The sequence below is a fragment of the Protopterus annectens genome, chromosome 13.part0 (genome assembly GCF_019279795.1).
Source record: "Protopterus annectens isolate FY-2018-M chromosome 13.part0, PAN1.0, whole genome shotgun sequence".
Taxonomy (NCBI): domain Eukaryota; kingdom Metazoa; phylum Chordata; order Ceratodontiformes; family Protopteridae; genus Protopterus; species Protopterus annectens.
In genome coordinates, this window is record NC_056747.1 from 1,035,470,802 (window position 1) to 1,035,614,980 (window position 144,179).

Consider the following 144,179-nt stretch of genomic DNA (forward strand, 5'->3'; position numbering starts at 1 on the left):
GATAATCTCATCACATAATATTGAACAATCCAAGGATTCCAAAAATACAGCAGCAGAGCACCAAAATTTAGTGATTAATGACTTTAATACATCTAAATACTATAGGCAAGCCATAAACCAGTTTTGGTGTACCCATACCTTCATCAGTATGAATCTGTTCAAGTCTATTACACAGACAATAATTACATGCTAATTTAAATTTAATAATAAAACCTAACCTAATAGAATGTCTTAAAATATTAATAATATAAATAAATAACAGACCCAAATGCAAAAAATATATAAAACATATAGGTAACTATTAGAAATGTCAAATATGGAGACTGAATGCCTGAAAGATCAGACTTACATATACTAAGTATGAGATACTATTTCTTGGACTATTTCCTTTTCTCCAAGGTCTTGTGATCTTGGAGTTGGTATATATAAGTTTGAGGGGTGTGGGTGCAGGTGAACTTACCCCCCCCCACAAAAAGAAGTTTGATATTCAAGAAGTTTTAAGGTCATTCACTCTTTTTGCTTATCCAGTCTTTCTTTCTTTTCAGTTCTTTCTTTATACAAGCCAAAATAGGAAGCCACAATTATCATATATAGCCACATATATACCATTATTTTCACCATTATTAATACCTCTTATTAGAAAATGTAATAGTAACATAAAATTTATTGTTTGTTTATTAAGTGATTCTATTAGGGAAATGATGTTAGTATGGAATTATATGTTGTATTATGTCTATCCCCCATATAGTATGTGTTGAAGTCCTGTACTATCTATCAAAAACTAGCTATATGACTAGATAATCACATATACACAATTACAATATACACTTTTACAATGTCTATACAAGAATCTTTATTATATGGCTGTAAAAAGACCCTAAATAAAAATAATAATCAGAAAAAAAAAAAATTTTACTCTTATCAAAAAAGAGAAAAAAATTATAATGACAAAAAATTCTTAAAAAAAAAATGTCCACACAAAACAAAATTCCAAAAAATATTAATATCCATCAAAAAAAAATCAATATTACAATGCTTTGAGCTACATTATTAAAAAATTAAATATGTTGATTTGAAATTCGTTGAAAAGTTTGCCCCCTTCTGTTTATATATGCTTCAACATCCTTAACAGCCATAATATGTCCCCAATATTTATGAATCAAATTAACAAACTAGCCAGTATTGGAACCATAAATAGTAACCAAAGAGATTAGAGACATGGAAATATCTTTATCTTGTCTATATCTTGTCACTCCTAGCAAGCAATCCCTAAATTCTGTCTGACTTGTTTAAATCTTCCACCTTCAATTGCCTACTTACTACCTACTCAAACTATCACTAATTACTTACTTAATGGAAATCTGACTAACCTTTAATTAAATTACTACTGATAAGCTCCTATAATAACTACTTGTCTTTTACTTAATAATAATAAAACTAATTAACAAATTAACCTTTTAAAATTTTCAAGATCTCTTGGAAAATTTTCAATCTCTTGGAACAAAGTGTCAAAACTAATTTCTTTGAAGGTTGAGTTCAGTCTGCCAATCTCTTTAGTTGCTGGCTTTTTTCCTTCTAGCTTGGTAAGGAGCTTTACCCCATCACACTAATGGGGGAGAATCTGGCATCTCTCAAGAAGCTTAGATATCATATCTCCTTAGCAGCATAATTCATCTCTTGTTACTTCAATACATGCTTCCTTTCACTCAATCATTTTACATTCAATCTCTATTTTTTTAATGACCATAACAATTTGATTCACGTATCAGTTTATTTTATTTTACACTCAGTTAGTTTGGTTACAGCATTATTTTAGGTTCTCTAAAATGGATTGTTTGGACTTATTTTCTAATTTACTCTTTTTTAGTGTGTTTCCCTTATTTTTTGTTGGTTTAAGTTTTTGTATAGCAGTCACTGAAACCAAGAAAAACATCTTGTGAACATTTTTCTCTGATTTATTTTCAGTAGCTACTTCTTTCCATATTCTTATTTTATTTGCATAAAATGGCCCCATCATCCATGGATGTCTCAATGGACACACATGTTATGCCTTTTACTGAATTTGTCATTTCTTTTTTTACATTTTGTGCCACCCCAACACTCACACACGGACACACACGCCCACACACACACACACACACACACACACACACACACACACACACACACACACACACACTATATCATATATTTATTTATTTATTCATTCATTCAGTTATTCATTCATTCATTCATTCATTCATTTATTCATTCTTCATTTATTAACTGGGTAAATGAACTGGTCAAAAGGTCCTTCTCAGTCAAAACCCAGGCCAGCAATGGCATACACAAACATGAAGTATACGGATATCAAAGGACATAAAACAAAATCTGCATACAGTAGCCAACAACAAGCATTATCTACATACATTTAAAGCAAATTGCCAACAGATTACCAACAAATTGTTGACAAGTATAACAGCTAACAAATAAAATAAGAAACTTACAGAGGTTTATATTAATTTGATAAAAAGTATAAAGCCATTATCAGTAAGTGATAAGTACCATAAATATGGTCATATACAGAGGAAAGCATGCCCCAAGATTGTTACATTAAATAAACTATAAATTTCCCCCAAGACTCAATTACAAGGGTACAGTAGAAAGGCTGGTAGATAGGGAACTTAAAAAATATGCTATATATGCTGAATATAGAGGATTATGATTGGGTCACTAATCATAATGAGCATATTTTTTGTTTGAAACATGGATGCTAAGAAATTCACCTCGACAGTGAAGCTTGAGAAGTGAATCTTTGCATCCCTGTCTTGAATACATAATTGTCAAGATTGTTGATCCAATCATAATTCTCTGTAGTGCTTGGAGATTTATCTTCTCCATGTACTACTCATTAGTTAAAAATTAGATTACAAAATGCAATGTATTGTTCTGGTTTTGAAAGCCAGTAAAGCAGTGGAGAAGTGGTTGATGGCCTTATGCAGTCCCTGTCTAAGGAAAGCAGTTATAACCAAAGTACTATGTGTTCTTTAGCAGACAGTAGGCAGAAATGGAAGTTGAAATGAAGCCATTTCATGCCCTGCTCTGCTATTTACTGATCAGCGCTGTCTGCTTTTAGTGCAGTTCCAGTTTTAACAATGAGTAGAGGGTGCTTAACAATTGCTGTAAGCATTATTAAAGTCTGGTTTTGTGCTATAGCAGAGCTGAACCAGGACAAAATTTAGCCTTTCCAAATGCAATTGGGGTGGTCCTTGAACTATAAGAAAGTAAAACTCAAGATCATGACATGATGACATGTCAGATTAGCAGAAAAACTGAAATGTGAGCACTGTTAGGGAACATACTGAGCTAAAAAGAAATACTTGTTAGAAAGAGTGATGAAGGAAAAAATGTTGGATTAGTAGAGAAACTGAAAAGCCATATATGTTAGGAAAAACACTGATGTGAGATAAAATATTTTGCTAGAAAGACTGGGAGGTCTTCATATAAAAGGGAAGACAACTTATAGAGAAAAAGTAGTGGGCTACAACTCTGGAAAATGAGCAACATGTTACATTGAAAATGAGTGGCCAATAACATTATTGTGCTTGATTAGGCACTGTAAAAACTAAATTATTTATAACAGACTAGATGGACTTCTGAAGCTTTCTTAAAGGGCATTAGTAATACTGACTTTCATATAAAACACATTCCAACTATGTGGGGCAAGTTTAATGAAAGCTCATTTTGTTATTGTAAGTTCTGAATGTGGAACAGGCTAAGAGATGGGTAGTAGTACTGCACAGGGCAGCCGGAATTTCCCTAGTATGATATAAAGTATTTAAAGGGGCAGAGCCAATTGTTTAGGATTTAAAGACTAATATGTTTAGCAGAAGAGTACAGATACAGTAACTCATTTCACCTTTTAGCAGTGCAATAATGCTTATGAGGGTTGAATAAAGTTATAAAGTGAAGAACTGAATGTTCTATCTTTTGGAAATTGCAAAACTAGCAAGGGAAGCCCATATTGCAGTGTAGACAAAAGAACATTTTATAGCAATGGATCTCCTTGCTTCTTGTGTGGGAAAATTGAAGAGCTTGTACACAACGTTTAACGGATTGAGGATCTTGTCAGCCTGAGTTTCAGTATGCAACATAAAACTGACACTGATAAACGGGTAATTGCCAAGTATCATTGTGAATTTATATTTGATAGAGGGAAGTCTATACGATCTGTAATCTGGAGGTTGTTGGTATGTTTCAGTTTATGTTGTATCCCAAAGGCATAACTGTAGTCTTGGATGCTTTGATTGTAAGCTTGTTAGTAATTAGCTAGTTCCAAGTTAAGCTAAAGTGGTTTTGAAGGGAACAGGAAATATCAGGTGAGTATGTACCCAAGTCATGTAACACTAGGCCATGCACATAGAATATACAATTTCTTTTGTGCACTTCTCATGACAGATCATTAATAAAAAGTGAAAATAACAGTGGAGTAAAGATTGATCACTGGGGTACCCTCTCCAAGTGGAATTAGTCCCTGGACTATCCTGATTACCATGCATTATAAATAATCTGTTGGATAAGTATTTTTTAAACCATAGTGTAGCTTTGTTATTGAAACCAAGAGCTGAGAGTTTGTTCAGGAGCATTTCATCAGCCCCTTGGCCATAAAGCAATATATCTCACTAATAGGCTTTAGGGTTATAAATTACAGCGTTCAGTACTCTAGATGAAACCTGTGCTTTTTGTTACAAAGTTTATCATATTTTTGAATGAATTCATGGATCTGGTGAAATAGTATTTTTCTAGTATTTTGGTAAGTGTGGGGTGGGAATAAAGGTTGGCGAATGAATGATTGCCCCCTTGGAGCAGAATGATTATTGGTCTTAGCAAGGGAAGCAATAAGAGGATGTTTAAAGCTGAGGTCAGAATAAATATGAACATAATAGGCCTACTTAAAAGGTGACTTCCTGTCTTTATATTCCGGTGAATGATGTGAAAATGTGGGTTGCACTTACAAGAAATATTGTCTAGAAGATTATGTACTGCTACGTGGTTGATATTCTTAAAGTAGAACAAAGGGTACTATGGCAGTTTGTGAAGCAAGGTGCTATTGAAGAACAGGTTATTAGGAGAGAGTGCCGCAGGTTAGTAAAATTTTTTTAATATTTATTTTTCTTGTAAAGGAGCTGTGCATGAGGTTTTTGCAAATACCTTGCTACCTGCTTCAGTTTTAAAACTTTGGCAAATTGTTTTGGTGGCTTGAATTGTGAATTTTGTGAATTTCTAAGAAATTATGCCTTGGTTAATTAGTATGGGTATGAATCACATGCCTAAGTTTCAGGCAGGCTGAATGTTTAAGGAGGTTACAAGGTTCAGACTTATATGCCATATATGCACACATTTACAATATTCACATAAGAATGTTGTTACTTTACTAGTTCAACCATCTTTAGCAATTCGTATTGCCTTTTCAAAAAATACATTTTCATCTAGCTGTAACATTTGAGGTACTGCAATGTCAGGCAGCTCAGTCACATTTCTCTCTTTAATTTATTCATCTTTAGTTTGTCCAAGCCCAGAATTTTCAGATAGTTCATGCAAGCAACTAAGAAAAACATCAATACTCTCTCTCCTTTAACGTGAACACATTGGTTAAATCAATGAGGTTTCATGAATAATATTCCTTTTAGGAACAAAATGTTCATTGTGTCTATTTATTACTGACTTGCATGTAAAATTCTGGCCCTCAGAAAATGAAGATGAGCTGTATATTGCTTCAAATTCCTTGGCCATAGCATATAGTAAAGTGCTTACCCGGATTTCTATACATTATTTATCTAATTTGGCTGCAAAATGAAAATTTGCTTAATTGCTTAGTTATCCTGAATATGCACTATATTTTGTTAAGTGTAATATCGATTATTAAGAAATCCCATGTACATAACTCAGTTTCAGAGCATTAAAAATCATACCTCTGTTTTTGTAACAGTAATAGTAGAGGGTCAGAATAAATTCCCATTGGACTAACAGTTCTTGAGGGAGTAGAATCCATAACAATGTACTTTCCCATAAACAGGTCTAACCTTATGAATAAAATCGTTACAGTAGAAGAAACAAACATTAATTTATGCCTTACATTATAGCAGTTGAAATATATCTATTGCAATTATCTTAATAATACCTTAATTTCCAGTTTTAATCATTTGTAGTTATTTGTCTCATTCTTCCAAGGGGATTTGATACATTTTGTAACATATTGTTAAACCCATATTAAATAGATAAAATACCTGATTGTCTCATAAAATGTAATTTTTGTAGACTGTGAAAATGCATACATGCAAATGTGTAAAGCAGTCTGATTGCAATTAAACTATAATATTTATAGACAGCAAATCTTCAGCCCATTTTACAATGTATCATGAAATGTCAATGTATATCAGTTACCACCTGTTACAGCAGGGAAGATTTTTTAAGGATTTTCCATCACCTTTGTACTGTTGGAGTCCTTTTACTTGTGATTAAATCTATATTGTATTTGTATGGCAACTATTTTATTGATTTTAAAATATTGTTCAAGTACTGGTTTTGTAACTACCATTCTGAGAAAGGCGGATTTATAAAGCTTTTTTTCATCATCCCCACACTCCTTGAAGTACTTTATAAAACAAATTGGCAATTTTTTTAACTTTAAGTTGTTCAATAAAAAAAATAAATAAACACGTTTATAGCATGCTGATATATTAACTTTAAAGTTATTTATGAAAGTCTGAATTTTACTGTGTCATACAAGGTTTATAATTTTGTATGTCTCAGATAGCATTGCCTGTCCAGACAGGAGTCAATCTCAGAATGTTATATTTTACTGCATTTGCTAAGTCATAAAATACTAATTTATAGATGAAATGACTGTAGCATAGCTAATCTTAATCCTTTATGTGACCATTATTGCAGACACATAAGATCCTTTCTCTTTTTTTTTTTTTGTCCTAGAAGTACAGTGTTTGCACGCTATCTATTTGTTTATGTTTCAGTGTAGCCAAAATATGACAATATCTCTTTTCTTGTAAACTTATATTAGGCTATGATGATAAAGAAGACTTATTTTGTGGGGTTTGCATAATCATTGTTATAAATGATCTTAAAACTGTACTTTGATATTTTTTATATTAGTGATATGCATTTCAATTATTTTAATAATTCCCTCATTTCCAGTTTTACTCGTTTGTAGTTATTTCTCCTCATTTCACTCACATCCCACCAACAGGATTTGATACTCCTTGTAATATATTACTAAACCCATACCAAAAGATAAACCCTGGGATTCAATAAACTCTGTGCAGGGACCACACAAAGTCTACACTAGGTTTACATGTTTGTGTGGTGGTGCTCAGTGTGTGGTAATGCACAATGCATATTAATTATGCATGGCTCTTCTAAGACCGGTTCCATGGCTGGCAATATTGTTGCCAGCTGGGAAACCATGTAAGTGAACACAGATTTGAATTCTGTGCAAAGCAGAGCATCTACGGTCCGTGAATTTGCACAGAATGCCACAATGATCACCGGGACTTCCCAGACAGTTGTCAATGTGTTAGTGCAACACATCTGCACAGAGGCCAACATAATGAGGGGGCAAAGTACCAGAAATAGTGACATATTTGACATAGATGTCACATAGAAATGTGTTAGAATGAATCAACCTCATAGACCAAGAAAGCAAGAAATCTGGACAAAGCCAAAAATAATGGGGCAAGAAAGACCCAAAAGAGATGTGTAATATTGCTCTTCCAAACATAGAAACTTGAAGGAATAATAGGTTGTACAACACCATGAACTATCTGAAGAGCATAAAGTTTGAAACCCAAATGTGTGTCACCAGTTTCTGACTTCAATCTGTAATGACATCTCAATGATTTGCCAGAAAACCAATATGTTATGAGGAAAAGATCAGAAATTTGAGATCAAAAGTGAGCATTCTGCACAAATCAGGACAGTTGATAGGTATGATCTCAAATGTATGTAACATTGACTCACATCAGTCCTGAGATCATTCCAGTGATATGGCACAAAGACACAAATTTGATAAGGAAAACATCTGGAAATCCTGGCAATATCTGGACAGTTGAGAGTTATGAATGCAAAGTATATGGTCCAAACACAGTACAGGATAGTGTACCTACAGTGCAGAGTATTGTGATATCTCATTCCTGGCATTGTGCACTGAAACTGTGTAAATGATCTGTAATGGGACATGGACTGCCTTATAAAATGAACACTCAGGGGAAGTGCGGGTATTGATTAGGGACACACACATGAATTGAAGGAATGAACACAGGGAAAGAGGACAGGAGAAACTACCTAATGTACAGTAGAGAAGGGCATGTCAGTGGAAGCTGATTGAAGCAGCAACACCAATCACATATTTATATTGAAATGAAGGAACTGCACACTGAAAATGTGTTTTATGTGACTGCCACACAACGTGACATAGCAATGGGGAAGATGTCTGTGCCAGATAAGCATCCTTATTTGAATAATGCAGAGGACATTTATCTGGGATTTGACATACAATTGGGGTAGGGTGCATATTGAGAAGCTGTGCAAACTGATATATTTGAATATGAGTGCACTCTCAGCAGAGGTATCCAGCAAGGTGGCCACAGGTAAAGGTTCATGGGAAACATTACAAGACCCAGCCACATCATGGACAATATCAGAAAAATACCACCAGTAATCCCATGTCTCTGACATAACATATGTGATTTACAGTGATAACAGATGAGTCTGCACACACATACACACACACACACACACACACACACACACACACACACACACACACACACACACTTGAACAACTGCATCCACACTCTATGGGGTAACCACACACACTGTCCTGGCACTGTACCATCTGCTGAAGGTGTTAGGAGGGACACTGGTATACCTGTATGTGGTAGTATAGGCAACACAGGCTAGTTGCCTTGTGTGCATGTGCTATATATATATATATATATATATATATATATATATATATATATATATATATATATATTTATATAAAAGAGCGAGACAGCAATCCACACTGTCATAAATGATATACATGCCATTAATGTTGTCAAATACCTATGTATGTAGTGTGTGCATAAGCAGAACAGGTACCACACATGCATGTGGTGTAACAACTTGATTGGTGTTCTGCACCATCAGGCAGTCATGTATATTCCACAGAAAGAATACCTAGGTATGGCCAATAAGCTGTGTAACAGCTCACTGTGACAAAGGTGGTATACTTCTGTTATACATCACTGGAAGATATGTCTTGAGGTACTGGAAGAAGGGTACATTGTACCACAGTTATTTGTGTGATGAAGTCTGGGAACCATGAAGTTATTATGGCCTCTGATGTGGACGTCCTTCACATACCTAGTACTTCTGTTACATTCAAGTGAGTAGTCAGTACTGTGACCACATGCTGATAGATGTACCACTTACCATCTACCCCAGCACATGGGTCACATACCTATTGGTCTGATTATAGGGTATGATGTCCACATTATACTTGGATGGTGTGTTTGTTACCTGAATTAACAAATCATCCATGTGTCTTGTCAATGCAGGTGTTGTCATACCTGTGGCAGCAGTGCTTATGTGTTGCTACTGTCTGTATTATAGTAATGTCACAGTTGGAGTCAATGATTGCCTACATTCTGTTGTCCTTCAGGCAGCTATGCAGATACAGCATGTGTATGTCATCTGTGATTTCCATCACTTAATTAATGGACAAGAAAGGGTCTAGAAGACAGCCCTGATGTACAAACTTAATCAATGGACTTAAGATGCAGGTCACATCACACATTTCAACATAGTCAGATGTCACCTATGTGATATACTGTTCTACCCATTTGGTGATATAGCTGTTTATCACCAAATATGGCAGTGTTGATTGAATACCTCAATGTGGATTTGTGTCAAATGCCTTCACCTAGTCAAGTTCCACAAGATGATACGGTTGTCTTCATGCATGTCCTCGATGACCTCTTTGAGGAAATCTATCGGATGTAACAGACATGATATAGCATTAACAACTCACACAGGTGTGTTGCACACAGCCATAATATGACAAGTGTACATGTAGAAGAGGTCCATGATCACACATTGGTCTACCCCACAGTAGAGGACAGTCAGGATGAGTCTATACATGCATGCATCAGGTGCTGTCCCCTCTACTCAGATGGGTGCATGTTGATGTACACCCTTCTGTGGGAATGTAGCCCATGTGGAGGGTGTGTTGAAGTGTGTATTCAACCATATCAGGAAGTTGTATATTCTGAGCCACACCATAGATGATCTGTGATGTTGTCACAGGTCATTGCTTCCATGTGGTAGGCCTGGATGAAAGTAAGACAGTGCATACTGCCTATTGCGATCTGCCTTAGGGTTTTGGTACAATCCCCTATGCAGGTATCATTGATAAACCCTCTCAGCTGGGGAGTAACCCTTACATCTGTAGATGGATATGCAAGTGGCTTACCAGCAGAACACATACTGTGAAAGTTGGTGAATTTACCTGTACCGGTAAAGCTGTCTCTAGTGGCAAACCCCAGGGATCTGTGCTTGGCCCTTCACTGTTTGGACTCTATTTCCCAACAGTTCAGGCTAAAGTATATGGCGTTTGCTTTACCACGTTTGCTGATTCTTGCATATTGGGTATAATCATTGAGTCCAACAATGATGGAAACATACTACATGGGGAGTTAACACAGACTAATGAATGGGGACAAAGGTACACAATCTACATCTAAATGCAGACGTGTGTCTTTTTATGTTTTCCTTTTGAAAAGTGGAATTCCATGTTAATCACAACATTGACAAACAGTCCTGCTATGCTGACACCCTGTGATACCAACACTGGTAATACATACAGATAGCAGTTTGAACTTCAACCACCAAGTGTCCACACTGGTATTGAAAACCACATCATATATCATGCCATCTTATGCAGAAATTAGGATTTTATGACAACACTGTAGTCAAACCTTATCAGAACAGTAATAGAGTATAATGCTCTCTTTGGCATGCACTTCACCAGACACATGCAGCAACTGGAGAGACCACAGGGATTTCTCAACAAGATAACACAGGGCTAACAAACCATGGCATGAATTATGCTCATAGAATTAAAGCCATGTCATTGTACTGTGTGTGTTATAGTTTGAGGTGACATCTGCCTGGCCTCTAGGCAAGTGTCTGACCCTTCCCTGGTGGGAGCACTACATATCCAAAACCTGATATAGCTGATGACATCAGCAGTGTCTTTTGAGGAGAATATGGTAATAACAGAGTCCCACATGGTGGTGTAAAAGGCCCTTTGTAATGTCAAGGAAGGGAAGAGCTCATACACACACACACACACACACACACACACACACACACACACACACACACACACACACACACACACACACACACACACACACACACACACACTGTTGATTGCAGTGAGAACAGAACACCAACCTATCTAAGGTACATAGGCTACAGAACTTAGTACTTTACACAAGGAACAAACCGCAAGTCTAACCTGGAGTGTCTCAGGCAACAATTTATAGCTGATGATATCAGCAGCGTCTGCTGAGGAGAATATAACAGTGTCCCACATGGTGGCGTAAAATGCTCTCTGCAATGTTAAGAAAGAGCTCCTACACACACCCTATTGACTGCAGTGAGAATAGAACCCCTATCTATCTAAGGTACACAGACTACAAAACTCAGTAATTTACACAAGCACCAAGACATCGGTCTGACTTGGAGTGTGTCAGACATTTTATAGCTGATGCCATCAGCAGTGTCTGTTGAGGAGAATGCAATAGTGTCCCACATGGCGGTGTAAAATGCTCTCTGTAATGTCAAGCAACAACTGTCTCACACACACACACACACACACACACACACACACACACACACACACACACACACACACACACACACACACACACACACACACACACACACATACACACACACACACATACTTGACTGGGGTGAGAATAGAACCCCTACCTAATTATACAGGCTACAGAAGCCAGTACTTTATACAAGCACAAGTGCCACAGCTGAAGTCTGACTTGGACTATCTCAGACAGCACACATACTAAAGAACTCAATGCTTTATTCAAGCACCAAGCCACAAGTCTGACCTGGAGTATGTCAGACAACATTTTATAGCTAATGACATCAGCAGTGTCTGTTGAGGAGAATATAACAGTGTCCGACATGGTGATGCAAAATGCTGTCTGTAATGTCAAGCAAAAGCTCACACAATTGACTGCAGTGAGAATAGAGTCCATACCTCTCTAAGTACACAGACTATAGAACCCAGTACTTTATGCAAACACCAGGTAACATGTCAAAGTTTTATAAGAATGCAGATGAACATACAGTAGATGATATCAGTAGGCCATGGGGGTACAAGATATTGGGTGGGCTGCATGAAATGGATGTGTAGGCATCTGCAAAAATCTAATTACTGTCACTCCTTGATATTGGAGCAGTAACTGTGGGATACACACTTTTGTTCTTCTGTCTAGAGACACACAAGCACAGTTGACTGCAGTGAAAACAGATCCCCTACCTATCAAAGTACACAGACTCCAGAACCTAGTACTTTATGAAAGTGCCACAGCACAAGCTAGAATTTTACATGGCTGCAGGCTAAATGATAGTGGATGACATCAACAGTGTATATTGGAGAGAAGAAGTTGGGAGGCCTGCATGAAATGGATTTGTAAGCATGTGCAAGCATCAAAATACTGTCAATCCATGGGATTGAAGTAGTAACTACAGGATGCACACTTCTGCTGTTCTGGCTAGACACACACACACATGCACACACAGTTGACTGTAGTGAGAACAGAACCCCTAACTATCTAAGTAAAGAGACTACAGAACATAATACTGTGTTGGGAGGCCTGCTTAAAACGGATTTGTAGGCATGTGCAAGTATCAAAATACTGTCAATTCATCAGATTGGAATGCTAATTGCAGGATACTAACTGCTGCTTTTCTGGCTAGACATACACACACACACACACACACAAACACACACAGTTGACTGCAGTGAGAACAGAACCCCTACCTATCTAAGTATACAGACTACAGAATTTTATACAACTGCCATGGCACAAGTCTGACTTTCGCAAGGCTGCAGGCCAGCTTATAGTGCATGACATTAGCAGTGCATGACATTGGCAGTGCATGTTGGAGAGATGTTGGGAGACCTGCATGAAGTGGATGTGTAGGCATGTGCAAGCAATAAAATAATGTCACTCCATGGGACTGTAACTGTAACTGCAGGATACACACTTCTGCTTAGACACACACACACACACACACACACACACACACACACACACACACACACACACACACACACACACACACACACACACATGCACACACAGTTGACTGTAGTGTGAACAGAACCCCTAACTATCTAAGTAAAAAGACTACAGAACACAATACTTTACAAGAGCACCATGGCACAAGTCTGACTTTTCTAAGAGTACAGATGAATGTATAGTAGATGACATCAGCAGGCTATGTGAGAGACAAAATGTTGGGAGGCCTGCATAGCCTCATAGCTTCATATATTCATAGGACGCTACTAGTCTAATGGCCCTATGGTGTTTAGATGCCTAGCTGTGTAAAATGACAAGTACCCTTATTGAGCATAGTTGGATGGCTGTTGTTAGCAGAGCTATTTTGTGAGCAGCACCAACTGTGTCTGTCCATGAGGGACATAGGTGCCACCACAGAAGTGAGTTTACAATCACCCAACCAGTAGACAAGGTTGCACATGAACATGGTCATTGAAGAGCAGTACTTCACATACAGTGGGAGTCTAGTACAGAGGATTGTGAGTCATTGCAGTCTATATCTGTCACCCCAGCATGTTCTGTTTATGTCACAGACTAGGATAAGAACACTGAGCCAAGTTCTTCTTGTCTCATTTGATTTGCAGATGTCTAGAATTTCCAGTAGGGCAGGGTCTGAGACTGCTCTGTAATGTAGGCATAGGTCACCTCCCAGCAGCCGGCATGATACTGAGTACAGTGACAAGTCTTTCAGTATTTCCATGTATGTCATGTTTTGAGGCCCTGGAATCTCCCAGGCACAACCCTGTGTTTCCTGCAATTGCTGCAGGTGTCTCATGAGGTACAGACAGAAGGGAGAATTGTACTCATTTAGTGGTCTGACAAGGGTCGAGTACAGCAGAGGTATGTCCAACCTGGTCTTGAATGTGATACCCATATGTATGATGTGTGCAATGCAGAAGGTGTGTGTCACCACAATGGACACATAGGAATGAAAGTGTGCACTGCTCTCAACATGTGTTCCCAAGTTTCACAACCCTATGTTTAAGCTTAGAGAGGTGTTTTGTACATCATAATTAGCAGGGGTACTTCATTGCCAAAGGGGACAATGAGGCATTGTATGCTTTAAGGTTTAGTCCATGAGTTTGGCACCAATCATTTGTGTGTGGCAGCCCATTTCATGATATGTTACCATCACTGGAAGACTCTGTATTAGTGCATCCCATTACCAGGCCTCTGCAAACTTGGTAAACCACAGGCCATCTACCATTGCCTGTGCTTCAAGGAAGTAGTTTGCAAACAGTTGAGGGCCCAGCACAGATCATTGTGGTATTCTAATGGTAAGGGACTAGTGGTGGAGGTGCCGTCCCCAAATTTGAGAGAGTGTGTTATGTCGGTGAGTCACTTGCCTATCCCTGTACTACTGTATATCTTAATTCCCACATGGGAGATCACTATGAGACATGAGTGGAGGAACGTGTCAAATGCCTTGGATAACTCAACATAGGCGGTATGTTCTGCTATTCCTAATCTAGGTCTTTGGGGTCAGTATCCAAGAAGTCCACAAGGTTCAGTAAACAAGATCTACACTTGAAAAAAAGGAAAATTGGTTGGGTCAAGTGTGTTGAAGGTCACCTATGCCCCTGTGGATATGGTAGATGCTGATTCCATCCCTAGCCTTGCAGATAAGGCTTTTTAAGAATATATGACAATAGTTGTAGTTCTGCATATTACCAGATTGATGTGCATTGCATAGCACACAACAGTTTATATTACAGTTTGTAGTGGGTTGATATATGTGAGAAAAAAGTACTGAGACACCAGGGTTGCAGTGCTTGGGGACGTGCCAACACATGGATGCATTGTAAATATTTGACATATTGTTAGATAGTGCCCTCAGTTTCTAATGTTTCCACATGTAATCTCATGTCATACAAAGGGAATGGACAGTAAGCAGTAATTCAGCATAATATGTACATTTCCATAGAGCAGCAAGCAGCAGGTTTATGCAGTGGTTACCAAAGTGCATACAGATGCATGATACACATGTTTGTGCATAGCTAAGCAGTGTGCAAATGCCAGCCACATTGATAAAGTCTGACAGTTAGTATTGACTCTATGAAATACATCTGCTGCTTAACTGACTGTGGCAGCACGTGTTAATGCACTGATACATTCCTTTTTGGGGCCAGATGGTACTGGGTCCAAATACAGGTGCATCTTCTTCTTCTTCTTTCGGCTTTTTCCCATTTAGGGGTCGCCACAGCGGATCACCTGTCCGCACATTGAATGGCAGTGGAGTTTTACGGTGTCGAGTTGCCAGCCCGGCGCCCAACCTTCCACAGAAGGCACACTCACACGCACACCTAGGGCCAATTTAGAGTGTCCAATCCACCTGCAGCATGTCTTTGGGATGTGGGAGGAAACCGGAGCACCCGGAGGAAACCCACGCGACCACAGGGAGGACATGCAGACTCCGCACAGAAGGCACCCCAGCCGAGGATCGAACCGGAGAACCTCTTGCTGTGAGGCGGCAATGCTAACCACTGCACCACCATGGCCGCCCCCAAATACAGGTGCATCTAATACTTTTAAATATTTTCCATTACCTTCCATTGCAGACTGATAATGCTGTGACATGAATTATTTATATGAGATGTGTGGCTGCATATTGACATAGTGCAGTGATGTTAAGGATTATTGCACAGGGGTAATCACATCTGTTTGCCTTTGCTTACTGTTGCTGCACATTGGTGTATGTTGTGCACCTCCAAGCAAACATGGAGCTCAAAAAGCGAAGGGATGCATTGCTTTTTCAGTAACTTATGTGTAGTGATTGTGATTCTATTTTTTTGACCAGCTTAAAGGTATGAAAATGGGATAGATAGGAAAGTGGTGAAAGAACAATGGGAAAGCAAGATAGTAATGTGTAGGAGGGAAGTAGGAAAGAACCATAGCTATCCATTTCTTTAACAGTGTAAAGTGAACATATGTGCAAAATATTAACTGAATTTGGACTGTCACCTCCAAAGATTGGGGTGACCAAAACATAATCATGTTGTATAGCCAATTGGACTGAATCAAGTGTGTCAGGAAGACATGTGCGTGAAATGGAGAGCTATGTATAGGATGATTTTGTTTTTTGTTTTTTTGTCAGACAGGTGCCATTTATTTTATTATTTTTTTTTTTGTCGGACAGGTGCCATTTTTTTTTCAGGGAGAGAGGAATGTTTGGGAAGGAACGTAGGAATCTCTGGGTCTGGTACATTGGGTAGGTTAGGAAATAATTGCAGACAGGCAAGACAAACAAGACAAAAGACAAGGATGGTGATGGACACAAAAGGTTGGGGGACACCATGATTGGGGTGAGGGGACATTCCGAACCCACTGTTGTCAAGTTGAGTGACAGTGAGAACTGAGTCCTCACCCAGTGGACTCTCATCACTGTCATTTCACTCTGCCTCTGGCTGGAGTGCTTGATGTCTCCTTCTCCTCATCCTAGTACTTCACAAAATGAGGGAGAGCATCCTCTCCAGCCGGCATAGACATGCACCAAACTCAGTGCAGGTGATAAAATCACCACCTCTGCCACTGCTCCCAAGGGATACCACTGAACCAGCCTCCAGGGCAGGACTGCTTGAGGGTGCAGGTAGTGCAGGGGCAGCAGAGGCAGTGCTGATAGGTTGGCTCCCAGACTTGCTGGGCATTGGTGCTGGAGCCAGTGCAGGGGGGACAGGCCTACCCCAATGTTCTGTGGAGCACATAAAATTAGAAAAAGAAATAAAAAATAAAATAAAATAAAATAGAATAAAAATAAAAGAAAATAATTATGTTTTACAATAAAACAAAATAATATAAAAATAAAATAAAATATTCATAAATGAAAATAAAATGAAATAAAAAAACTTGCACAAAAATATTTTATTATAAAAATATAAAATAAAAAGTAAAATAAAAAAGAGAGATAAGGGTTGGGATGAAAGAAGAAATGAAATAAGATTATTACCTTCAAATGAGACATACAATGCATTCTTATACTTGGTGGCTTTGCAGTTGCCTGCCCCTAGTGTAAATTTGATCTGGAACACTCCTCCCAGTCTATTGTCATTAGGTCATTCTACCTAATACAGAGAAAACATTTGAGAAGGCCAACCCACTTAGTTTCATAACCTTGAATTATCTTCTGTTCCTCCTTTACTAAAAAACAACTTTCCTAGAATCTCCCTGTGTTCTGACTGAGTGCGCTTCTCAGCTGATAAGTACATTTTTTGGCACTTTTTAACTGTTTAGAGTTGAATAAAACAATAATTGAATTCAGTTCAGAACACATTTTGAATACATTGCATTTATTTAAACTGTATTTGCTTTAGTATTGCTACACACTTGTGTGCTAGCTTACACTGCACTTAAATTGTTTTAGTGCTGTTTTAGCTGCTTTTCTGTATAAAAAATCTAGGCTTGTTTCCTGCCTTTCCTGTAACTAATCTAGTCTAGATACAGACTAGCTATATTCAGGACTGCCTCTAAGCTTCTGTATCTAAGACTGTTTGCAAGCTTATGAGCTCCCCAAGCCTTTCTGTGTTGCAGGGAAGCCTTCTAGCTTATCAGTGGGACTGGTAAGCATTAGGTAGCCTATCTACCACAAGAGGAGTGGTTTATGGCCTAGAAATTCTAGTTTATTGGCCGTTTGGGCAGTTTTTCCATTTCTTTCAACTTTCTGGTTTGAAAGCCCACATTTGCATTTGTTTCCCACCTTTCCTGTAACTAGTCTAGTCCAGATACATATCTGCTGTATCCAGGACTGTTTGAAAACTTCTGAGCAGTGCCATAGTCTGCTCTTCAATTTTTCCCTTAGATCTGCTAGTTCTCTCCTTTCCTGCACTTTTACTAGCTTATTAGTCTATCACTTTACCAGACTTCTTGTAGCAATTATTATAGCATACAAAAGTGCTACCAGCACTAAACATTTTACAAGAAAACAGCTCCAATACTTATTATTAGTGCCCACCCCTCCAGGCATGTCTAAAGGTCAGTTCCCTGTGCTTTCTCCTATTAACCTGGTGAACTTGGGCATCCTGAGGCAATGTAGCAGCTGCCTCATGTACACTGACAGCCCTCTCCTCTTATCTCCCAACACTCAGACTTGCGAGACATGCACTTATATATCCAAACTGGAAGCCATGCACTCTCCAGCCAAGACCGGAATAGCTGGTCAGTAGGAGAAGGTCAACATTTGCACTGCACCACATGAAACACATAGCCCTCCAGAACACACACCAGCACTGCCTTCACATAAAAACATAAAAACACAAACCACACAACCACCTTTGTAGAGGCTCTCAATAAAAATCTATCCAAACAGCAGAGACCTCCAAGGCAGAAACACACTCAACCACAACACAACACTAATCATGAGATACATAACTCTAATAAACAGTGTACCACTCAACCAAAGCCCCTAAGGCAAACTGCATCTATATTGCATGATTGAACTTTTAAAAGTTCGAACATCATATGGTCGACACTATATGACTGAACTTTTAAAAGTTTGAAAATGTAAAAAAACAAAAATAAACCAAAGAAAAAACCTACCTGAATGGTTTAAGCAGGGGGGCAAGCCCCCTGCACCCCCCATGTTTGGGGCTGCCTCCCACCCCCACTGTTTAAATATACCAGCTCCAAGATCGCACTACAGTGCAGAAAAGGGAAGTTTTCCCATTCCACACTATACAGAGATCTCCATCGACATGTTCAAACTTTTAAGTGTTCGATCATATAGTGTCAACCATATGACGTTTGAACATTTAAAACTTCGACAACATGATATAGACCTAGCAAAACAGCAAGCCCAACAAACTAGTCATAAGTGACTCGATTGTGTGACACACTGATGTCCCACTCACTAGGTTGAATAAGGAGAAAGTAGCAGTTAGCTGCATGTCAGGCACCAGGATCCATCACATAACACACGCACTCGGGTCCCTCAACAACAGGTACAAATATGACTCTATCATTGTACATGTGGGTGTGAATGACCTGAGATGGACCTCTCTGGACTAAATGAAAAGAGACATGGAGAAGCTCTCAGATTATGTAGCCCAGGTCAGTATGACCCTAGCCCTGAGCAGTATCCTACCATCACCCAGAATGATACCACAGTACAAGCATAAAATGATTGATTTCAACAATTGGCTAAGTTTCTGGTGTCATTCCAAGGGGATCCAGTATCTGTCTGCCTGGGTTGACATGATTGACAGACCTCAATGCTTTGCCAGAGATAGCCTGCATCTGTCACCCCTGGGCTTCCGGACACTGGCCAAGACTCTTGCCACCCCTATAGTGCCTTTTTTAGGTGGTGTTCCAAAGACCAAATTACCACTGTAACAGCTAGAAACAAATGCAATCTGAGGGTCATGCTACTCAATGCTAGAAGTCTAAATCTCAAAATGCACTCACTCAAAGCACTCCTTAAAATGGAGAACATCAGCATTTCTCCATAACACAGACCTGGTTCAAGGCAGCAGAAAGCACCACTGCACTACCAGGCTATTACTCATTTCACACCTTTCGGCCCCAGAACATAGACTGAAGCTCCAAAGATGGTGGTGTTTTCATATTCATAAAGGATGAGCACACCTTCAGACTGGTAGTCCAACATAACACATCTGAGATACTTCAGGTGCAGCTAACATAGGGTAAGACAGCGATTCAGGTTGTAGCCTGCTATAGGTCCCCAATGATGTCCGAAGACTCACACTCCATGTTCCTAATCACCCTGGAGAATATTAGGGTCCAATCTATCACTCTCATATTGAGCAACTTCAACTACCCCTCTATTAACTGGGAAAACTACTCATGTACCAATACACTTGCCCAACGTTTCCTGGAATTCATTAATTCCAATGCCCTGGACCAGCTCATCCTTACCACCACTACAGATAGCAACATCCTTGATCTGGTCATTACTAACATGGGTGACCGTTGCTCTATACCAGTAGTCAACTCCTCCCTGCTTAGATCTGACCACAAACTAATCACTTTGGAAATCCAGATCCCTCCCATCCTCCCGCAAAGGTAACCACCATGAAAAACTTTTCCAAAGCTAACTTCGGGCTCCTAAAAACAGAGGTGGATAACTTCACGGCACCCATGCAAATGGAGAATAGCTTGCATGACCACCGAATCATACACCAACGCACTGTATGAGCACATACACAAATGCATGGATCTTGCCATACCCAATAGAACCAAGACACTCTCTTCCAAAAAAGGAAGCCAATCTGGTGGTCCCCTGCCATAAACAAACTCTACAACAGAAGCAGGAAACTGATGTGGAATAAGGTGAAGTCCCAAGACTGGAAAAACTCTCTTATCAGCCTCAACGAAAAGTTGAGATCCCTCATCAAATCCTCTAAAGTTAGATATGAAAGTGAATTGCAGCAGATAGTAAAGACAACCACAAAGCTTTATGAAAGTGCCACAGCACAAGCTAGAATTTTACATGGCTGTAGGCTAACTGATAGTGGATGACATCAACAGTGCATGTTGGAGAGAAGAAGTTGGGAGGCTTGCATGAAATGGATTTGTAAGCATGTGCAAGCATCAAAATACTGTCAATCCATGGGATTGAAGTAGTAACTACAGGATGCACACTTCTGCTGTTCTGGTTAGACACACACACACATGCACACACAGTTGACTGTAGTGAGAACAGAACCCCTAACTATCTAAGTAAAGAGACTACAGAACACAATACTGTGTTGGGAGGCCTGCTTAAAACGGATTTGTAGGCATGTGCAAGTATCAAAATACTGTCAATTCATCAGATTGGAATACTAATTGCAGGATACTAACTGCTGGTTTTCTGGCTAGACATACACACACACACAAACACACACAGTTGACTGCAGTGAGAACAGAACCCCTACCTATCTAAGTATACAGACTACCGAATTTTATACAACTGCCATGGCACAAGTCTGACTTTTGCAAGGCTGCAGGCCAGCTTATAGTGCATGACATTAGCAGTGCATGACATTGGCAGTGCATGTTGGAGAGATGTTGGGAGACCTGCATGAAGTGGATGTGTAGGCATGTGCAAGCAATAAAATAATGTCACTCCATGGGACTGTAACTGTAACTGCAGGATACACACTTCTGCTTAGACACACACACTTGTTGTCCCACACATCCATGTTGTGATGGACACAAAAGGTTGGGGGACACCATGATTGGGGTGAGGGGACATTCCGAACCCACTGTTGTCAAGTTGAGTGACAGTGAGAACTGAGTCCTCACCCACTGGACTCTCATCACTGTCATTTCACTCTGCCTCTGGCTGGAGTGCTTGATGTCTCCTTCTCCTCATCCTAGTACTTCACAAAATGAGGGAGAGCATCCTCTGCAGCCGGCATAGACATGCACCAAACTCAGTGCAGGTGATAAAATCACCACCTCTGCCACTGCTCCCAAGGGGTACCACTGAACCAGCCTCCAGGGCAGGACTGCTTGAGGGTACAGGTAGTGCAGGGGCAGCAGAGGCAGTGCTGATAGGTTGGCTCCCAGACTTGCTGGGCATCGGTGCTGGAGCCAGTGCAGGGGGGGGGCTAGGCCTACCCCAATGTTCTGTGGAGCACATAACATTAGAAAAAGAAATAAAAAATAAAATAAAATAAAATAGAATAAAAATAAAAGAAAATAATTATGTTTTACAATAAAACAAAATAATATAAAAATAAAATAAAATATTCATAAACGAAAATAAAATAAAATAAAAAAACTTGAACAAAAATATTTTATTATAAAAATATGAAATAAAAAGTAAAATAAAAAAAGAGAGATAAGGGTTGGGATGAAAGAAGAAATGAAATAAGATTATTACCTTCAAATGAGACATACAATGCATTCTTATACTTGGTGGCTTTGCAGTTGCCTGCCCCTAGTGTAAATTTGATCTGGAACACTCCTCCCAGTCTATTGTCATTAGGTCATTCTACCTAATACAGAGAGAACATTTGAGAAGGCCAACCCACTTAGTTTCATAACCTTGAATTATCTTCTGTTCCTCCTTTACTAAAAAACAACTTTCCTAGAATCTCCCTGTGTTCTGACTGAGTGCGCTTCTCAGCTGATAAGTACATTTTTTGGCACTTTTTAACTGTTTAGAGCTGAATAAAACAATAATTGAATTCAGTTCAGAACACATTTTGAATACATTGCATTTATTTAAACTGTATTTGCTTTAATATTGCTACACACTTGTGTGCTAGCTTGCACTGCACTTGAATTGTTTTAGTGCTGTTTTAGCTGCTTTTCTGTATAAAAAAAATCTAGGCTTGTTTCCTGCCTTTCCTGTAACTAATCTAGTCTAGATACAGACTGGCTATATTCAGGACTGCCTCTAAGCTTCTGTATCTAAGACTGTTTGCAAGCTTATGAGCTCCCCAAGCCTTTCTGTGTTGCAGGGAAGCCTTCTAGCTTATCAGTGGGAGTGGTAAGCACTAGGTAGCCTATCTACCACAAGAGGAGTGGTTTATGGCCCAGAAATTCTAGTTTATTGGCCGTTTGGGCAGTTTTTCCATCTCTTTCAACTTTCTGGTTTGAAAGCCCACATTTGCATTTGTTTCCCACCTTTCCTGTAACTAGTCTAGTCCAGATACATATCTGCTGTATCCAGGACTGTTTGAAAACTTCTGAGCAGTGCCATAGTCTGCTCTTTAATTTTTCCCTTAGATCTGCTAGTTATCTCCTTTCCTGCACTTTTACTAGCTTATTAGTCTATCACTTTACCAGACTTCTTGTAGCAATTATTATAGCATACAAAAGTGCTACCAGCACTAAACATTTTACAAGAAAACAGCTCCAATACTTATTATTAGTGCCCACCCCTCCAGGCATGTCTAAAGGTCAGTTCCCTGTGCTTTCTCCTATTAACCTGGTGAACTTGGGCATCCTGAGGCAATGTAGCAGCTGCCTCATGTACACTGACAGCCCTCTCCTCTTACCTCCCAACACTCAGACTTGCGAGACATGCACTTATATATCCAAACTGGAAGCCATGCACTCTCCAGCCAAGACCGGAATAGCTGGTCAATAGGAGAAGGTCAACATTTGCACCACACCACATGAAACACATAGCCCTCCAGAACACACACCAGCACTGTCTTCACATAAAAACACAAACCACACAACCACCTTTGTAGAGGCTCTCAATAAAAATCTATCCAAACAGCAGAGACCTCCAAGGCAGAAACACACTCAACCACAACACAACACTAATCATGAGATACATAACTCTAATAAACAGTGTACCACTCAACCAAAGCCCCTAAGGCAAACTGCATCTATATTGCATGATTGAACTTTTAAAAGTTCGAACATCATATGGTCGACACTATATGACTGAACTTTTAAAAGTTTGAAAATGTAAAAAAACAAAAATAAACCAAAGAAAAAACCTACCTGAATGGTTTAAGCAGGGGGGCAAGCCCCCTGCACCCCCCATGTTTGGGGCTGCCTCCCACCCCCACTGTTTAAATATACCAGCTCCAAGATCGCACTACAGTGCAGAAAAGGGAAGTTTTCCCATTCCACACTATACAGAGATCTCCATCGACATGTTCAAACTTTTAAGTGTTCGATCATATAGTGTCAACCATATGACGTTTGAACATTTAAAACTTCGACAACATGATATAGACCTAGCAAAACAGCAAGCCCAACAAACTAGTCATAAGTGACTCGATTGTGTGACACACTGATGTCCCACTCACTAGGTTGAATAAGGAGAAAGTAGCAGTTAGCTGCATGTCAGGCACCAGGATCCATCACATAACACACGCACTCGGGTCCCTCAACAACAGGTACAAATATGACTCTATCATTGTACATGTGGGTGTGAATGACCTGAGATGGACCTCTCTGGATTAAATGAAAAGAGACATGGAGAAGCTCTCGGATTATGTAGCCCAGGTCAGTATGACCCTAGCCCTGAGCAGTATCCTACCATCACCCAGAATTATACCACAGTACAAGCATAAAATGATTGATTTCAACAATTGGCTAAGTTTCTGGTGTCATTTCAAGGGGATCCAGTATCTGTCTGCCTGGGTTGACATGATTGACAGACCTCGATGATTTGCCAGAGATAGCCTGCATCTGTCACCCCTGGGCTTCCGGACACTGGCCAAGACTCTTGCCACCCCTATAGTGCCTTTTTTAGGTGGTGTTCCAAAGACCAAATTACCACTGTAACAGCTAGAAACAAATGCAATCTGAGGGTCATGCTACTCAATGCTAGAAGTCTAAATCTCAAAATGCACTCACTCAAAGCACTCCTTAAAATGGAGAACATCAGCATTTCTCCATAACACAGACCTGGTTCAAGGCAGCAGAAAGCACCACTGCACTACCAGGCTATTACTCATTTCACACCTTTCGGCCCCAGAACATAGACTGAAGCTCCAAAGATGGTGGTGTTTTCATATTCATAAAGGATGAGCACACCTTCAGACTGGTAGTCCAACATAACACATCTGAGATACTTCAGGTGCAGCTAACATAGGGTAAGACAGCGATTCAGGTTGTAGCCTGCTATAGGTCCCCAATGATGTCCGAAGACTCACACTCCATGTTCCTAATCACCCTGGAGAATATTAGGGTCCAATCTATCACTCTCATATTGAGCAACTTCAACTACCCCTCTATTAACTGGGAAAACTACTCATGTACCAATACACTTGCCCAACGTTTCCTGGAATTCATTAATTCCAATGCCCTGGACCAGCTCATTCTTACCCCCACTACAGATAGCAACATCCTTGATCTGGTCATTACTAACATGGGTGATCATTGCTCTATACCAGTAGTCAACTCCTCCCTGATTAGATCTGACCACAAACTAATCACTTTGGAAATCCAGATCCCTCCCACCCTCCCGCAAAGGTAACCACCATGAAAAACTTTTCCAAAGCTAACTTTGGGCTCCTAAAAACAGAGGTGGATAACTTCACGGCACCCATGCAAATGGAGAATAGCTTGCATGACCACCGAATCATACACCAACGCACTGTATGAGCACATACACAAATGCATGGATCTTGCCATACCCAATAGAACCAAGACACTCTCTTCCAAAAAAGGAAGCCAATCTGGTGGTCCCCTGCCATAAACAAACTCTACAACAGAAGCAGGAAACTGATGCGGAATAAGGTGAAGTCCCAAGAGTGGAAAAACTCTCTTATCAGCCTCAACGAAAAGTTGAGATCCCTCATCAAATCCTCTAAAGTTAGATATGAAAGTGAATTGCAGCAGATAGTAAAGACAACCACAAAGCCTTCTATAGTTATGTAAGGAATCTCCACTGAGCTACTGCACAATGTTACCTCCTATACCGAGCCAAAAGATATTGCCAATATACTGGCCAACACATTCAGTGCCAACTTTACCCCCCCCCCAAGGACCAGTCACAATACCAGTAGATTGCTAGGCACCCAGTATAACTGCTGCACAGGATAAAACAGCATTGTCCAAGCCAAGAATACAGCTTTTTATGGGACCTGACAATATCCCTGGCTGTGTTCTACGTAAACTACAGAGTGAACTGGCACCTCATCTGTGTGCCCTGTTCAATCGCAGCCTCATCTCAGACTTTGTCCCTACCGAATGGTGCACTGCTACAGTCATCCCTCTCCACAAAGGAGGAGTGACTACAGACCCTGGGAACTATCATCCCATTAGCCTGACAAGTCTGATATGCAAAGCTATGTAACTCATCATCATCATGGACCTAATAAACAAGGATATAGGGAATATCCAAACTCTGGATCCCACAAAGTTTGGTTTTGTGAAGAGTAGATCATGCCTGCTCAACTTGGTCGACTTCTTTGAGTCAGTCACCAGAGCTGTGAATGAAGACAAGGTGGTTCATACAGCCTACCTTGATCTGGCCAAGGCCTTTAATACCATTCCCCACTCAGGAATCATAGAAAAATTCACTAAGCTAGGCATAAAATCCTAAATCACTAGATGGGTTGCAAAGTGACTCACAGGTAGAACCCACAGTGTGAAAGTAGCTAACTCCAAATCAGACCAGTCAAAAGTGAAGTTCCACAGGGTTCGGTTATGGGTCCTCTCCTGTTTGGTATCTACTTCTCTGAAGTCCAAGCCAACACGAAGGGACGCTGGCTGACAAGGTTTGCAGATGATTGCAAGTTGGGAGCTATTATTAACTCCTCATGTGATGTTGAAACATCCTACAGAAAGGCCTCACTGAGACCAATGACAACCATGGCCTTAAGCTCAATGGCAAAAATTGTGTCATCATCCCCTTTGGGAAAAACCCGGTTCCCATGAATTACCACAACGATGGTTGTCCACTGAACACAGAAGGTGTTATAAGAGATATGGGAACACAGGTTGACAGCAACCTCTCTTTTGACCACTACATTGCAACTGTGGTAAGAAAGCCCTTCTATGTGGCACATCTCATTACTAAGGGTTTTGCATCCAGGAAGAAAGAGGTCACTGTGTCCCTCTACTCTTCCTTCATTAGGCCAATCATTGAGTACAATGCCCCATTTGGCACGTACCTCATTAAACACCTGCAAAAACTGGAGAGACCGCAAAAGTACCTCACAAAGAGAATCCTAGGCCTAAAATATTTGTCCTATATGGACAAACTCAAAAGACTCCAACTATTCTCTGTCTCATATCGCCTACTTAGAGGCGATCACTGCTTGACTTACAAAGCCATGTCTGACCCAGCTCTGTTAGAAATGCTGCATCTAAAGAAATCACAATCCCTCTGCATCACATGCTCCAGAGACCTCAACTTCATTACCACAATCAACAGAACATGCTGGAGGGACAGGTTCATAACCCAGAGACTGCCCATTCTATGGAATAGACTTCCCATACATGTCAAGCATAGCACTTCACTGGCCCTCTTCAACAGAAATCTTGATGAGTGGATGGGAAATAGAAAATTCACCCCAGGGATCACTCCAGTGGCTTTACTCGACAGAGGCACTGGGAACTAAGGTCAGGTGACATGATGCCAGGGTAATCCTATGGGCTAGGCTTGTAAAGGCTTCAGGGCCATTAGCCTAGTAAACACTATGAACCTATGAACCAATAATACAATTATTTGAATTTATTATCTTAACTTTTGCATTTAAGACTACTACCACCTAACAGATTCACACTATACTACAGATTGCAGCAAGTAATCCTTGACATGTGCATATATTGCACATATACATGTTCCAATTACATAGATTACAGCAGGGCATTTGTGCCACTGGTATAGAGGTTTTAATTTAATTTAATTTAAATATTATTGAAGAATTAATAGTTTTGTATAGTTGGGAAGAGTGGTATTTGAACCCACAATCTCTGGCTAAACTCTAATATTGTACTCTTGGTTTGTGCTACAGACTAATGCATGTATACTTGCTTTTACAGTTGAGATATTCATGCTCAATTTGATGCAGCTCTATAAAATACCAAAAAAGCTATCTTTAACTTTCCCTCATCCTCGCCAATCTATCCCCATGGGTTCAGATACTGTATTCATGATCACTGACAGCTGTGGAAAAAAACAGAACAGAACAGAAGACCATTATGAATACCAGTCTTGCCTATATTCAGCTTTTTAAGTCTTACAAGTACTATTTGTAGATGATACTTACACAGGTGTGGGATGTCCTGTGTCCTAAATTCAGTGATCCAGTGGTTGAATATATCTCTCTTTCTCCTCTGTAGGTTATTGTAATGATGTCTACATTGATCTACAGGGATACCGGTGGCACTGGATACAGCCCAGGCTAAACTATGCCAAGCCTCTGACTTAAAATCAAGAAAAGTGTACAGATAACCCCGGAAAGCATAAAAAAATAGTAAACACTCCAGCAAACTGGTAGTCCAAATGTTGTACACCACAAAAAGTATATCCACAAAAGTATAAAGATGTAGAAAACTTTTAGTAAGATAAAATAAAACCATGGTTTAGCGCTTTCATCAAAAAATAGACATCATCAGAAACACAAATAGAGGAAATTACTCAATTAAATATACCAGCAAGGGAACTCCACCTTCCTGGTCAACCAATTACTTTAAAAAACAAGTAAGTCATTTTTAAAATCCAGTGCATTAACTCTTTAAGTGACAACCAATATCAAAATGTACACGTTAAATAAACCTTGATTTTACACACCGTATGCATAAAGTAAAACCTTAGTAAAGAAACATTCGTCATACATAATAAACATTTTCTATCATAAAATTGTGGTGAGCTACTCTTTTGACTCCACTACACCATATTGTGCCTTCTTTTAAGCTCACTAGAGATAGAAATAAATTCATTAATGCCTGGAACCTCTGACTTATATTGGGAGCCAGAATAGTCCCTCAGCAAAAGCCTGTCACTGTGGTTCTTAACTGAGTCAAATAAAAATCTTCGACCCCTGGACACCTCACCTGTGTGCCCTAAGCCTGGCACATTCCCCACAAACACCTGCCATGTTTACCATGGATCTAGAGCAATGGAGTGTGATGCTTTCCCACCAGTTCCAGTTATCACATTTAATGGGAGTGCATACACTGTTTGAAGGTTGTGCTTCACTTACCATTTCACAAACAAGGTGCTCGGCAGTGCGCACCCCCAAGCACAGTTTTTGTGTGATGGTAAGTGAAGTGCAACAGTGCCAAGCAGTGAGGCATTACTTAATTGCAATTGCAATTCCAAGGTTATTGGATGTAAAGGAAATTGTGCATGTGTGTTAGGCAAATGTGAAGGTCATGTCAGTCCAGACAGCAGAATTCTACTTATAGGAATATTGTACACAGTATACCCACAGTCATACATCTGATAATAAATGTGATAATACATAGATAAATAATGAAATAACTGACACAATACTAGTGTGTCAGCCCTCATACATATAATTAATATCAGCTCCACTATCTCAAGTGTTGTAAGTGAGAGTGACTTTAATGGGAAGTGGAACAACAGTAAAAGTGCATGGAATATTCTGTATTTGAACCCAGAATCATGTGTATGGTAGTCCTACAGTTACATCTGTTGCCACAAGAAGGTAAGGTTGAAATAACACTTGTCTATCTTTCAGTTCATTGCTATAGACTGCAATGTCACAACAGTGAAAAAAAAGGTTGCACACCCTGTATTAGAACCCAAGACCATCTGTACTCCAGGCCTAAACTTACACCTGCTGCCACAGGATTAGTTACATGACATTATCCTATTTTACTATTAATTTTTAATGGGTTTGTGCAATGCCCATTAGCATTAATTGAATGTATCCAGTTTCTATTTTTAGATGTCTGGCTCATGTCTGCTTCCGGGGAGATCCAGTTGTCCATGTTGCACACTGCCACACTTTGTGCAAACTACATAAGCACTACCAAACCCGGCATTCATTTCCTTCATTCTGGTGATTGCACTAAGTGCCACCTATTGCAATCAGTGCTCCTCCCAAAAAAAAAAAAAATAGACAAAGACCGAAAAGGTGCAAAAGAAAAAAGGGGAAAGTAGTTGAAATGAGGAAAATCAATGCATGACATACACACAAGAAAATGATGGCTCACATCAGGAATGTCTACATAGATCTGAATTCAAACTCTCCAATGCACCTTCACAACACAGGGTGGGTGCCTTAGCCCTCTTTGATACACAAACAGCTCTTCAGCAAACAACTGAACTCACTCTGCACACAACCAAATTCAGCAACATCTACAGTGATATCAAACCATACAAGTCTTATCTGTATATTTATTATGTTTGGATGTAGTGCACCTAGTGATCACACAACTAACCTGTCATGGTTACTGCCTCCATATATACAGCTCTGTCTTACATTTCTGCGTTTGTTGGCCATTCTTCATTTATCTAACCAGTAATCTGAGACATGCAATGTGTAATCCATTATATATCACTGGCCTTAATATGTTTGAGGATATTAAGTGGAGATAATATCATATGCAGTTGCCAGTAAATGAAAAGTAGGTTGGATATCAAGGAACATAACCTGTGTATTGTGTGCTGCTTACTTACATTTCTAACCTTACATATAACACTTTTAGATCTAACCTGCTGCAGCCTGCAGTGCACAAATAAGGGTACACTGTTCTTATGTGGGCCGTGCAAAGGTGAGCTACTGTTATGGCACAAACAAGGACATGTTGCTCTTGTTACTCTCTTTGTTTTGCATCCTACCTGTTGTTTGTATTTCACATCTGTAGAGTGGTGTGTGTTTCTCCACCTTTTCTGTTTTATCTGGAAACAATTATTTAATAGTTATGTGATACTTATGTGTATTATCCTTCTTTTGACTTTTAGGACACCAAGAAGTATGTCACTCAGGTGTGTCAATCTTTTGAGCCCCCCCCCCCATTCAGCGATGCTAAGAACCAGGTTATAGTGTATGTCTTTACGCAACATGATATTTTTCTGCTGGAAAGGGGATGGGGAGATATGGCACATAGGATGCAAATTTGGTAACAGATAGTGGATAATCTGAATGCTGTGGCTAGCCACTGCAGGACATACGAGCAGGTGCACCACAGGGCCACTGACATGATCACATCAGCAGAGAGGAGAGTAGCTTCCGTGGCCTGTGACCAGATGGTTACTGGGGCAGAGCCTGATAGGGACCCACCACTAACACCCAATAAAGAGCTCCTGGCCAATACCAGGAATCCAGACAGCACCCAGAAGAGTGCAGTACAGCATGTGCTGGATGTCACAGCAACAGTCTGAGAGACAGCCAGCACATCCTAAGAGAAGCTTGCAAGTAGGCTTTGGTATCTCAACACTTGAATACTGTTGTAATCAATAAGTTACTACTGTGTCACATGTCTTTTGTTTGGGGAGGATTGAAGATTGCTACATTTATTAGGTTGCAGGTGTTCACCATGTTCTTGTTGAAAGTATAATGAATGAACATATTAAGAGGTAAAATTATTACCCCCTGTGTTAGTGTTAATTGTGATGATGTTGCTCTTACCTCTTGCTTAATTTCTTCCAGGACCATCTGGATTGCAGAGAAGTATCTCATCTGCAGATGGTAAGCCATACATTTTTATGTCAGTACTGCTGAGCAATTTAAAGAAATATTTTATTGTGTGCTGTTGATATTAGACCTATTGTGTACATTGCTGTACTGTCTGTAATAGTACCAGCTTTGTTACGTTGTTAGCATATTTTGGACTACAGTAGTATAGATATTAATTTTTTCCTGTGTTTGTTACTTTTATCACAGGTGATCATGACAGTGGGAGTGTAGGCCCTTTGCCACCTGATGTCAGTGTATCAGCAGACTCTGATGATAATGGTTGCCAAACTGAGGTTTGAGCCCTTTACCACCTGATGTCAGTGTATCAGCAAACTCTGATGATGATGGTGGCCAAACTGAGGCAAGTTGGGGATGCAGAGGTTGAATCTGACACTGAGGTTGATATACAGCCATCCCCTGCAATTCCATCAGACATAGCCAGTAGGCCAATGCCTACCCATTCCAGTGACCCCTCAGATATTAGACAGGTAGAGGGCAATGCCATTGATCAGGGGGGAGTGTGGCTACTGCAACTTCAGTTCTTGTTGACTCTGTCCATAGCCAAAGTGTGACTGAGGTACCATGCAGGAGGGTTGATGGTGTGCTCAGATGGGGCCTGTTATCCCTCCTCCACCTGGTGTAGGTGTCTGTTCCTGTGCCACTCAGCATATGTTTAGGGCCATCATGGAGACAGGTATGTTTCCATAGGTGCTGCAGACAAATGCTAAGGGTTGTAGATGTGACACAGAATGACATCCATGACTGCCTCCACCGTGTTGCCGATTCTATGGACTAGATGAATAACATGTTGGAATGAGGGGTGTCTGTGATGGACTGAGGGGTGTCTGTCATGGAGTGAGCATTGTTTGTGATGGAACATCTGCTGAAAGGAATGGCATCCTCATGTGCATAGGTCAGCCACATCATCTACTGTCAGCCATCATGGGTGTGACCAATCATGCTCCCATAGTGGCAGTACTTCCAGTGATTTATCAGTAAGTGTGCTGTCCACACCCAGAATTGGCAGACCATGGGGTCATGGTCCTGGGTGTCCCCATGAAGGGAGCTCATCCAGCAGACATCAGTCACATTGAGATAGCAACACTACATCTGAATGTGGGATGGATGTGCCAGTGCAACTCCTGTAAGAGCCAGTTCTCATAGTGGGGGAAGACCATGATAAATTGCCATCACTAGCATGCATGGCTCATACCTGTGTGACATACCTGCCTGACTTACCAAGATGTAGAGCCAGCCGAGAGCTTGGCTGTGCTCGTGTAGACACTCATACAACAATTTCACCTGGAGGACCCCTACAGACACAAAGAGACACAGAGACACACACACACACACACACACACACACACACACACACACACACACACACACACACACACACCAGTTACTAATTTTATCTGACTGGCCATTTGTTGGTTTATCCAAATGCCTGCTTGCGTCTCTTTCTTACTCACACACACTCATTGACCTTTTGTGTCAGCCTAGGCTTCCTGCCCCCCCCCCTCACACACACACACACACAAAACACCCTGTGCAAGTGATGATAACTGTGCCATATCCCTGTATTCTGTCTTTTGGATTTAGGGATACATAATATTTGCGTCTGATGCTCAGGGTGCATAGCTAACTTAGTGCTTAGTATAGCGGCATTTGTAGTTTTGTAGTGTTTAACTGGTAATTGTAGCTTTATCTTATATTGGCCTTCATCGAAATTTTCCAACTTTATAGTGAATGCTCTTGTGACGGCTGTGAAATCAGAAACTGCAATGTGCATCGTTACTTTATAACTTTTCTCTTTAATGATTTTCCAGTACAAACATAAGGTGCTAAACTGGGGGCATGCGGTGATCATCATTACTTTAGAGAGGTATGACTGTGCGAATCTTTGATGCCTGCAGCCTACTACTTAGAAATGGCTACATATAAATCAAACAAGTTTCTGCTGTGACATGTTAAGGTAATTTCTGTACAAATCTCCATCCTTTTTCTTGCTTACCATGCCAACTAATGAAATACAAGGATATGCTATACATTCATATTATTAAACAATACAGTCCAGGTTCATGACTTACCTTGTAAATGCAGCAATTGCCACAGTTTTAGTTCAGGGCTGACTCTTTCTGATGTAAGCAGTACACAGTCAATACACGGGGAGCTAATGTTTGTTTGAGTTGTCTGGCATCAATGTTACTATTTGTATGTGAGTAGAAGGAAGGTTTTAGGCCCCTAGGTGGTGAGTGAGTGAGTGCGCTATGCATTGTCTCTTAGCCAATGCAAGGGCATACTGAGCATGCCTATGTCTGCCTACACCCACAGCGGCTGATGGTTCCCCCTCTGACTCATCTGCCTGTGGCTCCAGTGACCCTGGTCTTGGTGGTGCCCCTTCCCCCTGCTGAATCTGTTTCCTCAGGATTATGTTGTATAGCATGTCACATACTGTGAATATTGTTGAACATGTCCTTGGATTGTACTGCAGGACTCTCCCAGATGCATCTAAGCACCAGAACTGTGACTTCAGCAGCCTAAATACATGTTCTATGATATTTCTGGTTTGAGCATGTGCCTCTATATACCATTCTTCCGTGGATGTGTGTCATCAGCCACAGTTCCAGTGCATAGCTTGCATCCTCCAGTAAATGACCCTGTGGGATACATTTGATACAGTTGGGAGGTGTGCAAGATATGTGAGTTGTGGTAACTACCAGGGTTGTCAGCATACATATTCAAGATGATTCACTTGGCATTGCACACAACTTGGAACTTGACAGTTGATAGAGTGGTAGCCGTTTCTTTTTATGTACAGCCTATCCTTTTCCTCAGGTGATCCCTTCATTTTTAATTGTGTGCAGTCTATGATACCCAGTACTTCAGGGTAGTGTGTTACAGGGTAGAACTACTGCGTATTTCTGGTCCTCTTTCAGAACTATGGGGAAAATATATGTGGTCACTGTCATGTTGTAGCATAGCATTCAGGAACTGGTGGAGGATCCTGGATGCTGATGCCTGTGACACCCCAGAGTGTCCCCTGTTGATCTCTGAAAGGTACCTGTAGCTAAGATTATAAGGGCTACACATACCTTTGTCTCCACTGGGATGGGTTCCCCTCAGTTGGCTCTGGTCCTGCATTGAGGGTGGCAGAGATCGTAGAGTTCTTGTACTATGTACCTGTCCACCCTGTAGCACTTTTCAATTTCCATATCATGTAGGTTGTAAAAAGTTAAACAGGGCCTGAAATCTCTTCTCCTTCTCAGCCTAGGCCTATTAGCAGCAGCAGCATTGGCTTCAGCCTGTAGAACATACAAATGAATTAATGTAGCAGTAGCCTATAACATTCTGTCTGTGTAGGTGGCTTTCTGTGGCTGTGTTCCAATATGTTTTGGAATTCTCAGTCTACATGGATGCTTTATAGCAATGTTCAATAGCTCCTCCATCTTGGACTGGTTGATTAGCATGCAGTTCAGCTGCTTATGTTGTAATTAGCAAGCCACAGTGTTTACCATTATTTCACGGGGGTGCGCACCTCTACACGGCACTTACTGAATCTAAAATTCATTGCTACTGTGTAGGGCTTATTGAATCCCCAAAAAAATATCCGGCTGCCAGTTTGTCTCACGAAATATAGTTTGTAGCCCTTTATGAACTTAAACAAAAACTGTGAAAATATACATACTTAAATATGAAAAGCAGTCTGGTTGCAATTAAACTGTAATATTTATAGACAGCAATACTTCAACCCATTTTAAAATGTATCTTGAAATACCAGTATATATTGGTTACCACCCTTTACAACAGGAGAGATTATCTGTATGGATTTTACAACCTCTGTACTAAAGGAGTTGTTGTGGCTATAATTATATTTATACTGTATGCAGATGGCAATTCTTTTAGATATTTAAAATGCTTTCAAGTATTGCATTTGTAACTACCATTGTAAGATTTTTTTCAAGTTGTCATTACTCTGTCACTCCTTGAACTCCTTTATAAAATAAATTGGACTTTTTTTAATTTTAGGTTGATCTGTAAAACAAAGAAACATGTTTAATGTGTGCTGATGTATTAACTTTAAATTAATTTATGAAAGTCTAAATTTAACTGTGTGGTACAAGGTGTCTAATTTTTAAATGTCAGAGAGCATTACCTATCCAGCTGGGAGTCATTCCCAGAATGTGCTTATTAACATAGCTAAACATAAACATTTATTGGGTCATTGCTGCAAACATCTAAGATACTTTGCATTGTTAATGTCCCAGTAATACAGTGTTTGGTTTATCTGTATTTGTTTATGTTTCAGTGTAGCCAAAATACCCATAAAACATTTTACTTACAAACTTGTATTAGATTATGATGAAAAAGAAGTCTTCTTATTTTGTGGAGTTTGCTTAATCATTATTATAAATGAGCTTAACCCTGAACTTGGGTGTTTTTTACCCAAAGTAAGGGTACTGGATTAACCACTTTGTGTATCACTGTGTGACATAGAATGTGCTTATTGATAATGTCAATGTCTGATGTATCTTCCTTTGTACAATTACTAGTATTGATGACATTTTATAAACACTTTAGTCTTATAAACACTCATATTGCAGGCATTTCATCTATAAATTAATATTTTATGATTTAGCAAATGCAGCAAAAAGATAATATACAGCCATTGTGAGTTAGTCTACTTAATATTCATTGTACTTACAATAATATATATTTTGCTCATACAAGGACCCTCTGTGTATACAGAAGACAGTGTTTGCTACAGTCCCTTAAAAGGCAAAAGCAGAAATGTTTTTAGTTATTGACAACAATTACTACTGTTATAGTATTGGCATAGGTTCATAGGTACTTAGTAGGGTTTTGATCTGTGAGGTTCTTCAGAAGCCTAACTATACATTCCCGTGACATTTTTAGCCCTTTTAATTTAAATACAAATAACCCAAATATGTGCATATGGTACTAGATTTATTTACATGATCAAGTATTTTCCTTTTATAATTGAGTAAATACTCATTTTTTTCTGAAAATCTATTATTGTTTTTAATGGCCTAGGAGTATCTATGAATTATTAAATGTGATCTCTACAGGATCAGAGAAGCGCATTTTGCAATATAGCTAAACTCCTCTTACTATGAGTTTACAACCAAAACATATTACAGCCTCCTTGAGTTATTTATGCAATTACACAACTGAAATAGTTAAGTTATTTACTATGATTAGCTTTCTCTTATGTTACCATTGCTGTTCAATGTCCGCATTAATTGAAATTCAATCAATGTTTTATCACTTGATAAGGCTTCACATGTCTACTTTAAAGGTGGATTACAATTCATTACCTCTCACAGTACAGGATACAATGCATGTTTGTATTTTTTTATATCTGTGATTTTTTTGCAGTTTTGTTACATTGTGGGGTGGGTGGAGGCTGTTCATAGGCTCATAGGGTCATAGGAGGTTACTAGGCTAAAGGCCCCAAGTCCCTTGCAAGCATAGACAAGTTCAACCCATGTTCCCAAGGCTGTCTGGTTCAAGCAGACACTAAAATCAGCACCTATTGCTCCTGTCCAAGAGGGACACAGGTGGAACCCCCAGGGTGAATTTTCAGTTACCCATCCAATCATCCCAATTATGTTTAAATAGGGCCAATGAGGGGCTTTGTTTAACATGAATACGAAGCTTGTTCCAAAAGTGGGGCAACCTCTGTGAGACAAATCTGATAATCCAACAAATTCTGTTGATATCACATGCCAGGTTAAGGTCCTTTGAGCGAGTACCCGTATGCCATTTGACTTGTGAATGTACAGAATTCCATTACAGCTGGGTCAGAGATTGCTCTGTATGTAAGGCAAACATCACATCTGAGCAGTCTGTATGACACAGAGTAAAGTGACAATGATTTCAATCTTTCCACATAAGACAGATCTTGAAGACCCTGAATTTTCTTTGTAAGGGACATTTGTGGTCTCTCCAGTTGCTGCAGGTGTTTCAAAAGGAAGATACCAAAGTAAGTGTCATACTCTATTATTGGCCTGGTGAGGGAAGAGTACAGGAGAGTCATAACCTCTTTTTTTTTGGAGGCAATGTCCTTACTTATGAGATGAGCAATATAAAATGCCCTTCTTACCACTGTTGAATAGACTTTTGCCATCGCAGTCATTCATTTTCTCTTTTGTCCTGTCTAAATTTGTTTTTAGAAATGAATTTACTGTATTGCATTCTGTTTTATAATACTGCAGCATGACTGGTATATTTTAAGTGCAATAAAACCATCCACATAATCATAGGTTCTTAGGTACTTAGTAGGCTATTGATCTGTGAAGATCTACAGAAGCCTAGCCATACATTCCCACCCTTATATTCAGCTTTTTCTCTCTGCTTCTTAACAGACACTGAGATTTACTACTTCCTGTTCTTACTCCTCAACTATTTCTTTCTCTTATATTTCCTTCACTTTTTCTAGATTTGTTAACTTCGATTACTTGTCTCTTCCTGTCTCTATTCAGTGTCACTGAATGCCATCAAGGAAGTCGCCCTTGGTTTCCCTTCTTTAATTATTTTTCTCCTCTCTTCAGATTTTCCAAGGTATTTGTTAAGCCACTTTTAGCTCTGAGCCAGTATTTGTGCATGAGTTACCATTGACTAAATGCACTCATTCTCTCTTTAAGTTACAAAAAACAAAATTATGTTTTTAATTTTCTGTAAAAGTTCCTGAAAGTAAAATAAACCAATAATTTATGTAGCAGTGAAGTTTGCAGTTGGAACATATGTCTGAGTGCTATATTTTATATACATTATTTATATACATTTTGACTGTCAAAACAAATAACTTTGTTCACTATTATTGCTCCATTGTCTTGGACCACAACAGCTTCATTGGTGCTCTCTCCTTCCAAATAAGATCCATCAATTGTTTTAGCAGTTCACTGTTTCCCTTCCCTTTATTTCTCCTTTGCCCCAGATGCCTGTTTAAGTGCTTTCAGTTCTAAGTCAGTATTTTATTTTTCCTGGACTATAGTCCTACATTTTGGGTTTAGTTTTTCACATTGTTCTGGTGCTCTTGGGGTTATAGCCTAGTCTATGGAGTTAGCAGTTCAAAGTCCATAGAAACCTCTTACCATTAGTCAATTGATTAAACAGATAAGTGCAATTTTTAATGTTGCATATCAACTTTAGTCAGGATAACTTGATATTGGATTAATAGTATGTAATTAATTTAAATTACAAACTAAAGATGCAAATACAAATAGTGTATATATTTGGTATTAGCAAAATGGAAGCATCTACCTTTGTTTCAAGGTAATTTCACTGATTGTTTTTGTGACCTTACATTCATGCATGGTGTGACCAGCTCCATTTACCCTCATTAATTCAGGCTCTCTCCACTCACCTACCCTACCTCCAATTCCCACCCACCAAACATGGCCTAAACGTATTCATCCAAAGCCACACCCATTTAGATAACTATCCAATTAAATCATCTAATTAGCATATACCTACATTTATTCTTCAACTATCATTCAAACTTTTATTACCACCACACATACCCCCACTCACATTCAACCATGGCCTTTCCAACCCTACCAATCCTGATAGTTCTTTGTTTCTTTCTTTCCTTCCTTGCTCATCTGACCTCCCTTCCCAGCCACATTCATATAAACCATATTCTGTCACCACAAAGAAATTATTTTTCAACTAGTCTATCACCACAAACTAGGTTTTAGCACAACCCTCCATAATGCCATCACTGTTCTCTTCTTCATTCATTACTTCAAAATTAAGATTGAACTCTACAAACTTTAGAACACAATATGCTTCCATAAAAACTCTATAAACCATGCCCCCCTCAATATACACCCTATATCATATCAAATTAACATTAGATGGTGACATACATCCCAATCCAGGACCATCCACTGCCAACTGTACCACTAACCCAAACCAAATAAACATCTCTCAGCTCCCAAAACAGCCTCATTGTAAATTTCCCCCTGAGCATCCAAAGCATTTGTAATACAATAATCAAGCTGCGTGCATGGATAGCCTAACACTCTTCTGATATGTTAATAATTACAGAACATTGACTAAAATTCCATATTAAAGACAAAAAAGTACTACCAGATTGACAAAACAAAAAAGTAGGACGTGTAGCCATTACATATAAAATTTCTCTGCAATTTACCCTTTTCCCTCTACTCATGTCAACCATTAATGATAACAAAATCATTAGTGCTCTACTGAAGCTAAAACCCTAACAAAACTATATTCATAATGGGAATTTACATCCATCTGCTAATAACATCAGCATCATTGAAGAATTTCTATCATGGGTCATCTCTAATATCTCACAAGAAAATATAATTTTAGGAGTTTTCAGAATCGACTGTCTCTCAATTGTGATTATCCTCAAAATGTGATTAATCTGTATGGCCTCACATAACTAATCACCTCTCCACCTCACTACATAAATAACACCAACAAAGGTTCAATACTTGACTGGATACTCACCTCTTCCCCTAACAACATATTACCCTAAAAACTCTATTTCTAATGCTCTAAGTGGCCACCTTCCTACATTTGTCATCAGAGCTCAAAACAACACTCCCAAACCATACCAACTTAAAGAAGTATGTAATCTCTCCCACTTCTAAAAGGAAACATTTCTCAAGAACTTACAACTTTGTAAATGGCAACATCTAAAGAATATCTTCTTAGATGATTATTTTGCAGAATTCTCCACAACTATCCTTAATATTCTAAACAGTTAAGCCCCTCTCAGATCAAAATGTGTAAGAACCATAGCAGACCATTGGCTCACCAGAACTATAGAACATCTAATGAAAGTTAGAGATAAGGAGTGGAATTCCTGGATCAAAAATAAAACACAAAACAACCTATACATATTTCAGCAACTGAGAAATTACATTAAATACCAAATCAAAATATATATAAAAAAACTGCTACACTAACCTACAGTAAAAAGACCTTCAAAACCTTAAGGCAGTCTTGTCAACTATTAACAAAATCCTCAAACTGTGTCATGTCAACCAACATGAACCCACAGTGTTCAACAACACAGAAAACATTGTCACTCTCATTAATATGCACTTCATAAACTCAGTTACATTCCTAATCAAACACAACATCCCATCCCACCAGCCCCTCTATCCATAGCAACACTTGTGACTCCCCCCTTCTGATTACAATCAGTTTCCATCTCAACCAGTAAAAAACTTCTCTTAAAACTAAAACTCATCATCCTAGCACCCAACAATCTCCCCAACAAATACCTAAAAATGGCAGCTGAGGCAACAGCCTATCCCATTTCCATACTCATAAACCAATCTATCACAGAAGCATAGGTTTCAATACTATGGGAAAAAGGGTTTACCTTTACATGTGTGTAATGCACATGAATGAAATACAAAAGTCTGAAAGGACTTTTTCAAGTTTTTGGAAAGCCAAAAACAGAATGCATCAAATGTGCAATGAGCGAATGCACAGTAATGTTCGCTCATTGCAGATTCAGCATTTTTGGTGCAAGGAGCACTATGGTGTGGATTGGGAAGTGGACCCTTTCCCCACTGTAGTGTGACCTCGGAGTTAGAATAATAAAGTAGGGTGGGGGGTGCAGGGAGGCACAGCCCTCCTGCATTATGCTTTGTCTTTGAATTGAAGTTCGAAAATCAGCGAATCTGGTTTTCAATTTGCTGATTTTTGAACTTTGGTGCAAATCGGAATGACAATTGTTGTCATTCAGGTTCGCACAAAGGGCCATTTGGTAGGTTGATTTTCAACCTTTCAAAGGTAAACCGGGAAAAAGTTAATTTTTACCAGTATATAAAGGAGAAAATAACACAGAACTTAGTAATAACTGCCCTATTGCTATCTTGTCCCCTTATCTAAAATTCTTGAAAAATAGATTCAATCTCAGCTTTCCCAATACCTCACCAAAAATAACATCTTCTCCCAGCAGGGCTTCTGCCACCATCACAACACTACTACAGCCCTCCTACATTTCACTAATACTGTAAATACTCATAGGAATGAAGAAAGGCTACTATCTGCCCTTTTTGTAGACCTTTCCAAAGCCTTCAACACATTCTCACATCCCATCTTCTTACATCAGCTCTCAACTTTAGGACTTGATGAAAGCTGGACCCCATGGTTTAACAGTTATTCTCCTAACAGATCACAGGCTATCAAATGGCACAATGACTTCTTCCCTTTCCTCCCAGTCTCTGCAGGCATCTCTCAAGGGTCCATTCTTCCTCCCATTCTTTTCAATATCTTCATTAATAGCCTACTGGATGCCTCAAAATGAGCTACAATACTTCAGTGCATTGAAGATGCCACCCTCATATGTAGAGTTAAAACCTTTTCTGCAAGAAAATCATTCAAGAATTCTTCTCATCCATTGATGCCTGGCTAACTAACTCACAACTTTGTCTTAACCTCAAAAAAGTAAACGTATTCTCTTTACTTAAAACACCTCTTAGCCCAGAAACCCTCTTTTAATATTATCTCAGCTAATAACAATAAAATTGAAATCCTGCCACAAAGCTTAACATTTGGCTACCACATCCAGCATACAGTAAAGAAAATAGAGAAATTAGGTTCCCTATACTGAGTCAAAACTTTTCTCACTGACCAAAACAGAAAACACTTAGCCTCTACCCTACAAATTCAGTCACTTCTCTACTCAGCCATTATTTTTTTCCAACTTACAAGTCTCTCAGCTCTCAAAGTTCAAACAATGCTATGACAAGTCTGAAGAAGTGTTCTGAGTAATACGGAAGCGCTTACTGTTTTTTTTTTTGTTTTACATTAAAGTGTGCTGTTCTGTTTGTTCAGCCAGTGGTGAGCCTTGGAATTATTTATATGTTTAGTCATTTTTCTTTACCCATGTTTCACAGACAATAACACCATCAATCTTGTGGGAATGTAGCAAACTTTTTAATAAAAAATATTATTAATGCCCCTAGCATTAACAACCATCAGAGATGCATCAAATATATCTGCAAACTGTCAAATTTTTGACCTGGCAAAAATCCCGCCTTGCATTTGTCAAATATTACAAAATATCTGCTGCAAAAATTCTCTTCACTAATTTTGACAAGTATAACAACATCCTGTCTAAACACTTGTGCCTGAAATTAGGCTCAGGTGCTCTACACATTTTCTTTTTTTAAAACAGGACATTTTTTTCATTGTAGGTATTTACCCCTAAAATATTGCCTTTTCACGGTGACCTAACTCTCCTTTTTGTATGTGATTTGGGAAAAATAAGTTCTAACACCTGTAAAAGCTATGCTATCTAAGAGGGCTATAAGTTACATAGTCCTTGTGGATTAGATCATTTATACCAACATGAATAAAAACAGATCCAAATGTACTAACATTGTCATTTTAAGGGCCTTCCCACTTACTCTATTTTTGCTCCTGGCAAGCATAACACAATTCAGTGTTCATTATCTTCTCTGCAAGTGTAAGTATCAGTTTCTCTAATAACTGAATCTCCAGTTAAAAGAATATCTTTTCTGAATAGATCTGAGAAATCTATTTCTTGTAGTTCAGTAATATCTGCCCTATCAATTGTTACAAAGGAATTATCGTCATCACCATTAGTCTTATTAATCATGTTGTTTTCATTGCTTATTGCATTTGCAAGCAAGTAATTCTCATACAGCTGGCTATGTACATCCACAGCTTGAGCCATGTTGTCAACTTCTGTATTTCTCCTTTTTTCTTACACTGATATTCTTCAATCCTTCCACATTTAATTTTGATTTCTTCCTTTTCAACTGCCCTTTGCCTCTTTTTCTACATTTTTTTAAATAATGCCTTTTTCTGTAGACTGAAGGTTTTCTTGCAGGCAAATATTATAATTCCCTGTAATCTGTTTGTTACATAACCAAACAGTGTCCTTTGTAGTATGTACCCTCATTGCTTTACAAACATTAGTTTCTTTTTCTTTGATATGCTCTGAAACCTTAGGTTGCTAAATACTTGTATCCAGAATTCTAACATTGTCAGTGTTATTATCTTGTTCAATAGGAGTTGAGTGATTTTTACTGACAATACACTTCTTTTCCTAAATGTATTCTATTTGCTCTTTCCTTAACATTATTTATCTCATCAGTCCAGTCATTAAGGTATGTAACAGCAGTTCTCCAAGCTGTGGCAGTTGCACAAGTGCAATCATCATCAGTAGGTATAGATTTATTACTAACAATGGTAAGCAAACCATCCAAGTTTTGACACAGATCGCCAGTGTTATCAGTTGCTACCTTTAAACATGCATAGCATTTGGTACACTGTACAAGATACTTGTGCTTTAGCAAATCGTTAATACTCATTTCAGATGCAAATGAGTAAAGAATTCTAAACTAAAAGGATAATCAATATCACTTCTTGTCCTTCCCTTCTTTGAACAATCTTTTGTCTACTATTCTAACTGCCAAATAGCAAAACCAAACAAGTAAACCATGAAAGGATGCTGCCTTTCTGCAACGTTATGTGTGTTTTATATCTTTATTATGAGTCATCCACTGAAATTTATGTATATATATATATTTATATATATATATCGAATTATGCTCATTATCTTCCTTTACTCAATATAATAATTTGCATCCAGGTCACATTGTACTACCTATAATGACTTCATTACTATGCAGACTTGAATGTTTTTTAATGCCATGTATAAATCTTTACAAAATGTCTTTATTCACTACACTATGTATACACTTGTAAAATATTGTTTTTTCTACACCATTCACTAGACTATGTATACACTTGTAAAATGCTATTTATTTCTGCACTATTAATTAGATTATGAATACACTTGTAAAATACTGTTTTTCTCTGCACTATGTATAAATATTTATCTAATATGCATCAGTATGTATCATTTGGAGTTTTTTTCCCTGATCTTCCATTTATAAGTGGATTCTGTGCCCAGTTAGACTTTCCCAGTCAACAAATGGAATAAATAAATAAGTAAATAAATAAAATATACCTGTTTTTTCCTCTTTTTTTCCTAAGACACAACATTAATACAGATTGAGAAATGATACCATATACATCACAGTGAAATATTCAGCTCCTAAAATACATTTATATGCACATAAATACAAGTTCATGGTGGTACCAGTGACCCTTAATGAATTGTATTCATAATACAAACAGTTAGGCCTGTTATAAGTTTAAACTCTCTGTTTGCTTATGCGCAAACAATCAAATCTGTCTTGGATAACAATTTCTTTTCTGAAATCTTTATTGCATTGTATCAGATCTTTAAGTTTTTTTTAACCCTGAATTTTAATGCAGTTTATACCTATGACAGAATAACAAAAATAAAACAAATGCTTATAAACATAATGTAGTGCATGGAGCATGCTGGTTTCTCTGCAATATTTGGAAAAAGACAAACCAGTTAAATGCCAGAGTGGCATGTAACCTAACCTTAACAAATTTTAAGCACCCCTACTTAAGTTGTTATGGTCATTTCTAGTGCTAGGCAGTAGAATCTGTCTGTACTGATCAGAAAATGACAGAGGTAGAACAAAATATTTGTTTCTGCCTGCTATCCATACTGGTAACCTGCCACTAACTTCCTCTAAAAACTTAGAAAGTTGCTAAAATAACAGGATGTCTCCTGACATGTTTGGGTATGAACTCTAAAACTCAAATGTAGTTCATTATGTTCATTATGTAGTAAATTCAGTCTTTAGTGGTTTGTCAAAAAGCCACAGATTTTATGAGGAACAGATTAAAAATAAGAAGTTATAGTCTAGACATTCTGCGAAAATCTAGATAATTGAGAGGTATGAAAGGTAAGTGTAAATGTAACGGACTGCATTATGTTGCTTTTCTAATAGTATCTGCTATTTTTTATGGCTTTGAAAGCTGGAACATAGTGTCTTTTTTTACTGTAAATAGTAGCACATGGAACAGTTAAAGCTCCATGTACTACACAAAGACTAATGATCATGTCATCAGTCATAACTTATAATTTTCTGTTCTCGACATGGATGCCAAGATGAAAAATAGTATTAAATTTAAGCCAGTTTGGGAATGGGCTTATATGTTCACATTAGCTCATGCATCATTAAATTACTAGAAAATAATTTCAATTCCCTTTAAAGAAACAAAATAACATATTTTTATTGTGAAACATTTGGTCATCTCCTAAAATAACAGTAAACAAAGTACTTTGTAGCTTGTTAAAGAGTCCTATAGAATGTCTAATGACAGCTTGACAAAATACTGTATCTACTGTAAGCAGTCTTAGTGATATGTGTAACCCTTTCACAAATGAACAGCAATAACAACAGTATTTTTTTATTTTAATGTACTCATTATCCTCAATGTATCATATATATCTTAAAGAAAAGTAACATAATACTATCTCCCCTGTACACCTTTAATATCTCCATACCTTAAATACTTTTCAATCAGATTTATACTTTTTTGTGGAATCATGCTCAATCTAGGATAATACCTAAAGTATTTATATATTCTTTAGAACAAAAATATTTACTTTGTAGTCATCATCAATGGATGCTTAGATTTAGATGACTATTTTCAGCTTTTTTTTTTTTTTTTTCTGGCAGTAATCTTGCTTTATCTTTAAGTTACCTCTGAAAATGGTGAGATCATGGGAGGGATTTGTTTTAATTTTTAGACAATGTTTAGACATTTCTGCTTTCCATTTTATTTCTGGCTTCACACATTTAGATATCATAAAGCAGAAATAATTGCTGTTCAGATGACTAGCTTTAATTTCCAGTCTCTGTCTCTCTCTCTCTCTCTCTCTCTCTCTCTCTCTTACGTTAGTAGAAGTCTATTTTTTTGTAATGGCTACTTTTAGTGATCAGAGTTAGATATCATAAAACATGAACCTCAAGATGGATTAATGCCTTACAATAAATTGCCTCCATTTTAGGTTGTAATATCTCAGCTGTTTCTTTATGAACAGATTTTATCTGCAAACTCTAGCTGCAGGAGGCAAGCAACATGTTGTCTATTATAGGAGCATATTATTAACAATTTTTCTTCTTAAGGCCAACTTTTAGGAATCATGTTCAGACAATGAAGGTTAAGGTGATTAAAGTCATGGGGTAATTCTAAGGAACTTGATTTAAGAATAATGAGTTCATAACAAAACTATTTGTATCATACGTTTAACCAATTATTGACTACAGTATGCTGCTCTGTTTGCTCAGAAAAAGTGATTTGTTATTACTAGGGTGCATTCAGCAAAGGTTTACCAACAGAATCCTGGAGATTACAGGAAATTTATATAGCTCTAGACTGCAAGATTTAGGTTTGTTTGCCATTAGTTAACAGGTATTCGTAGGGTAAATTGTGTCTACTATATAAATCTTTTAGCAATGAGAAACTGCATTTGATCCTGAATTTAGAATTGTATGACTCAAGTAAGTCTACAAGAGGAGCTTGTTATACCTATAAAGTAGGAAGATGTAGGACTACTTTGAGATCTAGATATCTTTAACAGTCACTGGTCCACAAGTAGGACAGTCTTTTTACATGTCAATCACATTCATTACTATTGTTTAATAATAATTTGAACACTCATACAGGGAGTACGGGTTCCTCTACAGATTTGGAGTCTGTTATAAATGGCCTTTGGCCTAAACACAGTTATAATGAACAAATGACTTAAACAACTGAAGGTCTTAAAGCAAACAAAATCTATGTTTTGCTAAAGTCACTACAAATGTAATGAAAAAAAAAACATTTCTTTCTTGGAACCATTGTGTGATTTTTTTTTTTAAAGCATGGCTTTTCCTGTTCAGTTAACTTGAAAACTTGAAATATTGGAAACGTCTATGTCTTCATGAATATATTCATGAGTAGCCATGTACATTTGGAGTCACAACGTCTTAGTGTATTGTTCAAATGTGACAATTGTTAGTATTATTTTTTTATTTCTCTTTCCAAGAATTTCAACCATATTGTCACGTTTTGAAAACTGTCATCTTGGTTTCATAGTTTAAATTATATTGTACTTACATTTTCTGTTTTAAAAAGGATTGATCCTGTTTTTAATTTACCTGTTTAAAGATCTGATAAATGAAAGCTTGCATTTGCTTCAGGTTGCATAGTTCATACTACTCATTTTTTTAAATACATGTTTTGTATCTTGCTAAGAAGCACATGCTCATATCTGTGAAATTTACAACATGCTTCACTTTATTTGTTCTCCAGAGAATGGTTGACCTGCATGTCTTCACTGTGGTTGGAGAGCGAATATTCTCCAGCAGGCCGTTAATGTACAGGTTGTGCCTGGTAAAAAAACAAGTCCACCTCTTCAAGGCAGCATATCAAACTCCCATGAAGTTTGGACAGAAGAAAAGCAAACACAGTTTCTATTCTTATGCTCGCCAAATGTCACTTTGCTGTTTGTGAACATAAAACAATAAAAAGTAAATAAAGAAAACAGTAACTGGTATGTGTCTGCATGTCTGTGCGTGTGTGTGTGTGTGTGTGTGTGTGTGTGTGTGTGTGTGTGTGTGTGTGTGTGTGTGTGTGTGTGTGTGTGTGTGTGTGTTTATTTGTCTGTGTGTGCACATGCATGTGTCAGCACGAAGTGTTTTACAGCTTTTGAGGCTGCTACCATTTTTAGGTATTGTTCTAATGCAGAAGCTTTCTAAGAAATAGTGCAAGCCAAGAGTATTAAACCAAACCAAAGGGCAATCAAATGGACCACCAGGCCAAGCCAAGAGTATAACAGATCTGAAAGGTGCATAGCAAATTATCTTTGCTTGTTCTGGAGTGTTTATCAATGCATGCCATGTACTGCAAATAAATGCTAATGATATTTTATGGTTTAGGCCATGGTTGTCAAAATTCATTCATCAAACATGAAAGATTTATGAATATTTATCTATACTTTATGCAGTTCTGAGGACAGAATAAACATATCGTTTAAATAACTGGAGGACATCAGCACATGAAATGTGTCCTGTCCAACAATATTTGGGAATACCTCTTAGACTAGATGTTTTATTCATATGGAGCTTCATCTCTGCCAGTGAAATTCTGATAAACTTGCTGTCACCACAGAGAGAGACAGAGCATCACAGAAAAATAATTCATATTTCTTTGGCAGAATGAACTTTGTGGGTACGATGTACATGTTCAAGTTTATAGCACAACTTCACATAATTAGACAAGTATATTTGTTTACCTGTATACTTGAGACTGACTGAAGAAGAGCAGTGGGTGATTTATACAGAAAATTTGAGTCATTGATCAGATGGTGGAACTCCGCTGTGCTGGAAAACACACAGGAAGGCTTAAAGCACAGTTGTTTTATTGGCCAGAGGGCTACTGGCATTTAGTAGTGCCTTGTATAGATGCAGGTACTTAAAAACTACATTTTCCCTGTTAAACTACCTCTGAACCTGTAAGCAGTAACTCAGTTGCACAAAGAGTAACCAGTTTATATGCTGAGAAGCACTGCCTTGTGAAATTACTCCTACATAGCCTTGTTTTTACTTTTAGTCTAAAAAGCACCCAAGCTAGCCCACTATTAACTCTTATTATACCACAGCCTTATAGTTCTCCTAGAAGGACCTCACATTTTGGATACGCACTTTCCAAATTTCTGTCACCAGTCTTTAGATATGGGCATCCTGAGAAAATGTGATTGTGTCATTCATTGACAGCCAAGTAATCCTTAGAGAAACTGATACAGTATGCAAGATTTGTAATTACATGATGCCACTGAAGGTAAGATGCTTACATTCAAGCACTCAAAATAATAAGGTTGTCAGTAATAAGCACACTGACTCCACTACACATAGTATGCACCCGACATGGGTCTATAGCACCAAATCAAAAGCACTGAAAAGTGAACTGCTTTAACATCGAAAATGACATTCATTGAAATTGCTCTTGTGGGGGCCCGCGCTAACAACACCCCCTGCTAATTATATACCAGCTCCGAGATCACGCTCCAGTGAGGAAAAGGCAAATTTTCTGATCTTCACTGTACCGTAATCTCACAATAAGCACCTTGATGTATGGCATTTTCAATGTTAAAGCCATTCATTTTCCAGTCATTTTGATCTGGTAATATAGACCCCCAATGCACAGAACAAGATATGCTGAGGTACTAAAAAACAATCTTTGTAAACCCAAAAGACCTCCCAGACACATGAGCTGCATCAGTTTATCCTCAGTAAACCCAAAAGCTCTCTAATGATACAACACCTAACACCACACATACAGCAATATCCCATGGAGCTTCAATTACAAAGCTCATAAGGCAAGCCAAAACAATATCCAATACTCTGGTCATGGGACACTACATTGTGAGACATATAGATGTCCTACTAACCAGGGAGAAAAATGAGAAAATCTCAGTCAGTTGCCTATCAGGGGCCAGGATCTGCCAAGTCATTCACACAATCAGATCAGTGAACCACAATTACAAGCATGACTAATCCATAGTCTATGTGGGTATAACTGACATGAGATGTACCTCTCTGGATTATTTGAATAGAGACATTATGGAGCTCTCTGATTATCTGCCCCAGGCTGTATGGAACCCTCAGATTATCTATCCCATGCTGTATGGGGCTCTCAGATTATCTGCCCCAGGCTGTATAGAGCTCTCAGATTATCTGTCTCAGGCTGGTATGGGACTAACATTGAGAAACATCCTACCTTCTCCAAGGAAGAGACAACTATACAAATAGAAGATGACTGACTTTAATAGTTAACTTAGCTAATAGTATAATTTGAAAGGAGTACAGTATCTGTCAACATGAAATAATATGTTCAACAGACTACATTGCTTTGCCAAGGAGAGTCTGCACTTATCCCTGCTAGCCTTTCAATTATTGGCCAAAACATTGTCCTCTTCCATAGTGCCTTTTTTAGTTAATACCAAACGGACAAACCTTCCAACCTTGGAAAACCAGCCCAAAGTAATCTAATGGTTTTATTGTTCAATGCCAGGAGCCTAAATGAGAAACTACACTCCTTCTAAGCTCTGCTCACCATGAAGGATGCAAGTATTTGTGCAATTACTGAGACATTGTTTAAAGCCACAGAGGACCCCAGCAGTGCAGGGATACAAAGCATTCCTCACATTTAGACCAGCCACTGCACAGGCAGAGACTAAAAGTGGAGGTGCCCAGATCTACATCCAAGACAAACAGATTTCAAGGTTGTTCAAACAGGATGCTATGCTTGAGCTTCCCCATGTCCAATTTACCATAAGTAGAGTTCCATTTTATATTCTTGCCATCTATATATCACCTTCTATTATCCACAAAACCTATAGCTCATACTCAGACTTACTGGAGATACTTACCATTCACCCCAATACCATAGTCATGGGCGACTTTAACTGCCCTCTATAAACTGGGAATCCTATAGGACCCCAAACTTGCAGGACCAGAGATTTCTGAAATTTATAAACACAAGAACTCTGGAACACTTAGTCCATTTGAGCACTATGGGTGTAAACATACTGAATCTAGTACTCTGGTACTCACACATATGGGGAAAATGCTGCAGCCTCCTTTCCACAGTGCAGTGATGCTCTTTTAAGGTCAGACCACGAAGCTGTCTCCTTCAGAGTAAAAATCAGTGCTGTAATCCCTGCAATCCCTATAACAGTTAGGAAGTACTGTAAAGCAAACTACCCATTATTAAGCAAATTACCTGGCAAAATTTCAAGCCCATCAAACTCAGAGTGACTGGCAACAATCTGACAAGGATAAAAGCACTCATCTCTTATTTTAACCCAATAAACCATGGTTTAAACAAGCAATACTGGCTTGAATCCTGTTTCTTTTATTTTTTAAAAGAATGCAAAGTGATCTTAGACATGTATCTGGTATAAGAAGTTATGACAGAATTCTATTTTAGTAATTAGTATGCCAATATCATTCCTCCACAACTAGTTGTCCATTTTATTTCTTTGTTCTTTCTTAAGGAAACTGTGCACTACCCTACATGGTCGACTCTTCAGACTCTTCAGAGTGTGTGTGTGTGTGTGTGTGTGTGTGTGTGTGTGTGTGTGTGTGTGTGTGTGTGTGTGTGTGTGTGTGTGTGTGTGTCTGTGTATTTGCGAGTGTGTGTGTGAAAGAAGATATAATTCTGTGGATAATTACAATATTTGATGGGCACATACATAAATCATTGGGATAGCAGTAAAAAAGAGCCTTTAACTAGGAATTTTCTTTCAGAAATATGGCATAAAACACATCACAGAACATCAAGACCCTCAGAACTGTATAAAGGGATTTTAAGAAAACTTATTAAACAGGTCCCATACTGAAACTCTATCCAAGCCCTTGCCTATTCTAAAGTTGGCTATGTTCAGAAAGAAAGATACTAAGTTCCCTATAGTATGTACATGGACAGTGGACAGTGTGCATGTTATTTTACTTTGCATATAACTACACCTCAGAGGTAATCACAAAAAGTCACTATAGCCTGTGTGTGGGTGGGAGTGGGGAGTTTATGTAATATTGTTGAGTTTTCGGAAACTTGAAATTCATATGATCAAGACCATATGTTTGAGCTTCTGAAAATTTAAATGTAAAAAATAAAAATGCACATACATTTTTGCAGGGGGCAAACTCCCCTTCAACCTGCAGCCCCTGAAAATTATTTATATTAACCCCGAGATCACACTACAGTGGGGAAAAGGGTAAATTCCCCAATCCCTATGGTACTGCAATCTATACAGAAGTGCTTTAACAGGGAATTTACCCACTGTACTGTGATCTTAGAATTGGTATATGTAATTTGCAGGGGGTGGGGGGCAGAGTCCCCCATATGGGAGGTGCAGGAGAGCTTGCCCCTATGCAAAAAGATATATATTTTTTTGTTACATTAAAGTTTTCAGAAACTCGAACATATGATCACAACTTTGCTTTTCCAAAAACTGGATAATATTGTATAAATCTGAGCTGGGGACAGTGCTGTCATTGTTTAGTTTTGCTCACAATAAGAATTCAGAAGTTTAAGCAAAATGTTGATATAGCTTGTCTAGGGTAATGCACTGTTTAACAGAATGAGAGCTCTATTTTTTTTTTCATTTAACTCATGTTCCAATATCAGATATGTATGCTAGTGGATACCTTTTTGAAAGATCAGGGGTAAGAGATATGCTGTGTACATATGTCAGACAACAAGTTAAAATATGTTATTGTGGCCAGTTTTGTCCCTATCTGACATCATTGGGTTACACAGAAGGTGCTCCTTTTTGGGGATAGGAGGTGAGAAGGCATGCTGTGTATATCTAAATGTGAAGCTACACCTTTAAATATATAACTGTGGCATATTCTTCCTTCAATTTCATCTCCAGTTTTTGGAAGTGGTGAGTAGGATCTACTTCTAAATTTCAAAGTTTCAAAACTTCGAAGTAATTATGGTCGAGACCATAAGATTGAAGTTTTGAAACTCCAAAATGTAAATGGAATGTAAATCAAAAAATAAAAACAAAAAATCTTTTTTTTTTTACAATTTTACAAGGGAAGCCCCCTGCACCCCACATATAGGGGCTGTGCCCCTCACACCCTCTGCTAATTAAATATACCAACTCTGAGATCACCCTACAGTTAGAAAAATGGCAAATATACCATTCTGTGCTTTATGGTGATCTCCATTTAAATGGTGCAAAATTTCAAAACTTGAATGAATGGTCAGGTCTTTCCATACAATGCTTAGCTAGCATATTCGTATCTTTTTGAATTCTAATTTTCATTCAGATTTATTATTCTTGATGTTTTGGAGTTAGATGAAAGATGTGGTCCATGGTCACTTCTATTGGAAAGAAAGGAATTACTTTGGCAGATACATTTAAACGCATCACAGTGGACTGGTTTAAACAAATTTTTGCATATTTTGTGTCTGCTAAAATTAAAGGCATTAGGTAGATAATGTAGTTTTTAAGGGTATGAATGTATTATTCATTGACACTGTAGTTTGGAATTTAGCATTTGGATGTATATGTTAGGAATGAGTAGTCATGTATTTTATTTTTATTTTAATTTTTGTTTAATTCATTGTTAAGGAAATTTGAATTTTAACAAATTTAAATTTATTTTATGATGTACAGACTGCTTAAAATTAGTTTAGGATGTCTTAACATTAATGCATTTGGGGCATTTTCAGAGAAGAAAAAAGGGGTATGTATATTTAAATATTCACTTGGTTAATTATGTCTTTTTAACCATGGTCGTTTATGATTGGTTGAGTGAGGTGGTTTGTTGTATTTTTACTAACATTTATCTGATGAAGTCTCTGAATGAACCAAAACAAAAGCACTTATGTGTATGTGTGCGTTTTTTTCATTAAATGCTCGTATCTTACTTGCGGATCTAAATGTGAATGATTAGAGATGTGTAAAAACAAGCTGCCCACCATGTGTGGGAGAGTAGAGTGATGGGAGGCAGCCCTTCATCCAAACCATCTTTAATTGAGACAGAGGAATTTCTTGCCTATCTGTGAGGGGGATCAGATAAATCAATATCTCACTGTGGTATGCTTAATCTTGAAACAGAACTGCACCTTGTTTCAATAATCTCCACTGGATATGTCCCAGCAGTGAGTCAGCAGTCTTATGCAAAGTGCATTGTACCGAATTGTGCAGTTTAGTGAATACTACTAAATGCAGTTTTCTCTGTGTAGGAACATCAGGGCTTCAAACAGCAAGAGTACATGCACAAGATAAGGTATATCATTTAATGTTCTACCATTATCTGCCACATTTATTATTTCTGCACGGGGAAAAAAGTTAAGGTAATGGGTCTTATTATGGGTATTTTAATTTGGTGTCCTCACAGGGGACATGCTAACAGGTCCCACCACTGTGGATAACCCATTGCCTGATGATGGATTTATGTCTGAGTATGACAATGGTGATGGTGCACAGGGGGTATAGTCAAGTAGCACAATGTCTGTCTCTGTCGGATACAGGAGATGTGGAATTGAGATACCATACCCAGTCAGTGGACATGGCCTTTTTGCTTGTGGAACTCACACAAGATACATAAATTACCAATGAAGGGCAGGTTGTTGTTGTCAGACATAGGTTGTAAGGTATCTTTCCCTTGCAGCACAGGCCCTCATTGTCTGCCACAAGCTTCACAGGTGCATAGGGAAAACAAAGGTAGTTAGGGTACTGGTTGATGTAGACACCAGTGGTACCAACTCCGCCAGTCTGTCTCAATTTCTGCAAGCAAGTGAATGTGCAGGGACACTACAAAGGCATAGGCCAGCAACACCTCAGTCTGTGCAGAGACGGTATATGCTTTACAGGGTATACCTGATTACCTGAGGGTGTGCACATCTCATATTGTGACATTATGGACATTTTGTCACCTGTTGCTACAACTAAGGCCCTCCATAGCTCATAGGACACATATGAGGCACTTGTAACATAACCACTCCACATCTGGCTCTAGTGTGATGGTAATCATGGACATGGGGAGCCTAGATCAAGCATGCATAATGCAACCACTTCCACCTCAACATCTACTGGGGAGGTGCACACAGCTAGATGATGATATCCACAAAAGCATGGTGCAGATGACAGTGACACATCTGGTAAAGGTCATCATTCATTTTCATGCACTATTCCTAACTCTAAGCAATGGCTTGGTACTGGCTGTGACACTCCAAGGAGAGGCAGCTCCCATAAATGTACACAGGATGCCCCCACTTCTTTACTGGGTACTCTAAATCCATTTGCAAGACCCTACCACAGGTTTGCATCATCTGATGGTGCTGTGACCCAAGAGACAGACAGACAGACACACACACACTCACACACACACACACACACACACACACACACACACACACACACACACACACACACACACACACACACACACACACACACACACACACACACACACACACACACACACACACACACACACACACACACAGCATTTTATGTTGCATCCCAAACCAACCCATGCCATAAACACACTGCACAAAGCTTTTTGCAATTAGAGCAGCATACAAACATTTCCCTATGGAAGACACTGCACATTACATAGGTTCATAGGTTCATACTAGGCTATCTGCCCTAGGGCATTTACAAGCCTAGCCAGAGTGTGTTTGGCTTTCGCCACCCATTTTAAATTAATTTTGCTATGCCCTTTTTCGAGGTTAGTATACTGTGCCTCTGTCTAACAGTGACACAGAAGTGATATCCAGGGTAAACCTACGATCTCCCATCCACTCATCAAGATTCCTCTTGAAGAGAGTCAATGAGGGACTCTGCCTAACCTGGACTGGGATTTTATTCCAGAGTGAAGGGAGCCTCTGGGTTATGAATCTGTCCCTACAGCATGTCCTATTTATTTCAGTGTTGAGGTTGAAGTCTCTCGAGCACGTAGCTCGATGGGATTTGGATTTTCTGAGGTGCAGCATGTCATTAATTCTGGGTTGGACATGGCTTTATAGGTCAGGCACAGATCGCCTCTGAGCAGGCGGTATGCCACTGAGTAGAGCTGGAGTTTTTTAACTGGGCAGCATATGGCATCTGTTTGAGCCCTTTGATCCTCTTGGTGAGGTACTTTTGGGGTCTTTCCAGTTGCTGCAGGTGTCTGGTAAGGTACATCCCAAAAGGGGCATTGTACTCAATTATGGGCCTGATGAGGGATGAATAAAGAGGCACGATGACCTCCCCTGATCTAGATGTGAATCCCTTCATGATTAGGTGGGCTATATAAAATGTTTTTCTAACCACTTTGGCCATGTGGTTGTCAAATGAGAGACTGCTATCAACTTGGGTCCCCAGGTCCCTAATTACTTCTTCTGTACTTAATGGATTACCACCTATGTGGTAATTTGTGGGCACTTTGTTTTTGCCAAAGGGGATGACTATACACTTTTTGGCATTTAGCTTGAGGCCATGGCTCTGGCACCAGTTGTCTGTTTCTATGATGCCCTTTTGGAGGATGCTTGTGTCGGCTGGAGAGTCGATTATGGCGCCCAGTTTGCAGTCATCTGTGAACTTGGTCAGCCACAGTCCTTCCGTGTTGGCCTGTACCTCCGAGAAATATATACAGAACAAGAGAGGTCCCAGGACTGAGCCTTGTGGGATGCCACTTGTAACTGGTTTGGAGTCTGACATGGCTCCAGAAATTCTAACCATGTGGGTTCTGTCCTTGAGCCAGTTTGCAACCCATCTAGTGACATAGGGGTTTATATTTAAGCTGGTGAGCTTATCTATAATGCCCGAGTGGGGTATTGTATCGAAGGCTTTTGCGAGGTCCAGGTAGGCTGTGTGGACCACCTTCCCCTCGTCAATGGCCTTGGTGACTGTTTCAAAGAAATCGACCAGGTTTAAGAGGCAGAATCTGCCCTTAACAAAGCCAAACTGGGTAGGATCCAGTGTCTGTAGGTCCTCAATATCTTTATTTATGAGGTCCATGATGATCCCTTCCATAGCTTTGCAGACCAAGCTAGTCAGGCTTATGGGGCGATAGTTTCCAGGATCCGTTGAGGCACCACCTTTGTGGAGAGGGACCACTGTTGCTGTACGCCACTCTTTGGGTAAATATCCTGTAGTAAGGCTGAGACTGAACAGTACTTTTATGTTTGGGTTTAGCTCTTCTTGGAGTTCATGTAGGACGCAGCCCGGGACACCGACTGGTCCCATTGATGCTGTGTTTTTTGCTTTGGAGAGGGCGGCTCTTACCTGAGCATCTGAGATGTCAGGGGGACAGCAATCTGCTGGGATAGATATTTGCCCTTTTGGTGGGGGGGGGAGGAGAAGTTTGCGCTGAACCTGTCAGCTAGGATGTTGGCAATGTCTGTGGGTTCAGTGTATTTTTTGTCATTTTGGACTAATTCTGAGCATATCTGGGAATTCCCACCCAGGTTCCTAACATAACTAAAGAAAGCCTTGTGATTATCCTTAGTGTTCTGTGCAATTTTTCTCTCGAAGCTGGCCTTAGACGATTTTATGAGTGCCCGTAGTTTTTTGCTAATACTGATCAGAGATGCCTTTCCTTTTTGGGATTTTGCTCTATCATGTAGTAGTTTCCTCCCTCTATTGTATAGTTTGTTTATGGCTGGGGTCCACCAGACAGGATGTCTGCCTTTGGAGGATTGGGTCTTGGTTTTATTTGGGATTGCATGATCCATGCATTCCTGAAGGTGTTCATAGAATGCGTTTATAAAGGATTCTGTGGTCTGGGCCATATTTTCCACAGGCCTGGGGGCTTTGAAGGATTCCACCTCAGTTTTGAGGAGTGTGAAATTTGCTTTAGAGAAGTTTTTTACTGTGGTTTTCTGGGCAGGGGGTGGGGTCGGGATGTGAATATCCAGTGAGATTAGTTTATGGTCTGATCTTACCAGTGAGGGATACACTTCTGGTCTGGAGCATAGAGTCCCCATGTTGTTGATGATCAGGTCGAGTATGTTTTCCCCTCTTGTGGGAGTGGTAACAAGTTGTTCAATAGCATTTGAGTTTATAAATTCTGGGAACCTTTGGGCTAGGGTGTTGGAGCTAGAGTAATGCTCCCAGTCTATGTTTGGGTAGTTGAAGTTGCCCAATGTAATGGTGTTTGGAGAGACCTTCATATTTTCCAGTGTTCTCAGGAAGGCCGAGTGGGGTTCCTGGGTTTGGGAGGGTGGTCTGTAGCAGGCTATAAACTGGAAGGCAGTTTTACCCACTGTTAGTTGTACATGGATAGTCTCTGATGCTTCGTGCTGTGCCACCAACCTGGAGGTGTGGGTATCTTTGACGAATATTGATACTCCCCCTCCTTTTGTGGTTCGGTCCAAGTTTTGGAGCTGAAAAGCATGGTATGAGGTATAACCTGGCAGTGCTGGGGTGCTCTCGGGAGCCTTGAACCAGGTTTCTGTTACTGCACAGATATCGATGTTCTCCATGCTAAGGAGAGTTTTGAGTGCATGCATCTTAAGGTTTAGACTTCTGGCGTTGAGTAGCATTACTCTTAGTTTCTTATCCCTTGTGATACCTATGGAGGTGGGTTTGTCTTTTGAGCCTTGCCTAAAAAAGGCACTATGGGGGTAGCAAGAGCCTTTGCCAATATCCGAAAGCCCAGGGGTGACAGGTGCAAACTTTCCCTAGCGAAGCATCGTGGCTTGTCGAGCATGTCATACCAGGCTGACAGGTATTGGATCCCCTTTGAATGACACCAATACTTAAGCCAATTGTTGAAATTGATCATCTTGTCTTCATATTGTGGCATCATTCTTGGTGAGGGTAAGATGCTACTCAAGGTCAGGGTCATACCGGCCTGGGCTACATGCTCAGAGAGCTCCTCTATGTCTCTTTTCATGTAGTTCAGGGAGGTACGTCTCAGGTCATTCACACCAGCATGAACAATGACTGAGTCATATTTGTACTTGCCTTGGAGTGACCTGAGTGCTTGTGTTATGTGGCAGATCCTAGCACCCGACAGGCAGCTCACCGTGACCTTCTCCTTGTTCAGCCTGGTGAGCAGGATGTCAGTATGCCTGATGATAAAGTCACCTATTACAAGTGTATCAGGTGTGTTGTTTAGCCTTAAGGGCTGTGAATATTTGGCACACTGGCTTTGTGAGCTATGTGTTGCACGTGTTTTGTTTTGGGGTAGCGGTTGCTTGGGTGTCTGCTTTGGAGGTCTCTGCTGCTTAGGCAGATTTTTATTTAGAGTCTCCGAGTATGTTTTTGTGTGTTTATGTGTTTGGTTTGCTGTCGTGGTAGGTCTATGTGAGACTGGAATTGTAGTGAGTGTGGTTTCCTTCTCCTCCTGACTGGTTACGCCAGTACTGAGTTGAGAGAGCTTAGCCTCCAGTTTGGCTATATGGTTGCATCTCTCACATGTGTTGGAATTTGTTGGGAGGAGGAGAGGGTTGTCTGTGTACATGAGGCAGTTGTAACATTGCCTCAAGATTCCCAGATTCACCAGCTGGACCAGAGAGGAGATTGATAACTGACCTTTGGACATGCTAGAATAGTATTGGGAATTCCTTTATAATTGAAAAAAGGGCCAATGGGGAACAAGGTACTCAAATGGAGTTTGTGAGGGTGTAGTGCTTTTAATTTTTTAGTGCTGACTTATATAATTGCTTTAGTGAGCAAGTGCCAGGTAACTTAAATGCAATGTGTTACAGGTAACTTAAATGCAAAAACGACAAACAGTAACTTTCTTTCAAGTGAAACAAGGAAATAAGTACAGTAATCAATGCAGATATCAGATCCAACACCATCTCTACAAATGATAACTATGCCTGGGCCATCATACTTTGTTGCTTGCATTGCATATGTTTCTGATGCACAGTTTGGCCAGTCTGTGCAAGGGTAAGAACAGCCTGGCTGTAGATTTGCATACTTCACTTTTACTGTAGTATCTATGCCTTAATCTGACCCAAAGCTATGAGCCAAACACTGCTTGTTGGCCACCACCCCCTTCATCTAGCACAGTCATTCCCTGCTGTTGGGTCCTACACTGACTCTTTATCCAGCACACTCTCCACTGCCAGGTGTGGTAGGAGATGTTCCTCCTGCATATACCCTTCCTGATGCAACTGTGTCCTCAGTATTATGTTGTGTAACACTGCACTTACTGAGAATATCTTTGTATATAAGCCAGGATCATACTGCTCCCTTACCAGTCTCAGTAAGAAGCTGAGATCCCTCATAAAATCCTCCAAAGCTAGTTATGAAAATAAAATTGCCAAAGATTCCAAAGACAACCACAAGGCATTCTATAACTATGTCAAGAATCCAAATGGCAATCCACAGATCTGCTCTGAGCTACAACAGAATGGCATTAAATATACTGATCCCAAGGATATTGCCAATATCCTGGCAGATCAATTCAGTGCCAACTTCACACTCCTCTCACCCCCTAAACAGCCCATCTCAATACTGGAAGATTGCCAAATTCTGGTAATAACAGCCACACAGGAAACATCGCACTCTCCAGAGCTAAGAATACAGCATCCATGGGACCAGATGACATCCCGGGCTGTGTATTACATGAACTACAAAATTAACTGGCACCTCACCTAAGTGTCATGTTTAATCATAGCCTCACCTCAGGCTTCATACCCACTGAGTGGTGCACAGCTACAGTTATCCCACTCCACAAGGGGGGATCCACCTTGGATCCTGGGAACTACCACCCCATCAGTCTGATGAGCCTGATCTGCAAGGCCATAGAACATATTATCATGGAACTTATAAACAAAGACATTGGCAACCTTCAAACACTGGACCCCACCCAGTTTGGGTTCATGAAGGGCTGATCTTGTCTCCTGAACCTGACTGACTTCTTTGAATCAGTTTCCAGGGCCATGGACAAGGGTAAGGTGGTCCGCAGAACCTATCTGGACCTTGCCAAAGCCTTTGATACCATCCCCCACTCTGGAATCATAAATAGACTTACTAAGTTGGGCATTAATCCCTACATCACTCGATGGATTACCAACTGGCTTACTGACAGAACTCACACTGTAAAAGTAGCCGACTCCAAATACAGCTCCAGACAAGTGACAAGTGGAGTACCTCAGGGTTCAGTCCTGGGACCACTCTTGTTTGGCATCTACTTCTCTGAAGTAAAGGCCAACACTAAGGGACTCTGGCTAACAAAGTTCACAGATGACTGCAAACTGGGAGCCATTATTGAATCCCCAAATGATGTGGATACTCAACAAAATGGCCTTACAGAAACAGATGCTAGGGGCACAAGCTCAATGCCAAGAAATGTATAGCTATCCCCTTTGGGAAAAAAACATGTACCCGTGAATTACCACATAGATGGCAGTACACCAAACACTGAAAGTGTGATAAGAGACTTAGGGACACAGGTGGACAGTGGTCTCACCTTTGATAACCACATCGCCACAACAGTCAGGAAATCCTTCTATGTGGCACACCTCATCACTAAGGGCTTTTCATCCAGAAAAAAGGTGGTCATTGTCCCACTATATTCAACCCTCATTAGAGCCATTATAAAATACAATGTCCCATTTGGTATGTACCTCTCAAGACATCGGCAACACCTGGAAAGGCCACAGAAATAGCTCACTAAAAGAATCACAGGCATAAAGCAGATGCCCTATGATGACCACCTTAAAAACTCCAACTATACTCTGTCGCATATCGTCTACTCAAAGGCAATCTCTGCTTAACATACAAGGCCATGTCAAACCCAGAGCTGTTGGACATGCTACACTTAAAGAAATCCCAATCCCTAAGAGCCACACGCTCCAGGGATCTAAACCTTGTCATCACAATAAACAAAACATGCTGGAGGGATAGGTTCCTGACCCAGAGACTCCCCAGACTCTGGAATAGACTGCCTATACATGTCAAGCAGAGTGCCTCTTTGGCCTTCTTCAAAAGGAACCTTGACGACTGGATGGGAGAAAGGAAATTCACCCTGAGGATCACGTCAGTCACCTGGCTGGACAGGGGACCAGGGAAGCAAATAGTTTGGGAAGAAATAGCCAGGGAATTGTTATGGCTAGACTTGTATAGGCCCCAGGGCCGATAGCCTAGTACCAGCCTATGAACCTATGAACCTGATGCATCTGTGAAGCAAAAACATGCCTTCAGAAGCCCGATCACATGCTTGGCAATGACCCAAGTTTGTAACAGGGCATAGCTGTAGCTGTTGTCTGCCACAATCTGTGCATTTCTGATTGGTGGTTCGAAGGCACATCTGGAATCACTAATATATGCTCCTGGGGAAAGTTGTCCATCACAAACCATTGATCCAGCTCACATATGCCCATATGTGGAAGTCATGAGTACTGCCTTGGTGACCTACAGGCACATTGTAGATCATAACATAGCATTACAGACTATCTTGCAGTTGATGGGGTGGTAACCTTAATGGGTTCACATACATTTTTGAAGGTATTTTATGTTTTTCTTTTTTGATTGTTTGCTTTTGTTAAAGATGTGAAATCTGAATGCAGAATCTTCTTCCATTGCAGGCCAAAATTAGAGGTGAGAGAAAAAAAAAGTGTCTGCCAGTGAGTTATTCCTATATTAATTGGAAAACATTTCATATACAGTTAACTACCAGTCTAATTTAACTGTTTTCCTTGCTCACTTTGTGTGCATGTGTGTGTGCGTATGCATACATGTGCACGCGTGTGCGCGCATGTGCGTGTATGCATGCGCGTGTGCATGCGTGTGTGTGTGTGTGTGTGTGTGTGTGTGTGTGTGTGTGTGTGTGCGTGTGTCAGTGTTTTGTTCAGCACATGGCAGAGCAACCATTTCCACTTACCATTGTTTTACTCTGTATATGTTTATATACATTAGCATGGTAGTTGTTACCCCAGATGCTTTCCTAGTAATGTACTACTATCCATTATACTTATCTGTCTAGTACTGTGCCTAATTACTGAATGCTTAGTTTCACTTTGTAGCACTAAGTTTTGCAGGATTTGTGAATCAGAAATTTCTAATGCAGATATACTCTAACCCTGGATAGCCTTTATTTTGAGGGTTTCCACAGCATGCTGAGCTCAAGTGATTCAGAAACCGCAGTCTATGGCTTAATGCTGGCACTGGGCATAGCACAAACAGTGATCTCACTGGCGAAGCTCTGTTAAAATGCAGTAGGCTGGGAGTATGGCTAATGAGAATTAGTCATATGTCCACATCTGGAAATGGCACTGGCACCAAAATAATGTTATAGAATGATTTGAATTAAAATGCCAAGATAGTTTTTGTGAAGAGGTGAAAATGTATGTGTGCACCCACTCTCCCTGTGGACAGCTTAGTGGCTTGTCACATGAGTATAGGTAGGTACTACACAGACATCTGTGTGTATTGTGTGTGTATTGTGTGTGGATGTGGGTGTTTGTGTATTTGAGCTGGTAAGGGGAGCACTAGCTCAATATTTGATTCAGAGACAAGGTAATTAGTTACTGATAAGGTATTCCTTCATACAGCTTTACCTTCTAACTGGTGATTATCACAGTTATGCTAACTGACACATTAGTCTCTAAATGGTGATTATCACAGTCGTGTTAACTGACACATTAATCTCTAAATGGTGATTATCACAGTCGTGTTAACTGACACTCACAGTCTCTAAATGGCGATTATCACAGTCGTGCTAACTGACACACATTAGTCTCTAAATGGTGATTATCACAGTCGTGCCAACTGACACTCACATTAGTCTCTAAATGGAGATTATCACCATTATGCTAACTGGCAGACTTGCACTAGCTGATTAGAATTGATGGTGACAGTTTATCTGAATTCCAGGGTTAGTACTCAGGCCAGATATCAGTTTATGTGTGTATCAAGGCAACTGTTAGGTGTTTCCTGTATGATAACAAGACTGTGCTAAGAATCACTTCAACATATTATATGAGGTAGTCCATATTTATGCAAACAGATTTTAAATATACTGTAAATGCATTGCTGTTGCAGGTAAGTAATATGTTTACAGTGCAGATGAATCATCAATGTGTATTTATTTTTGAATGGTAAGTATAACATTTCTATCACTAAATGCAGAGAATATACTTCTCCCCAAGAAACAAACTACAAAAACATGAATGATATATCCGAAAATGACCTGTAATAAAATGTATATCTTACATATTGTAATTTGATAAACACTGCAGTTATTTGATATTTCATATCTATCTTTATCAGCTGGGATGAATAAATTGTCAGTTCTGACTTATCCTCATCTGTATGTGACATTTCTCTGATGCATAATTAATGTCTAGCATAAAAACCCAGAACAACACCTTTGCAGTTTTTATCAAGGTTGTCCTGCAGTTCAAACTGCTCTGACTTGGTTCATGAGAATGGCACATCGGCTTTATGGGGACTTGCCCACAAACTGTACAAAATACCAGTGATCTAGAATAGGAAGTATGGTAGGATCGCTTGTAGCAAAGTTCCTTCCAAAAGCAGGGCAGCTGTCTGCAACATTGATAGTACTGTATGCTAACCACAGGGATGCTGGCTGGCGAGGGGTGAAACTGTTTCCTTACAGGATTGGTCATCTGTGAGGATGACAATGCCCACATCCAGACTCTGTAGGCTAGTGCACAGGCATACTTTTTTTTTTATATATGTTCAAGTATTGAAAGACTTTGGTGATTTTTGATTAGTAAGAGGTTGAGTCTGTGGATTCATAAGAATTTTGATCACTATCCGGTAAGATATGTGGAAGCTCATTTGCTGGACAAGACAGTGCAACATTGATGTCCTTCTATTCATATTCTGCAGTATTCATAACATGAGGGAGTCCACCTCCATTTGGCTGATATGTCTGGATGTTTCACCAAAGTTAAAATGCTACTGCGAAAGTATGTTCAATGGCCCACAACTCTCAGTGTATGTTGGCCATAAATGGACATCTGGTATAAAGTGGATGTCAGCATGCACCTACCCCAGAACTTTTCTGCTGCCTGTTTGACTGCCAGCTCTGGTCATTGCTCATTTGGAAAGTTGCCCTGTGCTTCATCTGTGTTCAGATAAGTACCCCATAGGGGTTTTTTGTTACCTATTTTGCTACTGTTTTTCTTGCGAGTTATTGTCAGGTAAGAAGGGCAAGTGTTAGTGTGGATGGCAGATTCCATATAAAGACTCACATGAGCTCTGTTTATTCTGCCTAGGCCCTGAACACGACCATACATCATGGAGATTTGTAAGGCCTTCATCCCTAATCCTTTTAGGAGCCATCTCGCTTCTCTTAGATTGCACTTAGAGAATCAATGTCTGAAGCACCTTTCGCGGGATATGGATCCGACTTTGGGACCTTCGGAAGAGCCGCTGCCAAGAAGACCAGGAAACCTCAGCCTGATCCTACAGCTGCTCCCTCTATTCCAGGCCTTCCTCCCAAGGCCAATGAAGACCCGGAGGCTGCATCAGAAATCACAGAACCTCCTTTGACGGGTACCTTGGGGGAAGCTGTTAAGGAGACTGTTAGCAGGTCCCAGAGGGACTTGCAGGCATCTCACCCGGGTGCCAGGGGGGCAAACCACAGCTTATCATTTCAGAAAGCCTACATGGGTTTACTGAAATAGTGGTTCAGGAAGACGTTCTCTCTGATGTCATTGAATATTGCCAGTTGTCCTCCTCTCCTACTCTCCACCATATGTCAGAGGCCCCAAAGAAGAAAAACAAAAAACGAGTGTATTTCTTTGGGCCAACAAGTTCTAGCCTCCAACCAAGACCCTGGCTGGCAGACCTTTACTCAAGGCCTCTTCAGTGCTTTTATGGCCTTACGTCAAACACCAGCTCCTATCCAGGCCCCCCCCCCCCACTCCTGGGAAAAGGCATTTGGAAGATCTTTCCTCTGAGGATGAAGACTTCTCTGGGGATGAGTCTCTAACCTACTCCTCAGAGATTGCTTCTCCTCTAGGGTATGCTTCCCCAGAGGAGGAATCTAAGGGAACAGATTCTCCTGGGGAAGACATCACATTTGGGGAGACCATTGTGCAAATGAAATATTTTTTCAAATGGGATTGCAGTCAGGTCTCTGAGACACAAAAGAGGTATTATGACCTCTTACAAATGGAGTCCCCTAATCCCTCTACTATTACCCCCCATCCTGCTTGCCTTTTTGGATGTATTTCTGTCTGCTTCCAAGTCCCCACACTCCCAACCTACTGTCCCTAAATGCCCTGATAAATTCTACAAAGTGCCTGAGGATGCTAAGTTCCTCTTTAATGACCCATTAGCTGACCCATCCATTTCTGTAACTGCAGATAAAACTTCTAAATTGCTACCCACCACTTCCTTGCTCCCCTCTGATAAGGAAAGCAGAATTATGGAAAGGCTGGGCAAAAAAGTTTATATGTGTGCCACCTTGGCTGTCAGAGCCATAAACTATCAAACCCATATGGCCAAGTATTCATTGACTGTTCTGGCAGATGCTATTAAACAATTTACAGAATTACCAGATTCCCTTAACAAGGCCAAACTATCTAGCATTCTTAAGTCCTTTAACCAGGTAACTAGACACTCCATAAAATGGAGTTACAAGGCCATGGAGGCCTCTTCCAGAGGAGCAGCATCAGGGTCGGTCTTAAGGAGGTATTCATGGCTCAGGTTGCAGCCTTTGTCAGATGATATTAAAGCCAAACTAATGGACACACCCTTAGACAACAAGGTCTTATTTGGCTCTACAGCTGCTGAGCGCTTTAACACTCTTCAGGAAAAGGGGAAAGAACTACAAGACCTTAGACACATTTTCATGTCTCCATTTCCAGAGGAATTACCCAGCTAGGACAACCTTTGTGAGAACCTTCTAAGCATCTCTCTCCCAAAGGGAAAAAGGATGTCAGAAAGCAGGCCTCCTCTAGATCTTCCCTTTCCATACCTGCACAAAAGCAGTCTTTCAGACCAAACCTGGTAGTCTGTGACTATCAAACCCTACACCCATCTACCCTTCTCTCTCTTCACCTATCCCTATCCCTCCCAGCTTGGAAACTGATTACCCAAGACACTTGGGTCCTTACCATCATCAAACAAGGCTATTTCATGGTTTGGGAATCCAGGCCGTCCTTCAAAGAAATCCCTCAAACCCCCCCCCCCCCCGAGACCAAATGGCCTTCTTTCCCCCAGTCTTGCATTCCCTGCTATCCCAGGGTACCATCCAAGAGGTGCCTCCAAGTCAAAAGGGAAAAGGATTCTACTGCATAATATTCTAGTCCCCAGGAATGAAGGTACCTGGAAGCTATCTTAGACTTATCCCACCTAAACACCTTTCTGAACGTCCCTTCTTTCCGCATGACAACTCTTCCTACACTCCTTCCTCTGATCCTCCCTCAGGCTTACATAGTTTCATTGGACATAAATGATGTCTCCTTGCACATTCCAATTCACCCACACTTCAGGAAATTCCTTCAGTTTTCTGTGGATTCTTCACACTTTCAGTTCTGTACTTTGCCATTTGGTCTCTCTACGGCCCCCACGGTATTCACAAAATGTCTGTCCACATTCATAGCCTTCTGCAGAATGGGGGTATTCAGATATTTCTTTACTCATCCAAACTTCATCCTCAAGGTTGATACAGAAGCATCTGGACTACACCATGTCCCTGCTGAGGAGTCTGGGGTTTACCCTAAACCTTCAGAAATCTTCTCTGACCCCCTCCCAAGACCATGTCTTCCTGTGCTGCAGAATACACACGGGCTAAATGATGGCCTGCCTGCCTCCAGAAAAAAATTCTGTCTCTCACCACTTATTTTCAGGGACTAATTCCACTACAATCTCTGCCAGAAAGTTCCTGCAACTCCTGGAATTCATGGCTTTCACCATCTCCATGGTACCCTTGGCAAGGCTACACATGAGGAAATTTCAGCAGTTCCTGAGGACAGTCTGGAAACAACACCTTCATCCTCTACAGTCTGTAGTCCCTCCTCTTACCTTGTTTAACAAAAGAACTAAAGTGGTGGAATTCACAGATTTCAAAAAATCCAGGCCTCCCTCTCCAACCTGTTCCCTGCAAACAAGATCTGTACACAGATGCATCAGACACAGGCTGGGTGCAACATTAGGGAATTGGGGGGTGAGAGATACTTGGACCCCTCCCCAGTTGAGGGAGTATATCAACATCAAAGAAATAAAGACTTAGATTTTTGCCCTACAAATCTTTAAGCCCCAATTCCTACCAGGAGTGCTAAGATGCTTCACAGACAACAACACAGTCGTCTGATACATCAACAAGCAAGGAGGGACAAAATCATACATCCTTTGCAGATTGGCTCTGTATGTGTGGGAGATTTCTCAGCAGAGCAAGGTTTCTCTACTAGCCATCTATATCCCTTCAGCTCAGAATGCGATGGCAGACTCACTAAGCAGGTCCATGACTCAATCCCAGGAATGGATGTTAAACAGGGATGTGTTCCTGGACTTGGTCCATCGATGGGGTATTCCTCAGGTAGACCTATTTGCCTCCCCCATGAACAGACAGCTTCCCACATACTGCACCAGGAGACACACCCCTGGAGCATGGAAGTTGGACTCTCTTTCCTTTTCTTGGAAGGGGATGTTTGTGTATGCATTCCCTCCTTCCCTCTTCTTCAGAAAGTTCTACTGAAGATTCAGAAAGAACAACCACAAATCTTGCTGGTGACCCCCTTTTGGCCAAGACAGCACTGGTTTACCCCTTTTCTATCATCTAGCCAAGGGTAATCACCACACATTACCCCCAGGATGGACCTACTCACACAGAACAGGGGAACTCTCATACACCCTCAAATATCCACCCTGAACCTAACCTTGTGGGTGATTAGGCTTTGATTCCCTTTAGACACCTTTACACTGAGGATGTGCTACAGGTTCTGCAGGAGGCCAGAAAACCTACTACCAGAAAATCCCATCTATCCAAATGGAAGAGGTTTTCTGTCTGATGTCTAAAACATAGTTTACAACCACTGACTGTGGAACCGCCAGTGGTCCTGTCTTACCTGTGTGAACTGGTGAAAACTGGCATGTCATATTCTTCCATCAAAACCTATTTATTTGCCATTTCAGCATGTTTACCTTTGACTTCTCTCTTGGCATCCAGGTTGGAAGTCAAGCTATTTCTGAAAGGAGTTATACACATCAGACCACTAAGGAAGCCAGTCCCTCCCCCTTGGGATCTCAATTTTGTGTTAGAAAAGCTTACTTTAACTTCTTTTGAGCCAGCAAAGGACTCTTCTCTGCATCACTGCACATGTAAAACTGTTCTCCTAGTAGCTATTACCTCAGCTAGAAGGGTCTCTGAATTACAAGCCCTCATGGAATCATCCCCCCTTCACAGTTTTCCATCGGGACAGGGTATGTCTTCATACCAACCTTTCTTTCTTGCCCAAGTTAGTGAATGGGCTATCCCTAAATCAGGCCATCGATCTCCCTACCTTCTTTCCTTCTCCACAATCCTTTAGTGAAAGGATCCTTCACTCTTTGGATGGGCACAGACATCTCAGATACTACTTGGCCAAGACCAAGTCCATCCATAAGTCAGATAGGCTCTTTATTTCTTATCACCCAAGTGCCTTGGACATCCTTTTTCCAAACAAACTATTCTCTCCTGGACTTTTAAAATCATTACCTTCTGTTACACCATGAATGGGAAAGATTTCCCTTGTCCAGTTAAGGCAAACTCCACTAGGGTTGTGTCTTCTTCTGAGGCCTTCTCTAAAGGTCCGGATACAGCTTCCATTTTGGAGGCAGCTACATGGTCATCTTTTCACACCTTCACCTAACACTACAGAGTGGATACCATCTCTAGGTCCAGAGCAGGATTTGCCAGGGCTATTCTGCATGGATTTGTGGAAAATATCTCTGTTCCTCCTCCCAACCCTTCTGTTGTATGAACTTTGGCATTCTCCCTCATGTTATGGATGCTGCAGCATATGAATAGAAGGACATAGAATAGTTGTGTAAAATCTTAACATAACCATAGATGTCCTTCTCTTCTTTATGCTGCAGTATGGTTCCCCCCTGCCTTCCTCCCTCATACTTGTCTGACTTCTGGATACTCACTCCTTTCAGGCAAGTGCTTGGCAACATTCAGTTCTGAGGTAGGTGTGTGCTAACATCATCTTTATACCCAATGTCCATTTATGGCTGACATGCTATGAGTTGTGAGCCGTTGCACGTACCTTTGCAGTAGCATTTTAACTTTGGTAAAATGGCCGGATGTACGAGTCAACCGGAGGCAGACTCCCTCATGTTATGGATACTGCAGTGTATAGAAGAGAAGGACATCTGTGGTTATAAGATTTTAAACAACAATTCTTTCTTTGTGTTTCTACAATTCTGCCAGACTTTTCGCAGTACATATTAACTTTCTAGACAGAAGCTTTGTCTGTACAGAGGAGCATCCTGTGTACATTAAAGATCACTACCCCTGTATATTTTGTAGAGAATTTAGTATACACTTTGTGCAAAGGCAAAGGAGGTGTAAGAAGCCTGATGCAGGAGTTGTTCATGAATTGTATTATAGTGTCTTAACACTAGGCACAAGACCCCTGGGAATAAAGATTTAAAAAATTCCAGTTTCTCATGTCACTAGCAATTTGCAGTGGTTCTCGCAATATACCATTCATATAAGGCAAAAGTTTAAAATATAAAAAAGCTGCCAGTCAGGTTTTACTGTTCTCATGCTTTATACCATTTACTGCATGCACTGGTCACATGTACTAGTAGATTGTATATCTTGTGCCCAAGGCTGTTTTCAATTCCATGGGTAACAAGCTTGATCTACGTATGGGTTGTAGTACCTGTTGCACTATATATCTCCTTATAGCACAACACAGCCTTCATAAATGTGATTATCCAGTGGTATGTACTATGTAGCCTATTGTGCACTCTAGTAGGAGCCCCTGACAGCCCTGCTGACATCATTATTTGTGGTATGTAAGTTGGATGTGCAAATAAAATGAATGTTCACGTGGGCTATCTCCTGGCCACTACTGCAATTACTTTAAAAGCCCTATAGCTGATTCAGGCATTGGCCTGGATGTGGTGTTAGAGTCCTTTGTCATAAGACATATGTGTATGGTCCACATACATAAGCAGAGTTGCTATTATTGTCTAATAGTTCCATATCTATCAATCATGATCAGTACCCATAACTCCTAAAAGAGGATATCCAAGTGTACAGGAATAGGTTGTGATACCGATATCCAATGGAATCCAATGCGCTGGAACACTGAAACTGGTCATCAACCTAGACACAGTGCTAGGCTTTTGTTTTACATAACTGCTGAGACAGGTACACTATGCTGGGTGGGACAGTATGATATGTGCAGTGCTAATAGTTTATATGTAGAAAGGAGTACCTGGCACTACCAGCATTACTTACCTCAATCCTCAGATAACTCAGAATTACTTAACTCCTTCAAATATCACAAAATAGACACCAAAAATGTTTTGACCCGAACACCAACAAGGTTAGATTTAGAGTTGTGGGTCATGCTGGTATTAGAATTAAGGTTAACGTTAAGGTCACCACCCTGTGAGTAAGGTGGTGCAGGGGGTGCTGCCCCTTCTGCACATGCTCCTTTGTGATATTAGGAGGTGTAAAGGATTTGAAAATATGTAGAATTAATGCTATCAATGCTAATTCTGCCCAGAAACAGCAGCAGTAGTAGTCCCTTCTGTCACCAGTATGGAACCTGTTAGACCGGTTTCAGATGCAAAATTAACACAGAACAAAGCAGGACTTTTGTATCAGCTTTAGCACCTCTGGTATAAAAAGTAAGTAAAACATTACTTCCTAGATGTGACACTAATTCCAAGGTAAAAGTTAATACAGAATTCAAAGTAAGTTGGTCATTTCATAGCCCAGCATAACAGAACTGTAGCATCCACAAGCACAACAAGTTTAACGCATACCACAGCTGCAGAGTGACCAATTAAAGGTAGCTGTTCTAAATAATCAGTAGTAATTCAGGCCAAAAACAACAGCAGTAGACCAGTCTGTCAAACAGAACAACCAGCTTGAGCAGCCTTGGATGCAAAAGTACCACAGCACAAAACAGGACTTTTAAATCAGTGACATTCTAAGTGTAATAAAATATGTAAAAATGTCACTTGCCAACTATTGTGGGACTTCTTTTCATGACAACTCTGGTAGCTGAATTGAAGGCAAGTTGGTTCAGTTGCAGCCCATCAAAGTACATCTAAAAAAAAAAATACAAGGAAAAGAAAGATAGGCATATAGTTGCAGGGGTAGGGTGACAGTAGTTGCCTCCTTTTAGACACGCTATTAGTGGGCCTCTGCATGCTATTGTCTGTGATTACATTCCTGTTTGTCAATGTATACTTGTAAGTCAAAATCTGGTAATAATGTAGCTCAGATTTTTTTGTAGATCTAATCATGTTATGGCAGTAGTGTAGTTGACATTTTGGAGATTGGAGGGAGGCCTGGCAGCCCTTTACCCCCCCCCCCCCCCCCCATCTCTCAACTGTCCAGATTTTCAGTTTGTATTTTTGGTCTGTTCTTCATAAAATTTGTGGTTTTCTGGCAAATCACTGGAATAGTCTGAGGAGTAACATCACTAAATAATGACACTCATTTGAATTTCAGACCGCAAATCCTTCAGTAAATGTATGTTAAAACAAACTCTGTTACCCTAGCAACTTTCTTAAGTTTATAACAGCAATATTTAAAATATGTCCCCATTTTTGGGCCTTTGTTCCCCTATTTTGTCAGGCTTTGTCCAGATTTTTTGCACTAAGAGGTGGAGAGGTATGCTCACCCAAACTCTCCATACAAGTAGTGATGAGGTTTAAAATAGGTGGAAGCTCCCTTTCCAAATGTTACTAATGGAAAGTTCTCCACATTTGCTACAAAATTAACATGTTATGGTCAGCTTTTAAGTTACCCTCCCTACTCTGTTACAGTCTGAATTTGTGTATATCTGTGTATGTATGATGATTACATCCCCAATCTTTTGCCATTCTGTTCCTCATATCAGAAACAGATTTGGTTATTATAGTTTCCAGTTGTGCAGCTACACTGGATTATGATTACCAATGGCAGACAATTCTGCATGTTTGTATAATGTCACTTGGTATTCTGGAATATTCTAGTCTTGTATAGACCCCAGTGTTCTCCATAATTACCAAAATCGGTGCACCTTGCAGATCTCTACCTATAAACCCAGAATAGAAATGCACATATATTTGATTCCTTGTACCTTTCAAGTCAAACAGCTGATGAACTAAAGATTAAGAAATAAAGGGAACTTAAATTCTGAATGATATCATGATCAACTCCCTTTTCCCCATATTTAAACATAGAATTAGGGTGTTTTGTCAACTGTTACTGCCTCTCTCAGTTCAATGCCACTGTCCTATCTTCATCAACATTCATCAACAGTCATGTGTGTCTGTCATAGGTCTTCTGTCACATAATCTAACCATCTTTTAGTTGAATGTCCTCATTTCCTCTTGTCTTCATCTTGTCTCTCTGAAATCTTCTTCAACAAATCATCTTAAGCTTTCCTATACATTTGACTGAACCACCTTAATCTGTACTTCTTGATCTTCTCTGCAGTTGAAACTACTCTGGCTTCTTCTCTGATGTCCTCATTTCTTCATTTGCCTCCCCAGTGTGCATCCCACCAATCAACTTAGGCAGAACCGGCTCATGACCAAATGGGGCCCTAGGCAGGGTAATGGATCAGCCTTGCCCCCTCCTCCCGAAGCCAATTCCTACCTTCTTCCCCCCTCAACCATTCTAGTGTCTCATTACTTGGTCATCTTTCCCCAGTTGCCATAAATACTGTTCAAACCTGTCAGAGTGCACAATATTTTCTACTTTACTTCTACAATGATTGCCAATATTTTAATTTAATTTAAAACTTTTATTTAAAATTTTATTGCACACACTGATAGCCTTTTGCTAAGCAAAACAATACAGTCTCACAATGAAAATAGGCTAACACATCTGCCCTAAAGATCACATTCATTGAAACTGCATTGAAGCCCACATTCACAGAAAATGCAATTCCCCAGTGGTAGATTACGTGTACCTTTGGTCTATTTTCAAACCATGGGTCTCCTGGACACATTTTTAGGACCATGCATAAATGCATGTATTCTTTAATTCACCTCCCTAACTGTATTAAACTATATTATTGTTTAATACAGCACCATTTGTTAGTGTCTTTTAAATTTGTAGTTTTTATCATTTTTCAATTAAACAGTGAAACAAAATGTATGCACTGATAATAACAAAACTACCTATTAAAAAACATTTCAACTATGAAGGCCACTCAACCTGCTGTCATTATAATCCACCAATATCAGTCAATATGTACAGTCTCTGTAGAAGTAAACATCATGTGAATAATTCCAGTTCTAACTAATGAAAAGGTTGCTGTTGGCAAACATTTCAGTGCTTCATCTAGAAAGTCAGTGTCTGCTGCCCTTGAAGAATAAATTGTCTATGTTACATTAAAAATGGTGTGTCAGCATCAATCTACCTGATGTGGGAAAAGAACCTACAGCCTTCTGCACCAAATCCAAGTATGCTACCTGTTGCACCACTGATACCAAACAACACAGCTCTGAAATTCTGACTGATATTGACAAACTATAATTCTCAGTACTTTACAAAAACAAACAAAAAAAAAATAAAAAATGAAGTTAAAGGAGACCTGGCAGGTGGTATGGAGGTTTAAGGTATTTGCTTATTAATAACTGAGATCAGGGTTTGACTCTGAGAAAAGACACTTAACTAGACAGTGCCCCTACATGGAACATTACACACACAAGCACACAAACTTTGAGGTATGCATCTGCTCACAGCTGATCTTGGCTGCTTCTGTGAAATCTGTTACTATGCAGTTTTTTTTAATGAGGCTTGCTGTGTAATGACAGTTGCACTCCTCCAAATCTGTTATGTCATGGATGTCTTAAATCTCCTGCAATTTCTAATGGAGCAGGTTTCTGGGGCTTGTTGTGTGGTGACAGAAGTCAGCATGCTGTGTCTCTTGCAAGGACCTAATGTTAGTGCTATATTGTGACAGAAGTCAGCGCGTTGTGTGTCTTGCAAGGTCTTAATGCTGACAATGAGTTGGGTTTTCCTTTTTTTACTAACAGGAGACTTCAGGGCCATTTCCAACCATTGTAGCCCCCCTCCAACTAACATGGGCCTTAGACAACTTTCTAGGTTGCCTAATGCTGGATCCAGCTCTAATCTCAGGCACTTCATCTCTCAGCTCAAGCTTCCTCATCTATTCTATCCTTACTGTCTAGTTTCCTGTACCATACAGTAGTACTGGCTGTGCCACTGTTTTGTACACCTTACTTTTCAGCCTCATTGGCATCCTTCTGTCACCCACTACCCCTGACAATCTGTGCCTGCTGTCTGCAGTATCTCTGATTCTAGCTTTGCTCTCCTCATTCAGTCTTCTCTTCTATTCAACCTTCCCTCTAAGATACATGAAGCTGTTAACCTGTTTCACTATTTCTCTACATTCTCACTTTTGAGCGTTTTCTGATTTGCCTCATTTGCTATCAAGACAACTATCGTGTATGCACTCACTTTCATCCCATATCCCCTCAGGTTTGCATTCCAATGTGCTCTATCATTTACTGAAGTTCCTGTTCAGACTCTGCTTATAGTGCTACATTGTCTGCATACAGCAACTTTGTGTCCTCTCCAATCTGTTTGCTAATATAGTCCAACATCAGTATGAATAGTGGTGGTCTCAAAGCTGAACCCTGATGCACACCCACTCCCACTGGGTAACTCTCTGAGTCTAAAAACTATATCCATGTAACTGAGTCCTCATGCATAACCTCATGCAGTTTTTCGCTACCAACTCATAAAACTCCTCCCATCACTTCCACCCTCTTCATTCTCTTCTGTGGCTCGAACTTCCCAATTACTTGACCTTGCAAAACTCACTAATGTGCACAAGCTTATCCACAAACCTACTAGCTGCCCCTTTTTCTCTACCACACTAAGCCCCTACATCCCTAACCACTCACTCAGATCAGAAAACTAAAAACTCCTACAGATCCACAAACCATCATGACCTGCCGGCCACCCCCTACTTTCCTACTCCATTTATAAACTATGGAACTCTCTCCCTCCCACTCTTCGTAATACCCAGCACCACACTAATTCAAATCTCTCTTGTTTTCCTATCTTACTACTACATAGATATGCACACCCCATTCCCCAACTTAATTTCCTCCTCTAGCCATCAACCTCTCCACACTCTCTTAACTACTACTTCTATAATCACCCCACTATACCCTAATGTGACACTCACCTATTGCACCCAATCATCTCTGTTACCTTAAATTACTACTAAAAAAAAATGTATTAAATCTCATATATGTCTGCATCAAAAATGTCATGTTATTGTAGGGTCTATATCAGTTCACCGAAACGGCTGAAGTTCGAACACCGTATGTTCGAACTTCTAACCACGAAGTACAAAAACATTGAAGTCTTAGAACAGCGATTTTTTTCCCAAGGAAAAAAAAATCACTGTTCCAAGAAACACACACACAACACAAGCACACCAAAAAAACAGCAATCCACACACAAACACTTAAAATCTTACATCTAACCCTACACTAAACTGTACATACACTCCTATCTATCCACTTACCTTAACCCAAACACTAACTCTAAGGTCCGTCACTATCGCACACTCACCTGACTCGCGCCCTAACCCTAACTCACTTATCCCGCCCTAACCCTAAAGTCTGTCATTATCGTACACCCACCTCACTTACGCCCTAACCCTAACTCACCCAATCCGCGCCCTAACCCTAACGTCCACACAATCGCACACTTACCTGAACCTGACCCGTAACTTCCAACCATAGTCCTGATAATCGCAAAGCATCAGAAACGGCCCACTGAATTCTTTCCCTGGGAAAGAATTCGGTGTTCCGCGGCTTCGTGATAATCAGTGTTCGAACTCCACAGTTCGAACATCTGGTGTTCGATTGTCAGCCGTTTTGACGGACTGATATAGACCTGTTATTGTATTGTATGCTGTATGTCAAACTGATTGTATGTTACCACATTATTTTATTCTACCCTGCATATTCGCAACAATTGATTGTATATTCTACTTCTCTGAAACTGTTCATTGGAGCTTTTCTCCCTGGACCTCCAATAAAAATGGACTCTTTGAGGCCCAGTGGACTTCCCCGGTTATCAAACTGAAATAAATAAATAACTAAATAAATAAATAAATAAATCTGCACTAATTATACCCAATGTTTCCAGGACCTCAAACCTTTCCAGGACTGCTCAAATCAACTTTTTATGCTTTCCCCAAGTCTAGGAATGCCCAGGTGTACTCTTTCTCATCTGTCATCTTCAGCTGCTTCTCCATTAGCTGTCTCACTTCAAGCATCAGCTTGGTTATTTTGCATCCCAACCTTAATCTGCTCCTTTCCCATTTTACCTTCTACCACTCTGCATATTTGTTGTTCAGTCTCCCTCACCAGCAGCTAAAGTCTAAGCTCTTTACCTCATAAGGTACAGTGTTCAAGATGACGTTAACATCGACTGGCTTCCTCTTCCCTCCAACAACTCTGTCAATACAATAAATCTCTACTGTCTCTCTCAATTAAGCCAACCCCTACCAATTTCAATAAGAAAAACAATAATGGAATTATAATTGACTGGTTCTTACCTGCTCTACTACTGACATATCTTCCTCTGGCACTCGATTAAATTCTATAAGCAACTGTCTCCCCATCTTTGCCAAATGACAGCAAACTAGCAGCAAATAAATCATCACCTAAACACTGTTCACAGTCTCTGAAATTTCACCCTAAGTACTTTCATCTCCAGGCTAAACACTACAGCTGGAACTACCTGAAATACCTCCCCCTTGATGAGACAGCCAATAAATTTAAAAACACCTTTCTAAACATACTTAATGAACATGCACCCTTCAGAACAAAATTTGTCAAATAAAACCTGTACCCCTGCTTATCCAGCTCATGAAACTAAGGAACAAAGCTTGAAAATATTGGGTGTTCACTAAAATCCTATCAAACGTCCAACATTATAAACAACTCAGGAACAGAACCAAATATTTTAGCAAAGTACATAACACCTACTAAACAAACCTCCAAAACAAAAATCATGAAATACACAAACATTTCAGGGTTTCCACAAACCAAGTTCTACACCCCATCTAATTCTCCCCACCCTTACCCACTCTATGTAATCAAAACTTCTCTGAAAGCATCCCCACCATATTTAACTAATACTTCATCAACTCAGTATCCTCATTTATTAATAACCTAACTCCAGCTGCCTTACATATTCCATTATAACTCATCAACCACATCATTTTTATTAAAAACAGCCTGAACATCAGTGATAAAGTGATACGTTTTTAAACTCATGCCTACCACCTTGGAATCTGACAACCTACCTCCTTTATATCTAAAACTGGCAGTTGAGACCATAGCTTATCCAGTCTCCAACCTAAATTGAATCCCGTGTCACACTTCTCTGGAACAAATCCTACATTCTTCATAGAGGGGGAAACTCAACCAAAGTTATGAAATATCATCCTATAGCAATTATGTTCCCTCTGTCCAAACTACCTGAAAAATGTATACAAACTCAACTCCTCTCTCATATCATTCAGCAGTGTCTGCTCTCCACTTCCCAACATGGATTTCAACTGCACCATAGTTCCAGCACTGCCCTTCTTAGTTTCATTAACACTAACAAAATTAAACAGAAATGCTGGAAATGTGGTATCCTCCATCTTTCTAGGCTTATCAAAAGCTTTAACTTGGTCACTCATCACATTGTTTTACAAAAACTTGTGAACCTGGGTTTCTCTAACTCCTGCATAGACCTGGTTTCCAGCCTGTTAAATGGCAAAATCAACTCCCATCCCTCCTCCCTGTATTATTTGCAGTCCCTAAGGATCCACCCTCAGCCTTATCCTATTTAATATTTTTATCAATGACCTCTCCATGGCATGTAAAAGTGCTTTAATCATTCACTACACTGACAATTCAGTCATTATCTACTCTTCTCCTAACTTTAACTTAAGAATCCTCCATCCCAGTAGAGTCATGGCTGGCCATTTCACATATATTCATCAGTCCAAAGAAAACCAAATAAATCCTCTTCGCCACCAAATAATTTGAATCATAAAAAATGCTTTCACTATAACTTTCTCTGACTACAAAAAATTGAAATCATTCAAAACACTAAACTCCTAGGTGTCTTCATAGAAGACAATCTGAAATGTGACTACCACATTCAACATATAGTCAAAAAACTCCCTGTATGAAATCAAACTGTCACTTACTGATACTGCATGGAAAAATACTGCTTCTACACTCCTGATGCCTACACTCCTTTTCTCCTCAGACATAATTACCAACTTAAAACTACTCAGCTACACTAGCTAGGACAGTATTATAACAAAATGCCTAAATTTGCTGCACTCTCACTTAAAAGATACATAGCTGCCTTCTCTCAGACAAATGGATTGGCTTGAACTATCACTTTAACTTACTTGCTCATCACTTATTTCCATCCATCATCTTATCAATAAACTCCCAAACAGCCCTGACCTCACCAATATCATTCACCATGATAATTCTTCCAGTTCTTTGAGTGCCAAATATATACTCCTACTGGTTACATCCAAGTCTAACAACTCTGCAGGCAACTCCCTCTACTCCAACCAAGTATAAAAATTTGGAACTATATCCTACTTACTCTTAAACAAGACCAATTTCAAAAATCCTTCAAAATGCACTTAAAGACTCACCTGATATACTCACAGCTTTGCCTGTGCCCCCAGTCACATGACTGCAGCCACATCCATCTGAATCCCCCCGATCTCATATCTTTACTTATCTTTCTCCCTCTGTCCTTCTAGCCTCATACCTCCTATTTTCCACCTCCTCTGCCTCCCCCATGACACCTTTCTAACTTAATAATATTTTCCTCAACTCATCATACAGCATACCAATTTCCCTAGTTATTCCTCTGCCACAACGCACCTACTTCTTAAACAATATCGCACTTCTCTGCTTTGTTATATTGTGATATAATTAATCTTACTCTAGAAATCTTTTACATAAGCAATTTTTAACTTAACCAATGCCTGCCTGAAACTTAAATTTGTACATAGTACCTCTCATGTTCTAGAAATCCTTTACAGAATTATTGTTTTTAACATACCCTATGCCTGCCTGAAAATTTTTTATATGTATCTCATGTTCTATTACACAAGCACTGTTTTGGCTTACCCTATGCCTGACTGAAACTTAATTTTTATATAGTATCTCATGTTCTACAAATATTTTGCATAAGTACTGTTTTACCTTACCCTATGCCTGCCTGTAACTTAATTTTTTATATAAACCTCATGTTCTATTACAGAAGTACTGTTTTACCTTACCCCATGCCTGCCTGTAATGTAATGTTTTTATTTAGTATCTGTCATGATTATCTACATGAAAAACTTTTGTATTCTAACTTCATCTTAATTTCACTATACTCATGTTGAATAATCCTGTTTGATTGTATCTTGTCATAGTCTGATTGTTGATTTCAAATTTTGTATAATTCTATGTTTTTATGCAGCTTTTCTCCTGGACATCGTCTGAAAGGGTTTTCTACTTGGTCAGACTTTTCTGGTAAACCAAAGCAACAATATAAATAAATAAAAAAGCAAATAAATAAATGAATATACATTTGGTCAAGTTACCCAAACCCAAATCAAAGAAGAAGAAAGATTGAAAATATTAAAAGAACATGATATAAACAAGAAAAAAAATTAAGAAAGCTGTAAAAGCATGTTGAGAGATTGAGAGGAAATATATAAGGAGGTAGGAGTAAACAAAACAGGTGATGACTGTAATGCAGCCATTGAGATGGGAACAAAGATAGAGATGAAATGGAAGTAATTTAGGGCAATGAACTTTAAATCACCACCCTTCTGCAATGTGCAGTTCTATCCTTTCATTTCTGCTCCACTTGTAAAATCCAGTTCCTCCCTCAAAATGTAAAACATGCAAATGTTTTCAGGAGGCTTCTCATATACCTACATCTGTAGGTTGCCTATTTCTGTCCAAATTCTGTGCACCTCAGCAGAGGACCAGCACATATGCACAGTCTGCATTCACCTCCCTGCATCTACACCATCCCTGCTTTTTAATCCTTTATGGCACTGTATATCTTTGGTCCAGAATCCTTAACTTCAGATAATAAACCAGGCCTCTCCCCTTAAGCTTTCATACAACCAGCCATGCTTCTTCCTATAACCCACCCTTACTCCACATTATGCTTTCACTGGTTCAAGCCTCTTTTAATTTAGACAACACATCCAATATTTGCTTTTCTTCCAGCTTCTTATAAATCACCCAGTCCCATTCCCCTTTCTTGACAAACCAGTTATTCTTATTCACTCTTTTTACCCTACCTGATTTTTCTGTCCACAGTCCTACTTTCTGATTTCTCACATGTTGCCCAAACCACCTTATTCATCAACCAGTCTCCTACCAAGTCATATTTATTTCTCACTACCCGACAGTCCATCAAATCACCTACCTATCTAATGTTATTTTTACCCCACTGTCCTAATCTGTTTCCCATTGTGTCTGCTAAACTGCCATCTCATTTACTTCCCAATACCCATTCTTCTAAATTATAAATAATCTCCTCACTCAGTCACTTAACCACTTTGTTATCACTAAACTTCCTCAATCTCCCAAATAGAGCCACTCTACCCATTACACCGTTCTTCTCCCATAAACCTTCCTGAAGCCAGCATCTTCTGTTCCCCTCATCTGCTGTGTCTTACTTAAAGCAGTTGCATATCTCCTAAAGTCACAAATCCCTCACATCTTCCAATTTGGTCACACCTTAGACATTCATTTAGTTATCTTGACCTTTCCCCATTTCCAGACAAACCTATGTCAATTTGCTTGCATTTCTTTCTAACACATTATCCTTTGTAATTGTACTGGTATGCATCACTAAATACATCACTAGAGGTGTAATCATAACCCTTACTACCTCCACTAATCCCAAAAGCAAACTAATGATGTTTAAACCATAGTCCTGCATTCTGCCTATGTTTTCCTTTATCTCTAAACTACTACATTCCCTAATAACTTGAACCATCAGGAACATGTTGATACTCAAATACCCCCCCACTTAGCCAGGTATTCCCACTCCCACTGTTTTCATCTCTCCCTCTTCCTCTCCTATTATAATGACTAAAATCTTTTTTCTGGATGCAGTTGGAAGGATACCCCAGATTCCCTATGAAAACCCTTAAAAATCTTCAGTGTACCTGGAAATATTTCCTCTATATTTCCCAGCAGTACTATACAGTCATGTGTAAACATTTATACCGGTTATCTTCCCATTCCTCTTCGATTTCAGGAATAACTTAATCCTCTGTACTAACATTTCAATAACAGGCAAAAATAAACTATATGATAGTAGACACCCCTGCCTGATACCATATCTAAACTGGCTATTTCTGAGAAGCCCCTATTGACAATACGCCTAACCTGTGTGGAGGCCTGAATACTATGCTGCCAGTTTCACTCCTTTCTGATATGCCTTAAAGATTAATGCAAGAATTTAGGATTCACTATATTAAATACTTTTTGTGTGTCCCTTAAAACAACATTGACTCATTCTTGCCCTTATATATTTGCCCACACCCTGGAGTTTAGCAATAACCTGCACTCGTTGGGAGAGCATAACCTTCAACATAGCCATTTTATAAATACAACAAGGTGTTTGGGCTGACCACTCCCAAATTTTGCTTCTGGAAATGAATTGACTCAGACTGCAAATATTTGTTTCTCTATTTATGTATTTATATGGCCATGTATTTACATATTTATTTATGAATATATTTATTTATTTATGTAGTTATCTGCCATTTTTCTGCTGACTAGGGCAGGTTTACTACCCCAAGTGCCACTTTTATGCAGTGACCTCAGAGTATTGCTCTGGTTAAGTGATTTGCTTTGAGTTACACGGCATCTATGTTGATAATAAGGGAATCAAATTCAGGGTGGCACAGTTAGACTTTTTAACTCATAGGGTTTGGTTCCCAGTTAGGGTTTCTTCTCAGAACAGTGTACATATTCTCTCTGTGCTTATTTGCTTTTTTGCCAGGGAGTTCTGGTTTCTTCTAATACTCAGAAAGACACATTTTTAGATGTGGAAGGGTTCAAATCCTGTCCCTCAAAGTTTACCTGGTGTGTATGTTTGTGAGAGTTTGTGCATGTTTTGGATCTAGTTTAAAATGTCAAAAGACTAAAGAAGGTTCAAAACTCAAAAATATCAAACCTCAGACTGCTGACAATAAAAAAAAAAAAAAAGCTTTTTGCAGGGGTCAAGCACCTCTATACCCACCAAACCCCCTGCATGGTATATGTAACAACTGTGAGATCACACCAGATTGATTAAAGGGCAATCTCTTGATCTGCAGAAATAACATCACCCAACAAAAAAAAAATGTTGAAGTTCTGAATGTTTGACCAATGAATGTTCGACAATCTGGACCATTGATAAAGTGAATGTAACAATGTAACAAGTGTGTGTGTGTGTGTGTGTGTGTGTGTGTGTGTGTGTGTGTGTGTGTGTGTGTGTGTGTGTGTGTGTGCCTTCCCATACAGGATTATTTCCTCCCTGAAGCCTATTGCTTGCTGGGATGTGGTTCAGCTCCCCATGAAGCTGAATTGCATAAAGCAAGTTCTGTAAGTAAATGAACTGGTGAATGAGGATGCAACTGTTTACAGCTAATTGCATTAATCCAGTAATGATATGTGTGTGACAATATATGTTTAATACATTGCTTAGTTAGAGACATGTACCAATTAAAATACAGGTCACACTGTATTATTTTAACAGCAATGCATCTGGTGTACTGATGAAAGAAGAGAACAATGCAGGCTTCCATTCTGAAACAATTAATAGATAAACTGCTTTATTTAGAAGTCTTGTTTCCTAGGGCAGAAGTTATAACACTATGCCTTGTATTACATTACACATACAGGCAGAGTGCTGAGCTATCTTTTTGTTAACCTTCATAGATTAATAGAGTCATGGATGGCTGTAGAGGTCATACATTAGCAGTGTTCAGGTTAATTACTTCTGTCACTTTTAGCTTCCTTATATCTCTTTAATAAATTACAGGAATTTCTAACATCTCTTTTGGATGTAAGTCTAAGAGCTTTAAAGTCAGGCTTTCAGAAGGTAGCCAACAAATAGAAATGGTTGAACACTGCATTTTGAGAATAACAGTTACTTATTGCTGGTAACTTGTAACACCAGAATATTAGATTTTGCATTTATTATGGTTTATTTTTAATACTCATTGTGTATCATTGTTTCATTAAACTGATATAGATAGCTATTTCTTAAGAATTGGCTATGGGAAAGTTATTTTAGCCTCTTAATGTTTAGAACAGTTTTTCTTTAAACATAATGATTATTAGTAATGGGAAACTATTTTAGAAGCCTTGTATAGGCACTCTCTGGATATGAGTAAATTATACTGTTTTACCTAATCAGACTTCTTTAGCTACTGCTCTCTTAGTCTTATGATCAGTGCTGAAATAAATATTAATAGTAATCTGGGTAGTTCCTGTGCTAAATGCATAGAGTATGTTAGCTCAATTGTGTAAGCATTTTTCTTTTTCTTGCTTGTATTACAAATGTAATTGTTTCAATTTTTGAGCAAGCAAATGCTTAACATGTGGAAAATATTGTATTATGTATGTATTATGTATGTATGTTTTCTGTCCTATAAGTTTATTATTAATATTATTATTATCATCATCTGTGTAATTATAATAGGGCCTATGACTATTTGTCAGTCATATACGAGGTGGTATGTACCGTGACTAGGAAAACACTTTTGGGACACGGTGAACCTACTCACCTACTCAGCAGATGAAATGACACATGAAACAAAGGCAAAGAAGAAAAATGTGGAAATGAATTATTCCCATTTGTAATGTTACTAGTAAGTTTGGAGCACCTGAAATATCATTGATGGAGTGTCTGTTCTCAAAACATAGTTTAGTCATGAAGATATAATTTGTGTTGAAACACTGGTAAAGGAAGAGGTCTAAAAAGACAGGTTTTAAAACGTTGCACCCTATTGATTCAGGTTGATCACCAACCACTAAGGAACCAGTGAGCAAACTGTACAATCTCAGATTTGAAATGGGGATGAGGCATGGGGCCATCCCTTGACTTCTGTAATGTAGCTTCAGAGTCCAAGACTACTAGAGGGGACTTGAATGTGACTTTACATGACATTAGGGTTACAGTTTTGTGAGACTAAAAATCAGTGATGGATGAATCTACCCTAATTACTGTTTTTGTGAATATAATAAAAAGACTGGTTAATTTTGCGAGGTCTAGATTTAAAACATTTTAATCTTTGAAGCGGAATCCCCACACTTGAGAAATCCAACAGACATCTGATTATAATTGAACTAAGACACACACAGTCCACAAAGATGAATTGTCAGAGAATTTGTGAGAGCATCCCCTCTCAGTCAGTCTTTAAAGTTTTCACTTCATAAAGTTTTTACACTAATATCAAGCAGGTGCAGTTTGTCATTAATACCAATATCACAAAAGATTTAGAAGGTCAGAAAATATACCCTGCTATGACAAAGCAGAGGAAATTATAGGCTTTCTACTCACTGGCTCATAAAGATAAATTCTGCAGTGAGATGGCGAGTGATCAGGATTTGTTTTACCTGTCTATCTATATGTCTATCTATGTTTGTATTTTTATTTGTTTGTTTCTTTCTATATTTATTTTAAATGGGTAGGTGCACTGATAAACTCCTTGGGTATAACCAGAATGGGTCTACTTGAGATGAAGGAGTTTGCAAAATGTTAAATTTCATTTGGTCGAGACCATATGACTGACATTTTGAAAAGCCAAACTGTTTGCACTGAGATCACATACAGTGGGGATTAGGGTATTTGCCCTTTTCTCCACTGTAGTGTGATCTCGTAGTTGGTATATTAAATTATCAGGTGGGGTTGGGGGTGCAGGAGGGTTTGCCCCCCTTCAGAAACACTGCTTCTGGTGTTACTTCATTTTTTTGAATTTGCAACATATCAGTCATATGTTCTCAACCATATGAATTTGGACATTTTGAAAAGTCGATCATATGAACTAGATCACCAGAAGCCACCTACATTTATTATTCTGGCTCTGTAAACTATGTTTCATCTCTGAACTTCTCTCACAACACTCATTCATTGAAAGACATATACCGTTTCATCAGCACCCACTCATACAAAGACATATATACTCATTATATGCTCCTACAGATTTTTTTTCATAATCATGGAAAATAATGCTATAATTTGTGAACACAGAACAGCCATAAATCACTTTCAAAATAGTTTTGATATCTAAAGAGAAAGGAGAACTTTATTCTTTCATGGACAACAATCAAGTGTTACATAGGTGTATAGTCAGGAAAAGGTATGGCTTTAGTAGAAATCAGTATTCTATGTAGGTCAACGCTGTTTATTTTTCCAGGACCCAGATGTGTGATAAAAAAACTTGGTAAAACCCTGCCCTTAAGCTGAACCTGTAGTGATGTCAGCATCATACCATAAGCTAGATGAGGCTGAAAGTCTAACACCATCTATTTCACCAACAGAAGAACAACTTATGACATAACAGTCAGAAATTCAAAATAGTTTTGTACACCTTTGTACCTTTCTACTGCCACTGCATAAGACAGCTCAGGCACACACACATGCATTACATTAAATCTATCCCTTTACTTAAACCCTTACTCTAACTTTAACCAAGTACACTTGAACACTTCTTACTCTTAATGCCATAACCTTCAGAATATATGAAAGTTTTGGTATTAGTTTCCCAAACCCCCAGTTGCCTTAGTTACAGCCATTTCATACATTTCATGTTCCATTCTTCTCAAATCTTTAAATTTTAATGAATGAAACTCTCAACTACATTTCACAATCATTCACTCTGTTATCGATCAGTTGATTTGATGGAGTGAATGACATTTATGCACACATACTAGAAAAAAATCCCATTTTACTTATTTCTTAGTTAAACTTGGAGAAATTATGTTTTTTTGTGGTGATGTCTTTTGTAAACGTCCATCTCTTTATCTGCAGAAATCATAAAGCATAATGGGTTACTGTGCAGATCTTCAGACAACACAGGGTACGCAAGTCTGGCTCCACGTCACAAAGTGATAAAGCCTTACTGTGCCCCAAATGACTCAGATTCAGATACCAGCATGTACACTAGCGGGACCAGATGGGAGGGGTTGGGAGTGAGTCACTGATTCATGTTTCCTAGTCCCGGGGAAAAGGAGGCTGCCTATGTCTGAAACAATAGCAGCATTAATAGTCTGATAAGTTCCCCTGTGTAACCAGTTTACCTTTTATTTGGGAGGTTGCACATTCTCATAAGAGTGCATACTCCTCCTTTAGGCAGCAGTGGCAGGGGTGACACATGGGGGAGGGTATTAGGATACATGCCTAAGAGACAGTATGACACTGCACCACCACCCTTGATCTTAGATCACCCCAGAACATGGGCTGAGTTGAGCCTTGGTGGGACTAATCCTAGTCTTATAGACCCAGTGAATGAAGACAGGAGCTTGTAAACCCCTACTCCACTACTGTGAGGGCAAGCTCCTTTACCCCACACAATACTCACACACATATATACACACACACACACACACACACACACACACACACACACACACACACACACACATAGATACATAGATAGATAGATATATAGATAGACAGACAGACAGATGGGAGGATAGACTTTTATCAATGAGTGCTTTCATCTATGGGGGAGTGATACAGCTGTTTGAAAAGTGCTGGCTGTTTAAGTTAGAGATCGAGGTACAGTGGGGATCAGAGAATATGTCCTTTCCTTACTATATTGCAATCTTGGAGTTGGTATGTATAATTAGCAGGGAATGTGGAGGCAGAGCCCCCCACATAGCAAAATGCTTATTATATTCGTTTTTCAATCCTTTGTGTATCAATGTTTTTTTGGGTTTTTTTTGTATGTGATGAATGGCATTTACTGATTTCTGGATGTACAATTTTTGCTGCTGATCAAACGTTTGCATCTCGTGTATGTGTGTGTATGTATATGTATGTATATATATATATAGATATATATATATATATATATATATATATATATATATATATACATATATGGAGTGCAGGGGAGTGTAGCCCCCTGCAAAATAGTAGAGGTGATCTCATTGATTTTTCAATTAAATGATTTTAGACATTTTGATCATTCAATGTTTTGGGATTAGATGTTATTTTTCAATCAAATGAACATTAGATATTATGGCATTCGGCATTTTGAAGGTAAACCATATACACACACACACACACACACACATATATATATATATATATATATATATATATATATATATATATATATATATATATGTGTGTGTGTGTGTATATACACACAACCAGGTAGCCATGGGTGTGTGTGACACTTCTCACACACACACACACACACACACACACACACACACGCACACACACACACACACAGACAAATCCACTTATCTCTCGTGTTTCTTTGACCCTTTTTTATTTCTCCAAGTCTTTTGGGTTTCTAATACCATGATGGGACTGGACCCCATTCCTAAGTCAAGGTATGATTAAAGTTCATGAAATTAGTATTGTTTCAGTCTTTGATGTTAGCCAATAGTGTTCTTCACAACACACACAACGTTCTCTGAATTGACTCATTTTATAATTTTTGAATATCTTCTGTCTGGAAATTCTGAGCTTCTTGCATAATAGTAGCAATGCTCTGCCTATGAGGGAGTGCGGACAAAGGCAAAGTGCTTACAGTTACAGCAGTTAGAAATTCTTATTTCACTGATATTACTGGTTTTGAGAGGTGTTACCTGGCTTATTGGTAGTTAACTGCATAGACATTTATAAGACAAATGAGAATTTTTGCAAGGGGCAAGACCTAGTGCATACCAGCACTCTTTGTTAGTTATATATCCAACCCCATCTCTTGTAGTCATACAGCCTCTCTCCAACAATGCAGAAATATCCTTGAATGCATAGCACTCAGCTCATTCTGTCAAACAATTCATACAATGAGCTTGACATTTTCACTAGAGTGAAGGACAACTCAGTGAAAGTAAACTCATCAAAGGAGATATGGGAAAAGGATTTAGTAAGTAGTAAAATCACAGCACAGAGTTTAATATTATTTGTCATTAGGAGACTTTATTAAGATACTAGATTTCACCTGGCCTTCTTCAGTGTATAACCAGGCCAGGTGAAATCCAGGCCGAAACCGGTCTGTATGGTGCTTTTATGAAGTCTCTAGTAGTTTTAATAAACTACTAATTGTGTCATGCACTTGTTGGGAACTTTGTTCTTGATACAAAAGGAATTTTCACCCAGTTATAATGCTTACAGTTATATAAAGGATGTTTTCCCTTAAACAAACTTCACAGTGCGGCAGAGTTTATGTGTATCATCAAGTTTCATACTTTGTTCTCTGCAACTTTGTTTGCTATTAATACATCTGAGTAATGATTTCATTTCTAACATATTCCCTTTAAAAATGTTCTAATAAACATTTTTTATTAATGCTTTCATTCATCAAACCAAGCTGAGTTTGAACTTATTATTGATGATTTAATAAATAAGTAGTCTCTGTGCTATAAACTGGAATCCAGAGAAGTTTATTTGCAATTACTGCTGGGTACAGCACTGGCACCAGGTTTGAATGACTGTTTCTATAACATGTATTTTAAAATTAAGGGCATCATTTGTGATATTTTTTCTAAACATTATTTTATGTTAGAAATTTAAAAATGTTTTTTTTTCATGTTTTTAATTTTTAAATAGGCTGACTTTTATGTGGTGGGAGTCATGTGATTTTGATTTTGCATATTTAAACATGATTGGTTATTGGTTTAGTATTCTGATGAAGACCTCTGATATACAAGGATGAAAACATTCAATAAATTCAATATTATCTGAGTCATTTTGGGTTTTGGGCTAGGTGTTTTTTTCCCCAGTACTGTATTGAATCTAGAATTTTTCACAACTAGAATAATGTTTTACATTTTAGTAGAATACTTTTTAAGTTTTGATTCCACCAAATAATTTTTGTTGGATTTATCTACAGATATTCATCTTATCAGTTTATCTTCATAAATGCAAAAGTTAATAATGTCATAGAACTCACTGATAGAATCCTGATTAGATATATTCGGATAACCAAGGACAGAGTCCCAATTAGTTTTCATATGTATGGATTTATTGTATCACACTTTCCACTGCTAAGGTCTAAGAATACTGATTTCTATATAACTTAGTTTGATTTGCTCTTAAAGATAAAGTGCAAACAGCCGATAGAAGTAAATTTTTAAAATGTAATTTTCGGCCATTTTGCATGCTTACCTTCACCATGATGATTTCCTGGTAGTCTGGAGCTCCCCCACTTGCTGTTTTGTCCAAAAAATAAGTTAAAAATCGATTCTAGTTAATAAAGGCATTTCCGCTCTCCAGTCAGCCACCAAACTGGAAATCATGGTCATTTGTAGCATGATGACATCATTGAATGGTGTGGCATCTATCATCTCTCTCTCTCTCTCTCTCTCTCTCTCTCTCTCTCTCTCTCTACCTGTTTACCTGTCTGTGTTGCTGGTGAAGTATATCACATACTCCTGTGAAGGAAAGTAAGAGAAGGAAAAGAAGCACACCTGGCTGTGGTGTGGGGATATTGAGGGTGTAGTTATTGTATGTTGCATGTATGTACCTCTAGGGTGATCCTGCACAGTGCTATTGTTTGCATTGTTTTCAATTTTAACTGTAATTGCTTTTACACTTTTAATATGGCAGCACTTATGGACACACTGGCATTTCAGATGCTCACCAATGTTCTTAAAAATGAAAGGACACTTCTTGTTTCACAGCCACAATTGCCACTCCACACATGTGCATCGTTACTTTGCAGCACATACCCAGAAAGAAAATAGTGTGGATCCAGATGTTTGTGGTAGATGACTGTGAACTGTTTTGTAAAATTTGGAAGTCTACTGCAATCAGAACATCCATGGAGAAAGACAAGAACCACAGGTAGCCTCAGAAAAGACAGATATTTTGATTGCACTTGATCTTTAAAGATGGTGTTACAATCTATATTAATTACATCAATAGGAAGCCAATAGGAAAAAGCAATGAATATGTATATATATATATATATATATATATATATATATATATATACATATACATATATATATATATATATATATATATATATATATATATATATATATACATACATACATATATATATATATATATATATATATATATATATATATATATATATATATAAAACAATTTAATATACATTCAGACTGATACAAAAGTCACAGCAAAATAAGACATACAATACATTCACACAGAAGTGCAAAACTAGTGGCAGTAACAGAAGTTGTAAAAACAGAGGAAGAATGTTATGCAGGTATTTACATATTAGTTTTATGTTATAAGTGTTCTTTATTGGTAAAAGCAGTGATCAGATGTACAATTATATGAAAAAAATGACATGAATCAGAGAAATCTTAATACAAAAATAAATTATCTGCAATATATTCCTGGGAATTCAATAACCTTCATGTAGGCTGAGTGAAGCCTAAATGGAGTTACGTGTTTGAGCGGTGAGCAGCAGCGCTAATTACTTATGCATGTCATGCACCACGTTTAAACATAAACAAGCATGATTTCATGGCCAGCAACAGACACCTGCAGACATGTGCACTTGTTTACCTCCAGGCAAACTAGGTCTGCAGATTGCATGAAAAGCCACACTGACTATCAGTGTTATTTATAAAGCAATGTATATAATTCCAGCACATTGCATGAAAGTGTATATAGTGCAGACTAGTGTGGAAACCTGTTTCATGCGTACTGAAGAAAAGTTGTGTAAATGATCAGTAAAGGTAAATAAACTGCATTGTAGATAGTCAGGGGAAGTGTGTGTATTGAAAAGGATGAATTGTAGGAATAAACACAGACGAAGAAGACAGGTGAAACATGATAATGTACAGCAGATGAGGGCATGTCAATGAAGACATTTGTAGCATGAACACTAATCACATATTGACATGATACAGTACAGACTGCACAGTTGTTGTAAATTATGTGACTGTCACACGTGACATATCAGTGGAAAAGATTCTCTGTGATATAAGCGTCCTGACACGAACAATAGTGAGGACATATATCAGGAATGGTATATACAATAGGGGGTTAGAAGCATATTGTGAAGATGTGCAAAATCAGTTGCCTGAATATGAATGTAAGGCTATCATAGATCTCAAACAAGAGGGACACACAGTTACAGGCTCATGGATAACAGTAGACAGAAGCATGCAGAATCATGGACGATATCAGAATAATACCACCAGTGATCCCATGTTTTTGACATAACATGCGATTGTGAGTGATCATAGATGGTGCTGCAAGAACACACTTGTACAACTATTATGATTTGTCAGCAATCTCTGAGAGGAATTACGCACACCTTTTTCAAAATATAACATCTGCCAGAGGTGTTAGGAGGGACACGTTTACACCTGTATTTGAAATTATGATCAGTCCTGGCTATTTGACAGGTGTGCATGCCAAATACATGCCAAAATCCGCACTTTCATGAATGTAACCCATACCATTAATGTTATCTATCAGCCATTTACTGTGTGCATCACAGGAACACATATCACACATGCATCTAGTATAACACATTGAAGGGGTTTCTGCACTGTCGTACCTTAATGTTTATGCACCAAAAAGAATACTTGGGGATGGCCAATATGATGTGTGGGAGCTCACTGTGGCAAAAGAGGTACACCTGAGTAACTCATCCCTGGATGTGTTGGGAGGTACATAAAAAACAGTGCATTGTACTTAATTATTGGTGTGATGAGGGCTGAGAACAATGGAAGTATAATGCCCTTTCATGTGGATGTCCCATACATACTCAGGAGTTGTGCCTCATATAAGGGAGTAGTCACTACTGTGGGCACATGCTGGTGGATGCTCTGCACACCATCTACCTGAGAACAGAGGTCACATGCCACTTGGTCTGCTCATAGGGGTGTGTTGTCTATATTGTAATCATCTTCAGTATTTGCTTTCATAATGGTATTAATGCCCCCATGATTTTTCTTCATCTATTGTGTCCCAATGACTGTGGCAGCAATCCGTTGTGTGTGTGTGTGTTGATACTGGTACGCATTATGTCAATACCACACTTAGATTCAATGATTTTCCACAATTTGCAGTCCTTCACAAAGTTGATTAGAGAAAGGATGTGTAAGTTAGTTTTGATGTCTGAACTTAAATAATGGACCAGAAAGAGCCTAGTACAGAGCTCTGAGGTAAGGACCTGGTAACTAGGCTCTATATAGAGGTGATTTCACACACTGCAACATGTTTATCTGTCATATATGTGATGCAGTTGTCTACCCACTTGGTGACATAGGTATTTATCACCACTTGAGACAGCTTTTCTGTAATACATGACTGTAGATTTGTGTCAAATACCCTGGCCAGGTCAAGTTAGACAGGATGATACTGTTGACATCATGCATGCCCTTGGTAGCCTTCTTAAAGACAGCGAATAGATGTAACAGACATGATGTAGCTTTAACAAATCAAATGTGGGTTTAGTACACAGTCAGAATATTACCTGTGTCCTTCTAGAGAAGGTTCATGATGACTCCTTGGCCTATCTCACAGATTAGAAGAGTCAGGATGGGTCTATAACTCCATGCATCAGGTGATGTTTCCCCATAGTCAGAAGGATGCATGTTGCTGTATACCATTCTATAGGAACATATGCTCTCTGGAGGCTGTGTTGAAGTGCAGACCAAACTGCATCTGATAGGTCAGGTTTTAAGTCATGCTATAGGCAACCTGTGATATTGCTAAGGCCCATTGATTCTGTGTTATTAGCCATAGAGAGCACACAGATGAGCTGCCCTCCTGAGAATAAAAACTAAGTAATGTTTGCATATATACTTTGGCCAATGGCTAGATATGATGAGGGGGCAACTTGTGAGACAAACTGCCAGTTAATGGATTGTTTATTACCTCCGTTTGGGTATGTCTGGTGGCATCCACATACAGATCTGTGCTTAGTTGTATATTCCACTTAATGTTTCATATGTATTGGAATAAATGATTATTGAAAAGACCTTCAAATACAACATTGATCATTTATCACATTCCACACAATGTTTCTATGCACACAGTTGTACAGTTGTACCAATGTCACATACGTACATCACTTGCACAACATGTGCCTATATATATTGCATGGGCAAGCTCTGTTTGAGTGGCCTTATGTCATATCAGGACACATTACAGATCAGTTGTTTGTGGTTCAAGCAGAACATTTCCTGATACAAATGCTGATAGTCACACAATGGTGTTGCTGGACACCTCAAAACCCCTTGGGTATAGCAACTCAACTGCACATACAATGAATTCCACAAGGTTGCATTTGCATCAAAACATGTGATACATTGGTTGTGTATATCACAATATAACAAAATTAATAGGAGACAAAACTTATGTGTTAATGTAATCAATATGAATTAATATTGATGTCTTTCACAGAACATTTAATGATGGTATGTAGATGCATGCACACCTGTGCCATACTGCAAGTGCACTGTGATGGACGAATGTGAACTGTATAGAAGGTTGATCTGCTCCACTACAGCAGCACATGTCCTAATATGCCAAAATATACATGGAAGTGTATCATATCATGTCAACAGTTCTTAGGTGGCATGTTCTCGAGTAGCAATTACTATAACTGTCATAGAAGGAGCATGTACTGCAATGGTAGCAATGGTCATCAATACATTAGCTCACATCACAGATTGTAAGACCCTCTTGTAGCCATACTGTACATCCACAACTCAGCATAGCACATGTCAACGGCAGCAACATTGACATGGCAACTGTTCATAGGGTCATAGGACATTAGGCTAATGGCCAGCATCACATGAAATCCTAGCCATTATTATACCATGAAAAAAATCCCTATACCTATATGATGGAAGATGGTAGGACTATTGTGAGTATGTGTATATTTGTTGGATTGGATTACATCCTGCGACCATATGGGATATGTGCACCACACCATAAAGAATTAGCAATCACACATGCAGTGGTCTGAAGATGACTTGCAGAGGCTCTTGTAAGGAGTCTGCTTTATGATGTGTGATGCATATTTGACATAACGACATCCTAAACTCCGCTGCAGGAAGGATGTCATGTGGCAAGAGAAACAGGAGGATGGTGGATGCATGGTGCTATGTGAAGGGTTCCCTGAGTGGTAGTAAAATGAAGAGTGATTCCAATGATCATACAATGACCATAATGTACCATCAACCACACACACAGCAGTAGACTGGGCCTGATTTGAAAAATACACCTGTGGAGGTATAGAATATGAATGCCATGCAATGTCACAGTAGCAACACCACATATGTCTGACTGTAACACTGCCACATTGCACTTTATGGAGTATGATAGCCTCATTGTATGCTAAGGAGAACATGTTAGTAGAAGTGTAGGACATGGATGTAGAGTCACATCCCTGTCTAAAATTGTCTCAAAGGTGATAGGTGTGTGTATAGACATGCAAGTTGCCTGCTGTCATGTTAGAACTCCTGTATGCTTAGGTAAAGTAGCTTGAAAACGTAGTAGTTAATGTCACTGCCACAGCACATGTTTATGTTAAATTCTATCACAGTGCATGTTAGGATTACATCATCATTGTATGCTACAGTGAGATGTCCAGAGTAGGGTTTGACTTAGCTGTGGACTCATGCATATTGTTCAAAAATTGTCGCCATAATGATTGTTGACTGTAGTGAGAACAGAACCCCTATCTAACTAGGTACACTGACTAGAAAATTCAGCATTTAATGCAAGTGCCACAGAACAAGTCTGACTTAGAGTGTTGGGCAACGCTTTATAAGTAACATCAGCAGTGTCTGGTGAGAAGAGAATGGTAATAGCAGTGCCCTACATACATGTGTAAAATGGTCACTTGAATGTCAACCAACTGAACAAACACACACACCAACGGACTGCAGTGAGAACAGAACCCCTAACTTAGTAAAGCACACTGGCTAGAGAACTCAATATTTAATGCAAGTGCCATGGCACAAATCTGACTTTTGTGATGCTGCAGGACAATTTATAGTGGATGACATCATCAGTGGTTGTTTGAGAGAAGATTTTGTGAGGTGTGAATTAAATGGATATGTAGGCATTTACAACTGTCAAAATATTGGTACTACCTGGATTGTGTTGATGACTGAAAGATACACAATTATGCTTTTATGGCTAGAGAGATACACATGCACACAAGTTGACTACAGTGAGATAAGAACCCCTGCCTTACTAGGTATGCCAGCTACAGGTCTGAGTACTTAATGCAAGTGCCACAACACAAATCTGACTTTTGCAATTCTGCCATATGACTTATAGTGGATGACATCATCATTGTATGTTTGAGAGAATATGTTGGGAGGCATGTATGAAATTAATGGCTAGCCATGTACGACTGTCAAGATATTAAAGTTCTGTATGTTACCAGATTGATGAGTGTGCATTGCGTAGTAATTGCTGTTGTGTTTCCAATGTGCAGGTATACTTTAAGAGACAGCTTTACAAAGTATTTGGAAACAACTGTCTACATTGCTAAAAGTACTGGAAAATCTGAATGTTTATTGTCAGTATAAAGATGTACATGGTATATAAGAAAGCAGTTTTTATTTATTTCTGTAGTATATTTGATATTTTGGGAACAAGTACTGAAAGATCATGTTTCAAGTGCATAGGTGCAGATAACAAATGACTGTACTGTAAATATGTGTTCTTTCCTTAAACTGCCTTCCCTGAAGATTAAATGAGCAGTAAACATAAGTAATACATGCTAAAATGCACTTTCCATTGTGCACCACTGAGCAGCTGGTTTGTGCGATGGATGGCAAAGTGTTTGCGTATGCTAGATATACATTTATACTGCTTTCCCCATTTATGCATAATTAAGCAATGAGCAAATGCAAGCCTCTGCTTCATTTTAAAATTATGAGAGCTCTGTTGGTTTGCTTACCTTTGCGCAAGCATGTTAAGTGAAGAGGTGCAGCAGTCAGCACTTTGGATAGCACTGAGTGTAAGAAACACACTTACTGTTTCACTGACTCTGTGGCAGCAGGTGTCTGTGCTTTGGAATATTTATTTTGAGCACAGATTATCCAAGGTTTGAATCTGGCTGTATATAATACTTTTAAGTATGTATGCATAATGTAATGAAATAATTCTTTATTCTTTCATTGTGTGTTACCTTAGTGCAGCATGTTTAAGCAGCATTGTACAGAGGTAACAGGACCATCACTTAGCATTGGTGCACAATGCCAAACTCTGGACAAACACAGAATACAAAATGTGAAGGGCTTCATTGGGCTGTTTTCACTTATGTGTGTCATGTAATTCTATTTTTGACCAGATTAAAGGTGTTAAAATGGGGTAGATAGGAAAGTGGTGAGACAGGGGGCAAGCAAGAGGAAGAACAAAGGGAAAGCAATATAAGAATGTGAAGGAGGGAGGAGGAAAGAACCATAGCTACCCACTTCTGCAGTGTAGAATGAAAATATGTATAGAATATTGGCTAAATTTAGACTGTCACCTCAACAAAGAGGGGTGACAACAACACAATCATGTTGTATAGCCAATTGGACTGAATAAAGTGTGCCACAAATACACCTGTGTGAGGTGAAGAGCTATGTATGAGACAATTTTTTTTTTTTTGTGGGACAGGTGCCCATTTTTTATTTTTCTCTTTAGTAAGAGAGGAATGTTGGGTAAGGGACATAGGTATGTTTGGGCCAGGTACGTAGGGCAGATGAGGAAACAGATGGAGACAAAAAAGACAAACAAGACAAGACACAGGGATGGTGAGAGACACAACAGGCTGGGGGACAACATGATTGGGGATAGGTAGGGGACATTGGATGCCTATGAGAGCAAACATGGGGACAGTCAGAATCTAGTCCTTACCCACAGAACTGTCATTACTGTCTCCTTACTCTGCTGGCTGCTGGAGGGTTTGGCATCTTTGTTTACATACCATAATAGAGCACATCCTCTCCAACAGGCATACAGTAGGTGTGCACCCTACACATCAAGCCTGGCATCTCCTGGTGGGTGGCAAAATCTCCACTTCTGCCACTACTCCCAGAGGGTATGGCTCCACCAGCTGCTGTGGTAATGCTACGTGATGTGTAGGGCCCATGTAGTACAGGGGCAGCAGTGGCAGTACTGCCAGGTTGTGTCCTAGACATGCTGGGTGTCGGTGAAGGCACTGGTTGAGTAGGGACAGACTGAGCCAAAGTGGTTAGCCTACCTAGCTCCCTGTGCTGTAAAACATGTTGTGAGTTGTCAGAAATTGGTGGCATCAAACTGTTATGACCACACATGTAAAAAGAAAGGAAGAGATAAGGGTTGGGATGGGAGAAAAAAGAGATAATTAGTACCATCATATGTGACATGTAATGAATGATTACAATATAAATAATTTATTTCTACTTTTACATTTAAGTATACTTCTTAACAACTATAAACTATAACTGATGATTGCTCAAAGTAATTCTTACAATGTGCATATATTGCGCATATGTTTGGCTAAATAATACAGATTAAGTTAACAGCAGGTCATTTATGCCACTTCTGTTGAAATTAGGTAATATGTTTAAATGATTTTGCTGTATCTTTGTTACTTACGGAATTTGAACCCACAATGTCTGACTGAGTATCAGAACTGACTCCTAAAGTTGGCTTGTGCTACAAACTGAAGCATGCATGTTTGCTTTTATAGTTAGGATATGCATGCTTAATTCGCTACTTCTGTATAGTAGATCAATACTTAAGATAAAATAATAGTTATGTTGTGTTGCATACATACCCCTTGCTTCCCTCAGTCTTTCTAAATGATCAGCATGGGCTTCCTTATTTGCCATTATCTCCTGGTTGGCTGTGGAATAAAAAGAAGAGAACAAGAGAAGAGCATTATGCGTACCATTCTTGCCTATATCCAGCTGTCTATCTAGTTTAAATTCTCTTTATCTGTATACTTACTCAGCTGCAGGATGTCAACAGTCCTAAACTCAGCCAGCCACTAATTGAGTGCATCCTACATCTGCCTTTTAAGGTCATTAAAATAATGCCTGCACTGTTCTTCAGTGCGTGGAATGTCAGCAACACTGGATACAGCCTTGGCCAGACTATTGCATGTCTCAGACTTGTACTGGGAGCTGGTATAGTCACCCTGCAAGAGCCTTCTGCTGTAGTGCTTTACAAGGAATCCGATAAAGATTCTAGACAACTCAATACCCCACCTTTGAACCCTAAATTGGGCACCTTCCCTTCTAGCTCAAGACATGTTCGATCAGGGAAAACAGCAATAGTTAACGGTGCTTTTGTGTTATCTCATTTACTAGAGAGCAAACCCAAACTGTTTGCATGGCATTAAGCTGAGAGCAACACTGCCAAATAGAGATGAAAGCAGTTTATGAACTAAGAAAGGTGATGTGATGGTTGGCATTAGTTTTTGGTTTGGATGCTGCTGTACCTGTTAGTTGATTTAACCTTGCAGACATGTATTGGGGGTATAAATTATATGATCTGACACATTTTTGTGTGGCCTTACACACTGACAAAGTTAATTTCAACAATGTGGTATTCAAATGGAACATAGACAAAACATATTCTTTCACAGAGGTGATTTTTCATCCTTGCCACAGGACTGCTAATCAGACATGCTCATTAATTATAAATACACATGACAGAGTGAGGAGTTAAGAATATATATATGTGACCTGACACGGTCTGGTTTATAAATTCATGTGTGAGTCTGAAGTCCATCCAAGGCCAGAAAAGACAATTATAATTACCGAATCATAACTGTCAGTACACCCTCAGTCAAATGTATAATTCATATGATCACCAGTGCTATACATACTTATTATTTGTAATTATGTTTAGATTGTTTTATTATTTTATAAAAGTGAGTGGAAAGCATTACTCTGGCTCTCTAATTTTGTAACTGAATAACCATAATTGTACTAAGACCCACAGATACACATATAATATATCTCCGATATCCTGTGTATGCTCAGTGCACATGCTATAGATATTCATTCCTATGTGTAGGTATTTTTCTACTGTTAATTTTTATATAAAGCAAAGTGGAATGTCATTAAGAAAACTTTGGGCTTAGCTGGATTAGAACCCATGTTTATGTACAGTATATTATAACCCTTAACTTACATTTGCTACCACAGGAACAACTAAACAGCAGTTGTATGTTTTTACATTCATTACTCTGTATATGTGCTGACCATTACACAATGCTGCTTAGTGTGTTTGTGCAGACAAACCACACAGGGTACAATGTATCCATTTTGAAATTGACTACTGTCTGCTTCATGTGTGTGGGCCATTAGGCAAGTTTATGAGAAGTTAAGTGATGTGTAAACGTGACAGGCAAAACTCACCTTGTTTTATCCTTGTGAGCAATCTTTATAAAGTTGCATCTTTAAAAGACAAATGTGGGACTTGAACTATGATCTACAGATAGTGCAGCTCATTGTGTTTAGCAGGTGTGCTACACACACATGATTCACAGGTGTAGTTTATATAGTCTGTATCATAGAACTACACTACATGAAATTGATTTGTTTTATCCGTTTTGCCATATTTGCCCTAAGGTGCTCACCGCACAAATAGTAATATATATAAAAAAAACACATAAACAACATTACAAAAGAAATTTTAGTACACACTAAAGATTTTATATAAGGCTGGATTTGAACTGTCATACCAATGAACCTGAAAAAGTATGCCTTATCCCTCTTTGCCACAGAAACAGCTTTGCAACAGAAAAGCAAATCATTGTACATAGAAGCAAGTCCCATTTTATCCACAGTACAGCGAAGATTACTAATCTTGATAAGGTATGATTGAATTTTTCAGCTACATACTACATTTGCTCACATGTTACTAGGGAAAAATATAGATATATTGATAATGGTTACATTTGCTAATGTATATCTATCTGTATGCACTTAGATGTTTACTGATGGCACAGGCATTTTTGTCAGGGCATTTTACTTTCTCAGATACACAACATTATTAACTTTAACCACAAGTGCTATTGTTACAACTGTTTCTCTTACACTCTTCTATGTTTTAAGTGAAATGTAAATGTCCTATATTATCAATGACACAGGGGTGATAGCCTTCTAACATGGCCCATAGACACCTCTATGGGAATGCTGGGCAGAGGTAGAGGTGACTGGTAATTGCATAAAAATGACATTTCTGTGGTAAATGTGTACACATCTTGTGAGAGTTTGTTGGAAAGCACGTATAACAATTGACAGACGTGTTATTCCTTACTTGGTACAAAGTGTCATTTGCCTGTTTTGGGGGAGGGGAAGCCACTTTCTATTTATGTGTTGCCTCAACCAAAAAACTTTTTTTTTACAGAGGTGTGCTCTTTTTAGTCCTTGTTTTGGATCAGACCTTGGTTTGGGTGTGACTCTGTTACAACCACATAACCTTTTTTATATTTTAATAATTGAAGTTTTGTGTTACTCCAGTGGACAATATTAAAAAACTAATAATACATGTTATATCTAAACAGGACTTATATTTATGTGATATTTATGTGTAGTATCCATCTTTTGTGTTTTGTCACCTAAGACTATGGCACCCAAGAGTTCCAGTCCCTGCAAACTCCCCTGCAGTGACTGTGAGAATGATGTCATTGTCCAAGCCTTTCAGCAAAACAATGCCTTTCTGCTTGACAGAAGACATGGGAATATGTCTGGCAGAATGCAGATTTTGAACCAGACAGTTAATGATGTCAATGCCATTGGGGAGCACAGCAGAATATATGATCAGGTGCATCTTACGGTCACTGATATGATTTCATCAGGCAGGAGGAGAGCAGCTTCAATGGCCAGTGGACAGCTGGCTACTGGGGGACACATACAGAGCCACCACTAACACCAAATGAAGAGTTCCTGCCCACTGTCAGGGATCCAGAGAGTTCAGTGGAAAGTGCACAATGGCATGTCATTGATGTTGGTACTACTGTTTTAGGAGTACAAGTATGTCCCAGGAGGAGCCTGCAGGTAAGATTAAATATGTCAATTTTTAACAATTTGTTGTATAGTAAAATATTGAAATCAATAGTTGGTTTAATATTTTTTGGGGCAGGAACCTATTCATAGATTGATATAGTTAGCAACATATTCTGGTTCATTACACAAGGGTTTGGGGTGGATGTGTCAGCCAAGTTTCAGTTAAAACTATTGTTAATGGACATATAAAGGTAATAAATTACCCTGTGTTGATGTTGTGATGATGGTGTCCTTATATTTTGCTTAACTTCTTCCAGGACCATCATCCCTAGCAAGTGAGGAGTGATCTGCACATGGTAAGCCAAACATTTTTATTTCAGTACTGATGATCATTCAACAGAAATATGCATTTATCCGTGTGTGTGAGGTGGGTGTCAAGACTGTGTGTGTATTGCTGTACCATCTGTGATAGTGGCAACAGTCTTAATTTGTTAACATATATTACATTGTAGTAGTGTAGATATTAATTTCTTTTCTGTGTTTGCTTATTATCACAGGGGATCCTGACTGTGGAAGCGTAGGACTCTTACCACCTGATGTCAGAGTATCGGCAGACTCTGATGGTGGTCAAATGCAGTAACAGTCGGTGGGGGTTACACAGCATGAATCTGACACTGAGGCTGACATTCAGCCATCCTCTGTATTTCCATCAGACACAGCCAATATGTCTATGCAAACCTATTCCAGTGGACAGGTGGAAGCTGTGACACTGGATCAGAGTAGTATGGTTACTGCAGCTTCATTGCCTGTTGACGTTAACTGTAGCCAAAATGTGGGCAAGGTGCTATACAGGAGGATTGTTAGGGTTGCTCAGAGGAGGCCTACTGTTCACCTTCCACCTGATCCTGGTTTGTCTTTCTGAGTATGTTTAGGGCTGTCATTGAGGTGCAGGCATGTTCCAATAGGGCCTTCAAGGAAATGCTTAGGGTTGTAGATGTGGCACAGGCTGACATAAGTGACTGCCTCCCCTGTGTTGCTAATTCCATAGATCAGATGAATGACACATTGGAATGGGCGATGTCTGTGGTGGAATGTCTGCTTGGAGGGGATGGCATCCACATGAATGTAGGCCAACCACAAGGTTAACCACATCACCTGATGTTAGTCAATGTGGCTGTACCCAATTACATTCCCATAGTGGCACTACTTCCACTGCTCTGTCAGTGGTTGAGATGTCCACACCTAGACATGGTAGGCCATGGGGTCATGGTTCTGGGTGTACTTGTGAGGAGATCTTGTCCAGCAGACATCAGTCATGTACAGGTAGTAGCAGTACATCTGACCATGAGCATGGACATGCTAGTGCAACTCCTGGCAAAGCCAGTTCTCATGGTCAGACATGATGACAATGAACTGTCAGCTCTACCATGCATGGCTCACCACTGTCCAACATATCAGGACATAGAGTTAGCACAGAGCATGGCTGTATTCTTGCAGACACTCACACATCAATTTCACATGGAGTGCCCATACAGACACACACACAACAGTTACATTGGTCAGTCATGAGGCTTACAGCTTATTGCATCTCAGTGGCCATTTCATACTGTATCCAAATGTCTGCCTGTTTCTCTTTGCTACTCACACCCACTCACTACCGTATGTGACAGCCTAGACCCCCTGCCCCCAACACTACACCCTGTACAAATGATAAATGTGCCATATCCTAGATTTTCTACCTTTGGGATTCAGAGATACATAATTGTTTTGTCTGATGTTCAGGGTGCAAAGCCAACTCAGTTCTTAGTATATCTATCTTTGTGATGCTGTTTTACAAATTGTACTGCTTTCTTACATGTTTTTGTAATGTGTACATACCTCCCAACCTCTTAGACCAACAAACCTGGACCAAGCCAAAGATAAGTGGGACAAAGGCCCAACAATAGGAAGACTTTTTTTTAAATATTTTGGTTTTACAAAGTAAGACAGTTGATAGAATAACAGGTTTTGCACTACTATATGATTTTTTCTGAGGGATATTTATTTATTTATTTTATTTTACATTTTTTGACTGGGAGAATCCAACTGCATTACAAGTCCATTTTCAGTGGAGGCCCGGGGAGAAAAGCTCCAAGAGAACAATTTTTTACAAAACATAGTTTTAAGGACAGACGTTTGACATACAATTTCCATAGAAGAGACTTTGACATACATATTAACTAACAGATAGAATACATTCGTTCTCTACAATATAATATTACATTTTAGAAGATATTCCTAAGTTTAGGATTCCTGTGATAGATTTACTATCAGAGTAAAAGCAGAGAGACGTAGAATAAGGCTTTGAGAGAGCAGATGATGCTCGCTTTAGTTGAGAAGGATAACAAATTGATTCACTATATGTCTTCACCTGATTTTAGTTGAGAAGGATAACAAATTGATTTACAATATGTCTTCTCCTGGTTTTAGTTGCTCATGGAGAGCTCATCATTGCTGGGGTAGTTTTCCCTAACTCCTGGAGAGATGGGATAAGCAGTAGCTTAACAGTCCTAAGTGGGTACAGTACTATGATTGATTGGCTTAGCAGTGTTATTTAAGTTAGGTGAAGTGTTCTAATGAGACATTAGCCAGGGGGTATACAGGAGCACAGTTGATTATTCAAAATGTGAGTTTTAGCAAGTTTCTTGAACTATGATGGGGATTTGTTGTCGTTATGTGGGCAGGGAGGGAGTTCCAGGTTTTTGCTATACAGTGGCTGTAGACAGACTTACCACCTTCATTGTTATATTTGGTTACTTTGAGGAGGTTTTGTGTGCTAGCCTTCAAGGGCCTGGTGGTTGTATAGGGTTGCAAAAGATTTTGTAGGGCTGGGGTGTTTTCAGAGTTATGTATTATTTTGTGTGCTAGTGATAGTTGATTGAGTTGATGTAGTAGTGGTAGTTCTAGTCAATTGTTTTTTTTAGGCATTCACAGTAATGTTTTCTGATCAGAGAGATTGTAGCGGATTTTGCTATCTGATTATAACACCTATCAAGTTTGTTTAGGTCAGATTTGCAGAGACTTGTAAGCACGGGGAGGCATAAAGTAGGGTGGATAGTAGGTGAGTCCTTGCTATTGTAGTTTTGGAGTGGTCAGTGAGAATTTTTTTATTGCGATACAGTAGGCCAAGTTTTTTATGTACTTTTTTTATGGTTATAGAAATATATAGGTCAAATCTAAGGTGATTATCTATTTCAACCCCTAAGAGTTTGGTATGATTTGTGGGGGTGATTGTGGTCTTGTTAAAGGAGGAGATGAAGAAAGAATCAGTGGGAGGTGTGGCTCTGTGGGAGCTAAAGAGTACTAGCTTTGTTTTACTTGGGTTCAGAATGAGCCTTTGGTTTGCAATCAAAGTTTCTGCTAGGGAAAAGCATTCTTGTGTTAGGGAGTGAAGGATGTCAATTGATTCGGCTGCACATATTATGGTGGTATCATCTGCATAGTGCACTATTGAGGCTTTAGGAATACTGTTTGGAAGCTGATCGGTGAAGAGGGTAAAACGAAGTGGCCCCAGGATGAAGCCTTGGGGGTACTCCTAGGGAGACTGGTAGGGAAGGGGAGAGTTGGTTTTGCCACATAACAGCTTGTTTCCTTCCCTTTAGGCAGTTTCTGAACCAGGAGATGGCAGGGGTGGTAAGGTTTAGAGTTGCTAGTGAAAGAAGGAGTTTATTGTGGTTAACCATATCGAATGCTTTGGACAAGTCAAGGAAGGTGGCAGATACAAGGACTCTTTTGTTTCTCTCAGTATTGACAATGTTGATGAATTCTGTTACTGCAGTGGAGGTGCTATGGAAGGGTCTAAAGCCATGTTGTTGTGTTATACCCAGTTGCTATTAGATTATTTTCTAGGAGATATTTCATTAGTTGCTTGTGTATTACCCTCTCTAAAATTTTAGATAAAGGGGGTAGTATGGCTATAGGGCAGTAGTTATTGAATTCCAGGAAGGTTCCCCCTTTATGTAAAGGGATGATATGTGATATTTTCCATAGCTTGAGTGCTATACACTCGGAGATGGATCTGTTAATTAGGATGGAGGCAGAATATGATATGGCTTCTGCAGCCAGGTGGAGGTATTCAGTGGGTAATTTATCTGCAGATAGAAATGTTGGTTTGGGGGGGCGTGGCCAAGATGTCAGAGAGATAACAGCACTTTTTTGATGCTCTGCTTAATAGAAATTTCTCTGACAGGAAATTTTCTTAATATTATTTTAAAAACATCTAAGTTTTCTTTCACCTATATATTTAGATACAGTGGATTATTTTTTTCTACAAATATTTCAATTTTGGTGAATAGAAAGTGAATTACATCCTGTCAGAAGTACAGCAGCTGAATATAACAGACTCTTTCAGCCATGAGTCATTCAAAAGCCTCTCTCCAGGAAACTTCCATGAAGAAAGAATTACAAACAATAATATCTAGTATTCAAGATCTTTCCATGAAAATGGACAATTTAAAAAAAATCATGGAAAACATGAAAAAAGAAAATAGAAAGCAGACTGAAGAATTCAAGGAGATAATAACAAGACACACAGACCAGATAACAGAAATTGAAGAATCTCTTAATGAAATAGACAGAAGACAACATGAAAATGATAACCAGATTGACTTCTTACTAAAGCAAAACACCGCACTTTCAGATAAAGTGGAGGACCTAGAATCAAGGTCATGAAGAAATAATATTAGAATATACGGCATACCTGAAAGAATGGAAGGAAATAACACAATACAGTCCTTGAATGACTGGTTGCCTAAGACACTAAACCTACCTGAATCTCTTTCTTTTGGGATAGAGAGAGCTCACAGGTCATTGTCAAATATGTCTGTGTCAAAAAATCCAAATGCTTCAAGATCCATTATTGTAAAATTTTTATCATCTCAAGACAAGGACTTAATCCTGAGAACAGCGTGGACAGGTAATCCTATACAAATTAATGGTCGAAACATAAAATTTGACAATGACTATACCTCTACTATAATAACTAAAAGAAAAGCCTGCATTCCTCTCATTAAAAATCTGAAGAAAGCTGAAATTAAAGCACAAATCATTTTTCCTGCCAGAATTAAAATACATCTATCTGAAGGAATAAAAATATTTAATAATCTTGATGACGCCTCTGAATATGTGAAAAAGAATAAGATTCTGGAAAATACTGAAGATATGGACATCTCATTACCTAGTTTAAAAAGGCAGGCAACAAATGGAAAAATGTTATCGATTGATAAAACAAGCAAGAAGCTTAAGGGTAAATAATACAAATGAAGCTCTTCCACAATCCCTTCAAATCACACATTTTTTGTGCTATAAATCACCTACTTCTGGGAAAAACATACATGTTAAGGTAAAAATCATTTAATATTTATTAAGTATGCTTATTTATTTATTTATTTTTTAATTTATTTGCTATTTAAAAGCCTTTAACACAAATACGCTAGAATAGGTTCATAGGTTCATAGGTTCATACTAGGCTATCTGCCCAAGGGCATTTACAAGCCTAGCCCATCGTTTTGTGGCTTACGCCACCCCTTTAGTATTGGGAACTATACCCATTATTTTGCTGTGCCTCTGTCGAGCAGTGACACTGAGGTAATCCCTGGGGTATATCTGCGATCTCCCATCCATTGGTCAAGATTTCTCTTGAACAAGGCCAGCGAGGTGCTCTGCCTCACATGTACCGGGATTTTGTTCCACAGCATAGGGAGTCTTTGGGTGATGAATCTATCCCTCCAGCACGTCCTATTAATAGCCGTGTCGAGGTTTAAGTCTCCCACCCTTGTGGCTCTGATGGATCTAGCTTTTTGAGGTGAAGCATATTCATCAAATCTGGGTTTGACATGGCCTTGTATGTTAGGCAAAGGTCACCTCTGAGCAAGCGGTGGCGACTGAATAGAGCTGGAGTTCTTTCAGTCGGGCAGCATAGGACATATTTTGAGACCCTTTATCCTTTTGGTGAGGAACTTTTGTGGCCTCTCCAGCTGCTGCAAGTGTCGGGTCAGATACATTCCGAATGGGGCATTGTACTCAATCATTGGTCTGATGAGTGATGAGTAAAGGGAGACTATGACCTCCCTTGATCTAGATGAGAATCCCTTCATGATAAGGTGGGTAATGTAGAAGGTCTTCCTAACTACTTTAGCTACATGGGTGTTGAATGACAGACTACTATCAACCTGGGTCCCCAGGTCCCTGATAACTTCTTCTGTGCTCAGTGGATTGCCACCTATTTGGTAGCTAGGGGTAACCTTGTTTTTCCCGAAGGGTATGACTATGCATTTTTTGGCATTTAACTTTAGGCCGTGGCTCTGGCACCAGTTATCCGTTTCTGTGAGACCCTTCTGAAGGATATCTGTGTCAGATGTGTTTTCTACTATGGCGCCCAGTTTGCAGTCATCTGCAAACTTTGTCAGCCATAACCCTCCTGTGTTTGCTTTTACTTGGAAAAAGTAGATGCCAAACAAGAGTGGGCCCAGGACTGAGCCCTGTGGGACACCACTTGTGACAGGCTTTGAGTCTGACATGGCGCCAGCAACTCTGACCCTGTGGGTTCTGTCACTCAGCCAGTTTGCAACCCATCTTGTGATGTATGGGTTAACATTTAAGCTGATGAGTTTTTCAATGATACCCGAGTGGGGTATTGTATCGAAGGCCTTAGCCAGATCGAGGTAGGCTGTATGGACTGCCTTTCCCTCATCAATGGCTTTGGTGACTGTTTCAAAAGTCAACCAAGTTTAAAAGGCATGATCTGCCTTTGACAAAGCCAAACTGGGTTGGATCCAAAGTCTGCAAATTCCTATGTCTTTATTTATGAGGTCCATTATGATCCTCTCCATGGCTTTGCAGATAAGGCTTGTCAAGCTAATGGGCGGTAATTTCCAGGGTCGGTGGAGGCACCGCCTTTGTGAAGTGGGACCACAGTTGCAGTGCGCCACTCCCTGGGTGCGTATCCAGAGGTAAGACTTTGATTAAACAGCTGTCCTAGCTGTGGGTTTAATTCCTCATTGAGTTCATGGAGCACACAGCCGGGGACACCATCAGGTCCCATGGATGCTGTGTTTTTGCTTTGGAGAGAGCAGTTCTCACTTGGGCGCTGGAGATGTTTGGGGGCTGAAATCATTTGGTATAGATATCTCTCCTTTTGGGGAGGGGAGAAGTTTGCACTGAACCTGTCAGCCAGTATGTTGGCAATGTCCGTAGGATCAGTAATCTTCACATCATTTTGAACTAGTTCTGAGCATATCTGGGAGTTTCCTCCTAGGTTTCTAACATAGCTAAAGAAGGCCTTATGATTGTCTTTTGAGTCTTTAGCTATTTTTCTCTCAAATTTGCTTTGGATGATTTTATGAGAGCTCTTAGTTTTTTACTTATAGTGATCAAGGGTGTCTTACCTTTTAAGGATTTTGCTCTATCTTGTAGTAGCTTCCTCCTTTTGTTGTAGAGTTTATTTATGGCTGGGGTCCACCAGACTGGACGCTTGCCTTTGGTACAAAGAGTCTTTGTTTTGCTTGGGATTGCCTTATCCATGCAGTCCTGTAGGTGCTGGTAGAAGGCATTTGTAAGTGATTCAGCGGCTTGAGTACTGTTTTCCGCCGGCTCGGGGGCCTTAAAGGAGACCACACTAGTCTTTAGAAGTGTGAAGTCGGCTTTTGAGAAGTTCTTTACTGTGGTCTTTTTATTTCAGGTGGGGTGGGATGAAGACCTCCAGCGAGATTAGTTTGTGATCTGATCTCACCAGTGAGGGTATACTTCCGGTGTTGAACATTGTGCTCCCATGTTCATGATGATGAGATCAAGTATGTTATCTCCTCTTGTGGGGATGGTGACTAGTTGTTCCATGGCATTTGAGTTTATGAATTCCAGGAACTTTTGGGCTAGGGTGTTTGGGCTTGAGTAGTGTTCCCAGTCTATATTAGGGTAATTGAAGTCACCTAGTATGATGGTGTTTGGTGATACTTTTATCCCCTCTAGTGTTTTCAGGAAGGCCATGTGAGGTTCCTGAGTTTGTGAGGGTGGCCTGTAACATGCTACAATTTGCAGAGCAGTCTTGCCTATGGTTAATTGCACCTGGATGGTCTCCGATGCATCATGCGTTGCCACCAGTCTTGAGGTGTGGGTGTCCTTGATGAATATGGATACCCCCCCTCCTTTCTTGGTATTGTCCGGATTTTGGGGCCGGAACGCATGATATGAGGTAAAACCTGATATCGCTGGGGTGCTCTCAGGAGCCTTGAACCAGGTTTCTGTCACAGCACAGACATCGATGTTCTCCATACTGAGAAGGGCCTCGAGTGCGTGCATTTTGAGATTTAGACTTCTGGCATTGAGCAGCATTACCCTTAGTTTTTTCCTTTTTGTGTTCTAGGGTGGTAGGTTTAGAATTTGAGCCTTGCCTAAAAAGGCACTATGGGGTGGCAAGAGCCTTTGCCAATATCCGAATCCCAGGGTGACAGGTGCAAGCCGTCCCTTGCGGCAGCGTGGCTTGTCCAGCATGTCATCCCAGGCAGACAGATACTGGATCCCCTTTGAATGACACCAGTGTTTAAGCCAATTGTTAAAGCTGATCATCTTATCTCTGTATTGTGGCATCATTCTTGGTGAAGGTAGGATACTGCTCAAGGTCAGGGTCATACCTGCCTGGGCTACATAATCAGAGAGCTCCTCAATGTCTCTTTTCATGTAGTCCAAGGAGGTACGTCTCAGGTCGTTTACACCAGCGTGGACAATGACTGAGTCATATTTGTACCTGCTGTTGAGAGACCTGAGTGCTTGCGTTATGTGGCGGATTCTAGCGCCCGACAGACAGCTTACTGTGTTAAACATAGATGTTAAAATTCTAAATCTTCCCTTGACAGAGTGTATTATTAGTTGACAACTACATAGGAGCAATGTAGCAATACCATAGAAATATTGGTTAAAACAAGAACCCCCTTAATACCGGATACTGTATGTGTATGTGTATTAGATTCCGATGATATAGATCGCTCCAATAAGTGAAATGAAGGCTTCCCATCTCAGTGCAATTAAATGAAAGTGTAGCCCCCTTTTTTACATCAGTGGGCTTTCTCTCCTGTTAAATGTCATGTTATGCTTGGGTCCTTTTAGAGCTAACGGATATAACTTAATGTGACTTGTTCTAAATAGTTTAAAAGGTATTGGAAATTGTTCTTTATCATAATAGAGAAGATCATTTTCTTTCTAAGAATCCGTCATGACGTAAAAATACATTCTCATACACTTGAGAGGTTTGTGTCTTTACTAAATGTGGTTTGTGGGTCCATCTGCTGATGGAGAGGGAAAAGGAGAGGTATTTTCTGATGAAAGCTGGAGGAGTGTGTGTTGCAGGGACAGGAGGGTTTGTGTGCTTGATATCGGATACATTGGCCAGTAAAATTGATAGTTACAGAGAATTTTATATCTATATAAAACGGGGAAAAGTTGTTTTTTTTTATTGTACTTCATATACATGCTTTTTGAGTAACATATTCTGTTTTTCTTTTCTCTCACAAAATGCACATCACAAGTATCTCGTGAACAGTTATCATAGCTTGCTGCAGATTCCCTAGTGTGAGCTTCTAACCGCCAAAATTCAAATGTTAAAGGAGAAGGAAAGAAAAAATAAAGAAGGCTGTTGCCTCGAGACTTCTTGGAGAGATCTTCTTTTCTAATACAAGAGACTTATGCATGTACTCTCTCAAAATCTCTTTTGTCATATGAACTTTGGTTACGTATTCATGTTACCAGAAATCTTCACATGAAAAAAAGAAAAAGAAAACGGAACAACTGAATGCTTTATCACATACCAAGACTGACAAAGAAAAATATATAAAAAACATAGACATATATAAAGGTCCTTTTTACTAAACCAATGTTGATGCCTATGTGTTCCCTTCATAATAAGTTTTCTGATGGCATGTTTTACAAAGGAGTTTACACTTGATCATTAGTTGGCAGCTGTAGCTAACAGATACAGTGAAAACACAGACTAGGTCATCTGATCCTTTTTGGTTAGCAGAGCAGAAAGCGGCATATGCAATGGTTATAAAGTCACTAAAATACGTTATCTATTGGGGGTTAATGTGTTCTTATTATTTTTAAAGTAGATTTTGGGGCAGCTATGTATTTTCTGTGCTTTCATCTTGATATCTTCGTCCCCAATCTTATTGATTATATGAGTTGTTGGTTGATGGCAATACTGCTGGATTGGGGAAGCCAAAGCTGCAGACAGACCATTACAATAAATAATAATTCTGTTATAAAAGGGTGAAATAATATACTGGGGCAGGAAAAATTCCGGATCCAAAGAAAAGGAGACAGTTCTGCTTAGAGAACGATCTTAGTTGTTACTGAAGTGATGCTTTTGCCTCACTAGTCAGTGATAGTAGTAGAAGACTGCTAGGGGGGCGGTGCAGAGTGGGGATGGCTACTCTTGACTTATAGTTACTACTTTCATCAGGACATGAGCACAGTTGTTATTTCCAAAGGTAGCCTTTACTTTTTAACTGCTTTTCTAATTAATAGTTTGCATTATGCTGGATTTATAGTGAATGGTGAAATTGGGTTCTACTTAATCCACCTCCAGCTACATAAGTGCATACTACAATCTGACATTTTCACTAATATTCATAAAATATTGAATGTTTTACTGTCTGTAGACTACATTTTCTAGCAAAAGATATATTGCATGTTAACCACTGCCACTCTAACTGAAAAAAATATTGGTAAAATTTGTTAATGTATTTTGTTAAAAAGGAGAACTTAAGGGAACACATTATTACTATAACCTCTAAAACTGAAATGTCTTTGAAGGTTAAAAGCTGTGACTTCATTATATGATATTTTTATCAAAATCAAGCTACACTACATAGTTTCTTTAGACTCACATCTTTGGAAAGAAAAGCTAATGGTTTGGATGATTACACAGATCTATATACCTGCATATATATTTGTGCAACTAAAATATTATCTTCTCATGTAAAAAATTCTCATTAGTACCTCTTTATTTTAAATATCTTTAATACCTTAAGAAATTATTTAAGATTAATCAGATATGATTTTTTTAATAAGCCTATAGGCTATATATTAATATCCTGATTCTACAGTAAATATTAACACTGTTGTGATTTCACAGATAAGTTCATACTGGAATGTTTTGTTACATGATAAATGTTCTTATTTTTATACATAAACTTCTTTACTGAATTCCTGGTTAAGTAGATTTTGATCTAATGTAGTATACTAAATTAAGATCTGTATTAGTATAGAATAGACATAAATTAATATGATATACTATGTCATGATACAAGTTTAATGACACTGTTCTTAAAAATTTTGAAAATTACATTATTTATGGTAATAGATGTTTTTCCACAATATCTCCTACATAGTAATACCTATACATCCTGGAGAATTAATTGGTTGTAGTTTGTTGATTCAATAAAATATTAGGTAGTAGCATTAGAGAACAATAGTCTTGAGCACTAAGGATGATAGAGGGTGGTATTGATGACTTCTTCATCAATCCAGGAACTAGATGTTCCATGGTTAGTTTTGTATATAGTTATATTTTCATCTTCTCTGAACATTACTTGTTAATTAAGTCCAGAATATTATTTATCCATCAAAAGCTTAAAGTAATCAATGTCTGGGTTTAAATGTCTGTCCCTGAATACAAATGGTCTTAATAACCCTACTAAAAGAGGAAGGTTACTCAAATACCTAGCATCAAATAAAGCTGACATTATATTTTTGCAAGAAACGCACATTATTCAGAAAGATCTAGAAAAAATGTTTTTTAAAGGTTATAGTATTCGAGCTGAATCTCATTTCCAAACAAAGAGAAGAGGAACCATGATTTTGTGGAAAAATACATTACCACTGCCTAAAATAATTAACAGTTTCTCTGATAAAAATGGTATGTTGTGTCTAGTAGTACTGGAATTGAATAAGAAATATTTTACTTTAGCAAATATGTACTGGCTACCTGATATTGGTGCTAAATCTGCAAACAAATATTTGGAAATAATAACAGCAAATTCTAAAGGAGATATCATTTTGGCAGGTGATTTTAATTGTATTCTATCATCTAAAGATACCACTAATGTCAGCAATATTAAGATACCTGCATCAGCCAAAAAAATTGATAGATTTTGTCTCATTTCATAACCTAAAAGACATATACATGATCAAAGAGCAGAGGTCTCTCAATTCTACTCACTTTTCTTATAGATATGGTACACAGACGACTATTGATAAAGTGTTTATATCTGACAGCCTATTATCTAAGACTCAAGAAGTAGTGATTACATCATGCCCTCTGTCAGACCACAATGCCATACTATTTAAAATTAAAATTAAACCAAATGATCTTATTCATTGGCAGAGACTACCAGCCTATATTATTAAGATAAAAGGATTAAAAGAATGGTTTATAAAGGAAGTAAACTATTATATCGAACTTAATAATAATAATAATAACACAAATATAGTCTTTATTTGGGACTCTTTAAAATCTTATATATATATATATATATATATATATATATATATATATATATATATATGGGAAAATAAAAACCTGGTATTTACATAAAAGGAAAGAATGGGACAAAGAATTATTAAATCTACAATTGAAAATTGACACTTTAAAAAAGAACTTACACCCCAAAGAATTAGGCTCGAATCTGGAATTAAAACAACTAAATCATGAATATTTAGAAATTCTTAGTCATAAAGTAGCAATTAATTTAGAGAGGTTAAAATTACAATCTTATTCATCTAATCCAAAATATATGCATAGATTAGCAGTCAAAACAAAAAGTTTTCACAAGAGTAAACACATAATTGAAATATTAGACACATCTAAACACAATTCAAAACCTTCTTCAGATCTAAAAGATATTTTAGAGATTTTTCGTTCATATCATGAAACAATGAATAAAGCAAACTTAAACTTTACTAATAATAGTTCATAAATAGCATTTCTAAAAAACAATATAAACAAGTAAACTTTCTAAAGAACAAAATAATAGATTACTTAAATCAATATCATTAATAGAAGTTAAAGAAAGAATACAACATCTTAAAAATAATAAAGCCCCTGGTCTTGATGGCATAATAGGTGAATTATATAAAATTTTCCCTGATTCTGCTTTGAAGATACTAATGAAAGCACTTGAGGAATTTTGAATAAGTGACAAACTTTGTCCTTCTTGGAAATATTTGCTATTTTCTCCCATTCTAAAACAAGATAAGGACTCCAAATTTGTTTCATTATATCATCCTATTTCCCTATTCAATATAGATTATAAAATATTTACGTCTATTTTAGCAAACAGATTAAATCAAATGATGCCGACTTTAATAAACAATGATCAAACAGGTTTTATACTGAACAGAAAAGTTCAGGATAATACTATTAGACTTCTAACTTTAATAGATTTTGCAAATAAAAAAATAAAAGAATTATCACTCATCAGTCTAGATCTAGATAAGGCATTTGATTCTATTAACTAGACATACTTATTTATGGTATTAAAAGAAGATAATTTCTCCTTGGAAATCTTAAACTTGTTAAAAAATTATATGAAGGTTCTATAGCGTATATTAAAATCGGTGCTTTTTTATCTGGCCCACTTCAAATTCTAAGAGGCACTAGACAAGGTTGCCCTTTATCCCCACTACTATTTGCATTAGCAATAGAACCATTTGCTAATTTTATAAGAAACAATATAAACATAAAAAGTTTTGATGTTAATGAGAACTATTCTTCTAAAATTTTACTCTTTGCAGATGATAGCTTATTAACTATTGGAAATATTGATTCATCTGTTGACCACATTATCAGATCATTAAAACTCTTTGAGGAAATCTCAAACCTTAGATTTAACCAAAACAAAACAGAAACTATTCTTATCAATAAATAAATGAATAACACTCTATCTAATTACAATAACTTTAACTGGACCAATGATAAATTGAAATATACAGGGGTTCATATTCTGTCTAAATGGAAAGACACTATAAATATAAATTATAAAATTTTATTAAATAAAATCACAGAATACATTAATAGATGGAAGAAAATGTTCTTTACTATAGAAGAAAGATTATCTCTGATAAAAATGATTCTATTACCAAAAATTATTTTTTATCTTCAAACACTATTGGCCCCTCCTTCTAGAAAACAACTTAAACACATAAACACTATATTGATTAAATTCCTATGGTATCCTCAAAAACCAAGGATTAAATATGATTGGCACTATAAAAACTGGATTGAAGGAGGGATTGCCTTTCCAAATTTTGAGCTTTATGCTGATGCCATTATTCTTAATATAACAAGTCTGTGGTTAAGTCCAAAATACCATTCAAATTGGAAAAATTTACACAAAACAATACTATTAACTAAATTTGACAAGTTTTTCAAAAACATATATTGTTCTGAAAATATTAAGCTATTTATAGTTATTAAAGAATTCTTCTTCAACAATGAGCAGGAAAAATCACATCTTATTCCTATAATTAAATATATCTTACAAAATTTTAAAAAAGTAATGAATAAGAATCTTTTGAACAACAATTTGTCCATTCTAATGTTTCCAATAATCTTAACCAAGGGATGCTTTGATTCCTTTAACATGATGAAAATAAAAACTATGGAAGAAAATGGGTTATTATTCTGGCATCAGTTTTTAGGAACTAATAATATTCATGATACTACCTACCTTTTAGCCAGGTATAATATCTACCAAAATAACTGGTTAAATATTCAAATCTTCAGAGAATTTATTTTAACGGAATTTAAAAGAAATCATTTTCCTGCTATAACAGACCTCCCCAAAAAATTATCCATCCTTTTTGACTTCACCAATATAGGCTATAATACTGGTATCTCATTGTCAAGATTTTACAACATTCTTAGATCAGATCAAATAATATTAGACGACAATTTATGGAAATATATCAACAATTTCAATAACTCCTAAATACATATAAATGATAAAACTTTAATTCTCAGATCTGTTTACCATAATTCTTCTTCCACATATTGGAAAATTTTTACATGGAAATTCATTCATAGAAGTTTTATTACACCAAAAAACGCCTCTAGAATAAGCAAGAAAGATTTTAATAGATGTTGGAGATGCGAGGAGCTAATAGATGCTGACTGGGCACATATGTTTTTAGAATGCAGAACAATAACAACATTTTGGATGGAGTTTAAAAATTTTATTAAAGCTTTGTGGTCGGACAGATGTGAGATCTCTGATTCTATGATACTTTTTAATGCACCAATGCCAAGGTATGTCCCACTGAATCAAATGAACCTCCTTTGGACTCTACTTGCTATAGCAAGAAAAACTATTACTAGAAATTGGAAATGTAAAAATAACCTCTCATTCAAGGAATTTATATCTTTTACTAAAATTATTTGTAGTAGGGAATTACAAACAGCTATGTTACACTCCTCAAATATGACTCATAAACAAATTACCTGGATAAAGCTTAAAAACTACTAGATAAAATGTAATGTTATTGAAGATTTGGTATCTATTTTGGACCTTGTATATAGTTTTTGTTAAAATTTGATATTACGTTGTTTTTTTCTTTTTAAAAATTGTAATTATACTATTGAAAATCAATAAAAAAATATGAAGAAAAAAGAAACGTTGGTTTGAGCTTGCGGAGTAGTTTTTCTATGGATTTGGTTGGTTCTAGGTGGAAGCTGAACTTGGGGCAATTGTTAGTTGGGGTGGGGAGTGGATTTGCAGGGGTGGGGATGCTGTCATAGAGTTGGTTGTTTGCAAGGGTGTGGATGGTTTCTGTAAAGTATTTATTAAATTGAGTGGGGATGTCTTTTTGGTTGTTATCTATTTTGGGGTTGGGGTAGTTGTTTTACCTGGTTGTAGAATAGAGTTAATTGCTGTCCAAAGGTTATGTGGGTTATTCCTGTGCTTATCCTGTACATTTTGGTAGTAAGATGTTTTGTCTCTTTTGGTGAGTTTTTTGGTTTTGTTACGTAGTTCAACATATATTTGTTTGTTCAATTGGGATTTACTGTTGAAGTAGTTGGTCCAGGCCTTGTTTCTTTTTTTTTTAGGAGGGATTTTGTGTCTGGGGTTTACCAGGGGGCATATTTAGTTTTAACTCTTTTTGTTCTGGAGGGGGTGTGATGGTTAAGGGTGTTTAAGAAGGTAGTATTGAAATATTGAAATATAGTACAGCTTCATCAAGAGAAAGGCTTTTTTAGGGGGGTCCAGTTGTACATTTTTAGGTCGTTTATAAAGTTGGAGCAGTTAAAGTGTTTTTTGTTTCTAATTAGGCATGTAGATATTTGGGTCAGTTGTGGTGATTTTGATCTGAGTACAAATGTGGCTTGGTGGTCACTCAGGGTGTCTGGTAGACACCCTGTTAGGGATATCAGTGATGGCTGAGATACGAGTATCCAATCTAGAGTGGATTGATGTTTGGTTCTCTTGTCTGCTCTTGTGGGGGAAGTGATGAGTTGGGTTAGGCCATGTAGGTTAATATGAGAGAATGGGTTATGACTCGAACAGTTTTGCCAGTCAGTATTAAGGTCTCTTAATACTATGTTTTCCTGGGGGAGGGAGTTAGATATCCATTCTAGGAGTTTTTCTGTAACGGGGATATTGTTGCCTGGAGGGATGTAGCATTGTATGATGTTGAAGTGTTTACTATCACTAAGTTTTAGTTTTGATAGAGTGAGTTCAACTTTATCGAGGTCTGGGGTGATTTATACACTATAGCAACCCCCCCCCATTTTTACCTATTATATCACTACAAATTATATTGTAACCTGGTGGAGTGATTTCATTGTTGTGGTTGCCTGGTTTAAGCCAAGTCTCTGTTAGTATGACTATCTCACGTTGTCAAAAGGAGAGTAGTGCATGAAGGTCGTGGACTTTGTTTAGTATACTTCTGACATTTATAGTTATGAAGTCTGAAACTGAAATGTGTCATTATTTTCTAACTTCACTCTTTAATTATTTGCCAGTACAAACGTATGGGGACAGACTGTGGACATTCTCTCAAACTCTGTACTTTTGAGAGGTATGAATGTGTGAGTTTGTGATGCATGTGGTCTATTAATTGATAGCGGACACATGTATGCACATAAGTTACTGCTGTCACATATTGATGCCATTACTGTAAAAATCACTCACCTTATACTTACTTACATTAGCAAGTAACAGTATGCAAGGATATGCCTTTCCTTTGTATTCTTAAACATTTATTTTTGTATCACAGGTTCAACACTTACCATGGAAATCCAGCAGTTGCAAGAGTTTTAATTTGAGGCTGACTCTGTCTCATGCTAGCAATACACATCCATCACATGGGTAGGTAAAGGTTGTGAACATTGCCTGGCATCAATTTTACTCTATGTATGTGCATGGGATGAAGGTTTTAGCCCCTTAGGTGGTGAGATTGAATACTATCCATTACCTCTTGGCCAGTGCGAGGGCTTATTGTGCACACCTATGTCTGCCTACACCCACAACAGTGGCTGGTTCCCCCTCTGACTCCTCACCTGTGCATGGCTGTCGCTGTAGTGACCTTGTCACTAGTAGCAGGATGTTTGAGCCTTCCCCTTGGTGTTCCTGCTGAAGCTGTTTTCTCATGATAATGTTGTGAAGCATGGTGCAGATGGTGAATATTTCAGCACATGTACGGGGATTGTACTTCAGGATTCTCACAGATGTATCTAGGCACTGGAACCATGACTTCAACAGCACAAACACACACTCTGTGATATTTCTTGTTTGAGAGTGTGCCACATCAGAGTTCTTCAGTTGGTGTGTGTACATTTCTGGTGGGCATCATCAGCCACTGTTTAAGTGCACACCCTGCATCCCCCAGTATATGACACTGTTGAATATCCCCCTAGAATACATCTCATAAGTTTGAGAGTTGTACCAGATATGTGAGTCATGGTAACTGCCTGGTTTGCCAGCACACACATTCAGGATGATTCCCTTAGCGTTACATATGACCTGGCAGTTAATGGAGTGGAAGCTCTTTATATTTATGTATACTTTTCCCTTTTCCCTGGGCAATGCTTTGATTTCTACATATGTACAGTCTATGGCACCCAGAACTTTAGGGTAGTGTGCTATGGGGCAGAACTCTTACATAGTTGTGGCTCTGTCCTCAGGTGTATGGGGAAAATATATGTAGTTGCTGGCATGTTGCAGCATAGCATTCAGGAACTGGTGGAGGATCCTGGATGCTGATGCCTATGATACCCCCAGCATGCCCCCTGCTGGTCACTGGAAAGTTTCTGTAGCTAATATTCTAATGCTGCACATACCTTAGTCTGCAACAGTACTGGTTTCTCCTCAGTTTTTCCCTTGCTCTCAGTTAAGGACATCAGAGGTTGCAGAGTTCCTGCAGTGTGTCTCCATCCACCCTATAGTGCTCAACAATTTCCACCTCATGCAGATTCTGAAAAGCTAAACAGGGTCTAAACACCCTTCTTTTCTTGGCTGTGGTCTATTAGCAGCAGCAGCATAGACTTGGGACTGCTGCACATACTCATGAATCATAAGAGCAACAACTGCCCCTACATTCTTTCCATGTAGAATAGTTTCCATGGCTGTATTCCAATGTTTTTTAATTCACAGGGAAAACCAGCATTGAATTTACATGATTGCTTTATAGCTTGTTGAATAGCTCCTCCATCTTGAACTGGCTGATTAGCATACAGTATCCTAATTTGTAATATCAAATATTGTTTGGTAATCTATAAAAGTAATTTTCTTCTTTTGGCTTTTTTCCCGGTTAGGGGTCGCCACAGTGGATCACTTGTCTGCTCATGATTAGCAGTGGAATTTTACGGTGCCGAGTTGCCAGCCCGGCACCCAACCTTCCACAGAAGACACACACACTCACCCACACCTAAGGCCAATTTAGAGTGTCCAATCCACCTACAGCATGTCTTTGGGATGTGGGAGGAAACCGGAGCACCCGGTGGAAACCTCGCAACCACGGGGAGGACATGCAGACTCCACACAGAAGGAACCCCAGCTGAGGATTGAACAGGAGAACCTCTTGCTGTGAGGTTGGGAACGCTAACTGCTGCACCACCTGGGCTGCCCAATCTATAACAGTAATGTTAGAAGAAAATTTATAGGATTCAATGTATAACAGTATTACTCAGTGGGTTAACTGCAGAGTCAGTTGTTAGTCAGTAACAAGTAAATATGAAAAAGACTGAGAGATCATTCCACAGTAATAGCTGGAAGGGGAATGCTATTGCTTCTAATTATAAGTCAACTATGGTCATTTAAACATTTGAATTTTTTACTGTCTAGGATACATTCTTCTAGCAGCTCTCTAAAATGGAAGATGTTGTTCACTTTTCTATTGTATTGAGTTATTCCATGCCTACTGGCTCATGCAGTTTTAAGGAAAGCTCTTTCACCAAGGGTAAGCCTGAATTGTGGTCATTTGAGAGCAGTGCTTTCTATGTTGACAACTTCATGTCATTGACTTATTTTCACATGAGGAGGGTAATAAGAGTCATTTAGTAGTGGTACCAATGAGGTTTGGGAACAAACCAATTTGTCCAGGGACAACTTCAGCTGTAGGCAGGTAGGAATAGCAATGGGAGTTATGAAGGTAGTGGAAGAAGTTAGTGTGGTGGGGATGAAAGGGTTAAAATGAGAAAGTAGGAAAGTTGGGAGGAAATGGGGTAAATGTAAGGAGGGGCTTAACTGGTTTTGATTAGTGTAACTGGGTAAGGGATCAGATATTTCCGTGAACTTGCTATCTGCACGTACTACGTCCAAGATGACCAGTAGGCACTGGAGCCAATAGGTAAGCCTTGGGTTAATAAGGGTTGGCAGTGAGGAGTGGGCACAGGTGTTGCAGGTCTTGTAAATTATATATATATATATATATATATATATATATATATATATATATATATATATATATATATAGATATAGATATATATATATATTTTTTTTTTTTGTTCTTCTCACCTGGCTTATTGTTCGGCAAGTTTTTTTGTGGGGATTATGCATCAGCATAATGGTGTGGTTAGCAGGGTTTCTAGGGAATTTGGAAGAATTTGGGTAGAGCCATGGGATGGTTATCATTCACTTTGTTTTGGGTGTTTGGGAACTTTTTGTTTCTGTTATATTATTTTGAGCAGTTATGTCAGAGGTTGGCAATGTCGTAGTAGTTGGTGGTATTGACAGTCATGTTTCACTTGTTGGATTAGACACAATGTGATATGTTGTCATTTTAGTTATAGGATCAATTGTGTTGTTCATCTGTGGTGGCTCATGGTTCCCTTTTGTTATGTTCATTTGAGTTGCTGGTTTTTTGGTCTTTTTCTGGTCGGGTTAGCCTTGTTCCCTTACTACTGGGGCATTTTGCTGAAGAGACCCTGGTTTGCTGAAACACAGGTCCTGGGTCTCATTCATGGGCTGTATCTTACCCACAGATAATGATCTCTCACTGTGCATGTGTAGTTGAGCTGATATATGTTGGGGCGAGACATTGTAATTGAAACCATACTGTCACTATGGAGTATAAAAAAATAAAAAAAGAAGAGAAAACATGGGTGAATCAGTTGTAATGAGAGTAGTTTAGATCCTCATCCCCCAGGTATTGGTTGTGGAAATTGTACATGACAGAATTATGGTTTACAGGGTGGTAATTCACTATATGTTTAGGTTAATGTTCAGGTAGCGTGAAATGTTTAAGGTTTGTCGTTCGTCAATTCATACTGTTCTCTGTTTGTTATGGTTCAGGTGCTTAGTCGAGTACTGAATATTGTTTGTGTCAAAAGAATTTATATTTTCTGCATGTAGTTAGCTGTATGGTTCCAGGTATCATTTGTTGGCTTAGTTTATTTGTCGGTTTGTCAATGGTCCTTAAAGGAGGTTGGTGGGTTTCTCTCTGGGACAGGCTCCCCTTAGGTTTTCAGCTTGCAAGTTCATTGGGGTTTGGTTTTTCACTGGTAAACTCTGTCTTGCTTCCAGGGGTAGGTTTACTTGGTTCCATGCGGTTCTGTTACACTTAGCTAATTTTAAAGCTGCATAGTTTACAATGGTTATGGTCGAGCATGGAGATTCACTCAGTTCCTCTCTTCAATGGAGGTGTGTTCGTGGGTTGGCGTGGCACCTTGAGTAATGGTTGTTTTTGGCACACATGCGTGTCATGTTATTAATGGTTATAGGTGTGGGGAACACAGTGGTTTGCCTCTGCCCTGCACACTTGGCTTATTGACCATTGACCTTAAAAAAAAATAAATAAACAAAAGTAGAAAAAGACAGGAGGAGTGGGGGGAACCAAAAAAAAAAAACTCCTGTATTTCCGTTGTCAACATAGTGTCTTGGCCAGCAGTTGGGCAGGGGAAAGGGTGCTTCCAAATGGAAAAAAAAAAAAAAACAGGGAAAAGATATTGCTTGGCTTAGCAGATGCTTGAATCTGCTCCAATCCCCCATTCTGGTGCAGCATGGTAGGGTAGCATAGCCGTGTGGATGATTGGTCCATTCTTGTCAAAATTTATTTCATACTATAGTGTCAAAAGCTTTTACAAAACATAGGTATATAATGTTGGATGTAATCCCAATGCCCAAGGCACCAATTGTTGAAGTATAAAACATGTTCAGAATTGCATTACATCATCTACCTTGACAGAAACCATGTTGATAGTGATCACTGTCTTTTTCCTGTATTGAGTATAGCTGAATAACAACCATCTCAAACATCTTTCCAAGAATGTAGGTTAAATGTATTATTCTATAGTTAGATGGTTCATTTACTGAACCACTTTTTTTAGAATGGTAGCCAAGTTACCTTCTTTGTAGATCTGGAACATACCCATTTTATAATAGCTTTTGGATTGTTTAGATTAGATTTTGGAATATGCAACTTAAACTTGGTGACATTTGGTTACTTATTTTCCTTAACAAATAGCCTTTAAACCATTTAGCCCAGTAGCACAATCTGTTTTGAAATATTTGGACAACCATTATTATAAGGACGTCGCACAAGTGGGCTTCAGCCTGTGCCATTCTGGCTAATGAATGCAAACCTAATTTCACTTGTCATTCTACTGTAATTCCTTACATGCCTGTAAAACATCCTTTTCTTGTCCTTTATTTTACTACTCTCAACTCATAAGCTGTCTTTGTCCTTTTCATATAATTTATACAACTGGATTTTCTTTTCTGCTGAAAATCTACTTTTTCACCTCGGGTAATATTTTCCACTTATAAAAATGTTTGACTTTCTATTCTACCAAAGAGCATCATGGTTGTTTACTTTACTTTCCTCATAACGTGGCCTGCTGTTTTCCACTACCACCTCAGTTTTATTACTTTAAGGATCCCAATTATCCTTTTTCCATGTTATTCCCTATATCAGCTCTCCATTCCCTCAGGTCTTTAATAATAGCTTCTTAATTTATTTTATAGTATGATATTAAAGCTATTATCTTGATGTTTATACGATAATTTTATACCTATATGGTTAGTATGCTTGAGGAAATTATTTTTTCTCCCTCCCTCTCCTACAAAGTTCTTAAGGTTGTTTTTTCTGTTTTGATAGGTCATGTCATTTGCCAAAGAAGAGCATGACAGTCAAGAGATGCTGTCACAGGGGAGGCTTTGGCCATTGGAACGGAGAATGGTGCACCTGCAGATGGCAGAAGTGCAGAGTTTGCATCAGCCGGTGGCCAGAGGGAACTGGATTATACAGGTGATGGATGCTGCTGCTGCTGCTGTGGATGTAATGGCCACTGGAGTGGTGCACAATGACAGCACAATTAATGATACACTGTTAGATGCTCATTTAGGCATGTCAGAGTTGGTGTAGTGTGGGGACAGGGGAGGATGAAGTATGTCAGGGGCTGGGTAAAGCAAGTGGCATGGCTGAAGAATGACAGAGGTTTGGGGGAACCCCTTTTTACTGAAGGGAACAGTTTCATGATGAGGCATTTGGCAATGAAGGGGGTTTAGGTTTGATTATGGGGAGTATGGAGTCGTCCACAGGTGGGGTGGAGTCACAACAGCATGAGATTGGGTTGGACTTCAGGATCTAGCTGGGTGATTGGTTAGCTAAGCAGGTGCTGGGGCAAGGGAGTGCGGGAGGTTAGACCCCTCATATACCACTTTTAGTTAAAGGAAAGATGGACCTTTATTTATTTTTATTTATTTTACATGTGTTGACCGGGATTGTCCGACTGAGCTGAAGAGCCCTTTTTCTGTGATGGCCTGGGGAGAAAAGCTCTAACATATTGTACAATGTAGCATTACAATGTTATACAATGTCAATAATCAGGAGTATAGCATAACTATTTCAAGATGTATAAAAAGAAATATGTCATAAAGATGAGTATAGTTTTTGAGGTAAGTGGTTTCAAGATGTATAAAAATAAATATGTCATTAAGCTGAGTATAGTTTTTGAGGTAAGTCGTTACAAAAACCCAGTGGTATCATAATGTAGTTGCGTTCCCCAGGGCTTAGTCTCAGGACCCCTCCTGTTACTTCTCAGAGGTACAGGCAAGCACAGGAGGACCATGGCTGACCAAGTTTGCAGACTACTGCAAACTAGGGGCTATAACTGACTCTCCGGCTGATACAGACATCTTCCAAAAGGGTCTCACTGAGATGGATACCTGGTGTCAAAATCATGGCCTCAAGCTAAATGCCAAAAAGTGCATAGTTATCCCCTTTGGAAAAAACAAAGTACTCACAAACTACCACATAGGTGGTAGTCCCCTAAATATGGAAGACGTAATAAGGGATCTGGGGACCCAAGTAGATAGTAATCTCTCCTTTGATAATCACATTGCCAAAGAGGTTAGAAAATCCTTCTATGTGGCCCATCTAATCACAAAAGGGTTTGCATCCAGATCAAAATAGGTCATTGTGCCTCTCTACTCATCACTCATCAGACCCATCATAGAGTACAACGCCCCATTTGGGATGTACCTTACAAGACACCTGGAACAGCTTGAAAGGCCACAGATGTACCTCACCAAGATGATCACTGGCCTCAAACAAATGCTCTATGCAGCTCGACCGAAGAAACTCCAGCTGTACTCGGTTGCATACCACCTACTAAGAGGTGATCTCTGCCTGACATACAAGGCCATGTCCAACCCAGAATTGATGGACATGCCCCACCTAAAGAAAACCATATCCCCTCAAGCTACACGCTCTAGGCATCTAATAAATAGGATGCACTGGAGGGACAGATTCCTGTCCCAGAGACTTCCCATGCTTTGGAATAAGATTCTCATCTACCTTAGGCAGAGCTCCCCACTAACACTCTTCAAGAGAAACCTCGACCAGTGGATGGGAAACAGAAAGTTTAACCCAGGGATCACTTCAGTTGTCTAGGCTTATAAATGCCTTCGAGCAGATAGCCTAGTACCTACCTATGAACCTATGAAGGCAAGACAATTACAATAGAATGTTTCTCTGAGGCGATTTTCTTACTAGATTTTAGAAGACAGTAAAAAGAGTAGTCAAGGAAGATTAGAGAGAGCTAGTGAGAAGAGTGAGTTAAGGGAGAAAGTAGATTAAGGTATGAAAAGTAGGGGATGTTTAAGGTGGGAGACTTTAATGTGGGGGTTTGCTTGTGGGTGGTGTGTAAGTTTTTGCACACCTGTTCAAAGTGTGTTGGTATGCATTCAGCTGGGCAGGTGGCAGACGGGAAGGCATGTTGTTTAATTTGACTTCATAGCACCCTGAACCTAATGGGTTACCTTTATTATTTACTGGATTTCAGGGTAGTCGAGGCAGGAGGACGTTTCAGGGGCAGAGAAGTGTGGACTGTCCTTTTGTCAATCAGTGGAAAGACTGGGGGACACATTTTCCTTTTAACATACAGGTATTGGGGCAGCTGCTCATGCAATTTCCTGATTCAGTAGGTGAAGTTGAATTAATGGATGGGTTTTATGAGGGATTTTCTTTTAAATCAGGGGGGAGAAGGGAGTGGTCATTTTGTAGGAATCTGCATTCCTTGCAGTAGAAAGAAGAGATTTTGGAATGCTTGATGGAGAAGGAATGGCGGGCAGGTAGGTTTTTGGGTCTGTTTAATATTCCTCCTTTTAACAGCTTTAAGGTTTCTCCATTGAGGTTGGCTGTTGGCAGGGAATTTAATTTGATTCATCATTGTCTTATCCCAAGGGGAATTCTGTGTATGATTTTATTTTGAGAGATGGCACAAAAGTCAATTATGTGTCTTTGGATGATGTAGTATAGGTCATTAGAGAGTTTACGGACCCATGGCTGGTGAAGGTAGATACTGAATCCATTTTTTGTTTATTACTGGTTTGAAAGGAAGAGTGGCCATTGTTGGGCAGGGTAGTTGGATTTACGTTTTACTTTGACAAGGCTATGCTGATATGATGCTTGATGGCCTGTGCTACTTTGAGAGGTTTAGCATTGTTCTCTATTGGATTTGGCAGCAGTGGGTGGACAGCCAGTAGGTAGTTTGTTATCTGGGTGACTTCTTAAGAGTAGGAGAAGGGTTTGACAGAGCATTGGAAGGTAGGAGGGTGTTTTGGGGCAGGTGTGAGGAATTGGGTGTTGCGTGTGCTAGGCAGAAGTTAGAAGGCTCAAGCAAGACATTGTTTTGGGATTACTAGTGGATTCAGGCCATGGTTTGTTTTGTTTGCCAGATGCAGAGGTAACACATTTGTAAGGAAAGATTTGAGGGAAAAACCAAGGATAGGGTGTGAATTAAGGGTGTCTGCATGGGGATGAGTTCGCCCAGGACATTCCTTTTGTGGGTTCATGACCTTTTTGTTGAACTGGGGAAAATCTTTAACATTATGATTGTCTTTTTTAGAGCAGTTTAATGGTATGGATTTGGCAGATGGATTACGTTGTTCAAGGAGATTTGCAATTTTTTACAGATGCGGCAGGAAGTATTGGGATGGGTGCATATTTTGGGGGGAATGGTTTGTGGCTTGCTGGTTGGCAGGATAGAAGAAAGATTGGAGGAGGGATGTTGATTGTTCAGAGTTAGTTCCTATTTGGCTGGTTTTGAAGGTCTAGCAGGAGTAGTTGACAGGTAAAATGGTTAATTTTCATTTGGACAATATGGCAGGAGTATGAGCCACTGAAGTTGCCAGACAAGGTGTGTCAGGTTGGCATGGAATGGTCAGATGCTTAGTACAGGCATCCTGGGCAACTTTTAAAGGGAATGAGTATGGTAGGGCATTGCAAGATTTTGTTAAATTTTGTATTGTAGCTTCCTGAGTAGGAAGGAGTTTGAGAAGGATTGTTGCAGTGCTTGGTTCAGGCATGGGAACAACATTAGGCAGTTCAGTCTGTCAAGGTGGATTTATCTGCAATTAGTATAGTTGCACAGGTGGCAGGGTTATGTGATTTTACTAAATCTTGGATTGTGGTCATATGTTGAAGGACTGAGTTAGGGTTGATAGTGTATAGACTGACAGACAACGGCCATTGCACTGAGATGTCAATGGCAGGGATCCAGTTTGGTTCAGAGAGGTTGGAGTACACCTTAATGATTTTGGGTTGTACCTCTTTTATATACACTTAGGTTTGTCTTGGAGGGTTTACTGAAGGTTTGGAGTAAATGAGGGGGAACAGCCTGTTTCAGACTTGTTGGCAGAGAAGAGGAACAGACTTGTCCCTTTTCTGTCCCCCCTCTGGTGTTGGATGTTTAATTCAATGAGTTGGGGAATTAAAGTGAGAGATGGGACCCTGCTTGATAAGTAAAAATAAGCAAGCAGAGGTGAGGATGCTGCTTATTTGATTAGGTTGAGCGAGGTTATGCTGCCCTAGTAAATGGTTATATGGATGTTCATGCTGTAATTAATAAATTAAAATATTGTTCAATAAAGTTATGTTTATGGAAGTTTAATAAAGGTCATCAAATGTCATTTGGTGTGGTGTGTTTATTGAATAGGACTGGGACAAATGAGATTTTGGAACAAACCAATTTGTCCAGGGACATCTTCAGGTATAGCCAGGTAGGACTAGTAATGGGAGTTGAGATCGTAGTGGAAGAAAGTTAGTTATTGTGGTGGGGATGGAAGGGTTAAACTGGGAAAGTAAGAGAGGTGGGAGAAAATGAGGTTAGTGTAAGGAGGGGCTTAACTGGTTTTGATTAGTGTAACTGGGTAAGGGATCAGATTTTGGAGTGAACTTGCTATCCGCCTGCCCTCATTTTTTTAAAAACATTGATGATTGTGTCGTTATTTTATAGATTTGGTGTTTATTCAGAGAAGAGGGGCAGGCTTGTCTTCTTCTGTTCCCCCTCAGGTGTTGGATGTTTAATTCCATGAACTGGGGATTGAAAGTGAGAGATGGGATGGTGCTTGATAAGTAAACGTAAGTGAACAGGGGTGAGGACACTGGTTGTTTGGTTAGGGTGAGTGGGGTTACACTGCCCTAGTAAAAGGGGGTTGAATGTTTAATTCAATGAGTTGGGGAATGAAAGTGAATGACGGGACCCTGCTTGATAAGTAAAAGTAAGCAAGTAGTGGTGAGGTTGCTGCTTATTTGGTTAGGGTGAGTGGGGTTACGCTGCCCTAGTAAATGGTTATATGGATATTCAGGCATATTTATTTGATGCTGAGAAGTATACTCAGTCATTGTATTTGGGAAGCTATAATCCCTCATAGGAGTTGTATTACTGATTCTGATACTCTGGAATTTACTCAGGATGTCCTCATAGTCTACTGGAGACATAGACATCAAACAAAATGTTCCCATTAAATTATATTCAGTACCATACACAATAAACAGTAGGTAGTGATAAAACTGTAGTCAGTGTTACTGTAGAAATAAGTCATACTCCCGAACTTTTTTCTTGGTTTCTGGTTTTTATGTAGTCCTTTACAAATATTGAAACACCTCCAGCTATCCCGCTAGACTTGAAACAATGAAAGGAGGTATATCGTAGAATATGTTTTTTTATTTTGGAAACATTCTCTAAACAGAGAAAAGCATCTACATCAAAACTTCACCTTTAAATTTTTATGTTGTATTTTTCCCAGTGGCTGCACATAATGTGGCTCAGTATGCTGATGTGTTGCATGATAGAGTAGCTGAACAGCTTCACAGTGCAAGTGCCTAGTGCACATTGTAGTGTTCTGCAGCCCTCTTACTACAGGATTTGTAAGGTTTGCATTCAAACATCATCCATCTTAATATATGCTACTCACATTAGGAAATGAGGCATTTTGTATCTGCACCACCTGTGTGCACCACATGATAGAAACTTTGCAAATGTATTATTGTTGGCAAACCCTAATGCCAATACAGCTGCAGGCTGCCTTCTACATGAACTACAGAATGAACTAGCACCCCACCTAAGTACCATGTTCAATCATAGCCTCACCTCAGGCTTTGTGCCCATTGAATGGCGCACCATGACAGTTATCCCACTCCACAAAGGGGGGGCCACAACAGACCCCGGGAACTACCGCCCCATTAGCCTGACAAGCCTTGTCTGCAAGGCCATGGAACGTATCATCATGGAACTCATAAACAAAGACATTGGAGATCTCCAAACTCTGGACCCCACACAGTTTGGGTTTGTAAAAGGCAGATCATGTCTCCTAAACCTGATAGACATCTTTGAAGTAGTCACCAAAGCCATAGATGAGGGTAAGGTGGTTCACACAGCCTATCTAGATCTGGCCAAAGCGTTCAACAACATCCTCTACTCTGGAATTATAGATAAACTTACTAAACTAGGTATAAATCCCTATGTCACAAGATGGGTTGCCAACTGGCTTACTGACAGAACCCACACTGTGAAAGTAGCAGACTCCAAATCAGACTTCAGACCAGTGACAAGTGGAGTACCACATGGTTCAGTCCTGGGTCCTCTCCTGTTTGGTATCTACTTCTCTGAAGTACAGACTAACACAGAAGGTCTTTGGCTAACTAAATTTGCAGATGACTGCAAACTAGGAGCCATAATCAAAACTCCTAACGATGCAGACATCCTACAAAAGGGCCTCACTGAGACAGATGCCTGGTGTCAAAGACATGGTCTCAAGCTCAATGCCAAAAAGTGCATTGTCATCCCCTTTGGTAAAAACTCTGCACCCATGAACTACCACAAAGCGGTAGTCTACTTACCACCAAAAGTGTGATAAGAGACCCTGGGACACAGGTAGACAGTAGATTCTCCTTTGATAATCACATCATCACAGTGGTCAGGAAATCCTTCTACATGGCACACCTCATCACATTGTTCCCCTCTACTCATCACTCATTAGACCCATTATAGAGTACAATGCCCCTTTTGGTATGTACCTCACAAGACATCTACAACAACTGGAAAGGCTGCAAAAATACCTCACAAAGAGGATTATTGGCCTCAAACAGATGCATTACACAGAGTGTCTCAAAAAACTCCAGCTTTACTCCATCACATATCACCTGCTCAGAGGTGATCTCTGCCTGACATACAAAGCTATGTCAAACCCAGAGCTGTTGGACATGCTCCACTTAAAGAAATCCCAATCCCTCCGAGCTACACGCTCTAGGGACCTAAACCTTGTCACCACAATAAACAGAACATGCTGGAGGGATAGATTCCTGTCCCAGAGACTTCCCATACTCTGGAACAGACTACCTATCTATGTCAAACAGAGCTCCTCATTAGCACTCTTCAGAAAAATCTTGATGATTGGATGGGTAATAGGAAATTCACCCCGGGGATCACTTATGTGGTTCTGCTTGACAGGGGCACAGGAAAATAATTTTCTTGGATGGTGAAAGCCAGGGTACCTTTTTGGCTAGGCTTGTATAGGCCCTAGGTCCAATGGCCTAGTACCTACCTATGAACCTATGAACCCATGACCAGTAGCTCTGTGTCAGCTGTGTGAAAAAGTCTGGGGCACCATCTCTATATATATTTGGCTGATCAACTGTACCTATGGGAATGACTGACCTTATGCTATGTAATAGGTTTGATATTAAGTTGCACCAGAGGAGTCAGGGTATCTGGATACTGCTGTCATTTACTATTACGGATCAAGCATTGTTTCTACTCAAATCCATCAAATCACCTTTCATGGCCAGTGGTACAGGCATAATGGTGACATTGCACATGGACAGAGGGACCACATTACAGGTATGCCCTTTGATCTCTGTTGTAGATAGAATGACATGAATTGCTGTTGTTGCCTGCCATCAGATGTTTGTTCAACAGCATTACAATGTTGCATTATGGACTGTACGTCACATCTGGGCCACTGCTGTCACCATCTTTCTCTGTACTCATATGCACATACTCTTCATTGAGTCTTGTGCAACTGGTGTTCCATCTTCATGCAAATAACTGACACTTGAGTTTCTGTTGTATGTATGTGCCTATATTTATTTTTGTCAAAGTTATCTCAGTCCTGTCCATGTTTCATGGAAAGCTGTGTTTGTAAGAAATATAATGATGGATCAAGAATGCAGATAAACAAAAAAAATATCTGCACAGAGTGCCAGGTACATGTTTTATATATTTTACCTCAGTTCTATTTATCTTAGGTCTGTGAGGTCTAACAGTAGGATAACACACACACACACACACACACACACACACACACACACACACACACACACACACACACACACACACACACACACACACACACACACACACACACACACACACACACACACACACACACACACACACACACACACACACACACACACACACACACACACACACACACACACACACACACACACACACACACACACACACACACACACTCTCTCCCTCTGTTTACACACACACACACACACACACACACACACACACACACACACACACCTATCTGACTCTCTCCCTCTTTACACACACACACACACACACACACACACACACACACACACACACACACACACACACACACACACACACACACACACACACACACACACACACACACACACACACACACACACACACACACACACACACACACACACACACACACACACACACACGCACACACACATATACACACACACTTCAACCTATGTTCAATGACCTCAAAATAATAAACCCTTCAAAAAAATTTCTGCGTAACAAAAAAAAAAAAAAAATCTAATCAGTAATTTCTACATCCTCATTGTTAAAGCATTTGTCCATTAGATTCATACCTGATAACATCATGGGTGCATTGTAATATGTGTTTACAAACTGTAAACACATGTGGTATTTATCCTTTGTCTTCTGGCCTAAGACATCACTGTATAGGTCCAGAAAATACCAGTTCACGTATCTCATTAAGAAATAAATTAATTAAATTAATTTAGATGCTGAAACAGAAAACTCCTCACTAGCAAGGATGTAACAGACCACAATGGGAAGAAATGGAAAAATAAGAGAATGTATGGTACTAAATGAGGGATGGATGTAAATAAAGGATGAGCTGAAGACGAAGCAGTGAAATGTCAAAGCCTGAACAGAACCTCAGAATACGAGTCAGCTACCGATACATGGAGAAGAATACTAGACAAGGTAAACATAAAGGAAAAATATAACTTTAAAAGACAAGAGAAATGAACATGCTATATCTGGAATCAGAATGTATTGAAAGGTTAGAAAGAGTAAAGGAAGAGCTGGTATTTCTGTAGACTCAGAAATAAATAAAAGTCACTGTGGAGCAGATGAATGATGTAAAAAAGCAGAGATATTAAGACATTTGCCTTGAGGCTGTAAGTTGAGACAACAGAATTTCTGATAGCTGTATACAGTATATGAACCATCAGATACAGGAAAGAATGAAAAGATACTCGGGAACAGAATTAGCAGGTGGGCACAGAGGAAGAGGAGGATGTTCAACATCATTCCAGGATAGTTACTCTTTTATTATGAACTAGAAGGTGCTGATTGTCAGAAATGAGGACGTATCTGCTTGTTGCTAATATGTATTAAAATCTATTTAAAGTGCCAAACAGAATGCCCATTTCTCAGTATGTGCGTAACAGAAGAATGTAGGATTTGTTTTTCAAGTTGCAAAAAAAAAAATGTGCATATCATCACAGTTGCAGAAGTGCTGAAAGATGTGAAATTATGTTAGCTTATTTGCATAAGCTTGCAAAAGTGTTAACAGCATTTTAGATTTTATATGGTTGCTACTTAAAATGACACAGTCTGGAGGAAGCATACCCAGCTGAAAAAAAAAAAGCAGTTTAAGGACTTTCCTGGGAGAGAGGCATTTCAAAATCTTCTCACACATTAAACATTGATTTTGTCTGTGACGAAACTATAACAATAATAATCAATTACCCAGCAAGATTGTCAAAATGGCTGTTGAAAAGAAAGGATCGTATGAGTATTTCTGCTGAAAAAACAAATCCAGATATACTAGCATTTGTAAACAGTGATCAAAATGAACCACTGATTGTTAGATCCAAGATTCAAGAAACATGGGAACAGGAAGAAATATATACTTGCTAAGAGATCAACTGATACAGAAATAAAAGCATCTAAATATGTAATACAGTTTAACTGTTTTTTTTTATTTCTCTTTTGTAAAGTTAGATACAGTTTGAGTTATAAATGTCATTGTTCATGAATTCTGATAGAGAGAGAAATATAAGCTGCGTTTCCCAAATTCTTCAGTGTACAACCTTAGAATATATTAAGTTACATATCAGCATTAATGGGGTTTATACTTCCGAGTATGAAGTAAGCAAATCTGTTTGAATTTCCTTCAGAACATCTGAATTTCAATAAAAGCAATAAAAGGAAAAAAATATATATTTTTTCTGCAAACTATTTTTAAATCTGTTGTCCAGAAGTAATTTCTTTTGTACCATTCCACATGTTTTAGTCTTTAGAAAGACAAACAGCATATGGAGTGTATCTGTGTGTCTGTATATTAACCTGCTATATTTCTGAATGCCACTTTATGGTATGAAAACATCATCATTATTTATGTGAAACATTCATCAATCCATATTTTTACAAATCTTTTTTAACCCTCTTTTATCTATTATAGAGTCGTGGAGATGCTGGGACCTGGTCATGCAGCCGGTGGGTACAAGGTATTGAAACCCCTTTTAGGCAAGGAGCCAGTCTACCAAAGACTGTACATTCTTACTCATTCATACACTACTAACACATTTATGAGCAATTTGGAGAACACAAATTCACCTAGTATGGAAAGTAGAAGAAAAGAAGACCACCTGAGAAAACCCACACAGACATGGGAAGGGCACTCACACTCTGCACAAAAGGCACCCCAGCCAAACTGCAGAGAAGGGCATGCAGATTCTCCACAAAAACACCCCAGCCAAATGGGAGAGAAGGGTATGCAGACTTTGCACAAAGGACACCTCAGCCAAACTGGAGACCTTCTTGCTGTGAGGGTGCAACAATACACACTGTGCCTCTCCTGTTTTGTATTCAGATCTGCTTTATTTTAGTTTTAATGAAATGAAACAGCACAAAAATCCACTAGTGCAGGTTGGCAAATATTGCAATATTAACAAACTAAACCTCAGAAATGCTTAAAATATCCACAAAAGTAGAAAGTAAGAGACCTAAATTTTAAAAATGCACTTAAATCACATTAAATGATAATAACCGTTGTCAAGTAAGTGCATTATTCCACAAATTCAGATAGATCTCATCAAACTGAACAAATAGTTACATTTAGTCCTTAAATACTTGATTCTGTATGACATGATGACGTTGAAATCAATCCTGCTTGAAGCTTATAAATATTCATAAAGAAAAAAATACATATTAAATAAATTTGTTTTCTTAAAAGTCCCTTGAATCAAGCCTAAAAACATACAGTTAATAGATATCTTTTTGAAAATATTTTTGAAAGAGACAGTTATTGAATCCTAGTGGTCTGTTGGCTTTAAAATACATCTATCATGTTGCTGTTGCGTCTTTCGGCTTTTCCCGGTTAGGGGTCACCACAGAGGAACTCCGGTCCACTAATGATTGGCAGTACAGTATTGTATTTTAGGGTAGGGGAAAATAGTAGAGGGTGTTTGCTATAAAATAACACAAATTAAATTTCTGATATTATATCTCTGCCTGACATACAAGGCCATGTCCAACCTATAATTGATGGACATGCTCCACCTAAAGAAAACCTTATCCCCTCGAGCCACATGCTCTAGGGATCTAAACCTCACCACAACAATAAATAGGATGTGCTGGTGGGATAGATCCTGTCCCAGAGACTTCCCATGCTTTGGAACAAGATCCCAATCTACATTAGGTAGAGCTGCTCGCTAACACTCTTCAAAAGAAACCTTGATGAGTGGATGGGAAACAGAAAGTTTATCTCGGGGATCACTTCAGTGGCTCTGCTGGATAGAGGCACAGTGAACTAATCTAAGGGGGTGGCGAAAGCCAACACATTCTGGCTAGGCTTATAAATGCCTTCAGGCAGATAGCCTTGTACCAACCTATGAACCTATGTGATTACATTTTCCTTATATAACATATAAAGGAAGTGTTATCCTATGGCACAAGGGAATGAGTTGACATTCTGTATGCTGTTGCCTTGCTCCAGCAATTACAGGCACACATATCCCTTGTAGCAATAGTATTATGCAATGCCTTGAAATGCCGTATCTCATAATTGTAGTGACATTTCTCTACCATGGCACATTTGTTATGTGCATATCATGTATTTTCTGTAGTCAAATAGTCAAGTGTTCAAAACCTACATTCAGTGACTGTTAGCATTGTGTGACCTTATACTGTAATGCATAAATGGCATCCACCACAGTTATGTGTACATTTACAGTGAAAGAGGCCTCACCAATTCCTTTTAAGTCACAAAGAATGTTTGTGACACAATCATATGATATAATGACTTAACATGGGTGGAGTGTTAAGACTTCCACTTGGTGCTTGTGTTTCATTCACATGTCATTAGTCAATAGGCTTACATACCTCACTGTTTACTTCCCCAAAAGTGCAACATTATATTAATGTACTGACATTACACAAAAAACATTACATCAAGTTATTATTTTCTATTTTTATGTTGGACAATGATGCATCATCACATGTTGTGACTACATTACAGTAAAACTGTTATTCAGGACGTGTGCTGTGAGTGCTCCTGTGGCACGTGTGTTAAGTACTGAATTGTATAGCATACCTACTCAGATAGAGTGCTGCTCAGTTCTGGGACAGTGTGTGTACTACAAGATGTAAACAGGTTCAGTAGTAAAGAAGCATTGATATTGTATTGTTCACTGTTGTGTGGACAGTGAGATGTGTAACTCCTTTTCAGGATTCTAAATAAATCAGATTACTGACATTATATTCTTAACTTCTTTCTTAATTCACACATTGATTTCAGTTATTTGTGACAGCCTCCATTACTACCAACTGTGGAGCATGCAGTCAATACAGAAGTTAGTAGTGAGCCTAGTATCACAGGCATGGGTTAGAATCTGATAAAATCTCTCTGTCAGACAGCAGTGACTTACACACAGAAAATAGTTATGGCACAGTCAGAGGGACACCTTTTTTCAGGCCTTGTCCTACAACGCAGGGCATCCATACCCCTTATGATAAGAAAGTGCTGTAAGCCCTTCAAGGGTGTTGTTCACAACACAACTATAAGCGTATTTCTGTGGTATCTGTGATTGAAATGCATGTCTCTGATATCTGTCCTGGCATATGTTTGAAAATGACATGATACAAATGTTTATTATGTCATTCACTGCTCACAGGCATTACTTATTTCTGAAATAATTATACCCTGTATTGCATATCTTCATCCAAACATTTTGTTATTACTGCAGTTCTTTTCTTCAAATCGTTTACTGGCAGATGAGGGCTGCCATAAAATGTTTCTTACAGTCTGGCATGCTGTCAGATCATAAGAAATTGTGACTGGGCCTCAGTTATGACATTTTCTTATGTGTTGGCGCTGTTGACTTGCTGTTATGTTACCGTGCCCTGTAATTCCTTGCAAGCATGTCCAATATAATGATGTTATGAGATGTGTGCACTTTACCAGTGGAAAACTTGAAATCATGAAATGTCATTGGATCTGTATAGTCATTTGTTACTTATGTATGCTGAATGTTACTATATTACCATTTAGCATTATACGACTATAAAACATATGCTTGTCTATTTATAAGTGATAATCCCTTTTGTATGGGTGCCAATAACAGTTATTTGCAAAAACAAGTCCCTTTTTGATATGCATTACGTAGCAGTTGTAAGGTTCATTTGTTCTTGTGTATACATAAGTGGATAATACTGCTAGCAGACATAGATTCCCTGTACATACACCCCATATGCAATAACTGTAGTGTATGCATTTGTCTAATAATGTGTGTACTATCCATGCTGTTATCTCAACTCAGCATTTTATTAACATGTCTATCACATGAACTCCCCTTTGATATACTACAGCTTTATGCCCCTCTCACGTACTTTGTGTGTTTTTATTTATATGCATAAGTCAAGTATTGTCATTGAGATTAGTTTTGATTACATCGATATGGCAGTATGTATATGTTACAAATGTTTCTTTCACATTTCAGCACATTTGCCTGCAGTATCTGTCTACATTTCACCATTTCCCCTACCCTTTTAATTACTTACGCAGTACAATTAATGCTGTTTGCGTACAATTCTCCAATTTCACTTACCCTCCTTCAGAATTCTTTCACTGTACTTGTCCTTAGTATTTCTTAGATATAGCTTATGCTCGTATATTAGGCTTGCCATAGGTAATCTGTTTTGTTTACATTCTGTACTTATGCCTGCAAGCACCTTTCCATAGCCACAGACATTAATGCTGTCCATAAAAAGATGTTTGCAAACATATAGGCGCATTGAGCAGCATGCATATTCATTTAGCATGCTAATACATTTAAATTGTGTAGGCTTAGCGCAGATCCTACATGGCTGTTAATGAATCCCAGGGACTGTGTAAATAATTTGATCTCAGCATTCTCTGTAAACCTGCACATTTGAGGGGAACAAAGGTCAAGTACCTCTAAAGCCAGGAAACCTCCTCTAGAGTCAGTGTTTTACAGGAAAAAATATTAAATTTGAAATAAAAGAGTATTAGCTTCTGTTCCAGTGGCTATTACATCTGACTCTGAATTGATGACACTTTCTCTGTAATTTTGGATGCTACTGCAACTGAAAGTTTCTTGGAAGTTAAACACTACTTGGGCCAAAGATCTGAATGTTGCATTCATACTCTTCCTTTGAAAAACCTTAGCTGTTTGAGGATTGGGTACCGACTGACTTGTCTTTCCTCTGGTTGGGTGGAAATCCCTGCCTTTACCTTGTTGATGACACTTTTATTTAATTCATATCCTAGATGAACTCCTAATACACTAAGTTAGAAGATAGGAAGAAAGATTCAATAGATGTAGCCTTACCATTGCTACTCCAAGAATACATTATATTGAATTTTAATATCATTTTCTTGGATGACACTCTTATGGGATGCATTGCTATCATCATTTTCATGAAAGGCATTATCAGTATCTTAGAGAGTGGCATGGCCCATATTGTCACTTAGTAACTTCTCATGTTTGCACTTGGAAAATACTTTGTTCTTCTTTCTAATTTTGTCTTGTATTACAGACAACAGCTTTTAATTGTAAATTGTCCATGGCAGCATTTACAGTTTAAGTGATGTTGTGTAAAGTAGCCTCACAGTATTTGATTAATAACTTCATGTACAACATACCTAGGTTTTTATGAAGAGCACTTAACAAATACCTCACTGTGAATATGGCCAGAGGAGGGTTGCTTCTGGATTTACAAAACCATAGGACTCTGTTTATTTTAATGGTACCTTAATAGCACTTTTATTGTCCTATCTGTTAACTGTGCTGTTAACACTGAGTCTAAAACAACAGATTAACAGTTATGCTTTCCTGCTTGTCCTTTAATGTTTTACGGATGGTTAACCATGACCATAGGCAGGATGTTGTCTTGGACATATTTCTTCTCCACTTCCCCAAAGAGGGTGGCATAGTTTTAAACTGATAACTTAAGTCTGCTCTTAGGGTTAGCAATAATGCAATTTCACTCTTTGATGGAGTCATTTTAAACCCCAGTCAATATGCAAGAATGTTAGTGTTCCTCAAAACCCATTTGTGTAAATGGCCTTGGAAGGGAAGGGGAGGTGAGGGCCTATCCTGATGTAGACTGGTAACACTGAAGGTAAGAAGATGAGAAAACAAGTCAAAGTTCTGTGTAAGCCATGAATGAACACAAAATATTGGCCACTAAGAGAAAGGGAGGGAAATATTCTTGACCTGATCCTCTCCAGTGAGGATAAGGAGGTAAATGTGGAAGTCAAAGACTCACTGTCTTTTCTCAGAGTAGTTCATTATTGGTAAAATATTGTTGGGTAATGCCTTGAGGATGTGGGCTTGGGCATGCAGAAACTTCAGTTGACTAGGACTAACACTGAGAAAGATCACATGGAAGGGTGAATTATAGTAGAAGCACTGTGGGCATACATCAATTTAGAACTGTGGAGCAGAATGATGTCCACTGTCCGCATCAGATCTATGTCACAGAGGCATGATACTCCGACTATGCCCCAGAGAGCCTGGGTTCAACTAACAGCCCATGAACTTGAGAAGACAGCAAGGAGAGGGAACAATGAAGGGGCTATTCCTGCTGATTACTTTCTATAGGGAGACATAAAAGTTGCATGTTCAGGGTGCAGGAGAGGTATGATTAACCATGGAAACCATAGTCCACCAACAGATATTCACCTTTGAGTAGGATTTTACATGAAGTGATATTATATAGGCAGGCTTCACTCTATCCTAGCCCATATACTTCCTTATGTACTGGTATGCTAGGGAAATTGGCTAGTACATGTACTATCCCTAAACCAACATATGATGGTCGTGTCTATCTTGTTTCTCTACTGATCCACAGTCTTCATCTATAGAAAGGTCTTTCTGGATTAAGAGGCATGCTTAGATAGGTATGGACAGCCAAAGAGCCAAGGACAATAGAATAATTGTATGGTAATGGAAAGCTGAAGCCAGTGATTGCTGTAACAGAAAAAAATAAGGCAAAATAAAGAATAAAGTCACATATCAGAAGAAATTTACATGGAAAGAGGAGATAATAGGTATGCCTAAAGAGAATGGCAAAAGGTGTGAAAGATGAAAATAAAATGAAACATGGGAGGATAAGAAGTGGAAGAAGGTTTACAAGAAGGCATGAAAAAAGTTACCAGTAGCTACTCAGCAAAGCAAGACAGCTTTGCAAAAGATAATGGCCAAATGAGAGGAGAAAACAAATAAAAATGACTGAATACAGTGAGGAATGAAAATAAATTAACATAATATTAGGTTATCTGAAAGCAGAAGAAAGCTTGAGAATATTAAAAGGTAGTAAGAAATTATTAATAAATTCTTCACCTTGATAATATAAGTGAATTATTGGACAAGGTACCCGCATGGAAATATAAAGTCTGGTATGAATGGAAATAATGGATGGGTGGACGGCAAATCAAACCCTGAGGGAAATATAATAGAGACTCAATGACCTTTAACACTATAAGACTAAGGCTAGAGCTGGCCTGCCTCATGAGGTGATTAAAGAACTGATGTAATGTTTGGTTAATCATTGGTTAAACTGTATAATCTCCCCTTAGAAGTTATTATGCCAGAAGACTGGATGTAGGAAATAGTGGTTCTGTTATTGAAAGGAAAGAGTTTGACAATTATATGCCTGTTAATCTCTCTCCTCCATAACAGGAAATATTATGGAAAAGGTGCTGAGCACTTAGTTGGTATAGTTTATCTTGGTTAATTGTCTTACAAATGGACAGCAGCATGGCTTCACATTGCAGGTATTTTTATCATTTCAGCTAGATCTAGTGCTATCACTGCATCAACATTTAGATAAACAAATGACGTTAAACCACTCTGGGGTGGTAATCCTGGACTTTAGCAAATCCTTGGTGATACGGCTCATAAGATATTGAGATTGGAAATTAAATGTTATGAGTTAAGCCAGATCTGATGTGGATAGGAAAATGATAGACTGAAAAAGAAGCAGACAGTGGATAAAAATAACTGCCTTGCAAAAAAAAAAAAAAAAAACAGTAATCAGTGGCATGCCTCAGGGTTCAGTTATCTTTTTTATCATATTAGCACTAGGACTTAATAAAAAAAATCAATGTATGCACTGAATGTCTGTAAAAACATGGATACCAGAAAAGCTTGACTTTGGGGAGAATACAGAAGGAAATTATCTGTGAGAGGAAGGATGCAGAGGGTAACAGGGCGCTGTGATGTAGGAGTAAGACATGAATATATCACTCTCCCCATTAAACATTACACCATTAAGGCAACAGCTGGAGCTCCGTGTCCTTTCTTGGGTGGAAAGCTGTAGAGAATAAGTATAGGCTGGTAGAAAGCATGTGATATGCAGTTAAAATTATGAGGAGAAGTGGGGAGAATAAAGTGGGCAGAAACAATAAACTTGGCATGTGTACACTAGAAAAGGGAAGAGAGGGGCAATTTACAGAAACATCACTTTGTTGGGAAAGAAATGTGGAAGAAATATTGTATCTGATGAAGTCTAATAGATGAAAGCTCTCATTACTTTTAATAAACCAGACAACTTAAAGCTTAAAGGATTGCTTCGTGTTTTTACTGTTTGATTTTGAATGTAAACATGATACTCTCATAAGGTGTCTGCCTGCAAAATACCTACAGGTTTACAACAGTGGGTTACTTTGAACAAGAGGTTTTTCCTTTTGTTCTTCTTGTTGATTCAGGGAGAACCAACCACTCCACTGGTTTTGGAGACCCTATAAGGGATCCTACTCCACAACAGATAGCTTACATTTTGTAGTGATATTTGAAAAATGGTGTTGGTGGACAAGGGAGGCCCTTCCACATATTCCATTAATTACAGACATAACAGCCTCACAAGTTTATATAAATTGATGGAGAGAATCATTGTGGATTTTTTCAGACACACACTGGTAACATACTTTTCCATGACCTAACTGAGTGTGTGCTCATTTTTTTTTCAAAGCTACCTCTTGCTTGTTTAACCTCATAAATTTCTTTGAGGGTATGAATGTCTACCCAGATAAAGGTTTATCCATCCATGCAGCTTACCTAAATAAGGATAAAACACATAACACCATACTCCATAATGTACTCATGCACAAAACTCAACAATCTAAAGGTAAATGAAGCTATAATTACTCAGGTACACAATTAATTGTACGATCAGACACAACAGGTGAGAACAAAAGACCTCCTATTGTCATCAGCACCCTTCACAAGTGGAGTCTATCAGGCCTCTGTCCTGAGGCCACTCCTTTTGACATCTTTTTCCTCATTGCCATAACTAGCTCCAGTGTCTGTCCCTCCAAATATGCAGATGGCTGTAAAACTAGAAGCATTCCATTTGACTCCATAGAGACCATCTTTGCTCAAATATTAGTTTACATTTCAAGCAAATAATGCAGTAGAAATTACCTTGCATTCAGTGTTAAAAATGCAGTGTTCTGCCATTTGGCAAAAATTCCTAACACCTTCATACATACCACTTTTATACAATACGGATGAGAAATAACTAAGAGTTTATACAATAGCAAAATACCTTGGAGTCCATGTAGATATCATATGCATATTCTTGCTGCTGTCCTTAAAGCAAATAAAGTAGCTCACCTGACCTTTTAATAACTTTTTACAAGCATTTTAAGGCATGTGTCACATATTACAAAAGAAGTATTTTTATTGAGTAAACATCCCAAAGACATACTGTAGGTGGATTGGACACTCTAAATTGGCCCTAGGCATGAGTGCGTGCATATGTGTGCCTTCTATGGAAGGTTAAGCGCCAGGCTGGCAACTCGACACCGTAAAAACTCCACTGCTAGTCATTAGCAGACAGGTGATATGCTGTGGCGACCCCTAACTGAGAAAAAGCTGAAAGAAGAAGAAGAAAGTACTTATATTTATAT